This window comes from Primulina tabacum, chromosome 7, assembly GCF_025594145.1.
Source record: "Primulina tabacum isolate GXHZ01 chromosome 7, ASM2559414v2, whole genome shotgun sequence".
Classification (NCBI taxonomy): Eukaryota; Viridiplantae; Streptophyta; class Magnoliopsida; order Lamiales; family Gesneriaceae; genus Primulina; species Primulina tabacum.
The window spans coordinates 16587608-16731786 of record NC_134556.1 but is presented as its reverse complement, the minus strand read 5'-3'; the positions used below and the strand labels follow the sequence as shown (position 1 = coordinate 16731786).

The following is a 144179-nucleotide window of genomic DNA, read 5'->3' as shown; positions in this document are numbered from 1 at the left end:
CCTTAGGATATTGGTAAGTTTCTTTGGTCGGTGGTTCAAACCAACGACCATTTGTTTCAGATTTGTACACCAAATACGCACAGCAGCTACTGCTGCAATTTTCGTTTTTGACAGCAAGTTCAGTTTCGTTTCAGAGGTCATGTTTGGGTTCTTGGTTGGCTTTTAGCGCATGGCCTTGGACTGGACAGTACCTCAATGAGTTAGGAAAGTCTTGTTTTTGGCCGTTGGTGATTTGGTCGAGTTTAGAGGTCGTACGAGAATTTACGGTGAAAGGTGCCAAAATGACTCTCGAAAGAGTGTTTTATATTTTTGGATTCCTTTCACCTATTTTCGTGTTTTACGGTTATTATGAATATTTTTCAGTATGTTTGGGGTATTTTTAATCATGGTTAAACTTCGATTTAATGTTGGTTCAGGTTGGTACGAAGCCATGGTTAAAAATCAAGTTGTTGGTCCGAATCGTCCCGTTTTTGGTTCTATTGTTAAAATTTTGTCAAGTTAAGATTTATTGCATGTGTCGCATATTAGAAGTAAGTCGCAGCAAGCTTGGGAATGATCCAACTCATCCGGTAAAAATAAGGTTATAATTATATTACGTGCATAAAAATATAAAATGTTTATTTTTGAGATATATGCTATATGTCTTGTGGCCACCTTATGCTTATGGGTTTGGAAGTCGGTAGGCGCAACCGAGGACCTCTCTGCCCGGTGACTTACGACCGGTTTATGATTATGTATGGGTATGGACATCCAGTCCAAGGGCTGTGATTGATCTCTACCGCCCAGTATACTGTTGTTTAGTCTGATCAGGCGCTTACGTTATGTTATGGGCCACTTGCTTAGAATCATTATCTCTACCAGAAAATTATGATATGTTATGACAGAGCTCTATTGAGCAAAGCTTTTACGCGTGATTTTCAGATATGCACGTAGTTATTCATGATACGATTTTCACCGTACGCTTTACGATACTTTATTTTTACGTTGCATGCGATTTTATGATATATTTACTTGTTATTCACGATATATACATGTTGAGTCTTTAGACTCACTAGACTTGATTGTTGTAGGTATTGATGAGGCCGAGACTGCGGGCGGAGACCAGTGAGCGATCTTGGGACAGCAGTAGTAAACCCAAGGACCTCATGATTTAATTTATGCACCTTTTATTATTCAATTTCAGTTTTAATACATTGGATTATTTTTAAATTGATGTTTACGTTGGATTATTTTAAAATTGTTTGTGGAAAACAATATTTGCTTCCGCTGTTATTTTAAAGTTAAAATTATTTACATGTTTATTTTAATTAAATAAGACAAGATAATTATTTATTTAGAAAAATTTTAATAATTCCGCAAAATTATGAATACGAAATACGGGCCTTTACAGTTGGTATCAGAGCCTATGATCTTGTAAAGGGTTGTACTACTACTGCTCTCGAGAAGCTCATGAAGTCACGTCTTCGGTCTGTAAGTTTTACGATTACGCATTTATTTTAAAGCTTGAAATATTTTTACATCATGATTGCATGAAAGATTTTATATCAAGATTACGATTATGCATTAATTATTTAAATTTAAAGAAATAGTGGAATTATGCATGTTGGTTACGTATGGGTTATAATTATGGAACAGCATGCCTCCTAGACGCCGTGTTGGACGCCCGAGAGGTGATGATGAGCGTCGTCATGAGGACGGTGAGGATCAGAGACAAGGGGAGAACGAGGAGAGAGATTTGCCACCACCCCCTCCACCAGACATGAATACCCAGATGCTAGCTGGGATGACTCAGTTCTTCGCACAGTTTGCGGGGAACAATGCAGTGGGAGCCAGACAGACGGGATCGGAGGCTATCTATGAGCGGTTCATGAAGATGCGACCAAAAGAGTTCTTTGGGACGTCCGATCCTATGGCTGCCGAGGGCTGGATTAAGTCCCTTGAGGTTATTTTCGAGTTTATGGGGCTTGAAGATGGAGATAGGGTTCGATGTGCGACCTATCTATTCGGAGGAGACGCTCGCCTATGGTGGGAAGGAGCATCAGTGGCTTTGGATTTGACTACTTTGAGCTGGGCGCGCTTCACAGAGGTATTCTACTCTAAATATTTTAGTGAAGAGGTGCATTCGAGGTTGACCACGGAGTTCATGACCCTGAGGCAGGGAGATTTAACTGTTATGGAGTTCATCCGTAAGTTCGAGAGGGGATGTCATTTTGTACCCCTAATTGCTAATGATGCTGGAGCTAAATTGAGGCATTTTCTGAATGGTCTACGGTCGATCTTGCGCCGTGATGTTAGGGTGGCAGGCCCTACTACCTATGATGTTGCTGTTTCCAGAGCTCTAGCTGCAGAGCAGGACCAGCAGGATATTGAGCGCGATCGCCAGGGTAAACGACCATTTCAGGCACCACACCGTCCCCCTTAGCCGCAGTACCAGAATAAGAGACAGTTCCACGGGCCACCCAGGAACAGAGGGCCGCAGCAGCAGCAGCAGGGACGAGCAGTCCCGAGGACAGTGGAGTATCCAGTCTGTGCCAAGTGCTCACGTCGTCATGCTGGGACTTGTATGTATGGTTCGGGAAAGTGTTACAAATGTGGTAGTACTGACCACATATTGAAGAATTGCCCTCAGAAGAATCTGCCTACCCAAGGCAGAGTTTTTGCTCTTCATGCTTCGAAGACTAACCCGGAGACGATGCTCATGACAGGTATCCTAAATCTTTAAGTTGTATTTGAAGTTTAATGTTTTGGGTTAAGATTTTGAACTTAGAATTTACGATAGGATTGCATGTTCTAATCAGTGTTAGCTACGGGAATTTAGGTTAGAAGAACTTTGACCTTTGTCTGTAAGCATATTTCTTGTAAAACTATTGGGTTTAGCATAATATTCCAATCTTTCAGGAAGAATCTTTATAGCCGGTTCATCTACGAAAGCCTTGATAGATTCAGGGGCTACTCATTCATTCATTTCAGAAACCTTTGCAAATTCTCTCAAGATCAAGACAATTGGGCTAGACATAGCGTATTCAGTAGCATTGCCTTCTGGAGAGGAGATGACAGCTACTAATGTGATCCGAGATATAGACCTTGAACTTCATGGTAATCTCGTGTATGTGGATCTTATCATTCTGCCGATGCCAGAATTTGATATCATTCTGGGGATGGACTGGCTATTGAGGAACAGAGTTTTGATTGATTTCCAGCGGAGATCTGTTCTCGTCCGACCGCCTGGGATGGAACAATTCTTATTCGAGCCAGACAGGTATTTTAATTTACCGCGTATGATATCTTGCGTCCAGGCTAGGAAACTCATGCATCGAGGGTGCCGAGCATTTCTAGATACTCTTGTATCTATTCCCGAGATGCCCAAACAGTCAGCATCCGATGTTCCTATTGTCCGGGACTTTCTAGACGTTTTTCCTGATGACGTCTCTGGTTTACCACCTGTGCGAGAGGTGGAATTTTCTATTGAGCTTATGCCAGGTACCACACCGATATCAAAAGCACCATATCGATTAGCACCGACAGATATGGCAGAACTCAAGAAACAGATTCAGGAACTTCTTGACAAGGAGTTCATTCGCCCGAGCTTTTCGCCATGGGGCGCATCGGTCTGGTTTGTGAAGAAAAAGGATGGTTCGATGAGGCTCTACATTGATTACTGGGAGTTGAACAGAGTTACAGTGAAGAACAAATACCCACTCCCGAGGATTGAAGATTTATTTGATCAGTTGCAAGGAGCTTCAGTATTCTCCAAGATTGATCTGCGTTCTGGTTATCATCAGCTGAGAGTGAAAGACACTGATGTTCTCAAGACTGCTTTTAGGACTCGTTATGGCAACTTCGAGTTCCTTGTGATGCCGTTCGGTTTGACGAATGCGCCAGCGATCTTCATGGATCTCATGAATCGCGTATTTTAGCCGTATCTTGATCAGTTTGTGATAGTATTCATAGACGACATTCTCGTCTACTCAAAGAATCAAGAGGATCACAGCAGACATCTGACCACAGTATTGCAGACCCTACAAAAGCACGAGTTATTCGCAAAGTTCAGCAAGTGCGAGTTCTGGTTAGAGAAGGTGGCGTTCTTAGGCCACGTCATTTCTAGCAACGGTATTGAGGTAGACCCGGCGAAAGTTGCAGCAGTCAGAGATTGGGTTGTGCCACAAAATGCATCAGAGATCCGTAGTTTCCTTGGGCTAGCAGGATACTATCAGAATTTTATTCGGGGATTCTCCTCCATCGCAGTTCCACTCACGTCATTGACGAAGAAGAATTTTAAGTATGTGTGGAGCGAGGAATGTCAGAAGAGCTTCGATACATTGAAGCAAGCTCTTATTTCAGCACCAGTGTTGGCCATGCCTTCAGGACCCGGAGATTTTGTTCTGTATACCGATGCTTCGAAACTCGGGTTAGGCGCAGTATTGATGCAGCATGGGAAGGTGATAGCATATGCTTCTCGCCAGTTGAAGATTCATGAGAAGAATTATCCTACCCATGATCTAGAGTTGACAGCCGTAGTATTTGCATTGAAGATTTGGAGGCATTATTTGTACGGAGAGAAGTGCCAGATCTTCACCGACCACAAAAGTCTCAAATACTTCTTTACACAGAAAGAGTTGAATATGCGGCAGAGGCATTGGTTGGAGCTAGTGAAGGACTATGACTGTGACATTAGCTATCATCCTGGCAAAGCTAATGTAGTTGCTGACGCGTTGAGCAGGAAAGTCGCAGGGATGGCTCATTTGGTGGTTTCGAGACCTCTTCAGTTTGAGATGTAGAGGTTTGATCTGGAGACATATCCTCGAGGTAGAGTTCCACGTCTATCGACTTTGACGATCCAGTCTTCTCTCCTAGACCGTATTCGCAGTGGGCAGTTAGCAGACGAGCAGTTGGCTAAGTGGAGACAGAGAGATGAAGCCAAGGGCAGTATCTTGTACACAGTTAGAGACGGTATTGTCAGATATCGAGACAGAATATGGGTTCCTAGCAGCGATTCTATTCGAGCGGATATCTTATCTGAGGCCCATATGTCGTCGTACTCTATTCATCCTGGGAGTACGAAGATGTATAAAGACCTGCAGTTATTATATTGGTGGCCAGGGATGAAGAGGGATATCAGACGATTTGTGTCCGAGTGTCTGACGTGTCAGCTAGTGAAAGCGGAACATTAGAGACCGGCAGGTATGCTCAAGCCTCTTCCTATTCCCGAATGGAAGTGGGAGAATGTCACCATAGACTTCGTTGTCGGTCTGCCGAAGTCAGTCAGAGGGTCGAATGCTATATGGGTGATCGTAGATCGTCTTACGAAATCAGCTCATTTCTTGCCTATTAAGACGACTTTCTCCATGATCCAGTATGCAGAGTTATATATCCGAGAGATCGTCAGACTTCATGGTATTCCCGTTTCTATAGTGTCTGACCGAGATCCTAGATTCACTTAATCATTTTGGAAGAGTCTACATTCAGCTATGGGTACGAAGTTGTTTAGCACACCTTTTCACCCACAGACAGATGGTCAGTCCGAGAGAGTTATCCAGATTTTGGAGGATCTTCTTCGTGCATGTGTTCTTGATTTCTCCGGGAGTTGGGAATCAAAGATACCGTTGGTGGAGTTTACCTATAACAACAGTTTCCAGTCGTCTATAGTTATGGATCCATATGAAGCACTGTACGGTCGTAAGTGTAGATCGCCTATTCATTTGGATGAAGTAGGGGAGAGAGCAGAATTGGGTCCGGAGATTGTGCGGCAGGCTGCTGATGTAGTAGTCAAGATCCGTGATAGGATGAGGACTGCTCAGAGTAGACAGAAGAGTTATGCGGATCAGAGGAGGAGAGATCTGGAGTTTGCTGTTGGTGACCATGTTTTCGTGAAGATAGCACCGATGAAAGGTGTCATGCGGTTCGGGAAGAAAGGAAAGCTCAGTCCGAGATTCACTGGACCATTTGAAATCCTCGACAGAGTTGGGACTTTAGCTTATCGTGTTGCTCTTCCGCCGAATCTGGCCGGAGTACACAAATTGTTTTACGTCTCCATGTTGAGGAAGTATATGGCGAATCCATCGCATGTCTTGAACTTTGAACCATTACAGCTCACTCCGAACTTGTCTTATGAGGAAAGACCAGTGCAAATCCTAGACAGCCAAGAGAAAAGGCTTCGGAACAAAATTGTCAAGCTAGTGAAAGTCAAGTGGCTCAATCATTCGGAGGAGGAACGGAGACCATATTTACGATACTTTATTTTTACGTTGCATGCGATTTTATGATATATTTTGTTCATATTTACATGTTTAAAATATACTTTTATACATTCTTGTATTAAAATATATTTTTAAAGGTTATTGAAGTTGCGATCGAGGAACGGAGACCAATGGCTGAAAAATGTAAAATATTTTTATTGATTTTAATTATTTAAAATATGAGTGATACTTTTTCATATTTTTTTGAAAATAAAGGGTTTTGAGTGATTTTATATGCCGAGGCGTAAATTTAATCGGTGTTGGTTTTTCAATAGAAATACAAACGTTTTGGCAACCCGGCTAATAAATTCTCAAACTTATTTAAACAAAATAATTTGTATATTTTAATTTAACACTAATGGTCTTTATTAACCCCTTAATGGGCTTAAGCCTTGTTAGTAGATTTATTAAGTATTTAAAATACAATTCCACCCCAAACCCTCCCCAAAACCCCACGCCCCACCTCCCCAATATTTTACAAACTCTCCCCTCATAAATCACAGCACACACGTGACTCTCCAAGGAGAATAGCTTCGGCTTTTTGAAGGAAATTTCAGCCTAGTCTCCGCATCGTCGTTCTTCGCATCGCCATCGAATATTCGTGTTCGGGGACGAAATTCTTTTAAAGGGGGGAGAGTTGTAGAACCCGAAAATCAGATTACGTATAAGCCATGCATAATTGCTACTATTTAAATTAAAAATGAATATTTTATATAAATATGAAATGTTCTAATTATTTTAAAAGTAGATGTTTAGTTTTATTTTTTTAAGATAAATATGCGAGGTCGGACGGGAGTTTGGAAATTAGAAATAAGATTAATACTAAGAAATATATTCTTAAATTTAATTTAAGTCTAAGAATAATTTATTTTAAAGAAATAGAATGTTTTAAGATTCATTTAAATTAATTAGAGCTAAGTTGTTAAATAAATTCTTTTAGGTTCAATATTTAATTAAGGCTTAAATTAAAATATGTGAACAAATGAAGGTGAATTAATCTAGGTATAAAATATTCAAGAAAGTAAACATAGCCTTTAAACATTTAAATTTGAAGTCATGAATGCCATGCAAGATTCTAAACTAAATTAATTGGTTAATGCATTACAATATATATATTGGAGGTTTAAAATCTTAAACAATTAAAATGCAAATTTAAACCATAAAATACCATTCAAAATAAGTTGGAATTTGGTCAATACAATTCAAAGGTGTAGTAACTTTTCCTTTCAAAGTACCTATAATGAGACCTCATGCTGTGTTCATTCCTTTGATCATTTTAATTCACTAATTAAAAACAATATTACACCTCATTTTCCTCAACTAATTACCTAGCAAATTAACTAGAAAATGCAGCAAGGATTCGAAGCAATACACAACGGCAACAAGAAAGAATTTCAAATTTCATTCAAAGCATTCACTTGTAACCTCCCAAACTTAATATATTTTATGGTACCTTTAACACCTCCATTACATAACATTTCTTCATCCCATATACTCGAAAAAATCAGAAGAAAGGCTACTGAAATTGTGAAGTAAAAGAATAAGAACAGATACAGCATAGGAATGAGAACCAATGCAAAACCATTCAAATTCTTGACTTGTAACTCCCAAACTAAATGCATATTATAGCACCTTTAACATCTCCTATATCAGTCACCCTCATTAACTACATTTCCAACATCCATATGCTCGAAAATTAGCAGAAGAATCAGCTTAGAAAATCGTAAGAACAGCAGCAGGAAAAGTAAGAAAGAAAAGAATCCTCAACTCCGATCCCGTCGCGTCGTGTTGTCGTTTTGATTTGTTTTGTCAAAACAAATTTTCAGGCATGTATATATTGTTTCTTGACTCTTCAATCAAGTCCTATAGATATGTTTAAACCAATTTATAAGCATGATTCAAGCAGGAACTCGAAAATGACAGCAGATTTACAAGGAATTTAGTACAGGCCTCTCGGCCATATGAGTTTGCTTCACGATTTCTATTTCTTTTATTGGTTTCAGGATGTTGCTCGGTTCCAGGCTTCCAAGGCTGCTTCTAGGCATAATTTAAAATGTGTTAAGAGTGTTTTTGGTTAAATTGTTTCGGTCCATACACTCCAGAAAAGGGAAGTGACAGCAAGTTCTCCTTAGGCGCAGAAATGAGCCACACTTTATGTTATTGAGTTGTTTCAGTAGGGTGCTCGAACCTTGGCTGTCTTAGGGACTCTAGCCATGATTAGAACCCTTCCTTATCATGTCTAGATTATGACCAAATCAGTTTTTATAAGCTTGAGTCACAGATCCATTAGAATTTCAACACAACAAAACAAGTTACTTTCGGGTTCTTCAAAATATGTGTGTATGCATTTCGGGTTTTCAGTGTGGTTTGGATTATGGTTAGCTCCTAGCCCATAGCGATGGTTCCTACAACACTCCACCATGTCTAGATTGAGCCATGATCAATCAAATGGCCATTGGAACGACCCAAGACAGTAAAACAAATCAATACATCACACTATACAGAAAGTTGTATTCTCGGTTTGGTGCTGTAATTGTCCTAGGTGTTTGCGTGGGTTGTGGTTGGCTTTTAGCCCTTAACCATGGTCCAAGCCATGCCTTAGGATGTTGGTAAGTGTCTTTGGTCGGTGGTTCAAACCAACGACCATATTGTTTCAGATTTGTACACCAAATACGCACAGCAGCTACTGCTGCAATTTTCGTTTTTGACAGCAAGTTCAGTTTTGTTTCAGAGGTCATGTTTGGGTTCTTGGTTGGCTTTTAGCCCATGGCCTTGGACTGGACAGTACCTCAATGAGTTAGGAAAGTCTTGTTTTTGGCCGTTTGTGATTTGGTCGAGTTTAGAGGTCGTACGAGAATTTACGGTGAAATGTGCCAAAATGACTCTCGAAAGAGTGTTTTATATTTTTGGATTCCTTTCACCTATTTTCGTGTTTTACGGTTATTATGAATATTTTTCAGTATGTTTGGGGTATTTTTAATCATGGTTAAACTTCGGTTTAATGTTGGTTCGGGTTGGTACGAAGCCATGGTTAAAAATCAAGTTGTTGGTCCGAATCGTCTCGTTTTTGGTTCTTTTGTTAAAATTTTGTCAAGTTAAGATTTATTGCATTTGTCACATATTAGAAGTAAGTCGCAGCAAGCCTGGAAACGATCCAACTCATCCGGTAAAAATAAGATTATAATTATATTACGTGCATAAAAATATAAAATGTTTATTTTTGAGATATATGCTATATGTCTTGTGGCCACCTTATGCTTATGGGTTTGGAAGTCGGTAGGCGCAACCGAGGACCTCTCCACCCGGTGACTTACGACCGGTTTATGATTATGTATGGGTATGGACATCCAGTCCAAGGGCTGTGATTGATCTCTACCGCCCAGTATACTGTGGTTTAGTATGATCAGGCGCTTACGTTATGTTATGGGCCACTTGCTTAGAAACATTATCTCTACCAGAAAATTATGATATGTTATGACAGAGCTCTATTGAGCAAAGCTTTTACGTATGATTTTCAGATATGCACGTAGTTATTCATGATACGATTTTCACCGTACGCTTTACGATACTTTATTTTTAAGTTGCATGCGATTTTACGATATATTTACTTGTTATTCACGATATATACATGTTTAGTTTTTAGACTCACTAGACTTGATTGTTATAGGTATTGATGAGGCCGAGACTGCGGGCGGAGACCAGTGAGCGATCTTGGGACAGCAGTAGTAAACCCAAGGACCTCATGATTTAGTTTAAGCATCTTTTATTATTCAAACTCAGTTTTAATACGTTGGATTATTTATAAATTGTTGTTTACGTTGGATTATTTTTAAATTCTTGCTCGAAAATTTTATTTACTTCCGCTGTTATTTTAAAGTTAAAATTATTTACATGTTTATTTTATAAATGAGGCAATGATTATTTATTTATTTAGAAAAATTTTAATAATTCCGCAAAATTATGAATACGAAATACGGGCCTTTACACTAATGGTGTACAACCATAAACTAGGACGTTTCCACTCGATAAGTGAGAACCACTTGGAAAGTTCTTTATGGAGGGTTGTTCAGTGCACTCTACCAGGAGCACCTATCTGAATGCTCGGACATCACAATGTCCCCTACCAATGAAACATGGTACTCACATCGCAGATACTAGTCTCGAACTCGAGCGACCTATATCCTTCTTAGCGGCGGCTGAATCGACTAGGAACTGTTTAGATATAAAGTATTCCAAATATGAGCATCTCATATTCTTTCTACTATTTGTATATTCAAGGGCTTTATCTATGCAACTAGCGTGGGTATACAGATAAAGATGTGCAAAAAAAATAATTTCAAATATTATTAAAATAAAGATCGTTTATACATAGAGTTTCATTGTGAACACTCGGCCAACACTTGGCTCGACGGGCACCTACTCTAACAATTCGTGCGTTTAATACGCAAAGGAACGCCATACTCTTTCCTTTACTCTTCATCACACCATATTATGAAATTGTTTATGAAATTGCATGAAAACAAGTCACGCACCATAATATTTTTGCAACCATGCATATACTTTTTCTAAACTCTTGATTTTTGGTCCAAAAATATGTTTATTATGTGGTTAAAGGGGCTGCCATGATTAGGAGTAATCAAGGATCATGTTTTACACGTAAAATAAAGTCCTAAGATGCACAACATGCTGCACAAAATGAGTAACAGAAGCTGGAAATCGATAGTTGTGTTGGTGTTCATGAGGCTCGGTTTTTGGGGAAAGCTTGGCATGGCTTGGAACGGCTGGAACCAGGGCTGGGATAGGGTCATGAGGGATCAGGGAAAGAGTCCTAGCCATGCTAGGACTCGAGCACAAGGGCTGGGATGGAGTCAACCCGAGATTTGGGCAAGCTACGCACTTGTGTGCAACAGCTTGTGCAGGTTTGTTTGGCTCGGCCAGGGGCTTTGGGCTTGGCTAGGGTAGGTCATTAGGGTCCTGGAAGGGTGCTAGAGGGGATGGTTTAGGGCCTGGTTGGGTTGGCTAGGTCCTAGCAATAGAAACGTAGAGTCCATGACACGTGGGTTTCCTCGGCTGCTGCTTGCACCTGCTGGTGTAGCTTCAGTTCGAGCCTATGTTAGGTTCCTAAGGGTTCTAAGGGTCTAGTATGGTCCATAAAAGGGTCTGGGTTGAGGTTGGCTCGTGATGGTTTGAGCATGGCTCTGTAAAAATTCAAGATGGCTCAAGGGTATGCTAGGTGGGTTCCTTGGCTATAATATGCTACTGCTGCAGGGCTTTGGTTTTGGGGCTTGAGGTCGAGTCCTTAGGTTCTAATTGTTCAGGAGGGTTCCTAGATGGGTTGGCTAGGGTTTGGCTCGAGGTGGCTCGAGTAAATTAGGAGATGGCTCGGTGTGTTCGATAAAGGGTCAAAAACAAAAATAATAAAACTAAAATTGAATCCATGGGTCTACGGGTGTGGCTCATGACTTGAAAGGGTAGAATAAATAATAAAAATGTTATGTTTAAAATTTGGGGTCAAAATATGGAGTTTCGGATTTATCCGGGATTTTATCGCCGCACGAAACGCTAATTAAAGAATTAATTGAAGAGCCTAAATTTATGCTTAATAAAATTATGAAAAATTTTATTTAAGCTCAAATAATTATTGAAAGTCTAATTTTTTAATTTGGGAATTTTATATTAATGTTTGGTTTAATTCGAGATTAAAATGCAGTAATATGTTATATTTAAAGAATAATTGAAAAGTACTCGATTTATGCTAAATAAAAATATGGAAAAATTCATATAAGCTTAAATAATTATTTGGGACATGTTAAAGTCAATGAAATTAAGAAAATGTCAAAATCGTAAAATTTTACGTCTAGGGATAAAACGGTCATTTTGCACATAGAGGTTAGTAACCGTCATGGCAGTGTCCTGAATGTTGTTTTATATGCTAATATGATTAATTTCAATGATTATGAATGTTTATGATTTTTAATATGTCAAAATGTTATTTTAAATGTTATGATTTAATATGTTAAAATGTTGGTTCTAAATGTTTATGGATGTTTTTATGATTTAATATGCTAAAACGCTTATTTTAAATATTTATGATTTAATATGTCAAAACGTTTATTTTAAATGTTTATGATTTAAATGTTTATGATGTTAAAATGTTGATTTTAAAACGTTTATGGATTTATGATTTTTATATGTTAAAACGTTTATTTAAATGTTTACGGATTTTTATGATTTAATATTGACATTTTAAAGATGTGGGGACCCGGACGCTAATCATATTCTTAATCATCATTGGGACAATTTAATCAATTAAAGTAAATAGGGTCTAAATTTTTTTTCTTAAATGCGGAATGTAATGGAATTCAATCCAATATACATATCAGTATAAAGGTACAAGTCTTGTACAACAAGCATCAAACTATGGTTTAACGACTACAAATCAAGTGTTCAAACCCTATCTCAATCAAGTCCGTAGTCTCCACTCTAATCACGATCTCTCTTCATCTCCTCGTCCCTGAACCTGTCTCACATGTTGCCATGCACACATACAAACACGACAACAGCCGGATAACTCCGGTGAGATATATATCCCAGTATAAATCAACGAAACATGCAATCATATAATCAATATAAAAGCATAAACAGATATCAGGAATATGTATCAAAATCTGAAAACATAATCAATATAAGACTGTCAATCAGACTCGTGACTCCACGTCTCATACTAGACTCAATCCTAGTCTAGGGATCCCGGTTTCCAGACGTTGGCATTCCTATATCGAACATCAGTAATAGAAGAAATTTCAATTTTATCCACTTCGATATAACCAAACATCCGGTGTCTTGACCTATCCGTCACAGATTTTGGCACTATCGCCAATTCACTATCTTGTGAGAAGGTTCAATGTGCCAGTGACGATTCCATCACTATCGGCACTTATGTTACAAGATCACTCGTCTAATATTCGTCTAATACATGCTTCTATAAATCAATAGAACAAGCATATCAATTCAAATCAATGTAAATAATAATAATAAGTATGTGATTTAGGGAAACTCAAGTATATCCTACTCGAGTCGATCTCCCAATACCACATTGACTTATATCTTTCTTTTATTGCAGTTCTGACGGCGTCCCTGTCTGGAATTCAAAGTCTGTCAACCCTCAATCTGGCAATGACAATATCAATAATACATATCAATATACTGCTCAAATCAATACCAATCTGATCAATCTGGATTCAACCCAAAATCAATGGCATAACGGCATATCTCGATATTCCCGTCAATACAATCTCAACCGATATTAATTACAATCCATAACCAATATCCAATACAATCGGTAGTCAATCAACAATCCAAATCTGTCCAATATCAATCGATATATTCTGAAAATTCATAACAATTCCATAATCAATCTGACTTCGATTCTACGATGTCTAACATGCCAAGAACATCATATATGAATCATATTTGATTCTAACAATATCATAATTTCAAGACCTACCAAAACTTAATAAAACTTATGTCTAGTTGTAGCCTGCGTCGATAGGAACACAGTACTGAAGTCGGATTGAAATTCTGACGAACAGATCTTTCACAAAAAGGCGTAGGGATTTTCAACACATTCACAGAAACTTTTCTCGATTCTTTTCTGATGGTTTCTGAGGAATTAAACTTGATACATATATATATATCATGCATGTATGGGGCAAGTGGCTTCATGTTTGTCTAACACGTCTCGCGCTTATGCGCGACATCAACCGGCGCATATGCACGAGACCTACTGCTCTTCGCGTTTCACTTCTCAGCAGCTCGCGCATATGCGCGCCTCATCTCCGTGCATATGCGCGAGGTTCTCTGGAATTGTTCATTACTTCTCGCACAGCTCGCGCATATGCGCGCACACTCTCCGCGCATATGCGCGAGGCCCTCTGCCCATCCCGCGCATATGAGCGAGGTGTACTGTCCTCGCACATTCTATATCTCACGTTACTTCGAATCGTGTCTCGGTTGGTCCTTCATAATCATATCAAATCATAATAAATCATTTCGCAGATTAACAGATAAAAATCTCGGGCATTACATTTCTCCCCCCCTAAGACATGATTTTGTCCCCGAAATCACAGGCAATCAAATCATATCAAAAGGAAACGTATATAATAGAATACTGAATAGAAAACTCACATCAGTTAAATAATGCTGGAAATTCCTGTCTCATATCTGATTCAGTTTCCCAAGTCGCTTCTTCAGTGCCATGACGAGTCCACTGAACTTTTACAAGCGGAATAGTCTTCGTTCTAAGTTGCTTTTCCTTGCGATCGATAATCTGGATCGATTTTTCAACATAACTTAGACTTTCATCAAGTTCTGTCTCATCTGGCTGAATAATGTGAGAATCATCAGGAAGATATTTCCGCAGCATAAATACATGAAAGACGTTATGTATCCCCGATAATGAAGGCGGTAATGCGAGTCGATAGGCACGATCTCCTATCTTCTCGAGAATTTCATATGGACCAACGTATCGTGGAGACAATTTCCCTTTCTTGCCAAATCTGACAACTCCTCTGAAAGGTGAAATCTTCAAAAATACTCTGTCTCATGCCTCAAATACCAACGATCTACGTCGAATGTTGGCATATTTGGCCTGTCTGTCCTGAGCTGCCTTCATTCTCTTCTGAATCAGCTTCACTTTCTCAGTCATATCTCTGATCATGTCAGGTCCAATCTCAGAAACCTCAGAGATATCATCCCAATAAAGAGGGGATCGACATTTCCTTCCGTACAACGCTTCGAAAGGAGACATCTCAATACTCATCTGATAGCTGTTGTTGTACGAAAACTCACAAAGTGGTAATGCATCTTGCCAATTAGTGCTAAAATCAAGCACTACAGCCCTTAGCATATCTTTCAGTGTTTGGATAATCCGCTCTGACTGTCCATCGGTCTGTGGATGATATGCGGTACTCAGATGTAACTTCGTACCTAGAGCCTGCTGCAAACTCTGCCAGAAGTGCGAAGCGAACCGAGGATCACGGTCTGAAACAATCGACTTCGGCACTCCATCCAATCTGACCACCTCTCTGACATAGATCTCTGCCATCTGGTCATATCTGTATGTCATTTTGTATGGAATAAAGCATGCAGATTTGGTCAATCGATCAATCACGACCCAAATCGCATCGCAACCTTTGGAGGAACGTGGTAACTGCGTCACAAAATCCATGGAAATGTGATCCGATTTTCATTCAGGAATGGACAAACTCTGTAACAATCCTCCTGGTTTCTTCCTCTCGGCTTTCACCTGTCGGCAATTCAAACATTTGGATACAAATGTAGCAATATCAGCTTTCATTTGTTTCCACCAGTATCGTGTCTTCAAATCATTGTACATCTTCCTGCCACCAGGATGAATGCTAAAACGACTGTTGTGCGCTTCTGTCAGTATCCGCTGTCTCAAATCTGCAGCATTCGGCACAACAATACGATTATTCACATACTAAACACTGTCATAAACCTGATATTCCGATTGATGTCCAGCTCAGACCATAGCAATCGAATTCTGCACATTCTGATCAACTTTCTGTGCCTCTTTAATTTTCAAAATCAGCTCTGGTTTGGCTTGAACAGCATATAATCTCATCGGTCTGTAATCTGTCTCAAATACCAATCCAGACAAACAGCAATCTTCTATCAAATTCGAAACATCAATCGTCGATAAGGATAAAGAACATACCTTTCGACTCAGTGCATCTGCTGCTACATTAGATTTCTCCGGATAGTACTTGATCTCACAATCGAAATCCTTTAATAAATCGAGCCATCTTCGTTGCCTCATATTCAATTCGGACTGTGAGAACAGATACTTCAAACTTTTGTGATCAGAATATATCTCAAACTTCTCGCCGTACAGATAATGTCGCCATATCTTCAATGCAAAGACAATAGCTGCCAATTCAAGATCATGAATTGGGTAACGAGTCTCATGTGGTTTCAGCTGTCTTGAGGCATAAGCAATCACATGTCCTCGCTGCATCAGAATACAACCCAATCCTCGATGAGATGCATCACAATAAACTACAAAATCACCAGTACCTGATGAGATAGTCAGTATCGGTGCACTGGTCAGTCTTTTCTTTAATTCAAGAAAACTGGTCTCATATTCTTCAGACCAGACAAATGGAGCATTTTTCTGCGTCAACTGAGTAATAGGCTTGGCAATACTCGAGAAATCTTTAATAAAACGTCGATAATATCCTGCCAAACCCATAAAACTGCGAATTTCGGGCACTGATGTCGGTCTAGGCCAAGAAATCACTGCCTCAACCTTACTGGGATCAAATGATATACCGTCTCCTGATATAATATGACCCAAGAATACAACCTGCCTCAACCAAAACTCGCATTTCGACAGTTTGGCATACAGTTTCTCAGCTCTCAGAATTTTCAACACAGTTCTCAAATGCTCGGCATGCTCAATCATATTCTTCGAATAAATCAAGATATCATCAATGAATATAATAAGAAAATCATCAAGATATCTCTGAAAGACACGGTTCATTTATTCCATAAATACAGCCGGTGCATTCGTCAACCCAAACGGCATGACAATAAACTCATAATGTCCATACCTGGTTCTGAATGCAGTCTTCGAGATATCAGAATCTCTGACTCTCATCTGATGGTATCCAGATCTCAGATCGATCTTGGAATATACCGATGAACCCTGCAACTGATCAAACAAATCATCAATGCGAGGCAAGGGATATTTATTCTTTACCGTTGCTTTGTTCAGTTGCCGGTAATCGATGCAGAGTCTCATCGAACCGTCTTTCTTTCTCACAAACAGTACTGGGTCACCCCAAGGAGACACACTCGGTCTGATATACCCCTTGGCCAATAAATCTTCCAACTGTTCTTTCAATTCTTTCAACTCAATCGATGCCATTTTGTACGGCGCCCTCGAAATCGGAACTGTACCTGGCATCAACTCAATACTGAAGTCTATCTCTCGAATCAGAGGCAATCCAGGAATCTCATCTGGAAAGACATCAGCAAACTCACACACCACTGGCAAGTCCGCCAATGATGGACTCTATTTCAGTAGATCAACTGAATAAACAAGGAATCCATCCGCTCTTTTCTGTAACAATCGAGTCATAGACAATACGGATATCAAAGGAATTCTAGATCAAGAACCCTTACCATAGAATTTCCACTCATCAACCATATCCGGTCTGAATCTCACCATCTTGTGGAAACAATCAACAGTAGCTATGTACTTGGTCAACATATCGATACCGATAATACAGTCAAAATCAGACAACCCAAGCACAATACAGTCTAACTCAATCTCATGCCCATCATACTGTAGCATACAATGTTTAACAGATTTCACTGATATCAAACCTGTCCCCAAAAGAGAAGAGACAGACACTACAGTAGATAATGACTCAATAGGCAATGAATGCATCAATGCAAATCGCTCAGATATGAATGTATGCGATGCACCTGTATCTATCAATACATATGCAGGATAACCCGAAATAAAACAGTTACCTACAACAACATCGTCAGGTGCCTCCTGAGCCTGCTCCTCTGTCAAAGCAACTACTCTGGCCTGCTGTCTAGGAGGCTGGCTAACTGTCTGACTACCTCCTGGCCTCTGCTGCGACTGAGATGGCGCTGGCTGGAATGAATGAATAGCGGCTGATTGTCTATCAGTCTATGTCGCTGATCCAGATGATTCGGCACCCTGTGATCTCTGAGAATCTTTGTGGGGGCAGACTCTGGCAAAATGTCCATGTTGCCTACAAATACGGCAACTGCCGAACACTCCTCGGCATTGCTCAGTGGAATGCATCCCTCCACAATTGCTACAATAAGGTCCTGTATAACTCTGGCCCTGACCATTCTATCTCAAGCCACTAGAACTGGATGAACTACTTCCAGATCTCTTAAACTGCTTCCCCTTAGCTTTCAGGAAATCTTTCTTTCCACTCCCACTGCCACTCTCAAATCTGGGAGATGGTGGAGGCATCTGTGGTCTCGGTGCTGGTGGCACAAACGAAGCTCCTCTCTGTCTTATCAGACCGTCTTCGGCTCCCTTGGCTCGGTTCAGGGCATCAGTGAAATTATTCGGTCGCCCTGTGTTCACCAATGTAAAGATCTTGGGACTCAAACCATTGATGAACTGATCCGCAATAGCTTCTTCATTCTCGGCCACATGTGGAGCAAATCGCAACAAAGTAGAGAACTTAGTCACATATTCCTCAATATTCAATTGACCCTGCCTCACGTTTGCAAATTCCGCTCCTTTATCCTTATTATACGACACTGGAAAGAATCTCTGATAAAACTCAGTTCTAAATACATTCCAGGTAATAACTGTACCTCGATGCTCCAAGGCTCGCTGTGTTGTAATCCACCAGTTCTTTGCAACATCATGCAACTGGTGCCCCTATCAGTTTCACTCTCCGCTCATCAGTGTAATCCAAGGACTCAAACAGCATCTCAATGTCGTCTAACCAACTTTCGCAATCAACTGAAGTCTCAGTACCCTTCAGAGTCGGTGGATGGAATGACTGAAATCTCTTCAACAATGTCTCCATCGGTGTTTCTGTTACATCCATTGGAGGATTCGAAGTGCTACCCTGTTCTGGTACTCTTCGAGGAGGCATATCTGATTAACAAAAGGGTTAGCAACCAAATACAACAATATGTATATATCAGTTCCCTTCTGATCATCTTACCTCTGATCAAGAATTGGTTCTGATTCAATCTCAATAATACACATTACCATATCAAAGTCAGATAATTAGGTAGACATGTATTAAAGCAGTAAACCATGTTAGCAATCAAAAGCAAGGAAGAGGAATTAAATCTACCCCGCTCACTAGCTTCTATCTCAATCTAAAGGATCTATCGCTCTGATACCACCTGTTGTGGGGACCCGGACGCTAATCATATTCTTAATCATCATTGGGACAATTTAATCAATTAAAGTAAATAGGGTCTAAATTTTTTTTTATTAAATGCGGAATGTAATGGAATTCAGTCTAATATACATATCAGTATAAAGGTACAAGTCTTATACAACAAGCATCAAACTAAGGTTTAACGACTACAAATCAAGTGTTCAAACCCTATCTCAATCATGTCCGTAGTCTCCACTCTAATCACGATCTCTCTTCATCTCCTCGACCCTGAACCTGTCCCACCTGTTGTCATGTACACATACAAACACGACAACAGCCGGATAACTCCGGTGAGATATATATCCCAGTATAAATCAACGAAACATGCAATCATATAATCAATATAAAAGAATAAACAGATATCAGGAATATGTATCAAAATCTGAAAACATAATCAATATAAGACTGTCAATCAGACTCGTGACTCCACGTCTCAGACTAGACTCAATCCTAGTCTAGGGATCCCGGTTTCCAGACGTTGGCACTCCTATATTGAACATCAGTAATAGAAGAAATTCCAATTCTATCCACTTCGATATAACCAAACATCCGGTGTCTTGACCTATCCGTCACAGACTTTGGCACTATCGCCAATTCACTATCTTGTGAGAAGGTTCAATGTACCAGTGACGATTCCATCACTATCGGCACTTATGTCATAAGATCACTCGTAATATTCGTCTAATACATGCTTCTATAAATCAATAGAACAAGCATATCAATTCAAATCAATGTAAATAATAATAATAAGTATGTGATTTAGGGAAACTCAAGTATATCCTACTCGAGTCGATCTCCCAATACCACATTGACTTATATCTTTCTTTTATTGCAGTTCTGACGGCGTCCCTGTCTGGAATTCAAAGTATGTCAACCCTCAATCTGGCAATGACAATATCAATAATACCATATCAATATACTTTTCAAATCAATACCAATCTGATCAATCTGGATTCAACCCAAAATCAATGGCATAACGCCATATCTCGATATTCCCGTCAATACAATCTCAACCGATATTAATTACAATCCATAACCAATATCCAATACAATCAGTAGTCAATCAACAATCCAAATCTGTCCAATATCAATCGATATATTCTGAAAATTCATAACAATTCCATAATCAATCTGACTTCGATTCTATGATGTCTAACATGCCAAGAACATCATATATGAATCATATTTGATTCTAACAATATCATAATTTCAAGACCTATCAAAACTTAATAAAACTTACGTCTAGTTGTAGCTTGTGTCGATAGGAACACAGTACTGAAGTCGGATTGAAATCCATTGATACGAATACGAATACGAATACTAATATGTTAATACGTTGGCCAAGGCTCATTTGACCAGTGAAAGTGTTGCTGATATCCCCGCCGCCCAGTACTGTGGTTTTTATAGATGGATCCATCGCTCAATACGAATACGAATACGAGTCACAATTATCGATCTGAATTCAAAAAAAGGAATGTGAATATGAATATGTTGACACGAATATGGATATGGATACGAATATTGACCTGGATATGAATATGTTTATGTTTATATGAAAAAGTTTATATTTAAAAGTGATGCATCATTATGAAAATGTTTTTATTTAAAGTTTATGCATCATGAAAAGGTTTACGAAAATGTTATGTTTAAAGTTTTTGCATCTTCACGAAAATGATATTTTAAGTACAAGTATTTTTCACTGTTGTACGTGATCTGTATATGTATTACTTGTTATCAAGATTATGTTGTGTTGAATCTTTAGACTCACTAGGTGTGATTGATGGAGGTGTTTGTGATTATGAATATGATAATGGAGGTATTGATGGTTGACTTTGCTGGACTGAAGGTGCACATGACCCGAGGATCGACACTAGTTTTCCGCACTAATTTATGATTATGATTTATGTTAAGGATATTTTACGACAATTTATTTATGTTTATGAGTGGTTTTGAGAGATTATAGTATGTGCTATACTTTTCAAATAATGTTTTTAGGTTGGTAAAACGTTTGACGATTTTATGCTTTAAACTATTTTTTTTGGATTTTTAAATGATAGTTGGTTTTTTTGTTTTAAAAATGGTGTCAATGTATTTTAAAGTATATATATGTATATCTTAAATTATGGAGATTAAGGAGGAAAAAAAATTCTTGTACTTTTTAAGCAAAACGAATAAGTAGACGTTTCATTAAACATAAACATTTTCATAAGCATCTTCATATCAACATATTCATATTCATATTCATCATAAACATTTTCATATTCATATTCGTGATTGTTGAATTCAAATCGTGATTGTGACTCGTATTCGTATTCGTATTGGGCGATGGATCCATCTATATATAACCACAGTACTGGGCTACGGGGACATCAGCGACACTCTCACCTGCCAACTGAGCCTTGACCAACGTATTAACATATTAACGTATTTGTATCCATGGAAACACGATTGTTGGACTCCCACTGGGATCATAACCCTCACTATATCTCCAACATATCATCGTATTAGTCACAATCCCTTTACATCCTTCAAAATTTCGTATTTCCATTACTTAATAAAAACATGCATATAATATCGTTTTTCTTTTAAACCAAGCATGCAACATATCTTTTAAATGTCAATATTAAATCATAAAAATGCATAAACATTTAAAAATCATAATTTAACATATAAAAATTCATAAACATTTAAAATAATCATATTAGCATATAAAAAAACATTCGGGACACTGTCATGACGTTAACTAACTTTTAAGTGTAAAATTACCATTTTGACCCTATACGTAAAATTCCACGTTTTTGACTTTTTCTTAATTTCATTGACTCTAACATGTCCCCAATAATTATTTAGCTTACATTAATTTTCTCATAATTTTATTTAGCATAAATACTATGATTTTAATTATTCTTTAATTAATCGTTTTTAATGTGTTTTAATCCTGAAAAATTTCAAATTTTAATATAAAATTCCTAAATTTAAAACTTAGACGTTTTATATTATTTTAGCCCTTGTGAACCATGACTCGACCCTCGTGATCCATGCTTTGATTTATTTTCAAATGACAAAACCCTACGCTCTTGGACGAGCCTACCCTGGAGCCACACTCACGTTTCCACGAGCCAAGCTCAAACCACACCGAGCCGAACCCTGACCAGCCCCTACAGGAACCCTCCTGGACCCATGGAACCAACCGAATTGACCCCTAGCTCGAAACCGAAGCCACACTCCCAAGTGCAAGCTGCGGCCGAGAGTCCCACTTGGCATGGACACCTCAAACTCGTGCCTAGGACCTATCCATTGCCCCAGCCCTTGAACCAGCCTCTTGTGCGCCCACCTAGGACCCCAAGGAGTCACCCTAGCTCAGCCCGAAGCCCCTTATTCCCTGCAAGCCTGCGCAACCCTGCGCGTCTCTTTGATGTCCCTCGGGTGGAGTCCTAGCTTGCTAGGACTCCTCCTCAGTCGTTAACCTTGAGCCCTAGCATGGCTAGGACTCTCTCCCTGACTCATACCAGACCCTAGCTAGCCCTGGCCCCAAGCCGAGACCAAGCCAGCCACCAAGTCCACAAAACCAAGCCCTACCTACACCTTGATAGAATTTGGTTCCAACTTGATCGTTTCTTGATGTGCAGCATTTTTTGTGTGTTCCTAGGACTCTAAACTCATGTAAGACAATGCTTGATCAAGTCTTAATCATGGAAGCCCCTTGAACAACATAAAAAACATGATTTGGAACAAAAATTCAAGAGTTTAAAACACATGTAGGCATAGTTACAAAAATATTAAGTTGTATACCTTGTTTTCTTTCAAAACATGTTCACATAAATATTATGGTATGATAGATGTTAGAAAGGAAGAAATATGGTGTGCCTTCACGCACGATTATTCGTTGACGATTACGAAGAACGATGACGCGAAGATCCTTGGCTTGATTTTTCCCTTGAAGCTTCGAAAATTTTCTTCAAAACTATGGTGTGTGCCATGTACTTGGTTGGAGAGAAATTGTAGTTTGATAGGGGAGTGGGGCGTGGGGTTGTAGGGTCTAATGGAGAGGGTTTGTATATTATATACTTTAATTAATCACTAAACAAGTTTAGGCCCATTAGTGGAGTTTAATTAGGTCAATTAGTATTTAATTAAAATAAAAAATTATTTTGTTTAATAAATTTTGTGATTTTATTAGTCGGGTTGCCAAAACGTTCGTATTTTTGTTGAAAAATCAACAGAGATAAAATTTAAGTCTCGTCATATAAAATTACCTCAAAACCCTTATTTTCAAAAATATGAAAAAGCAACAACCATATTTTAAATTTTAAATTATTTAATAAAACATTTTTCCATTTTTCAGCCCTCGGTTTCCGTTCCTCGATCGCAACTCGAATAACCCTTAAAAATACATTTTAATGCATGTAAGTAGGAAACTACTAAAACGTCGTATAAACATGTCACATAATCAATTAAGCAATTAAAATCAATTAATTAATCATTTTTCATATTCCCTTGATTTGCATGCAGTTGGATTACGTCGTCTTAATTTTGGACCTTACAATTTTCTTGGATCTGTCTGTAATAACATACCACATGTCATCGTCTTGTGCAGCTAGATGAGCCTGCATTCTTATTTTTCAATCATCAAAATCTTCTCTTGAGAATATTGGAATTTTGTTGAAAGAAGACATGTTAATCAGTTTGTATATAGAAATATTCAAAAACAAGATTCAGCTCTGATACCACTTGATAGGATCGGTTAAAGGAGAAAAATTGTTTAGAACGGGGGTTGAATAAAAACTTATAATTTTCAAAACCTTTTCAACTGATAAGTCAGTTTAGTGATAAACTGATACTCGGGAATCTTGTAAGCCAATATCAATCAGTTAACAAATAATGTGCGGAAACAAACTGACTGATAGATATAATATAAACTGAAATAAGAGGACACAAGATTTTATGGATGTTCTGAGATTTCAAATAATCCTACATCACTCATTCTGTCTCAAGGATATGATATACACTAAAAGACTTTGATCGATACAAGCAATTGTACATACCCACTTCAGTTTTGGACTTGACAATGCCAAACTGAAACTCTTAGTTACAAACTTGTTTACAGTACTAAATAGAACTGAAATAATCTAACACAACTGATCTCTTCAAGATCGAGTAATACAGTTTGTGTTTGAAAGCTCGAGGTATAGCTTGAAAGCTATGAATGTATATAATACGCGTGAGCTTTGATGTTTGCAAGGATTTCAACAGAGTAACTGAATAGAAAATCGATAGTTGTTCAAAGTTCAAGGATTCAAAAATTCAAGAGTACTTCTTCAGCTGCTCTTCTCTGCTACTTATAGGCTTCCCTCCAATGGTAATATTAAATACAATTTGAAGCTTTATATCTGGTGCTTGCCACGTCAACATTCTTCAGACAGTCATACACTGCAGATTTTCTGAAATGCGGCGATCTCACTACTTGTTGCAGTCAGCTTTTTTCGGTTGATGTCTTATTCCTTAACTGATAACGTGTACAGCTGAGGGATCAACTGATGGATTGTAGTTGATAAGCTCACAACTCTTTGTAGTAACTGATCAGTTCCAACTGATCAGTCAGTTGTCTGCGTAGTTCAATTGCTGGTTCAGTTGCCTTTGAAAATCTGCGTATTATCCTTCAGTTACTGGCAACCGATAGTTTGCATACTTTAGATCAGTTTCTATCATTCTTCTAGATTAGTTAGACTCTCAGTTTGTCAAACATTCGAAATTCAGTTTCCAACCATAGGGAAAAATGAATAATGGCTAATTAAATGATTTTAATGGCATGAATTAATATGATGCGCATGTTTACATGTTTAAAAGATGATTTTCTGTTAGAGTACATAAAACTGTGCTTTAAAGGTTATTCGAGACGTGATCAAGGAACGGAGACCGGGTGCCGTATGAGGGAAATATTTTTATTAAATAATTATTTTTAATTTTTTAAAATATGGTATATGTTATGAGGTATTTTCGAAAATGAGGCGTTTTGAGGTAATTTTAAACGTCGAGTCGTAATTTTAAACGATGTTTGATTTTTGACGAAAATATGAACGTTTCGAGAACTCGGCTAATATTTTCACAAATTTTCCTAAACAAAATATTTTAAATATTAACTAATAGGGTTAATGGGCCTATTATACTAGGTTAATGGAACTAAGCTTATACTACGAGTTTTAATTAGTAAATAAAATCCTAAAACCTTCCCCAATCCACACAAAACTCTCGCCCTTCCCCCTCAACATAATACTAGAACTCTCCCCTCCCCCAAGACACACACACACACACACAAGATTTTGGAAGGAAACTCACGTGAATATTGAAGGAAAAATTCAGCAAGGTCCTCTCCGTCGACGCCCCTCGCATCGCCAAGCCGTTTTTCATGCGTAATAAACGCAAAGGCACGTCTTAACTTTATTTTAAACATCTTTCACACCATATTATGTATATTTGATTATGTTTGCATGAGGAATATGATGCACAAGTTTTATTTTAGTTTTTAAGGATATACATGCATAAAACTAGAGTTTTTTTAAAAAAAAAACATTTCCTAATGATGCACGAAGGGGAACTTGAAGGGATGATTTACCACATGTTTAAGGATGCTTAAATGCATAGGTAAGGGCTGGTCAAGAGAGGAAAAAGGTGGGACAAAAATTGGGACTCATGAAGGCTAAGGACGATTTTGCGTGGGATAAGGGAAGGGGCTGTGCGGGCTGCCTTCCAGGCCAGCGTAAGGGCTCGTGAGAGTCCTATCCTCGAGCCATGGTGGTCCATTTAAGGCTAGGGAAGCTAGGAGAAGAAGGGCGCACGGCTACGGCACCACCTAGCCGCGACTGCACGCAAGGGAGAGAACCATACATGGCTCGAGAGGGCTGAACTAGGAAGGTCTTAAGGGGCTTGGTCTAGGTCCTAGAAGGGTTGGTCAGGGTTTGGTCCTATCGGTTAGGATCTAGGCGAGAAGGAATTGAGGTTGAGGTGAAGTAGGGTTTTTCGAAAATAGGAACTGAAGTTCAGTAGGAGTCCTAGGCTTGATCGAGGGTTTTAATGGACTTTAATTGGGTTTTATATGGTTTAATTAGATGTTATTAAGCTATGGTTCAAGTTTGGTCAGTTTTGGCTAAGTTTTGAATCAATACGAGTCAAAATCGGGATGTACGTCTGAGTTTAAAAATGAATCGAGGAAATTATCAAAAAGCTAAATTCTAAGTCTGAGGAATATTTAAGGAAGTGTTTTAAGGTGATAGGTTAAGTTTGGAATGATTTGGGATGCCGTTTCGAGGTCTAGGGATAATTATAGAAAACCATAAGTATAGGGGTAAAACAGTCATTTTACATCAAGAAAATTGTTAGACGTCCTGCCAGTCCCCTGAACGCTATAATACATGTTAAAACGATTATTTTAAATGTTTATGAAATTTTATGATGAAACGTTATGTTAAAAGATATGTTGCATGCTTGGTTTAAAAGAAAATGATTTATATATGCTTGAATTTTTTTAAGTGATGGAAATATGAAAAGTTGAACAAGATGAAACGATTGTGACTAATACAATGATACGATGAATATGATGATATGTAATGAAACATCTACTACTTAAAATACTACTATAATTTTTTTTTTGTAAGCTCATTTTTCTAAAATATATCTTTAAGCATGCATGCAATAGTAGCTGATAATTTCCCATTTTAAAATAAAAGTAATCAACTAACACATGAAAATACTGCAGTTTAAAAATAGACAATTCGTCAACCCTCGACATACGTTTTAAAATAAAAAAGTATGAATGTGTGAAGTTCCTGATAACCATCAACATAATAAAAAGAATGAGTATAAAAATATCCATCAACTCCAAATCTCAAAACATAATGTGCGGAAAATACGGTCATCGGGTTCACGTACGCACATCCAATTCCTCTTACTCAGTTTTCAGCACCTCAAATATCCTGATCATAATGCTCACATGTATCATTCACACCTAGTGAGCCTAAAGACTCAATACACCTGTAACATTATAGCAAGTATATATACATAACAGGCAACAATGAAAAGTACTGTAATAAAAATACATTTCATGATCTTAAAAAGTCGTATGCATGATCCTAACCTGTCGAAACATAAACATTTTCATAACGTATCTCATCATATCAACATATACGTGTTTGTTTCCTTAATTTGAATTCCGTTCATTAGTTGTGACTTTCGTATCATCATATTAGCCGATGGATCCATCTACATATAACCGCGATACACGGCGACGAGAACAGCGACAGTATTACCCATCCACTGAGCATTGGCCCTACATGTCATCATATTATCGTATCATCGTAATAGTCACAACCAAGTCTCATCCTTCAAAACATGTCATCATATTCATCACTTAATAAAATCATTCATATACGTAAATTTTCCTTAAAATCAAGCATGCAATGTATTTTTTCATTTACATAAAAAGTCATATTCATGATAACATAATCATTTAAAACATGTCAAATCGTGTTTAGGGCGCTGCCAGGACTAAAAACTTGACCCGGGTGCAAAATGATCATTTTGCCCCAGGAAACTCTAATTGACCATTTTACCCCAGGAAACTGTAATTGACCATTTTACCCCTAGACCTCTAAATTTCTACCCGAAGACAACCAAACACCTTAAAACACATCAAAACACATATATAAGCATTTCTTAGACATAAACTCGAGCTCGCTTCAAAACTTATACGATTTGTTTTAAAACTTGGACCGGAGTCCCGGTTTTAACACGAATCCACTCGAAACCTAACCAAATTTTTTCCAACTTAAACTGTGACTTAATAATACTTAACCATACCCCTTACAATCAATTTCCCACAATTTAGAAGCCTCGAAATCCCCCCTGACCCTTGCTGAAAATTTCTGTACCAAGAAGAACGAAACCGTAGTACACCTTGGGCTTTAAATAATCGACCATAGCTCAAGACCAAGCGGACCAGCACCTAACCAACTATATTGGGACCAAGTCCGAACCCAAGAGGCCCTCCTTGACCAACTCTAGCTAACCCTCCTACCCAAGCAACCAGCCATGCGCGTTACACCCGAAGCCACGTCGATCAAACCAACCGAGCCACCCCTCAATCTAACTCCTTCGATCGGCTTCTAGACCACGGCCAGCTGTTCACACCCCTCTCCCAGACATGTCACGGATCCAAGACGGTCAGCTTCTTGGCTGGAATCGAGCCATGCATAGAGGCACACCCAAATCCTTCGATCTAGCCCTACCCGAGCCAAAGAACCCCAAAGTACCGATCGGCCCTCACAACTCTCGACCCCTATCCGACTCCAGCCCTTTGACATCTAGTCCTTGACGTGAACAGTCTCCTAGGGTCATGACTTGGCAGTCCCTTACAAAAACACAAGGAAAAACGTGAGTATGAGTCAAGGGAATGCATATTTCATGTCAAACCTTTGCAACAATGACACCACATGATATAAATCAAAGAATTCCACATGCAAATACATATATATCAACATATAAATGGTGTAAATGATAAGAAAAAGAGATATATGGCGTGCCTTAATGTTCTGGACCCAACAATTCCCATAAAAAATAACCAGAAAAAAATAAAATTTATTATGAAATTAAAAAATCTGATAATACTAGTTACTCTGCACACGCAATGCGTGTGTATATAGTCTTTTTTATCATTATCGATGGACTAGAGTTAAATTTGACAAATTATGGAGGGACTAAATTGATATTTGAATTGTTGAAATAAAAAAAATGTGTGTTGAAATTAAAAAAAAAAACAAAAATGTAATATTTGTATCATATAACGGTAAAGTTGAAAGAAAAAGTTGGTGTCCCATAGGTGGTTATTATCATGTCCTCACACTTAATAAAATAGAATAGATATAACATATATATATATATATATATATTATATATATATATATATATAGAAATAAAAGGGGAATATATGTCAACGTGAAGACACTTGAGAGAGAGGACAGAGGGGCCATTTGCAAATATAGCCTCCCCAAAACAAAATTTTAAGGTCAAAGGCCTCATATAGTTTTTTTTTGTCAATAGGCCTTTCTTTAATTAAAAGTTAATCAAAATATTAATTAATAGTTAATCTAAATATTAATTAATAGGGTTTGTGGGCCAATCCCCAATTGAGAAACACCACCCCAACGTGAGGTTCTCATCTCTCTCTTCCTATCTTCTCTTCATTTCTTCCTTTCATCGCATCTTGCCCATTTTTCTCCCATATTTATAATTTTCCATCTTCATTTCATTTCTAACTTTTTTAACCTCTTCATTTTCTCTTCTCCAAAAAAATATAAATTAGAATCAAAGATTAATGACATTTTCATTCTCATGCAATACGTGTTTTCATAGGATCATTGGAATATCAGTATAAGGTATTTTATTTGGCCATTTATATTTTCATGTGGGTGGATTATCAGCTACTCAAGTAATTTGATTTCTCATTTAGAGTGTGAAAACATTTAATTCATTCGGTTAAATTATATATTTCAGTCGGTCAATAGCATTCAGTCGGTCTGTTAAATCATATATTACAGTCAATCGGTCGGTTAAATATATATTACAGCCGCTTAATATCATTCAGTCGGTCGGTTCATATTCAGTAGGTTGAAACATTTATTTCCGTAGGTTAAGTTATGCATTGCAGTCGGTCAATATCATTCAATCAGTTGGTTATAGTTATATATTTCCAACTCTCTTACATCCATTATTTATACCTTTTTTTTCAGATTCTGTGGACAACGATATGATTCAAATCTAATTAATTTTGATGGTGAATGGAAGGTTGACAGTGAACATAAATATTCATGGTGTGATGGAAGTAATTCGGGATGGCATGCTATATCTATTGATGATAGTAATGTAAGTATTGAAGATGTTGAAGATGCAATTTTTGAGACACTTCATTTGGATAGACATGATATGGTATTGAAGCTAAGTTACTTGCCGAAATTTGAGGCATGTAATCCAAGGACAATATATATAAAAAGCTCAAGAGCATTGACAACATATCTATCTTTTGGTGTTTCAAATGTTAGACCTTTGCTTCATGTTGAAATTATCAAAACAAGTGGCTTTGAAATAGGTTATGAAAAAACTGGCAATGCTAAAGATCTTGAAGTTTGTAGAGATCATAATGATGAGATGGTTGACAATTGTGAAACTGAAGTATATGGTGGTAATGAGAGAACATATGATGAATATTTTGATGGAGTACTTTTTGAGAATGACTTAGACAATGAAATGAATGAGCATGAGAATGGGGTGGATGAAATAACAAGTATTGATAATGTGGTAACAGAAATTGTTGTGAATGAAGAGAATCATGTTGAAGAGCTTACATTGTGTACAACACATAATACACAAGTTGAATTTTCTTATCCTGAACAAGATGTGCAAGATTCTACATTATTAGCCACAGTAGGAGATGTTGAAGGGAATGTGACTTATTCTTTTAATGATTTGTCTAATTTTTTTGTCGGTCAAGAGTTTGAGAGTAAAGATGAATTTCAAACAGAATTGTTTAAGATTTGTTTAAATGCGTCCTTTGAAATAGATGTTCGAAAATCCAACAAAAAAATTTATGATGTTAGATGTGTTACACCGAGTTGCAGTTTGAAAATACGTGCATCACAAATAGAGAATTCATCACGATTCTCTATACGCGTTAACACACATACTTGTGACCTTTCGTATCAGAGGAAAATGCATCGACAAGCAACATCAGACTTTGTAGCAAAGATTTTGGTTGAAAATTTTAAAGGACAAATCAGTTTGCCTGAACCAAAAACCATAATTACAATGATGCAAAATAAAGGTGTTGAAATTAGTTACTTCAAAGCATGGAGGGGAAGACAACTTGCTTTGGATAAGTTACTTGGCAGTCCTGAAGAGAGTTATCGAATTATGCCTTCATATTTGTACATGATTGAACAAGTGAACAAAGGCTCGAAAACTGATTTGGTGAAAGATTCAACAGGTAAATTTAAATATATGTTTCTAGCATACGGGGCATGCATTGATGGATTTTGTAGAATGAGAAAAGTTATATCTGTCGATGGAACATTTTTAAAATGCAAATATAGAGGTTGTTTACTTGTTGCTACAGCCCAATATGGTGACTTTCATCAATTTCCTATAGCATGGGCCATTGTTGACTCTAAGAATGATGATTCATGGACTTGGTTTTTGCAGAAGTTGAAGGAGTTTATTAATGATGATCCTAACTTGGTAATCATTTCTGACAGACATATATCTATTATTAATGTTGTTCGTACTGTATATGAGCATGCATCACATGTACATTGCTCGTGGCATCTTTCACAGAACCTTAAAAGAGTGTCTGGCAGAAAAGGTGGGATTGATTTGTTTATGAAAACATCATATGCATACAAAGTGTCTGAATTTGATGAGTTGTATGGATGTTTGAAAGAGAGGTATCCCAACATTGCATCGTATCTTGAAATGCATTCATCTCCTGACAAATGGTCTAGAGCTTATTCCCCTGGTGCTAGATACAATATAATGACGACAAACGGGGTAGAGTCAATAAATGCAAAACTTAAGACTGAAAGAGAGATGCCTATTGTAGCATTGTTGGATGCAATTCATAAATTAAATTCAAAGTGGTTCAACAAGCATCGGAATGCAGCAGGTTCAGCTACGACGACACTTACTCCATCGACAGAGGCTATCTTGAGAGCTAATTTTACATTGTCACAACGGTTAAAAGCATCTCAACTCAATGCATTTGAGTATCACGTATACGGTGATGGGAAGGATGAAGTTGTTAATTTATCTGATAGATCTTGTAGTTGTCGAGTGTTTCAAATTGATAAAATTCCATGCGCTCATGCAATTGCAGCAATTTATGGGGCAAAGTTAGATTTGTATGACTTTTGCTCGCCCTACTACTCATCACAAATGTGGGCCCTCGCTTATGCTGATACCATATATCCGGTGCACATTGCAAATGAATGGAACATTCCAGATCATTTTAAATACAATGTACTTCTCCCGGATGTCAAGAGAAAACGTGGTAGAGCACAAAAGGAAAGAATTCCTTCTATTGGGGAGTTTGGTCGGAAACGAACTAAAAAATGTGGTGTATGTCATGAATCTGGCCATTCCCGAAAAAAAATGCCCTAAGAGACAGACTGATGTGTAGACGAGTTGTTCAATTTTTTGTTTACGATGTTGTATTTGCATGTTGATTATTTTTTGTCAAGTTTGTTGTTTGAACAGGTTGTGCATGCAGATTCAATGTATATATTTCTGTTGATTAAACGTTTTTATATTTCTGTTGATTCAATGTTTTTAATGAGTCGGTTGATTCAATGTATATATTTAATCAGTCGGTTAAACATATATATTTCTGTACATATTTAATCAGTCGGTTAAACATATATATTTATGTTGATTCAATGTTTTTAATCAGTCTGTTGCTGAATATATTTCAGTCGGTTCAATGCAAATATATTTCAGTGTTTAATCATATATTTCAGTTAATACATATATTTCAGTCAGTTCAATGTGTTCAATCAGTCAGTTAATGAAAATATATCAGTCGGTTCAAAGTGTTTAAAATCAGTTGGTTTAAAAGCATACATTTCAATTAACTAGCGTTTCAGTGGGATACACTCTTTATTTCAGTCGGTTATACCATACATTGCGGTCGGTTATACCATGTATTTCAGTCACTTCAGCGTGTTTTAATCATTTGGTTAATGTAAATATATCAGTTGGTCAAATGTAAAATCGGTCGGCTAATGAAAATATATCGATCAGTTAATGCAAGAATTTCATTCGGTTAATGAATATTTACTAAATCAATCGGTATAATTACTAAGTTTCATATAACTCTAATAGTCTATCTGATAGTCAGTATAATCGACTAAAATTGTATGTTATATATAGAGTATAGTTACTAAATGTCATACACCCCTAATTGGGTATAACAAATTAATCACATATAGAGTATAGTTACTAAATGTCATATAACTCTAATGGTCTATGAGAGAATCAGATGATTTATAAGGTTGAAATGACGTTTTCATCGATTGCTCATTACAAATCAAACATATATAGAGTATAGTTACTAAATGTCATATTTTAGTCAGTTAATGAAACTTTAGTTGGTTTATTGTGTTTAATCAGTTGGTCAAAGCATATGTTTCAGTCGGTTATTAAAATATTTCAGTTGGTTCAATGTGTTTAATTAGTCAGTTAATGAATATATTTTAGTCGGTTAAAAAATATATTTGGACATTTGGATTCTTGAACTCATCTAATCGCTTGAACATACTTAATACCCCGTCTTCGATCACCATCAAAGCTGTACGATCGAGTATAGTTACTAAATCAATCACATATAGAGTACAGTTATTAAATATCAGATAAATCTAATGGTCTATCAGAGAGTCAGATGATTTATAAAGTTGAAATGACATTCTCATCGATTGATAATAACAAATCAATCATATATAGAGTATAGTTACTAAATGTGTTTAATCAGTCGGTCAAACCATATGTTTCAGTAGGTTTTTAAAAGAGATCAGTTGGTTCAATGTGTTTAATCAGTCAGGTACTGAATATATTTATGAGAACATGGAATGAAAGTTTGTTGAAGTATTTGTTTGTTTGGTTGGTTCGAATTGTGGCGATAGTTACGGGTTTTAGCATAAATATTTGGATATCGATTCAAGTGATATGAGGTTTCTTCCATTAGATAGCTAAGATATAATACTACAACTTTCCTTGCCCAGGGTCCGTGTATTTAATTTTTGGCAGCCGTAATGGCACGGACCCTTACCCAGGGTCCGTGTATGTGCAATTTCCCAAAAAAAAAAGGATGATATTTCAGTAAGTTCAATGGGTTTAATCGGTCGGTTATTGCATATATTTCAGTCGGTTAAAAAAATATTTCAGTTGGTTTGGTGGGTTTTATCATTCGGTTAATTCATATGTTTCAGCCGGTTAAAAAAATATTTTAGTTGGTTCCGTGGGTTTTATCAGTCGGTTAATTCATATGTTTCAGTCTATTAATAAAATATTTCAGTTGGTTCAATGGATTTTATCAGTCGGTTAATGAATATGTTTCGTCGGTTAGTAAATTATTTCAGTTGGTTCAACATGCATTTCAGTCGGTCCAACACACCCACAAAATCCAACATACCCACAAAATCATTCATAAAAAAATCATTCAACCACACCTCACTTCGACAAACCCATTTCAAATCTATTACATTTGAGAGACCATTACATCAACATAAATCCGAGAGACTCACATCATACAAAATCATTGCAACTTTATAAAATCCATTCACCATACCATAAAGATGTTGCTAAATATTTTCTATATATGAATTCGCAATCTGGTCATTCAATGAATATGGAGACTGCTGAGACAACTCCACCTCAAATGTCTTGATCATCCATGCACCGCAATCAGAACTGTAAAATAAATTATTTTAAACTCATAAGATTATATCGAGATCAAATTATATAGTAGATCGTGTATTCTTTTTTTAAAAAATCCAAAAATTCCAAAACATACATGCTGGCATTTTGTGGAAAATCTTTGGGTCGTGCTACTGTCCAAATGTTTGAAATCTTTACCTTGCAATAATGTAGAAAATGTTGAACTACATCTTCTACCGGCTCAATATAAACATTCATTTCAGCATCTGTGTAGCAACTATGATTGCAATCATACATAGTAAAGATTCTATCTTTCACGTTCACTACAACTGCTACCCAATGTATAGGCAAATTTAATGGAATCAATATGAAAGATGCATTTGCCCATGGTACTGAACTCCAACGACGACATTATCCATCAACATAGCGAAATAAATTTTTCCACTTGCTATTTTCAAAATCATCAGGAGCATTACGATATGCGAAGACTATATCTTGAGAAAAATATGGATCCATTATGGCAACATCCTGTTTTACCAAATGTGGGTATGTCTTCTGCAACACATATAGACCGTACATGCTCTCTTGTATGTGCTGCCCATGTTGGCAGCATGTTATATATATAATATCATGATTAGAACTGTGGGGACCCGGGCTCTAACTCGATTCTTTTTGGGATTAACTGGATATTTGCTAGAAAATGTGGGTCGTAAAAAAAATTTCTTTTAAATATTGTATTAAATGTACATAGATCATACACAACAACATCTTTATTCATTCTAGCATAAATAGATACAAGTCTTGTTCTATTTCCATCATACAAACTAGAGTTCACAACATACTACATATTAAAAGTAAACATTCCTAGTTCCTCTTCTTGGCCCGTGATCTCCACGCTATCTCGTCCTCTCATCTCTGTCTCGACCCAGATCCTGTCCCACCTGTCGTTATGCACACATACATATACAACAACAGCCGGATACTCCGGTGAGAACAAATCCCAGTATAAAACATGTATACATGCATATCATGCAAGGGAATACAAACCATAATACATGAATATACAAAATAAAACATGAACATACTATCATGAATGAAATCAATAATAACATGTTCCACATAGTCTATGAAACATGAGCAATAGAAAACAATCAACTAAAAATCCAACTCATATCTTGGACTTGACTCTTGTCTAACTCTAGGGATCCCGGTGTGAATAAGATATAACAGATCTCCCACCTACTCTCCCATTCGGGGTGGCATTACATCTTATTCCTAGACTTCGGTCCTAACTGTATCGAATATCTACAATCGGAGTGATTCTGATCCGAAGCATCGATACCACCGAACGTCTAGTTATTTGGAGAATCTACCAAATGACTCACCTATCTTAAAGGCTTGAATATGAATCTATAAACAAGGCACAACATATCAAAGTATAAACAACAATCTAGTATGTGATTTTGTTGGGAAACTCAATTTGAATCTCATTTGAGTTGTGTCTTCCCAAATCAAACATGAATTATACCTTTCTTGTTAAACTTGTATCGATGTCGAGGTCTCGAAGTCGAAGTGAGGCACGATGAATCTGAAATGGCAATGTTCAATAGATACAAGATCAACATTCAACTCAACCAATACATGTACGCAACAATATTCATTCTCGGTATTTTTCGACGGCATAACGTCGTACTTTCTCGATACCGATCAACTCAAATCTCAACATATATCAACAAGTCATAATCCTCAACTCATAATCAGCACAATATACTCATTATCATCTTAAAATCTGCATATCTCAACTCAATACATGCTGAAAATCATAATCATATCATATGCTATCATTTTCTCGATCCATTTACGTTACTACGATGTCTATGATCTCAAGAACACATAACTACAAGCATATCAGAATTTCCCCAACATGTAAACTTCAAACTATCTAGGAATTGAATAAAACTTACATCCTCTTGTAGCCTTTGATGCAAGGAGCACAAATATAAACTTGAATTAAAAATTGGATGGCTAGATCTTGAGTAATCACAATTCAAAGATGGAATGAAACTTGAGAATTTCTATTGAGTGCTCTCGGTTCTTGCCTGCTGAATTCATGAGGAAAGGAAGACACATACACTATATATGCATGGCAAGGGACAAGTGTCCTATTTTTTTCGACTACACCACCCGCGCATATGCGCGAGACCTACGGGTCTCGGCAATGTCCATTTCAACACCTCGTGCATATGCGCGCCTCATCTCGCGCATATGCGCGAGGTCTTCTGGACCCCTCGCGCATGTGGCGCGTATCTACTCGCGCATGTGCGCCAATGGTTCTGGAAATTGCGCGCATATGCGCCGGGCTGGTGGCGCATATGCGCGAGAGCTCATCTCGCACACAATTTACATCTACTTTCTCGTCTCTTCCGGTCCGATACAATGCGTCTACAATCACCTTAATTATCCACCAAAACATGTCTGATTATGATAATCAAATTCTCAGGCCTTACAAGAACATAAATATAACACAAAATCCTACTCACGCTTTGATCGAGCTAGTGTCCTCGGATTGAGAAGGTCCGTAAACCACGACTTGTAATATGATCCAAACACACCTGCTTTAAATAGATCATTCAATCTACTTATTTCTTTAGTAACAGTTGGAAATACTTTCTTAATGGAAACACATTGCACCGGTTCAAATGAACCATTGTAAGGACCGGTATAACCAAGTGCTGCCAAAGCTGGTGTCTCGGGTAGCTGTAAATATGGAGAGCGACAAAATTGAGATTTCATACTCTTCCGAGCATCTACATATGTAATGCATGTGTTTTAGATACTAGTACATATCGTCAAATCATAAATCCAAAAAATAAGAATAAAGTACAACACATACCCTTGTGAACTACGAGAGATGGTGTGATTTCCTATGGTAATGGCTTATCGTTAACAAACATAGTTGCTACATCACCAGCACCAACTAGGCTAGCATGTTCAGCTTCTTTATCACCACATTCAACGATAGAGGTCTTTTGTGGCTCACCTACAACTAAAATAAAGTATTGTATCATAACAAAATAAATTATTATTTCAAATATATAATTTACAAACACTTGACACATATTACTATTATTTTTCTTGGAGCGTGCATAGAAATTTGTTCTCCAAATCGTGGATCAAACACTTCTTCGTCTTGGTTCATTCCTTCATTCAAGTCTCGATTGACAGAAGTTACCTCTTTGACCGGGTTATCTATGATTTAACAAATTAAATATCATTAGTGAAATAAAAAAGCATACTACAATTTGGGTTTAAAAGAAAATATACCAAGATGTGTAAGAGGAGATATGAATGGTTCAACAATCGCCTCTTGCCCAAGTGTCACTCCTTGTAATGCATGTATTTTAGATACTAGTACATATCGTCAAATCATAATTCCAAAAAAATAAGAATAAAGTACAACACATACCCTTGTGAACTACGAGAGATGGTGTGATTTCCTGTGGTAATGGCTTATCATTAACAAACATAGTTGCTACATCACCAGCACCAACTAGGCTAGCATGTGCAGTTTTTTTATCACCACATTCAACGATACAGGTCTTTTGTGGCTCACCTACAACTAAAATAAAGTATTGTATCATAACGAAATAAATGATTATTTCAAATATATAATTTACGAACACTTGACACATATTACTATTCTTTTTCTTGGAAAGTGCGTAGAAAATAATCTGTTCTCCAAATCGTGCATCAAACACTTCTTCCTCTCGGCTCATTCCTTCATTCAAGTCTCGATTGACAAAAGTTACCTCTTTGACCGGATTATCTATGATTTAACAAATTAAATATCATTATTGAAATAAAAAATCATACTACAATTTTGATTTAAAAGAAAATATACCAAGATGTGTAAGAGGAGATATGAATGATTCAACAATTGCCTCTTGCCCAAGAGTCACTCCTTGATTGGAAACAGTTGTCCCTGGCTCACCTACAATTAAAAAAAAAACATATTATTATAATCAGATAAATAATTATCTCTAACATTTTAAAACTCACAGAGCTTACATTTTTCATGGGTCTTGTTTTTCTTGGATTGTGCAAAGACAATGGTTGGTTCATCCAAACGTCTTTTGGATGAACTTGAAATGTTCAAAACTTCCATTATACGTTCAAGTTTGCTATCCAAATTTGAAATCATATGTTTCAACTCCACAAAGTTTCTGTCAACGTGCTCTTGTAAAGCTTTAACTTGTCCACTAGTATTTGATTTGCCGATGACATTATCTCGTTCGACTTGATGGGATTGTTTTTCTAGTGCTTTCTTGGCTGGAAAAAGTTTAGAAGACCTCTTTGACTTATTTTTGGGACAAAGTTTCCTTTCATGGACTTCTTCTTTGGATTGAATGGTCTCTTTAGATTCACAAAGAGTGGGATTCTTAGTGCAGTACTGAAACATCTGCTACTCGTTTTCTTAAATCATACTATAATTTTTTTTTTAAACCTCAATTAGTATGAGGACGAATCATAAAATACTTTTGACATCATTTTAAAATAACTCAATCAACTATAATTTGAAATTCAAAAGAAATAGCCCATACTATAACCTCTCAAAAACCACTCATAAATAATTAAAAGTCATAAAAATATCTTTAACATAACTTAAAATCACAAATCATGACTATGCGGAAAACTAGCGTCGGTCCTCGGGTTATGTGCACCGACAGTCCAGCAAGTCACTCGTCAAGACCTCCAATATCATAGTTATTTATTTCACATGCATCAACACACCTAGTGAGTCTACAGACTCAACACATCCTATCTTTGATAACAAGTAATACGTAATATAGTTAACATATAACGGTGAAAAATACTTGTACTTAAAATATCATTTTCATGAGGATGCATAAAATTAAACTTAAATATTTTCGTAAACATTTTCATGATGCATAAAAACATTTTCAAAAAACATAATCATATCACTTAAACATATTCATATTCATGTCCATATTCGTATTCATATTCATGTTCGTGTTCATGTTCGTGTTTGTAGAATTCAGATCGTGATTGTGACTCGTATTCTTGATCGTATTGGGCAATGGATCCATCTAAAAAAAACCACAGTACTGGGCGGCGGGGGACACCAGCAACACTCTCACCGGTCAACTGGGCCCTGGCCAACGTATTAACATATTCGTATTCGTATCCGTATCCAAGGAAACACGATCGTCGGGCTCCCACTGGGACCATAACCCTCACGATATTTCCAACATATTCAGTAGTCATAATCCCTTCACATCCTTCAACATGTCGTATTTCCATCACTTATAAAAATATGCATATAATATCATTTTTATTTTGAAACCAAGCATGCAACATATCTTTTAAATGACCAATTTAACCCTTAATAATCCATGAACATTGAAAAATCATATTTCAACATATAAAATTCATAAACATATTAACATATAAAACAGCAAATAGGGCACTGCCATGACGTTTACTAGTTTTCCGATGTAAAAATATCGTTTTACCCCTGGACGTGACATTTTACGTTTTTGACGTTTTCTTAATTTTCTTGACTCTAACATGTCCCAAATAATTATTTAAGCCTAAATTAAAATTCCCATAATTTTATTTAGGTTAAAAACTATGCTTTTTGATTAACTCGAAATTTGACGTTTTGAAGACAATTTAAATTCCAAAAAATCCCAAACTTTAATATAAAATTCTTAAATTCTAAATTTAGTCTTTTTATATTATTTTAGCCTTTATGGACCACGACTCGACCCCCGTGAGCCGTTTTCCAATTTTTCAAGTTTAGGAAACCCCAAAATGACACAAAATCTTCGCCCCCGAGCCATCTCCTAATTCTATCGAGTTACCCTCGGGCCATAATGAACCAGAACCTTCCCAACATATGGGAGTACTCTACTGGACCAAGAAAACTCACGGAAAACACCCCAAACCCAGAAAACGAGCCCCCTACTCATACACCATAAGCTGGCCGAGAAACCATGTTGGACAAGGATTCTTGATCAAGCTTCTTTGCCCTTACCGGCGGTCCCAGCCCATGAACCAACCACCCATGCACCCTCCTAGGACTCTAGTGCAACACCTTGACCCGGCCCTTGAACCCCAGACCGAGACCCCATGCCCCGAACAAAGTCTGAACTCTGCGCACCCCCATGGCAGATTCTCGGGTAGGAGTCCTTGCTGTCAAGGACTCCTCCCAGCCCTTGAGCGCGAGTCCTAGCTTGGCTAGGACTCCCTCCTTGACTCACCCACGACCTTGGCTAGCCCCTGGAACCCGCCATCCAAGCCCCAGCCCCTGAAACATAAAAATCGTGCCCTATACTCCATGACAGCAGATTGTGCATCAGCTTGTGCCCTGCGTTCGTGTGTGGTGTTTAGGTGCTGTTTTAGGTGTCTATTTTCATGTAAAGCCATGTCTAGTTGTGTCCTAATCATGGCAGCCCCTTATATGTATGTAAACAACACAAGTTTGAATCAAAAACATGATTGAAATCTCATAAATTACATAGGAACGAAAATCATGCAAGTGTCACTCGTTTTTCTCAAACTTTTCATGCATAAAACTGATACTATGATGTGCTGATGGTTTAAAAAAAAGAATAGGCGTGCCTTTGCGTTTTTAACGCACGAAAAATTATTGACGATGACGAAGAACGGAGCACGACCTTTGGCTTGAATCCCTCTTGGCTAAACTTGAAAGTTTCCTTCAATTATTTTGCATGTGGGTGCCGTGTAGGGTAGGGGAATTTTTCAGAAGTGTGGTCGAGAGGTTTTAAGAGAGGGGTGGGGAGTGTTTCAGATTTTTAAAAGAGGTGGGTGGCCGATTGTTTTCATGCTAGGGTAGGGTTTTTAACATATTAAATACATAAAATATACTAATTAGTTTACTAACTAGGTCTTAGGCCTATTAAGCCATTAAATTAGATCCATTAGTCTAATTAGGATTTAAATAAAATATTAGTAAAGTTTTGGTAAAAATAGTTTGTGCAGTAAATTGTCGGGTTGCCAAAAACTTCATATTTTTGTTGAAAAACCAACACTGATAAAATTTACGTCCCGACGTATTAAATCACTGCAAAAACCCCATATTTTCAAAAATAAGAAAAAGCATCACACATACTTTAAATATTAAAAACAATTATTTAATAAAAACATTTTCTATTTTTCAGCCCTCGGTCTCCGTTCCTCGATCGCAACTCGAATATCCCTTTTAAAAAATACAATTTTAATGCAACCATGTAGAAAAATATATTTTAAACATGCAAAATGCACAAAATAATTAATTAATGCAATTAAAACAATTAATTAAAATACACAAGGAATTTAATAATTGTATGCATGTGGTTCGCGTGGACTCTTAAATTTTCGGGGCGTTACAAGTACACAGATTTTTCCTCCAACAACAATGAATTAATATAGGACAAATGGGAATATGTACAAGAATCTTCAATGAAAATATTTCTAATATAAAGAGCAATAGATTCTTGATCTGTAGGTGACAAAATACTCCTAACAATCTGTAAATTTAACATATTTTAAATTAGTAATACACAAATAGAAAATATATTAATAAAACTAAATTATATGCTAAATACACTAACCTTTTTACCACTCTTTGATGCATTTAAAATGTCAATATATCTAAGAGATCCTTTTTTCGACCAGTTGTTGGAAATCCATTGGCACATGCGTGGAAGAGATGTATTGTCTCCTTCTCTTTGTTTTGCAAAACGCTCCCAATACCACGAACGCATTCGTATGCAAGAATCTAAATTCAAAAATTATAAAAACACATATAATCAACCATATTCGAATAATATGGAAAAATGCAAAAAAAATTTAATTACCTGTAGCGGATTGATGAATCCAACCATATCACGGGTTCCACTGTTCGAAGACTTACCGTTTTCTGCTTTTTTGCTCAACACAACTTCTTTTTTCTTCAAATCAAGCTTCAAATCACAAACAGCTCCTTTGAAAGCTATTGTACCCCAAGGGTACTTATTAAAAATCATCAAAATCATCAATCACTAGTAAGTTATCGTTGTTGTTGTTATTTTCAGATCTGTCTAAAATTTCGTTCCGATCTCAGATCTGTGGTATCCTTTCGTTTCTATTGTCAAATCTTTCTATATAAAAAAAATATAAGAAAAGAAAAACATAAATTTCGTTCTGTTATCAGATCTGTGTTATTCCTTCGTTTCTGTTTTCAGACCTGTGTTATCCTTTGTTATGTTTTCAAATCTGTGTTAGTCTAGTGTTCTTGGTTTTGTGCAATCCAAGTGAGACAGTTGCAAGTGTTCACAAGTTGAATCTTGTTTGTTTGATAAAAAAAAATATATAAAGATTGATCACATCTTTGAGAGAACTATCATATTCGAGTGAAAATATTTGAGTGCGAGTGTTATTTCTTTGGAGTGATTGTGAGAATTTGGGTGAGGAACATCTTTTATTTCTACTAATATTTTCTTGCAGGTACAAAATCTGAAAGTAAAATGGAGAGGGAGGTAGGAGAGAGTTCGAATCAGGGGTTGTCTAAGGTTCAAATGGAGGCGTTATTTGGGCATTTTAGTAGAATGATGAGGGCTGAGTTGGATCCTTTATATGAGAGGTTGGATAGGCTTGATGTTAGTACTAGCGAAAATAAATCTAAGCCTAAAGGTTTGGGTAGAGGAGAAGAAGAAGAGGATGATTTTGATTTGGGAGGAGAAGAGGAGAGTCAAAACGAGAACTAGGGTAGGAGCGGAAAAGGTAGAGGATTTGGTAGGGGAAGAAGACAAGCTGTACGGGGTAGGTACGATGATGGGAATAAGGAAGATAGTAACATAGGTAGTATTAAGATGAAAATTCCGTCGTTCCATGGTAAGTCAAACCTAGAGGCTTATTTAGAATGGGAAAAGCGAGTTGAATTTGTTTTTGATTGTCACCAGTATTCTGAACTCAAAAAAGTTAGGTTGGCCGTGGTTGAATTTGTTGATTATGTACTTATTTGGTGGGATCAATTAGTGACCACTAAGAGAAGATGCAATGAGAGGCCTATAGAAACTTGGGCTGAGATGAAAAGCGTAATGAGGAAGAGGTTTGTACCAAATCATTACTATAGAAAAATGTTTAAAAAGTTACAAACTTTGAGACAGGGTTTGAAGAGTGTTGAGGACTACTATAAAGAGTTGGAAGTAGTCATGATTAGAGCAAACATAAAGGAGGATAGTGAGGCTACTATGGCTCGTTTTCTGTGTGGTTTGAACAGGGAAATTCAAAACCAAGTGGAGCTTAGACACTACTTGGATCTAGATGAAATGGTGCAGATGGCGATAAAAGTAGAGCAACAACTCAAGAGGAGAGGAGTTGGCCGTACCACCCAAGCTGGGAATACATCAACACCTTGGCGTTCCAATGTTGTTAAACGTGCAGAAGGCAAGGTAATGGTCAAACCCAAAGTTGACATTAAACTGGAGGCGCCTAAGCAGGGATTGCAAGGTAAACCTGAAACTCCTATTAATCGTTCTAGAGATATCAAATGTTTTAGGTGTCAAGGAGTTGGATATATTCCTAGCCAATGTCCCAATAAAAGGGTGATGGTGTTGAATACTTATGGGGGGTATGAATCTCATAGTGAGGGAGATGATGGAGAGGATGAAGATGAGTTGCCTGCATTAGAGGATCCTGATGAGGGATATGAAGCAGTTGTGGGTGAGACGTTAGTGACTAGGCGTATCATGAATGCCCAAGTCAAAGAAGAGGAGACTAACCAGCGAGAAAACTTGTTCCATACTAGATGTTTTGTCAGTGGCAAAGTTTGCAACATTATTATGGATGGAGGGAGTTGTACCAATATTGCTAGTCTTGAGATGGTGGAAAAATTGAGCTTGCCTACTTTGAAACATCCTCAACCATATAGGCTACAGTGGTTGAATGACTGTGCTGAAGTGAAAGTGAACAAACAAGTTTTGGTAGAGTTTTCGATTGGGAAGTATGTTGATGAGGTGTTGTGTGATGTGGTGCCAATGCATGCTTGTCATATTTTGTTAGGGAGACCATGGCAATATGATAGGCAAGTGACACATGATGGGTTTAGAAATAAATATCCTTTTGTACTCAAGAAAGAACCCATTGTTTTACTTCCTTTGTCCCCAAAGCAAGTGTTGGAGGACCAATTGAAAAAAAAAGAGAGAGATGAGGCCCAAACAAAGAGTGAATTAAAAAGTGAGATGGCCTTTGAAAACAAAAATGAAATGGCTAAAAGAAAAAGTGAGATAGCCATACAAAAGAAAAATGGGGGAAAAGAAAATGAGAGGAAAGAGGTCAAAAAGAAAACATATATGGCCCAAAAGAGTGAGTTGAAACAATTGTTGCACACACATGATACACTTGTGTTGATTTTTTACAAGGAGATTCTCTTTAACACAAGTGATATAGCCGGGTCCCTTCCGAGCATTGTTGTTTTACTTTTGCAGGAATTTGAAGATGTATTTCCGGAGGAGCTACCTCAAGGATTACCACCATTGAAGGGAATCGAGCACCAAATCGATTTCGTGCCGGGAAGTGTATTGCCAAATCGTCCAGCTTACAGAAGCAATCCGGAGGAGACTAAGGAGCTACAACTACAGGCAAGTGAGTTGTTAGATAGGGGTTTTGTGCGTGAGTCCATGTCTCCTTGTGCTGTACCTGTTTTACTAGCTCCTAAGAAAGATGGCTCATGGCGTATGTGTGTGGATTGTAGAGCAATTAATAATATAACCATCAAGTATAGACATCCTATACCTAGATTAGATGACATGTTAGATGAATTGCATGGTGCATGTATTTTTAGTAAGATTGACTTGAAGAGTGGTTATCACCAGATTAGGATGAAGGAAGGTGATGAGTGGAAAACAACATTTAAAACCAAATATGGGTTATATGAGTGAATGGTGATGCCTTTTGGTTTAACAAACGCTCCTAGTACCTTTATGAGGTTGATGAATCATGTCTTGCGTGCTTACATAGGGAAATTTGTTGTGGTTTATTTTGATGATATCCTTGTGTATAGCAAAGATTTAGAAGAGCATGTTGAGCATTTGAGATTTGTACTGATAACACTTAGAGCTGAACAATTATATGCTAATCTTAAGAAATGTGATTTTTGTACAAGCAAACTTGTCTTTCTTGGCTTTGTGGTAAGCTCACAGGGGATACAAGTGGATGAGGACAAGGTAAGTGCTATTCGAGATTGGCCAACACCTGCTACTGTTGGTCAAGTCCGAAGTTTTCATGGTCTTGCAAGCTTCTATAGGAGGTTTGTAAAAGATTTTAGCACACTGGCGGCACCGATGACGGCAGTAATTAAGAAGAACGTTCCATTCCATTGGGGCGAGGAGCAAGAGAAGTCTTTTAATATTATTAAACAAAAATTAATTAATGCGCCTTTACTTGTTTTGCCTGATTTTTCTAATTCTTTTGAAATTGAATGTGATGCTTCAGGTGTAGGTATTGGTGGTGTTTTGATGCAAGGAGGACGACCAGTGGCGTATTTTAGTGAGAAACTCAATGGAGCAGCGCTGAACTATCCAACATATGACAAAGAGTTGTACGCGCTTGTGAGGACTTTGGAGATGTGGCAACACTACTTGAGGCCTAAGGAGTTTGTGATCCATACCGATCATGAGTCTCTAAAGTACCTTAGGGGACAACAGAAACTGAACAAGCGGCATGCCAAGTGGGTGGCATTCATAGGTACATTTCCCTACATAATCAAATACAAACAAGGTAAGGATAATGTAGTGGCCGACACACTATCACGGAGGTACGTATTAATCTCTACCTTGGAGTCAAAAATCTTGGGATTTGAGCATGTGAAAGAGTTGTATTTGTTGGATGAGGATTTTAAGGAGATATTTGAAATATGTATGCATGGTCCACATGACAAATTTTATTTGCATAATGGGTTTTTATTTAGAGAAGATAGATTGTGCATTTCTAAGTCATCAATTCGTGAGTTACTTGTGAGGGAGGCACATGGTATTGGTTTGATGGGGCACTTTGGTGTGGCTAAAACTTTGAATTGTTTGCATGAGCATTTTTATTGGCCACATATGAAACGTGATGTTGAGCGTGTTTGTGAAAAGTACATTACTTGTAGACAAGCTAAGTCTAGAACACAACCACATGGATTGTATACACCACTTCCTATTTCTAGTGAACCTTGAATTGATATTTCTATGGATTTTGTTTTAGGTTTGCCGAGGACTAAGAATGGGAGGGATTCAATATTTGTTGTTGTTGATACATTCTCTAAGATGACACATTTTATTGCTTGTCATAAAACCAATGATGCATCAAACACTGCGGATTTGTTCTTCAAGGAAGTCGTTAGGTTGCATGGTATGCCTAGGTCTATTGTATCTGATCGTGATGTTAAATTTTTGAGTTACTTTTGGAAAATTTTGTGGGCTAAACTTCGCACAAAACTGTTGTTTTCTACTACATGTCATCCTCAAACGGATGGACAAACTGAAGTTGTTAATAGGACTCTAGGAACAATTTTGCGTGCTATACTTAAAAAGAACTTGAAAAATTGGGAAGAATGTTTGTCATTTGTTGAGTTTGCGTATAATCGTAGCGTGCATTCTACTACAAATTATTCGTCATTTTAGATTGTTTATGGTTTTAACCCTTTAACTCCTTTGGATTTGATGTCTTTGCCCGTGAGTGAAAGGTTGAATATGGATGGCAAGAAGAAAGCTGAATTTGTTAGGAGTTTGCATGAGAAGGTCAAGGCTAATATCGAGAAGAAGAATTTACAATACACGAATCAAGCTAACAAGGGAAGGAAAAAGATGGTTTTTGAAAAGGGAGATTGGGTGTGGTTGCACTTAAGGAAGGAAAGATTTTCAGAAAAGCGACGTTCGAAGCTCTTACCTAGGGGTGATGGACCATTTCAAGTGCTTGAAAGGATCAATGACAATGCCTACAAACTAGATCTACCAGGTGAGTACAATGTTAGTTCTACTTTTAATGTTAGTGATTTTTCATTGGTTGATATAGGAGATGATCAAGATTTGAGGACAAATCCTTTTCAAGAAGGGGAGGATGATGCAAACGTGGTTGGTCAAGCACCAAAGAAGGCATGGGAGTTATTGGAGTTGTCCGAAGGACCTATAACGAGGGGACGTAGCAAGAAGTTTAAAAAAGCACTTCAAGGATTCATGGTGAGCTACCAAGGAAGTTCAACAAATGGGGTGTCTAAATTAGAGGAGCTTGGGGAACATGGACACAATGATGGAAGTGTTTGGAATGTAATTCAAGTGCTAAATGACCATGAGGACAGCAGCACGCGCGCACCAGCACATGATCCCGCGCCCCCGCGCGCACAACCACGCATACGAACAGCAAGTGGCGCGCCATCGCGCCACTTCCGGCGCGGCCGCGCGCATGGCGCGCGCGCCATGGCTCCACAACCGACGCTGCCGCGCGCACATGGCTGATTTAGTGCAGTATACCGCGCGCCCCCGCACGTAATCTCGTGCCACCGCGCGCACTTCCGTGTAGAATTTGTTCACAACTCTTTTGATGACTTTTTGCACTACTTTTTATTATTTTATTGTATTTATATGCATTGTATCAACCAAAAACGTGATCATTCAGACTTTAAACATATTATTGGAGATTTCTCTCAATATTCAAGGCATTTTGCTTTGATCTTCAACACAAATCAAACTTATCAAAGATTGTATCTTTGTGGCGTTTGTCGATTGTTTTTCGCACGGATTGTCAAAACAAGTTCTTTGAAGGTTCGTTTGAAATTCGATTGTTATTATCGTTGATATTTGTTGCTAAGTTATAATCGCTTAGAGGTGAATATCACAAATCGTTGCTTGTTTCAAAAGATCGGGACAACACAATCGATCCTTGTTCTTTATTGAATTGAGGGCGCGATTCTAATTAATCGTGTTTGCTTTTCATTCGTACGAGGATTCGTATCAATAGATTACGTGAAATCTTTGATATTAAAAGATTGAGACAAAGTCAATCAATAATATCAGCAACTCAATCATTTCAATCTACAGACATGCTTATTGGTTAATTCATTAACAAACTGAATATGTTAAAATTCATGAAATTTCTAAAACAATAATGAACATACCTAAATCTTGTGTGCAACCATCTCTGATTTTTTTTCCTTTAGGAATTTCAGTTGGTTGATGCCTTTAGTTGGATATAGACATGGATAGTATATTTAATCCATCAAAAAACTAAAATAACAAAATTTAATTAAATTTATGAAAGTTGTTCCAATAACAAAAGAATTATGCTATACTTAATAACAATATGTAAACTTTTGTTTTAAATCATTATTTAACTAATATGAATTGCTATTGATATTGTATCAAATTCATTCTCTCTTATAGTATCCATTCTCTCTTATTTCTTCTTTTCTGGAGCTGTCAAGTTCAAATTGGAAAATTTATGAACCCAATCACCTCAGCAACCTATCAAGTGTTTCGAAGTTCAAGCTTCTATCTATCACCATTAATAGATGCATTTAGCTCCTAACATTTTCTGAAGCATTATGATGGTGAGGTAGGAAAACATATCTGTAAATTTAGCATTGTAAATTCTCAACTATATAAAAAAATAGGAAAACAAATCCATAAAACTTGAATTTTCTAACACAAAAAGATCACAACTATGCAACAAAAATGAGAGTTTGACCTAGTGCCAGAGACATGACTACTTCACTCAGTTTCTCCTTTCCTTTTCGTTTTTCTTCTCTCTCTTGATTTCGGAAAGCAGCGATAAAAAATGTCGGAAGACCACCAGGCGAGCCGTTGAAAGGAAGGGGAAGAGATCTGGAATCTGTTTAAGCATTTAAGTCTTTTTCATTACTTAAATAATGATTTTAAATTAGTTAAGAAAAGGATAAAATGGAAATTTGACAAATAAGGGTTATTTTCTTAAATGAGATTGTGAGGAGGTCTATTTTACTAAATCTTCCGAGGACAGGGACACACACATGTACTATATATATTCGTCATCCCCGAGCGGTGCCAAACGGCGGGAAATCTTATTATTTCCCCTCTCAAAAACCCTAATAAATTCCCCTTTTAATCTTCATCTGTACAGCAATCAAAAGAAAGAGGTGCAAAATTGAAGAAAAACGTGAGTTAATTCGGACTAAAAACATCCCAATCTCCCATGGTTGCTGCATTCCCGACGTCGAATTTGTCCCCCGCCGCAGCCGAGGTGAAGCACGGCGTTAAATTGAATGCTCCGCCGTTGGAAGACCATGATGAGGATGAGTCCCATAGGGGTAACGCTCCTCTGAAGTACATGACCCTTTGCGAGGTGTACTCCGCGACCTCGCCTTGCGTCTCCGCTTCTGGATTGAAGAAAGTAAAGGCTGCCGCCCGTAAGCCACCACAGCCGGAAATGGAAGACAGTGATCAATTGCGTATGGTGGTGATTAAACCGGCTGTAACTCGGGTTTACTCACGGCAGAAGAAAAGGAAGGAGATGTCGTTTTTAGAAATGGAATTGAGTGAGGGCGGGTTAAGTGGGACACCAGAGGTAGAGGAAGGAGGTGGGATGAGTGTTGTAAAGCGGAGGAAAGATGGAAGCAGCCCAGAGTTGACGAAATTGGGGGTTGATTGCGAGGAGTTGAGTAAATTAGACGTTTGTCATAATGTTGATAAAATTAAATGTCCAAGTGTGGAGAAAGATACTAATCCTAATACCAGCGTTGTTGATCGAAAGAGTAAAAAGCGGAAAAATGATCCCGATGTTCTTTCTAAGAGTGTTTTGAAGAAATCGGGAGGTGTTAAGACAAAAAAATGGGTTTGGTATTGTCAATTACATTTTTTTAATCATTCCCAGGTTCTTACTAAGAACATTCTGTTGGGTTTGACATCTAAATTCGGTGTTTTGTGCCATATGCAGGCTCAGCTTTGAGGGCATTGATCCTAAGAAATTTACTGGGTTACAATGCAAGGTGTGAACTTTAATTGAATTAAAAGCGGGCATGTGTTTTTTTGTGCATATTTGATGTTGCTTGCTGCATTAATACATGTATCCATCATCACTTGTATCAATTTCTTAATGTGATTGGAGGTCATGGGCTAATCATATAAAAAAATTAACAGCTTTTGTGAATTTTACGTTCACTCGTACCTGCTTGAATTTAAATGGAACAGGTGTACTGGCCGCTTGATGCACGTTGGTATTCTGGCCGTGTGCTTGGTTATAATTTGGAGGCTGGACGACATCATGTATTGTTCTTACACTTTTGATTAATTGAGATACACAATGTTGTACAATTTCATATGATGACATGAATGAATCATGGACATTTTGGTAATTTTGGTGTGGAATGTAGGTGAAATATGAGGACGAGGAGGAGGAGAATTTAATTTTGGCAAATGAACGAGTCAAGTTCTATGTCTCCCATGAGGAAATGCAAAGTTTAGAGTTGAGGTGCCTCGAGAATAGTTCAGAAACTGATCCTATTGATGTGAATGAGATGATGGTGTTGGCTGCAAGTTTGGATGATTGCCAGGACGTTGACTGCGGGGATATAATTTGGGCTAAACTTACTGGTGCGTGTGCTACTTTGATTTTATTTAAACATTGCAAATCTTTTATGGTATATGTTTCTATTGGATTACCCTTCATAAAATAATGGATTTTTTGTCACTTTGCAATACTTATATTTTTGAAATCAGTTGCTATTGGAAGTTGCTTCTTCAAGCCCATTCTTAATCCTGCCAAAAAGATCTGCTATGTGCCTTTAGGAATTGTTCATGAAATCCCTTTTGCTAGTAGGAACAAATTGCATTTGTTGAACCTCTGAGGATCATTGAAGAGATTCCTCATTTTTGAGTGAGGGAATTTCGCTAAATAACGGGTACTGGTAATTAAGTTGAGTTTTATGGATTTTGTTTTAGTGTCTTTTCAGTTAGTGTCTGAATATACAGATTTTGGACATTTGGCAGTGATATAGTTATTTTGTGCAAATCAGCATTAATAAAGGGGATGATCATTTCAAAGAATATACGCACAGTGTCCTGCTGCTGCAACAAGATGCATATAATTATTTCTGTTAAATTAACGTATCCCATTACAATTACCGTAGCAGAAAGCAAGAAGATGTTGCCATTTCACAGCCTATCATTTGATTTTGGAAAATTATTATTATTATTTTTTTTGATAAGAGACATATAATATTAATGATGAAAAGGGATTTAGTACAATAGGCGGATAAGACATCCGCTAATTCAGAATAAAACTCCTACGAAAATTAAAAACAAGTTCAACACATCTTAAACGAGGACAAAATTCCAGTCCCTGTAAATTTGAGAGACACTCAGATGTTCGTATTCTTTCCAAATCTTCACCCAACATGCCACTCTAAATTTTGACTTTGTCCCATAGTTCTTCAACCACCTCCTCCTTATCTTCGAAAATTCTTTTATTCCTTTCCATCCAAATGGACCAAAAAATGCAATGGACGATGGTGAACCAAAATCTCAAATGTTTCCTTCCTTTATGCAAGCTCGGTTCTACTGTGTACATATCCTTAGCCTTATCCGGTATAGCCCACACCAGATCCAGCTCCTTGAAAGCTTTGATCCAAATCTGTGTAGAGAAAGCACAATGAAGGAGGAGATGATCTTGACTCTCTTCATTGCTGCGGCACAGACTACACCATTGCGGACTTAACGCATTAGTTGACCATCTTCTTTGCAACACATCAAAAGTCTGCAATTTCTTCAACGCCACAATCCACGAGAATACTTGAATCCTTGGCGGCACAGGTATTTTCCAGATATTCAAGCAGTAAGGGAAAGGTGAATTATTACTCGAAGAGTAAAAAGAGTTGTAAAACGATTTAACCGAAAACCTCCCCGATGAATCTCCCACCCAAATTCTATAATCGTCTACCCCCGTCTCCAACCGAATATCATTTAAAACCCCTAATAGCTCACTGAATTGAGCCTCTTCTTCCTCATACATATTCCTCATGAATCGTATGTCCCATTGTTGAACACTCATCCCCTCCCTACTGACATTCTCAACAAAACATGAGATAGGTTTGTAGTAAGACTTGAAATCACAAACAATGAAGGAAAACAAATAAGAAAAGGAACCCCCCCCCACCCACTTATCCTCCCAAAAACGGATAAAATTCCCCTCTTTAAGAACTCCCTTAACCAATCAATGAAAAGCCGGAAACGATCTAGAAATACCCTTCCACGGACTTTTGAAAGTAGAATTTCCAGCTAGACCCAAATCCCATCCATTATCTTGCGTACCATAAATCCCAGTAATAACTTTCTTCCACATAGTCTCCCTTTCCACTGAGCCTCTCCACCACCACTTACCGAGGAGTGCTTTATTTCTTAGACGAATATTTCCAACTCCCAATCCCCCGCTGGCTAGCGGTTTGCACACCTGATCCCAATTCACCACATGACAATGCTTCTCGCCATCCGGTCCATCCCACAAGAAGTTTCTCATCAATCTTTCCATTAATTTCCCCACCTTATTCGGAACTCTGAATATGGACATAAAGTAAGAAGGCAAAGCGCTCAATACAGCCTTAATCAGTGTAAGTCTCCCGCCCCTAGATAGAAAAGATTTTTTCCAGTTTGCTAGTCTCCTTTTCATATTCGAAATAACTGGATCCCAGAACTCCATCTTCAGAGGATTGCCCCCCAATGGGACACCTAGATATTTAAGTGGGAAGTTACCTTTCTTACAACCGATGGTGGTAGCCATTGTGTCTGTTTCCACATCATCCATGAATAAGCCCACCACCAAACTTTTATCCATGTTGATCTTTAGACCCGAGAGCATGCAGAATTTTTGTAGTATGTCAACAATTTCCAGCAGATTCTGTTTAGACTTTGCGAAAAATAAAGTGTCGTCAGCAAATTGCAGGTGAGAAATCTGAACTTTCTGTCTTCCTACTTCGAAACCTCTAACTTTTTCATCCACCTTTCCCTTGTCGATCATTCTTCCCAAGACATCTACAACTAAATTGAAAAGAAGTGGTGAAAGTGGATCCCCTTGTCTAAGCCCCCTCTCTCCTTTGATTTTACCCCTTGGCCTTCCGTTAATAAAAATCGAGTAGGAGACGCTAGAAACACACCCCAATATCCACTTCCTCCATCTGATTCCGAAGCCTTTCTTCATCAGTGCCCAATCTAAAAAATTCCAGTCAACATAATCGTAAGCATTTTCCAAATCCACTTTGAACATCCATCCACTCTTCTTCGTTCTTCGATAAAATTCTACCACCTCATTAGCAATCAAGCAGCAGTCCAATATTTGTCTTCCCGTAATGAACGCACTTTGGTTCTCCGCGATTGTGGAATTAATGACCCTTTTCAATCTATTTGTCAAAAGCTTAGATAAGATTTTATATAAGCTCGTAATCAAGCTAATCGGTCTGAAATCTTTTACTCTCATCGCATTTTTTTTTTCGGAATAAGGCAAATATAAGTCTCGTTTGTAACACCATTAACAATTCCGCTTTTGAAAAAATCAGCAAAGACTCTAATTAAATCATCTTTTACCGTGTCCCAATTATGTTGATAGAAAGCCATTGTGAATCCATCTGGACCCGGAGCCTTGCATCCATCACTCTCAAAAACCATCTTTTTGATCTCATCCTCCGAAAAAGGTGCCTCCAACTCTTGTGATTGACTGATATCTATTGCACACCAATCTAGACCTCTTAATTCTTCGGACTCAGATTCGAATTCTCGCTGTCCCTCTGCTCCAGTCATATACAATCTGCGATAGAAATTCAGAATTTCATCTTCAATGATTCTGTCTTCAGTGACTCTTGAGCCATCTTCCAATTCCACAATGTCAATCAGTGCTTTGTTCCTTCTGTCACTAAGTAAAGAGTGAAAGAATTTAGAGTTTTGATCCCCTTCTCTCATCCACTTGAGTTTCCCTTTTTGACATTGCATTTGTGTTCTTCTTAACATGTTCAATTCCAACTCGACTTTTAAATTTTTTCTTTCATCTTTCAACGCCTCAGACCACCTACCCGCCGCCTCTAATTCGTCCAGCCTATGAATATCCCTGGTCAGCTCCTTTATCTTAAAACCCACATCTCCAAAAACCTCTTTGTTCCACTTAGATACATCCGCTTTGATCCTTTTCAGTTTTGACATGAATTTATACCCCTCCCACCCTTGATATATTCCATCATTCCACCATTCCCTGACCATCTCTTTGAACTTGGAATGTGTCAACCACGCATTTTCAAACCTAAAAGGTGTCGGTCCCCAGCGCAAAGTACTAGTGTCAAAAGAAACCGGATTGTGATCGGAAGTGATTCTCGGCAGTACTTTTTGTCTGTAATTCTTGAAAATTTCTTTCCATCCCTTAGTTATTAGAAATCTGTCAAGACGACAACAAATCGGTTGTGTCCTAAAGTTGGTCCATGTGTACTTGGCATTCAGGAGTGGTGGATCGATTAGATGTAGTTCCTCAATCAATCTATCAAAGCATCTCATACTCGTAGTTCTGGAAAGGTTGGAAAATTATTATCCATGTTAAAGAAAGTTCTTTCGTATGTTAAGTTCATTTTGGAGGCTACAAATTAGTCATTTCTTGTAATATACTGTAGCCCTGCCAGTGCAATAAAGGGCTCATTAGAAGGGAACCATTTTGCGCACATTGTTTACATTAAGAACTTAAATGGCGGAAATGACTGGCATAGAAGAATTTTTTGCTCATTCTTTTTGGTTAATTACTAAGAAAGTGCTCAACAAAATTTATCTCGGTTCAATGAACCTGGGCATTGATAGTAGATCCGAAAACATTTCCTCGATTATTTTTCGTGGCAATACTGGGTGTGGATTTAGTGTATGTAAGAAAAAATATATAGTCCTTTTCTTTCGATTGTAAAATCGTTGTGCTTAAATGTTTTGTGAAATTACATGATGAAATCAAGAGGCAAGCATTTTGGAGCAGTGTTGCTTTAGTCCGCATTTAATGCAAATCAAGCAGAAGCAAGCCAACATGAATAATTTTTTAATGTTAATTATTACATTACTTTGAATCGGATCAAACAAAGTCTGTCCCATTTCTGAAGTTTGTCGAGAAGCTAAAATATGATTTTACACAATATTTGCTGCTGTCAATATTTGAAATAAAAACATTCACGAGTTTGTTGTGAAATTGCAGTTAATCCATTTGATACATTCCATGCAACGCGTAACAACTTTGATTTCTTTCTCTCCACTTGTCGGACATGCATCTATTTCCCCGCTTCAATTTCCAAAGTCTGATCTGACAATTAGAAATTGCAGTTCTATTTAACACAGAGAGACTAAAATATGATGAGTTTGGAGTTCAATTCATTGTATTAAATTATTTCTTCAAAGTTGTATTGCCTTTTTTTTCTGTATATATGATCAGGTAATTTTAAGGTTCTTATGCACTGCATATTCCACAAGTTACAAGCTCATGAAAGTCCACGCGTAGCCCCTTGGCCTTGCTTCATATATTTATGCTGCAGATGGAATCTCAGTGTCTATTTTCATAATATTTTAATTGGTCCGTTTTGTGACGCTATTGTAATAATGATGAGTTAATGAATCTTCTATGATGAGAATTTGTAGAACTTGTTCTTGACAAACAGAATTGTAGAACACTTAAATGTATTGATTCTTTGGTTACTGCTGATTTTTATGGTGACTAGCATAAATAAAATTCTTAAGTTACGAATGAGAGAATAAACAATTTATGTTAGCTGGGTTTCATTTTCCTATTTCTTACCTGGAACGCAGATAGTGACTGTCATACTGGACAATAGTTGTAAAATATGTCACAATTAAATCTAAAACAAGATTTTGTGATGATAACTACTTGTAAAAAAAAAAGACTTACCCATCCACCAGTCCCTGCCCATTGAAGTCAAACAATTGCATGTTTGATAAAGAATTTAGATATTTATTTTAAAGGAAAGACTGCCTTCTACCCTCGTCCCATTAGCTTCAGAAACGTGTCTAAACATCTGGATTTTAAGTACATAAAAGAGAATAATTGGAATTTCAGTCTCCATTTAACACTCAATAGCGGTGGTTCAATCATAATAACTCGGTGTCCAGATTTGTTTAATGAGATGCCTAAAATTGACATTAAATGCCAATTAACTTTCCTTTTTATTTTCTTTCATTTATTATCTGATTCTTGTTGTCTGATTCTTTTTTTTCTTTCTCTCATTTAATTACTCTCGAGAAAGTTCCATTACCATTTTTCAAATTTCACAATCATGCATTAAAGTAACGTTTACTTAAAAAGTGCTATTCGTTACAGAGAGTTTTATTATTTTGGAAATAACTGGCTGTCATTTAGGTTTACATGGTATTTTACTTTCTTGCTTGTAAATTTTGGAGGTTTATCTGACCGTTACCTCCTACGTACTAAATTCTTCCGAGTTAATGAGCTGGTAGGGCCTCACCTCCCCCTCACCATGCATAAATTCAGTGGCTTTACCAAAAAAAGCCATTTTTATTTTGACGCACCGAGTATGACTTTTTATCAAACAGTGAGAGCTAAAGCCCATTTTCAGTTAAGTTATCAAATTTTTTATGTAGGACATGCTGTTTGGCCAGCTATTGTTCTAGATGAATCTCAAGTGGGTACACACAAAGGTTTAAACAAAACATACGGGGAAAAATCAGTCCTAGTGCAGTTCTTTGGCACCTATGATTTTGCTAGGTATCTTTTCTTTTAATGTTTTGAAGAAATTTTCCTACCCAAGACTATGATGCAGTTTTGTTGTTGTGATTATGCTCCTGGAATTCACGAGTAATTTTTGGGTAGTTTAATGGATTTTTGATTGCTTTTTATACCATTCAGGGTTACGAAGAAACAGGTTATTTCTTTTCTCAAGGGCCTTCTTTCTTCCTGCCATTTGAAGTGCAAGAAACCAGCTTTTGCTCGAGCATTGGAGGAGGCAAAAATGTGAGTTTTGTCAATTTAAGTACTTGAAGCTCAGATCTTTAGAATTCTAAATGAGCTAACTTGCATTTGACAAAAACTTTCTGGAGGTAAGGAAAAGTGAGAACGCAGAACCCCATCATATTTTTCTTGTCCTTTTTTTATCAGTAAATGTGATTTTATTGACCAAGAGAGTAAAGCTCCGGGCATATTCCGGGCATATCTGAGTGAGTCAACAAACACAAGTAGCAAAGTAACACAAATATTAGATAGGTGATAAGACACCAGTCAGGCAGTCAAGTTAAAAAACTAAGCGGGGTTGATGATTTACATTTAAATTGTGGCAAGTCTTGATTTACTGTTTGGTTGATACCTTTCCCTAGAGTCATTAAAATTTTTTCCAATTTCCCATTGTTCTTTTTCTTGGGTGAATAATTTGGGTGAATGTTGTACCGTATTTATCACGTTGCCAGCTTGGTTTTACCCATTTGAACAATGTGGTGACTGACAATTTCCCTTCTAAAATCCCCAGTCTGAACCTATAAATCACTATTTTGATTTTTTTTGTTTTCTTTTTACATTGCATGGTTTTTAATTAAAAACAAACTGTTTGACTTTTAATTAATTAATTGATTTTCTCTCATGTATTTCAGTCGTTGGTACAAAGGCAATGAGAACCTTTTAGAACCTGATCATACCAAACTAAACCATGGCTAGCTGTCCAGAAATGGTGTGAGTTGTTGATTTGAACGGCCAAACTCCTTTATGTAACTTTTTGATGGTCAAACCCATGTTTATAAATTTTTACTTATCATGGTTTGAAAGGTTTGTTTTTCAACATTTTGTTGTAAAGAATGACAGTTTCTCTATTTAGACTAGAAAAAAAGTATCTAGGCAAATTTTTTCAGATATCCTAAGGATTCTCCCATCTCTGAATGGGGAGATAATGCCTCATTGCCTTATTGTATGGATTTTGGATGAATTTCAGACTGAAACCATGATTTTCATGCATTTAAGGACAGTTAATGGGTTTTATATTAAATATTCACTTGTATTGGGTCATTTTGATGAATATGAATCATATGCTAAGACTAGAGTAATTTAAAGATTTTTTTTCGCGTTTTAATTTTGTGGAGAAACAAGGTTGAACAAAATGGTTCATCTTTTATGATTGCTGATAACGATTATTAAGATACTGGATGCATTTGATTAGGTATCTTAGCGAACAGAAGCTCCCGAAAGAAATGCTACAGCTGCGAGATGGTGGTGAGAACCGTGAGGCTGATAATAATGATAGTGGAAGTGGAGAGCAAGAAGATGGAGCTGATTCAGGTGATGAAGAGTGCCTATGCCATGAAGAAATGTCGAGGAAACTTGAAGACCTCAAGAGTTGCCAACTTGAATCTGGAGGGTTGCAAGTGATTAGCCTCGGTAGGTTTTGATAAGTTAACATTCTGTACATTGTACTGGTGAAAGGATTCTCTTATGTTATTGGAGTTTCTGTTTCTGTTTAGTAGTCTTACTTCTATTTGAGCGTTCCATATTGCGACTGCCTGATATTGCAAATATATGAGACCTGCAGTATGATGGGGCTTGATCTTGAAAAGGAGGACCCAAAGGCTAGCATACTTGTGATAACATCTATGGCATCATGATTCTTCATTTTTACTTGTGAAAGAAGTTGATCTTTTCTCATATAATTTATTAACCAACTCTTAAGCTCATTACCCGTGATTGGACATGCAGGAAAGCTTGTCAAAGAGACTGATAATTTCCGAAATGAGAGATTAAAATGGCCTGAGGGGTATACCGCTATGAGGAAGTTTCCTTCAATAGCGGGTGATTTACTGCTCTTGACGTCTCTTCGGGTTGTAACTTAATCATATATTTTCATTGTATCCTATAATATTATTGGCCTTACCCTAGTTCTATATTTGTTTTTAATCTGGCTTCAGATCCAAGTGTGTGCGTCTTATATAAGATGCAAGTACTAAGAGATGTTGACTCCAGGACCAGACCTCTTTTTAGAGTTACAACAGATGATGAAGAAGAGGTATCCGGCAGTGATATTATTTATAAGACTAGCAGTTTCTCCTTCTATTCTTGTGCAGTTACTTTTTGTCCATTGTCTTTCTATGCATTCATTTACTTTTCATGTTCGTTGCTAGTTTTCTCGTCCTTTTCCCTGTACATTCATTTTTGACGTCATTTCATGTGCACTATACTATGTTGTTCTCAAGAGTTGCCATGCCTGATGTTTAACTTCAGAGCTTGTGATTTTTGGATGTGAATCTAAATCGGTTGCTTCACATTTAAGCTAATATGTCTCCTTGTGAATGTAATCTCTAGTATGTAAATTCTGGCATTGAGGCATCCTAGAGACTTCTATGAATTTATAAATGAGCAATCTTTTTTGTGTTTTACTTTATTTTCTTTCATCATTAAAAGTGTGTTTGAATTAAAATGTTAATACCATGCCGTGGTTTGCATATATTTTCTTCAACTTAAGCCAATTGATATGGTTCTTTGTTGCTTTTTACCTTTTATTATGGGGTTCCCTTACCATCAGTTTGATTTGTTTTTGTTTTCAATTGATTCAATGTAAATTTTATTTGAACTTGTTTTACCTTGCTATATACACGATTAATACTGATTTATCCTTTTTGTTGAAATATTTTTCCTTTCAGTTTAATGGATCAACTCCATCTGCTTGTTGGAATAAAATATATGAACGGGTTAAGAAGGTGCGAACAAGCATTTCTGATCACAAAGCTGCTGTTGAAACTGAACATAGCTTTAAATCCGGGTCATTTATGTTTGGTTTGTCCCACCCAAAAGTTTCAAAACTCATCCAGGTAGGAATGGACAATCATACTATATATTACTTGAAGAAGTTAGTCTTCTCTCCTAAGCATTTATCAAGTTAAATTGATTTGCGCACTAGTTTTACCCCTAGGAATCTATAATTCATTGACCTTGCTTTATGTTATCCTCGTATGTAGGCAAAATCACTAATTTTCGCATTGTACAAATAATGTGAAATGACAGTTCAACTACTTTTTGAGTTAGTCTGATTATATAAAATTTTAGAATGTAATATCCTGTTTAGCCTTAAACAATTTCTAATTCCCTTTTAGCAAGACAAATTAGACCATATAGATACTGAATCAAAATAAGGGCTTGATCCAATGATCCCAATTCAACATTTCATGACATATAAATGTGTTAGTTTGACCAATTCGATTGGACCTTCTACATTTTCCCTCAATAAACTACCTGGGAGAGCTATTTCTTCCCCCCCACAAGTAAGAATCAGAATATAGGATGTCTTGCTATTTATGTCAACTGTTCCTAAACATAACGGTCGCAACTGCATGTGAATTTCTTTCTTTTGGTGTATCTTATCTGGATTTCTGTATTTTTGTGAACGACACTTATCTTTAAATAATCCTGATCAATGACATGTATCATAAATACCGCGGACGATGCGTGTACGCATGTGCGTATTTGTTCTATATTTACAGTTAAATTAGGGCTATAGTTTGTTTGCTTTTGCCATAAACCCTCATCGGTAATTTAGTGATTTCTTATCGCAGTGAAAGAATTGTTTGAGCCCACGTTTCTGATGCCTATCATGGATTGTAAAATTTCATCCTAATATTTGCAGGAAATGTCAAATTCTAGACAGAAATCGAAATCCTCTCAATCTGCATCTAAAAGAACCAAGGGCGGTTCTTCTGGTTACAGATCTGTTCACGTTGAATGGAGGGACCTTGATAAGTGCAATGTTTGCCATATGGATGAGGTAAATATTATTTTCTAGTCACGGATCAGCTGTATTAATTAAATTCGGGCTTGACTGCTCTTTTACTTCTGGAGCAAGAATTTCTTTAGATTGATTTGCTCTCTCGTTTTTCTTTGAATTCGACTCAAAGATATCAGTTCACTCTTTATATAATTTCTTTCTTGCTTGGCAAAATGAATCACGAAAAGTATGTGGATGTTTTCATTACTATGTTAGGAAGATGATTGATAAATGACACTCCCTCATTTGATTACATTTCCTCAAACTTCATTAAATCATGTGCCTGGTAATAAGTTGGATTTTTTCGATAAACAATCACACCATAATTAATGTGACGTTTTTATCAAGAGAGCAGTAGTGTTGAGTATTAATTTGTTGAATGATTTCAATCTCATTCTAGTTAACATCTCAAAAATCCTTTCCAAATTCATCAGCAGCTTTTGCAATGTAATCTTCTCCAAAACCTAATGAATGAAAAATAAAACACCATTCAATATTTCAACAATAGAGCAGAAACTATAAATGGTGGGTGCGACCAGAGAAATTAGGAAAGAATGAGGGGACGCAATGGGGAAGGACTACAAAGAGGAAACAGTGGCAACTGGCTCTGTGGTGGTGGTGATGGTGCTTGGGTTCTCTTGAAATGGTAGTTGAAGAAATGAGTTCTGCCGTTGTGTGGAAATGTGTTGGTGTGGAAAGTCAAAGAATAAATCACGAAAAGTATGTGGATGTTTTTATTACTATGTTAGGAAGATGATTGATGAATGACACTCCCTCATTTGATTACATTTCCTCAAACTTCATTAAATCACGTGCCTGGTAATAAGTTGGATTTTTTTCGATAAACTATCACACCATAATTAATGCGATGTTTTTATCAAGAGAGCAGTAGTGTTGAGTAATAATTTGTTGAATGATTTCAATCTCATTCTAGTTAACATCTCAAAAATCCTTTCATCAGCAGCTTTTGCAATGTAATCTTCCCCAAAACCTGATGAATGAAAATTAAAACAGCATTCAATATTTCAACAATAAAGCAGAAACTATAAATGGTGGGTGCGACCGGAGAAGTTAGTAAAGAACTGAGGGGACGCAATGGGGAAGGATTAGAAGGAGGAAAAAGTGGAAACTGGTTCTGTGGTGTTGATGATGGTGCTTGGGTTCTCTTGAAGTGGTAGTTGAAGAAATGAGTTCTGCCGCTGTGTGGAACTATGTTGGTGTGGAAAGTCAAATACGCTTATTTTTTGGAGGGAGGCAGGATCTTAGGGGTGGGGATGGTGCCTTTTAAATTGAGGAAACGAGATGTATCATTTCTACAATGTTCACTGTATCTACTGATGCACATTTTTTATTTCAGGAGTACGAGAGCAATTTATTCCTTCAGTGTGACAAATGCAGAATGATGGTATGTCTTTGTTTTTATCCTTTGTTTTAAAATTGAAATCTTCATATGCTTGGTATTTGGAATGCCTATTCCCTGATTCTGTCGGAAAATTGAATTAGTAAAAAAAAAAGGTAGGCAAAGAATGACATGGGGCAGCCTTCTTTGAATGTGAAGAGAATTTGAACACGGCAACTGATTTTCTGAAATTGCAGACGAAGGAAGGTTCACGCTAGAATGATGCATCTATTTAGTATCCCATTCTCAAGCCTCCTCTTGAGTTTTCTTATTCTTCCTATTAGTTTTGTAATATTTGTGAGGTGATTGTTCTTCTGTATTAAGAGAGTGTTAATTCTCTTTGGAAACACAGTGAGTGAGTTGTACATCACAAAAGTGGAATTCTTTTCATCATGTCCGTGGTTTTTACCCTAATAATTTTAGCGGTTTTCCATGTAAATCTCGATGTCCAGTTTATTCTTTATTTTCATATTTATTATCTCAAATTACCGCACGTGGGACCAACAAGTGGTATCAGAGCCTTGGTTTAAAATTCTTAAAATTATGAGTATGCTCTGTGGTTGCAGGTACTGATCTTCCACATCAGAAAATATTTTTGAGATTTTTTTTTAATAAGACGAGATTATTTTTGTTCAGTCTACTAAATTGTTGTAGACATAATGGCGGGCATGTACGAGATATCAAAGTTCCACGGAAGCAATTTTATGCCGTGGAAAATAAAGATACAAGCAGCTTTAAGAAACGAGAATTGCTTGACGGCTATTTGAGATAGACCAGTGGAAATTACGGACGATGGAAAGTGGAATGAGATGAATGATAATGCTGTTGCCAATTTACACTTGGTTATAACAGACGAAGTATTGTCAAGTATCTCTGAGATAAAAACAGCAAAAGTTATCTGGGATACTTTGAGAAAGATGTACGAGGTCAAGTCGTTATACAACATGATTTTCCTAAAGAGAAGGCTTTATACCCTTCGGATGGCGGAATCCTCATCGATGACCGACCATATCAACACACTAAATACTCTATTTGCCCAACTCACGTCCATGGGGCATAAAATAGGGGAAAATGAACGTGCGGAGCTTCTACTTCAAAGTCTACCAGATTCATATAATCAACTTGTCATCAACATTACCAACAATATTTTTATGGGCTTTTATCATTCGACGATGTCTTAACTGCGATTTTCGGAGAAGAAAGTCGGCGTAAGAATAAGGAAGATAGGTTGGTAACATCGAAACAGGTAGAGGCTTTAACAATGATAAGAGAAAGATTTATGGACCGTGACTCTAGTGGGAGCCAAAGACGAGGTAGATCAAAGTCGAGAAATAAGAAGAAAAATATTTACTGCTTTAAATGTGTAGGTATAGAGCACTTCAAGAAAAAGTGTACGAGTATCAACAAGAGTTCTCAAGGAAATGTGGCTAGTACTTCAGGCGGTGGTGAAATATTATTCAACGAAGCGGCAAAAGTTGCAGAAGGCAGATACAAATTTTGTGACACATGGATTATGGATTCAGAAGCGATGTGGCACATAGCGTCTTGGAGAGAATGGTTTGATTATTAGGAACCAGTCTCAGAAGGATCTGTATTCATGGGAAATGATCATGTCTTGGAAATCGCTTGGGTCGGTACTATCAAAATAAAAATGTTTGATGACATCATTCGCACAATACAGGAAGTACGGCATGTGAAGGGACAGAAGAAAAATCTTTTGTCCTTGGGGCAATTGGATGATATCGGGTGCAAAACACGTATCGAGAACGGGATCATGAAAATTGTGAAGGGTGCGCTTGTTGTTATGAAGGTGGAAAAAGTTGTTGCAAATCTGTATGTACTTTTGGGAGAAATACACAAAGAGGAGGAACTAGCTGTTGCATCAATTCGTTCAGGAGAAGAATTAACGATGTTATGGCATAGAAAGCTTGGGCATATGTCAAAACGAGGGTTCAAAATTCTCTCAGAACAGAAGCTGCTGCCGGGACTTACAAAAGTGTCATTACCCTTTTGTGAGCATTGTGTTACCAGTAAACAACACAGATTAAAGTTTGACACTTCTACTGCTAGAAGCAAAAACATATTGGAGTTGATTCATTCGGATGTTTGGCAAGCACCGGTTGTATCCCTAGGAGGAGCTAGATACTTTGTCTTGTTCATTGATGATTTCTCTAAGAGATGTTGGTTGTACCCAATCAAGAAGAAATCAGACGTTTTCCAGATCTTCAAAGATTTCAAAGCACGGGTTGAACTTGATTTAGAAAAGAAAATCAAGTGTTTGAGAACTAACAAGGGGGGAGAATATACCAGTGACGAATTTGATGCATATTGTCAACATGAAGGCATCAAAAGACAGTTTACGACGGCTTACACACCTCAACAGAATGGAGTGGCGGAGCGGATGAACAGAACCTTGTTGGACAGAACAAGAGCTATGTTGTGGACTGCGGGTTTGGACAAGTCATTTTCGGCGGAAGCAGTCAAAACCGCTTGTTATATTATCAATCGTTCTCGTTCAGTGGCGATTGATCTGAAGACTCCGATGGAGATGTGGATCGGGAAGTCGACAGATTATTCTCATTTGCATACATTTGGAAGTTCTGTGTACGTTCTGTACAATGAGCAAGAAAGATCGAAGTTGGATTTAAAATCTAGAAAATGTATCTTCTTGGTTTATGCAGATGGAGTAAAAGGGTTTCGTCTGTGGGATCGTACTTTTCACAAGCTTGTCATCAACAGAGATGTTATCTTCGAGGAAGATAAAGTAAAGGAAGAAAGACACGAAATTCAGAAACTACTATATTTCAGGTGGAAAATAAGACGGACGAATGTCAAAATTCTTTTGAAGCAGTACCAGAGCACGAAGAACAAGAACATGTTGAATCTGAGGTTTCCAATGTGAGGCAGTCAACTCGAGACAGAAGACCACCAGGTTTGCTTTCAGATTATGTCACTGAAAGCAAAATTGCATATTATCTATTATCAGAAGATGGTGAACCATCGAGTTTCCATGAGGCTACTCAAAGCTCGGATGTATCCTTGTCGATGATAGCAATGCAAGAAGAGTTGGAGGCATTAGACAGGAATAAAACTTGAGATCTTGTTACACTACCACGAGGGTGGAAAACCATTGGAAATAGATGGGTCTATAAGATCAAGCGTGATGACAATAACCAAGTGGAGCGGTATCGTGCTTGATTGGTGGTAAAAAGATATGCTCATAAAGAAGACATTGACTTCAATGAGATATTTTCTCCTGTGGTTTGGCTTACAACAATCAGAGTAGTTCTGGCATTATGTGCGGTGTTTGACCTACATCTAGAACAGTTAGATGTGAAAACATCGTTTCTTCATGGAGATCTTGAAGAGAAAATCTATATGTTTCAGCCAGAAGGCTTTACGGTAAAAGGCAAAGAGAACTTGGTTTGCAGGTTGAACAAATCTCTGTACGGTCTCAAACAAGTGTGGAGGTGTTGGTACAAGAGATTTGATTTCTATATCATGAGCCTTGAATACAACAGACTGAATGCAGACCTTTGTACGTATTTCAAGAGGTCTGGTGATGATTATATTATTTTGCTGTTGTATGTGGATGACATGTTGGTAGCAGGTCCCAACAAAGATCAGGTCCAAGGATTGAAGGCACAGCTGGCTAGGGAATTTGATATGAAGGACTTGGGACCAACAAACAAGATTCTACAGATGCAAGTTCACCGAGATATAAGTAACAGAAAGATTTGGCTTTCCAAGAAAAAATATTTGAAAAAAGTCTTGCAACGCTTCAACATGCAATATAGTAAGCCAATATCAACCTCTCTTCATGTTAACTTCAAGTTATCCTCTGAGATGTGTCCTAGCAGTGAAGCATAGAGGATGGTGATGTCTCGAGTACCATATGCATCAGCAATGGGAAGTTTGATATTCGCTATAATCTGTACAAGACTGGACATTGCACAAGCAGTGGAAGCAGTTTTTCGGTATATGGCGAATCCTGGACGAGAGCATTGGAGTACAGCTAAGAGGATTCTTAGATAGATTAAAGGTACCTCAAATGTTGCATTATGTTATGGAGGATCAGATATTACACTCAGGGGCTATGTCAATTCGGATTATGCAGGTGATCCTGATAAGAGGAAATCTACTACTGGTTATGTGTTTACACTTGCAGGAGGAGCTGTAAGATGGGTTTCAAAACTGCAGACAGTTGTGGCGTTATCTACAACGGAGGCTATAAATATATGGCAGCTACTCAAGCTTGCAAGGAGGCAATATGGACTAAAAGGTTATTGGATGAGATCGGGCACAAACAAGAGAATGTTTCTTTGTTTTGTGACAGTTAGAGTGGCTTGCACATCGCAAGGAATCAAGCCTTTCATTCCAGGACGAAACACATTGGAGTACAATTTCACTTTGTGAGTGGAGTAGTAGAAGAAAGAAGTGTGGATATGCAGAAGATCCATATAAAAGATAACATAGCTGATTTTCTGACCAAGCCAGTAAACACCGATAAGTTTGAGTGGTGTAGATCCTCAAGTGGCCTAGCTGCAACGTAAGCAGCAGGTGATGGCAAGATTGAAAATATGTGTAGAGATGTGTTTGATTCTCAATCAAATCTCCAAGTGGGAGAAATGTTGGCAAATTGATTAGTCAAAAAAAAGGTAGGCAAAGAATGACAGGGGGCAGCCTTCTTTGAATGTGAAGAGAATTTGAACACGGCAGCTGATTTTCTGAAATTATAGACGAAGGTTCACACTGCAATTATGTATCTATAAATAGATGTATCATTCGCCATTTCAATGTATCCCATTCTCAAGCCTCCTCTTGAGTTTTCTTATTCTTCCTATTAGTTCTATAATATTTGTGAGGTGTTTGTTCTTTTGTATTAAGAGAGTGTGTGTTCTCTTTGGAAATACAGTGAGTGAGTTGTACATCACAAAATATTATAGTGTAATTCTTTTCATCTTGTCCGTGGTTTTTACCATAATAATTTTAGGGGTTCTCAACGTAAATCTCGGTGTCCAGTTTATTTTTTATTTTCATATTTATTGTCTCAAACTACCGCACGTGGGACCAACATATTCTTGGGAATAGAAGCTGGGAATATTCATTCCCTCCATTTCCTATAGGATTAGCCAATCTATTCCTACCATTTATTTCACCTATCAATCATAAGTTGAAATCAAAGTTCGATTTTTCATTCCATTTGTTTTTCACTTTTTATGGTACCGATCATAGGAATGGTATATAAATGACATTCATCTTCTATCCTGTTCCATTCCCAAACTTTCTATCCCCATCTTATCCCATTCGTGTATACCATCATGGCCTGAAGTTATAGCTGCATCCAGAATTCCATGTTTATTAAATTTTTTATTTGTTTAGTGAGTATTTGGTTGCTTCTTGTGGGCAGCATGTCATGATTATGTTTTGAAATACTTGTTTGATTCATCTTAGCTGTCTTCACTTGTTTTACTTCATCTTAGTTGTATATTTTGAAGAACGCCGTTCTACGGCATTACTACTATCATTTAACTTTCTTATCTTATATGTTAATCATAAAAGTTTTTGCTGTAGCATGGTGCAGTTTATAGATGATGTTTATATGTTTTTTCTTTTTAAATATCCAGCATAAAGCTGCATCTGTATCCAGCCATAAACTATCTGTAGCTGAAAGAAAAATAATTTACCTACTCATTGTTGTCTTATGGCATGAGCTTGTTGTGATTTTCTGGCACATTTGAAGGCCCCTTGGCAATCTTTGAAGCTCTTCAAACTGCCATCTTTTCATCAGCAACGTGACCTTAAAATTTTCCTTGCCTTCCATCTGTCTCACTTGTGATTTTTTTGTTTATCTTTTGTTTTCTTTGAGATGAAATTATTTATCACTTCTCTTTTTTGTTAAATTTTGCTCGATCCATGTTACCTGTAACATACTGTAAATATTCATCCAGGTGCATGCTAGATGCTATGGTGAACTTGAGCCTACTGATGGCGCTCTTTGGTTGTGCAACTTGTGTCGTCCTGGAGCTCCTGAACTACCTCCTCCCTGCTGCTTGTGTCCTATTATAGGTATTCAAAAATCCATCTGTTTATTTTTCCTCTCTCAGTTTCATATGTGTATCTATTTGGGGCATTGGCCGTTTGTAGTATTAAAGTATGTGACTATACCTTGATTTAGGGGGTGCCATGAAGCCGACCACAGATGGGGAGTGGGCTCATCTTGCTTGTGCTATATGGATACCAGGTTTCCGTTTTGTTCACAATTTTGTTCTCTTATACATAAAAATATTGAAGTTAATCGATTAATTTGTTATACCCAGAAACTTGTTTATCTGATATTAAGAAAATGGAGCCCATCGATGGGATTCACAGAATCCATAAGGTATCTTCTCTCATTCTAGTATCCCTTCTATTAACTTCTGGCTTCTTCTCAATATATATTATCCTGATATGCTACTTTTGAAGTGCCCCAGGTCTTTTTTTACGAACTCTGCTGATTTACTCCTTAGAATGGCTTCAAAACACTAGGCAGTGTTTTAATTTTTCAGTTTAGTTCTGTTACTGAAAATTATAATACTGAATATTTTTACATTTTTACTTTCTTAATTGTGAAGGATCGCTGGAAGCTATTATGTAGCATATGTGGTGTTCCTTATGGTGCATGTATTCAGGTAGATTATTCCTTGTTCTTTCTGCTCCGTGCCTGGGTTGTCACTCTCTTATTTTTCTTTTACTCCTGCCTTCTTACACGGTTTTGATGTCCATTATTTTTCTTTTGCTTGTTGGTTTTCAAGGTGTTGCGACGATGTAGGTGCCATGACTTTTATTGAAACACTAATGGAAAAATTTTCTTCCAAATTTAATCGTTTTATACTTCTGCATATTGTTCTTGTGAAAAATACCTGTTCTCACGATTCCTGAATATTTCACAACTCGTAGGAGATCAACTTCCTTAGAGAATCTACAATTAAAAGAATAAAATTTGATTTCTAATTTGATATGTTTCCGTTTTGAGATTTATGCTTAACGTGTGTGTGACGAGTTGCTAGTATTCTCCCAGTCAGATTAATTTACATTACCATTACACACTGATCTTCATACCATATCCCCTCCATACTTCAAGTTTCCGAGATAATGAACCGGAAAAGATTATTCCTTATCATAGTTCCTAACCTTATACTCCTTTAATATGCTTTTGTTAGATATTATTCTTCAAAATCTTCATCGAATGCTGCATGAATTTTTCTTTTTTGTGCTCATTGCTAAACAGATAGCCATAGATACAGGCATGGGCATTGAATTTGAGCTAATGCTATTTCAATTATGATGGTGACTTTCTGATGTTATTTTCGGTTTCTTTAGTTCAGTTGCACTGAGTCATCTTTTTTCCTGCTCTTTTGCAGTGTTCAAACAGTACTTGTCGTGTGGCATATCATCCTCTCTGTGCGCGGGTCGCTGGCTTTTGTGTCGAGGTATGAAATGACTAGAGTTTCCCTACACGAGTCTGGAGGAATATTTTTATCCTTTGTTTGGAGTGCTTTTTTCTCCTATTGGAGTATTCACTACTTGCTGTTTTATTGTCAGTTTTTTGCTATCAATTACATTCACGTGTGTATTTTTATGTTATATGTTATATGAAGCCTGAGGATGTTGATCGATTGCATTTTATTCCTTTTGATGAGGATGAGGAAGATCAGTGCATTCAATTATTTTCCTTCTGCAAGAAACACAGGCCCTTATCCAATGAGCCTTTGCTTGATGAACGAATTGGACAGCAAGCCTGTGAATGCGGAGACTATACTCCACCTTCAAACCCTTCTGGCTGTGCCCGTACAGGTATGATAATCTATTATTTGTTTATTTTTTTTTGTTTTTTTTTTTGCATTCTATACACGACACATACTCAGAAATACACAATCAGTGTCCTTTGAAAATGCTACTTGTGTGTGTATTCATTTGGTGCTATGTGATTTGAGGATGGTTGACAGTGAAAATGTGAGATATTGAATCCACTTAGTTATTAACCTTGCAAACATTTCCAGGGAAAAAAACTTGCGATCTTTTATACTCAGTTCTTTGTCTTGGATATTTTCTCCGCAGTTTGTTGCCATACTGTTTCTCTTACTCAATGTAAAACTTTTACGTGAGTGTAGTTGTTTGTCGTGAGGGATATGGATTATTCTTATTTAGAAGATTTTATAGGGTTTGGTTTGGTGGAGGAGCTTCTATCCATACTCTTTAGTTGTGAGAATTTTTTTATCCTTTAAATGTTTCTTGTTGACTTGTAGAAAAGAGCTTCTGTTTGTAAATAGGAGCACTTATCTCACGAATCTGTACCTTGACAAAAACCAAGCTTCAGTTCTTTGACTCCCAACACTTGATGTCGTGAGTTGATGCACAACAGCTGATTTGACAAATAAGATTTAGATTGTGTTAGTCTACAAAATTTCAGAATGTTTTGTTATGAGAATTTCTGATTGCTTCTTTCTCTGGAATTTTATTGCATCAATCATTGATTTGCTAATGGAGTCATTTGCTCTCGTTTTTAATCTGGATTGTTATATGTAAGTAAATTATCATATCATCCCATTATGGATTTTTCTTTGCAAGTAGAGGCATATAGTTCTCTCAAAAGGCGAGGGAGAAATGAACCTGAAGTTCTTGCCTCTGCTTCATCGAAGCGCTTGTATTTGGAGAACAGCCCATACTTGGTTGGTGGATACAGCCTTCATATGCCATTTCGGAACAAATCCTCCAGTGCACTTGATGGCTCTAAATATTCTGTTGACCTTCAGAAGCTACAGATGCATCAACTTGACCCATCTAGTGAGATGCTTTTGGTGTCTGATAAGTACAAGTTCATGAGGGACACTTTCAGAAAGAGACTGGCATTTGGTAAGCTTTTCTGCAGATATTAATGATTATTTTTCTTTTGTTGGTTGGTGGAGGTCTGGAGGAATGGTCTCTCTTGGATTTTTATATGCTGTCAACATTTTCTTCTGCTCCTTTCATCTCATTTTTCAAATCCTGGGAGTCTCCGGTGTGGTTTGCCTTGCACTGTAGTTTTGACTTAAACATTTGATTGATAACGATAGCACTTGTTTTTCTCTCCACTAAGTTGTCTTTCTAATATAAATGGATGAGGTGGTAGAACAACTAGCATTTTTTGCTGCAACTATATCTTATTAATCTTGAACTTATATCATGTTGTGTTTATGAAAAAAATTCTGCTTACTAAATTCTCACCTCCCAGGCTACTTACTCTATCCTATCATTATCATTACAGCCTTCTCCTTTTTCATGGAACCATTCAATTCATTGGACTGTTGAACATGACCAGAGGTTCTTTGTTTTGTGTCTCATGGTCTAATTTATTCTGGTTTCCTGTAGTTTCACGTTCATTGGCCAAGGTGTTTAATCCAATAACGAGGATCTTTTCCATTCATTAAGCCATAAGCATGTTGTTTCTACGTGATTCAATACTTATTATCTGTGATACCTCTTGTCGGTAAAAAAATAAAGATTTAAAATGAGTTTGTAATGAGCTACAATGGACTTCTATAACAACTTGGCTTAATCATTTTCGTAAAGCGATGACGAATACGAAGTAGCTGCTATAGGGGCCTGTTGGGCAGTCGCGCAGGCGCGGGCCTAGGTCCGGGCTCGGGGCATGACAGAATGGGAGCCACCTCTTGAACCTGCGGGGCAAAGTACGACATGACGGGAGCTACCTCTTGAACCTGTAGGAACCACCTCTAGATTCTCGACGCTGGTGGATCGAGGGGTCAGGTTGTGACGTGCGACCGAGGACGTCGCGTTCTGAAGGAGGGGTGATTGTGATACCTCTTGTCGGTAAAATTTAAAGATTTAAAACGAGTTTAATGAACTACAATGGACTTCTATAGCAACTTGAGTTAATCATTTTCGTAAAGCAAGAACGAATATGAAGTAGTTGATATAGGAGCCCATTGTAAAATCACGCAGTCGCGGGCACGGTATCAGTCTCCGGGTGTGACACTATCTATTAGTTGCTTGTATGCTTCATGGCATATCTTTCACAACCACCCCTTTAATGAATTTTTGGATAAGAAATGAATTGTGTGCATGCAAATGTTTTGAATCATTATTTCCTAACCTGATCACCAATCATTTGTTGTAGATTATATGCGTTACACAAAATTACTTCTGCATTCACAGACACGTTATCATAACCAAAACCTGAGTAAAGTGATAAATGTAGGAGGGGGATGGATCTACTCCATTCATATTTTTTTCATCTGATTTGAGTGATTTGAGTTATTTGTTATGTAATCAATAAAAGAATATTATCAACTTTTTTCTGGATTGGCAGTGGAAATTGTTAATTTATTCGTTCACATCTAAACTATTCTCGGTTTCAGGGAAATCTAGGATACATGGTTTTGGCGTCTTCACTAAATGTCCGCATAGGGCAGGAGACATGGTAAATTGCTTTGATCATCTCATATTGCATATTATTCTGATATTTTACATCTTAAATATTTTACATTCTTTTTGTAGATAGTTGAGTATACTGGGGAAATTATTCGACCTTCGGTGGCTGATAAAAGGGAGCTTTCTATTTATAATTCACTAGTTGTAAGTAACTCTATCTGTTTTGATGAAATTGTGTTTTGACATGTATCACTAAAACTTTGGTGTTAAGGCGAATGCCATGGAGTCCATCTAATCCAAAATATTCCATGGATATAGCCGTGGCTGACACATACTTTAATGTCCAAGGGATCCGTGGTTTTTTGTCCTCTAATAAAAGTGGACTTGTGTTTTTCTCAAAATGGAGTGAACAAAATGAAATTTGTTCCCTTAATTTGCAATTGATTCATAATTTCTGAGATATTTTAATCAAATAAGATGCAGAAACATGGGTAATCTAGGCATTGGACAGATATCCTGATACACATAATCTCTCAATGTACAAGTTCATTGTTCTTATTCCTTCTTATCCCTGATTCACTGCTACATAACTTCTGTTTGACAAGTAAATTTAGTGGATACCTGGTTTGATAACTCCACTCACTCCCAATGAGATCAAATGCATGCATACTCTTTTCCATCTTGATGCAACTATTTAGTGTATTTGCTTGTTTACCTGATGTTATATGATTCATTATATCATGTCAAAGTGTGGTGCATCACATTATATCTTCAGCTCAAGTTATTATTAATTTTCTCTAAGCCAAAGGAGTTGAATTCTTCAAGTCAATTTCCTGAAGTGCTTCATCAGCCACTTAATAGACCTCTGAACTACCATACGTGTCGATAGAAGGAAGAGATAACAGTGCTGCCTTCTAACAGACTGTCCTAGAAATGCAACATTTATGTGGAACATCTTGTTAGGGACACCAATTGTCTCTCGAGCTTTGAACACCGCATCTCTTTCATCATATTTTCTGGTTTAGCTGGTTGGTTATAAAGCAATTCATTCTTTCAAAATTGATTTGTATTCCATCTTGGTCTGTACATCTTTCTTTTCCCCTCCCCCCTCCTCTCTGCATGTGCTCCAGCTCATCTTGTCGAAAGAGCCACCATTGTTTATTTTTTAAATTATTTAACTATGTCCATCTTCCGCTGCTGGCTTTTTTGGATGCTCCAACGTGTGCTTCAACCGGCGTATACAAGAGAAATTGAAATTGCCGAAACCCCATGCCAACACTTGCCTTTTCCGTCAACAATAGGATCACTCAATGCTGCATTCAAACTTCAAAGAGAGGAAAGAAAAAACCGGTCTCTTTCTAAATACACTCTGGTCTGCTCCCAAGAGGAAGGCTCTGGGTACTTACTGACCGAATCGGATTTTATTGAGTACTTTCATTGGGCTTGAATCCCTGAGAGGATTTGTCGTCTCTTCGTGGTCGTAACAATCACTACAAGAAGTGGAAAAAACAAAAGATGAGAAAGCCTGCAGCTTGCTGGTGGCATCGAAATAGCATTAGAAAGATCTGTCTCGGTGTCGGTGGAGTTAGTAGGACCAAACGCTGTATAGGGGGTGATGGTCCTTATTCCCTGCTGATAGTAGGAGATGGCATGCCGGGGCATGGGAAATAAGGGCATCGTCATTCAGCGAAATTGTCAACTATCGCGCACTTGGAAATCCTGACAACGGAGAATGCGGCGTTAAGAAGACTGACTACCTAGCAAGAAGCCTTGGTGTCACATTCCAACTGCAATCAACTCTTTCAGATTAATTTCTGTTGAAATTGTGAACTCTTGTTTGATGAGTGCATTTGTTTTTGTCAGATGTATGCACATTATTGTCTTCAACACTTCCATGTATTAGAATGTCCGTAACAATAGAATTAATTGGGTAATAGATAATTATTAGATGGTTTGGTTATTTGAATGACTATTTGTTCACCAAGCTTAGTATTATATAATATATCATCTTGGCTTTTCTTGTATCCATAATTTTTCAGTGAGATGATGAAATTTATTTGCATTTGAGTAAAAGTAGCTCATTAGATAGCAGCTACTGCTTTTGAATCTTTAGCGTCTTTCATGCAGGGTGCTGGAACTTACATGTTTCGTGTTGATGATGAACGTGTCGTGGATGCCACAAGGGCTGGAAGCATAGCACATTTGATCAACCACTCATGTGAAGTATGTATGGAGCTTACTTGAAACAATGTTCTCTTTATCGGAGAAAGATCAAAATGATGTGAAGACTAAGTTCTCTGGTTTCAATGGATTTTTGGCGTTTTAAAATCCTAAAATACAATTTTCTACAGCTGGAAGAATGTGTCTCCTCCAACTTGTTTCAGTTGTGAAATATGCTTGTTTCAAAAGGCATGCAATTTATCTGTTATTGGAGACACAAATCGCTGTATGATTTTGTTGGATGCTATTATGAAGATCAATTGAATGTCTATTGGTTGTGTTCTATCTCCAAATCCAAGCCTAAGGGTGGAGAATTGTTAAATTGTCCTTCTCATGACTCATTTGTGCTGGTGGAAAAAGAAATCTCCATCCGGACTTGAAGTTAGGGACGTGATATTACCTAGATTGCTTCATGCCTGAAAAGTTATGATTAGGTGTGCAGTAGTGCTGACTTTTGGTAATCTTGTAAAGTTATTAATGGTCACACTTCGAGTCTGTGCGTGAATCCTCAAAACACTATTGCTCTCAGATTTCTCGATAAAAATCTGAGTTTCCTTGCAAGCTTTTATGCTCTTCTTCCTCTTCCTTTTCCGCAGCCAACAACCCAAACTGAAAATAGAAGCAAAATTAAAATAATTATTCGATACTTACCTATGGCGTGGGAAGTGCGTGCCACCATTGCGGTTTATTGTGTCTTCTAGATCCTTTCTGTTGGATCTCTACTTCTACCGTGTCTGTGGTTGAAAGTGAGTCTGGTTTGGGCTTTTCTTGTTTATCTTCTGATTCAGGCAGCTTTTGGGCGTCGACCATCTCCCCTTTTGGCCCACTCTAGTAATTGTTGGTCCAATGTCTTTTCATCCATGATAATAGGAATGGGCTTGTCATATTGCCACAGCTATAAACTTGATTTGTGTTTTCATATTTCTTTGTTTGAGGATTTACTCACATGTGGAACATTCAACAGCAATTGTTGTCACATCAGTCATCCTTTGCATCACGTTCTAGTAATTTTGTCCTCAAAAGTTGGGTTTTTTTTTTTTCAGCCGAATTGCTATTCAAGAACTATTAGTATCAATGGCAACGACCACATCATTATATTTGCCAAACGAGATATAAAACAGTGGGAAGAACTGACATATGATTACAGGTATTTCACCTTGTCAAATAACTGTATTTTGTGTTGATTTCCAAAAAACTTCACTTAATGTGTTCCCTCCGATATTCAGGTTTGCGTCAAAAGACCAACGGCTAGCTTGTTATTGTGGATTTCCTAGGTGTCGGGGTGTTGTGAATGATGCTGAATCTGTGGAACGAGAAAAAGGGATATATGTACCCCCTAGTGAACTGAAAGACTGGGAAGGTGAATGAAATAGGTCAGTAATCCCACGATTCTCTCTAGTTTCTTTAATTTTTATTCACTCTTGTATTCTTTAGTCGTTACAAAGAATCATATTGCCATCAGTTTCTCTATCTCACCCTCTTGCAGTCACGTCTGTCAAACATGACCTTAATTATCGTACCATTTCTTTGTTTAAAACCTGTTACTTGAGAGCGTACTTTGACATTTTAAAGTTTTTGTCATTGAAGCAATAAGGCCTTTGTTATACAGTCCAACATAGAGAGGAGTCCGTGGATTTATAGAAGCTATCAAGTTTGCGTTGAATTTAGAAGTGTGTGCAAATTATTTGTTTCTTGTATTGGTAGTTTGAGAGATGCAAATGGTGCATACATTCTGTAGGACTAAATTATCCTTGCTACAGAGTAGAAGTCGGATTACTCTTCTATATCAAGATTAAACATGGATGCAGAAAACTAAAGGAGCTACAAAAGATGTAGGACCTAAAATATATGCCATCTCCAATCCATATCCTCTATTTTTCATCCTCTATCCTCTAAAATAGAGATCACGGATCTCTATTTTTAAAAACCTTCTCCAACCCATATCTTCAAAAAATATTACAAAATACTCTTTTTTTTTTTTTCATTTTCAAAAACACACACATATAATTATATAATTACATTATGTATTATAAAACCGAACTCAATTAATTCGATAAACATAATACAATAAAAATCGACGTTTAACTTTATTGTTGTTTGTGTTTTTTAAATTGTTGGTGATGTCTTTTAATTGTTTGTGATGTTATTTAGTATTGTCTATTGTTTATGATCTAAAAAAATCGCATGTTTATCAAGTTAAATAAATTAAATAGACAATAAGTGTTTCTAATAAATTATGTTATTAATTTTTGTGATCATTATCTTGTTTATTATTTCCATTTCATGATTATTATAAACAATATATTTATAATTAATTCATGAAAATAATAAAACAATTAAAATAAATTAACTAAGTATAAAAATTATTTAACATTAAAATTAATTAATTAAATAATTTAAAATATAATAATATAAAATGGAGCAAAACAAATATATAAAAATACAAAAGGACTATTCTGCAATTGTTATGATGGCATTTCAGTAATTTGGTAGAATCTCTATATGAACTATTGCAATCTCCAAAATGGAGATTGCATTTGGAGTTGGGTTGGAGCATCAACCCATACTCTATTTTGGAGATTTCCTCCAAAATAGAGATCGGTTGGAGATGCTCTTAGGAGTCAGGAGGGTTGTTATTTTTTCATCCGTGAGCTATTAATGAATTTTTTTACGTACTATATGCAGGACCTGTAGTGTAGTTGGTACATGGGATTGGATCAAATTGTTTTTTTGGAGCTTCCGGCTTCCATATTCCAGCCGGTATTTGATTGCAGAAAGAGCTCAACTATGTTTTTTCTTTCTGCTCAACTTAGCATTCTTAACATTGTTATTAAACAAATAAGGTTGAACTCAGTTCTTATGATATAGGTACTTGGAGCTATTTATTTTAATTTCAAGTTCGTAAACATGCTGAATGTTCTGTAATTGGTTTTCTATAATATTAAAAAAAAAAAAAACACAGTTTGTTAAAGCTCGTTTGTGCTTTATTTTGGTGGCGTACATGTTTATGATTGTTTTATCAGGATAAGTTGCATCTTCTTAATCCATTAAGATCAGCCTCATATCAACTATTGTTGAAGCCTAATGGTTTAAAAAATACCCTTTATTCTATATCGACCACTATGCTTTACATTTATCATTCTATATTTATTACTGTTTCAATTTAAAAAAATGATAAGTTTCATTAGCATTTTTTAAAATCGTGCTATTATTTTCATTTTTTTATTTGTTATTTTGGTGAGTTTTTTTATATGACACACTTAACCTTCCACCTGCATATTCCACATTTTTCGTCCTCTCTCTTTATTTTTCAATTTAAAGAATTGATAATTTAAGTTATTATTATATTATTATTATTTTAATAAAAACATGCTTTCTTTTCCATTTTTTTGTAGCATTGCAAGTTTTTCATTTACGTCAGATTCTTCATTATCTTAATTTTTCAATGCTTTATTTTATTTTTATTTTTTCAATTAAAAATCTCGCCTCTTTATCTTTTTAATTTAAAATTTTGATAATTTTCATTATTATTATTATTTTAATAAAAACCTGGTTTCTTTTCCATTTTTTTTTAGCATAGCAAGTTTTTCATTTACATCAAATTGTTCGTTCTCTTCTTTGTTCCATGCTTTATTTTTCTTTTTTCAACTGAAAATCTTTCCCCATTCGTGTAGTCTCACCTTTCATTTATATTTAAATGCATCAACTGTGCCACGATCGCTAGTTTAGTATAATTTTTGTGAATTCATTTTGTTTTGCTCATCTATAGCTTTTGATATTTTTATCCACCAATTTTTAGAGTAGGTGACCAGCGAGTCAACTTGTTGTTTGAGCTTTATTGACTCTAATGTAAAAGCGATATTTATTTTAATAATATTTTACGGTTTCATCCAATTATGACATTATGTTTTATGTGTATACAATGCAAGCATACATAAAGTTCTTGAATATATAATAGGTAGTATGAGGCCTGCCTCGCAACGTAAGACCATGAAACTCATTAGGAAGTGTACCGTATATTCTATACATGTTATTAGTCGAATCAGCCGCCTAAAATCAGGATGAGTGTCGCCTGAGTTCGAGAGTAACATATGTGATGAAAACGTCATATTTTATTGGTAAAGACATGAAGATGTATATGATTATATGATGATGCACTGAACAATCCTCAATTAGACTGTCAAACGACCCTAAATGTCTATTGATTTTTTTTTTAAATCTAGTCAACGGCCGAAGCATATACATGCACCCATAAATATAAAATTTGGAACATGCTATTAAAATAAATTTAACTATCAAATAAATTACTGCAGTTTAAATCATAAAGCAATGAACCACACTACACGTCTACGGTGTGAAAGCAAAAGCATCAAGTAAGACGCTACAATATGTCAAATCATCAACACAATGAAATCATGAACCGTTGTTAAAAATGCAGTCTAAACATATCCTCAAAGATCATATTTTCGGAAAATAACGCAAGGTCCTCGGGTTCTCGTGCATCGCCCGCTCCGCCAAATCAGTCCTCTGCACCTCCTGTCTCCTCAAAGTCATGCTCACCTTCATCAATCACACCTAGTGAGTTTAACGACTCAACACACTTTACCCATGATAACAAAATATACAAATACATAACATGCAATAGTAAAAATGTTGTAATTAACATGACTTTCATATGATCTATCATAAGCATAAACATATTCATTTCTTGTTAACAAATACATATAAATTTTTCTTTTATTGATGAATTTCGTATCAGCTGCTTGTCGATTGATCAGTCTTACATATTACCATGGTACCAGACGGTGGGGACATCAGCGACACTATCACCCGTCAACCGAGCCTTGGCCTTACATGTCATCGTGTCATTTCGTATTCGTATTTGTATTATTCAAAATCAAATCACATCTTTCAAAACATTTTATCATATCCATTACTTATAAAAATTCAGGAATATAACATTTTCTTGAAACCAAGCACACAACGTATTTTTTAACATTTTACATAAAAATTCATATTCATTTAAAATAAACGTTTTAAAAAATAAACTTTAAGTTATCAGGACATTGCCAGGACCGCTAACATAATTCAGGTACAAAATGATCATTTTGCCCCTGAAATCCTATGTAACGTCTCGAAAATTTGAAGGTCCACGTGAGCCACATGCATGCAAATTATCAAATTTGTTATGTATTTTAATCAATTTATTTTAATTGCATTAATTAAATATGGTAGACATGTTTACATGTTTAAAATATGATTTTCTACTAGAATGCATAAAACTGTGTTTTAAAGATGATTCGAAACGCGATCGAGGAATGGAGACCGGGAACCATATAAGGAAAAATATTTTTATTAAATAATTATTTAATATATGGTATATTTTAAGGAGAATTTTCGAAAATGGTTCAACCACTTTGTCTACATCATATATCTTTCGGAGTTATGACTTAGTTAAACACTCGACTGGCTTCAACCACTTTGACTTGGTCCACTCAGCTTGGCCTTACATGTCATCATATTATTGTGTTCGTATTAGTCACAATCAACTCTCATTCTTCAAAACATGTCATCATATTCATCACTTATAAAAATCATGCATATACGTAAATTTTTCTTAAAATCAAGCATGCGACGTATTTTTCATAATTTCCATAAAACATCATGTTCATGATAACATGTTAATTAAAAAAATGTAATTTTGTGATCACGGAGCTGCCAGGACTGCTAACTCGACCCAGTGCAAAATGACCATTTTGCCCCTGGAAACCCTAATCGACCGTTTTACTCCTGGACCTCAAAATTTCGACTCGAAGCCAACCAAACTCCCTAAAACACCTCAAAACATATTAACAAACATTTTCTAGACATAACCTCGAGCCCATTTCATAACTTCTACGGTTTGTTTTAAAACTTGAACTGGGTCCCGGTTTTAACCCGAATCAACCCGAAACTTAACCAAACTTTCCTAAACTTAAACCATGACTTATTTACACATGATCCACCGTTAAATCACCTAATTCAGACCACCAACAACCCTCAAAATTTCCAAGTGGCTGAAGGAAAAACTCGACGCATCTACTTACCAAAACCCTAGTACCGAACCTTGGACTTATCGAACCTAGCCCACCCTAGACTGGACCAGCCCCGAACAAGACCACCCTATGGTCGTGACCAGATCAAAGGACCTCTCCTGGACAGACCAAACCACGCCCATAGCCCCATGCATGCGGTTGCACATTCTTTCCCCTGAAAACACCAAAGTCGAACTCTAATCAGCATTATCGACCTCGATCTTCTCCTAGCCCGAGATCAGCCGTGCACGAGCTGCCCTAGGCCGTGACTCAGACCCACCAAGATATACTCCACGTCCCTTATACCACTGGCCTCACCGTAACGTTCGATCGATTCCCCAACCTAACCCGAACACCAAAGGCCCATCGGTTTCCTCCTAAGCTTGACCCGTTCATGATTCCAGCACCATGACACCCTATCTCGCAACGTGTACATCCCCTTAACCCACGGCCATAGCAGCCCCTTGCATCATATGAAAAAGAATCGTTTAAGGTGCTTGCTTGCGCAACGGAAGTTTCAAAAATTATTTTCATACAAGAACCGAGCACCCTAAACACTATAGTGTGTAGCAAATACAATAAAACACAAAATGTCATACATATAGTGTTTTAGAATTTTACCTATTAATCTTAAAAGATTGATGATGGCTCCAACTTAGCTCTTCAATGGCAAGACAAATCTTCAAGCCTCCTTTGAGCACTCCTTGCTCAAAAATTAAGCCCACCACCAACAAGGAAGATCCCCTTTAATTTTGCACTAGAAAAATTAGATGATTTTTCTTTGAGAAGTGTATGCAATTTTCAACAATTGAAGAAGCAAAAATGAGGGAGAATAACATGAAAATTTCGGCCAAGGTGTGTGCAAGGAGAGAAGGGAAGACATTTTTCTTGGTTTTGTAAAAAGTTAAGTGAGTCCCAAAGGCATGCATGCCCATTGACTCAAAAAGTTGTCTCCAACCTTTCACCTCCCAAACATGCAATTCTATTTGGGCTTGTAACAATTACAAAGACCATGAACTTTAATTTAATTGTCTCAAACAAATTTGAGACCAGTTAAACCTTACCTGATTTTACTCAAGCTCACTAGTTGAATAATTATTTCTAATTGAGCTTTACAAGGCCCAATGTTGTTTAATTAATTCAACACTGGAATTAATTTAATTATTTGTACTCTACTAAGTCTACTAGTGTTTAATTAATTCAACACTAATTCATTTAGTCCATAATAATGTTTATGAAAATCACAATTTTCAAATACATCATTTGTTTGGCTAACTTTTAATTTAGGAACACTTCTTCAAGTCAAAAGTCACATTCCCCTCATAGAAGTCATACTTCTAATTTTTCTTTCGCTTATAAACTCCTTTATAAGCCGTTCAACACATTGAACTATTATTATTTCTCAACGGGATCTAGAAAGTTTGCACTTGTGTGGCCCTCAATGGTTTTTTGATACAACTAGCCGTTGGTTCACATCTCCATGTGATTCGGGACTAAACATGTCCTTATATGAGCATACACCAATTGCTCCATTCTTGATTATCAACTCCTTGATAATAAGAACGTCAGAATTCAAGTCTGATAGTACTCAATCAATCATGTTAAATTCCTAGCAGCATCGCTTACATGATTCCCTAAGTATCAAATGATAGTGCCTGCAAGAACCATTCAATTATGGTTAGCGTACAGTACGGTCCCTTCAAATCATATATCCCGACCGATTCGACAATTATTGGTATATCGAGAGCTGTCAAAGAATCGATACTATGTGTCATGTCGTAGTTGCATCGATGGTGTAATCTAAGAAACCCCTTTCTCAATTACCACCATACTCTGATCAAAGATTTCAAACTACATATACATGAGATCACATAGGATATCCATACTCGAAGGTAAGCGGTGAATCCCCGACTACAATGCACCGACTCCTATATGTTTCGACAAAACACCCAACCTTGCCACCTGATGACCCCATAAGAGTCGATAAACAAGTCAAAATGCAATGCTAGCAGATAGAGTCTCAATGTTGTCCCGGATGATAAGGACTAATGGTGTACGGTTATAAACTATGACGTTTCCACTCGATAAGTGAGAACCACTTGGAAAGTTCTTTATGGAGGGTTGTTCAGTGCACTCTACAAGGAGCACCTATCTGCATGTTAAGACATCACAATGTCCCCTACCAATGAAACATGGTACTCACATCGCAGATACTAGTCTCAAACTCGAGCAGCCTGTCACGCCCCGAGTCCGAAGCATCGGTGACATCCGGCATTGTTTAACAATTAAATTGAAAACAATAAAGCCTCGTATCAAATCAAACCAGTCTTTTTCATAAATAAAGTATTGTCTTACAATGACAATAGAATAAAATACATCAGAGTTTCAAATAGCGGAAACGAAAGAAAAGTAAAATCTTGAGTTCTGATCTTGATCTCCAGTTCACCAACCCCAGAAAGCATCTTGCTCTTCCTCATCCAGTTGCTCATCATTTTTATCTGAAATTTGTAAGGGGTGAGTGTTTTGGAAAACACTCAGCAAGTGGGGGTCGATCGATTCCAAAGATACATATAGAACTTAGTTTTCTTAAAACGTTCTTTTAACAGATTTTCGAAACTTAATATTCTTAACTTATCAGGACATAGACAAATAGAATAAATGACAGAATTCATCAGATGATTCAGAACAATTCAGAAACCGATTAACTCAATTCAGAACAGAACATATCAGAACAGACAGAACACTGTTACTCATCTCATTTCCATGGTCAAATTGTCCCCAATATGTTAGTCCTCTAAGGGGTGAGGCCAGAACACGGTTTTATACCAATCGATGGGGGCCAGACAGAACATGGTTTTATACCCACCAATGGGGGCCAGAACAGAACATGGTTTTATACCCAATAATGGGGGCCAGACAGAATTACAATTCTCGTCCCATTTCAAATTCGAATCGTAATCGTGCAACACAGAATTCAGAGTTTACCAGACAGAACGTATCAGAGTTTTCAGATATCAGAGTTTCAGACGGATTCAGCGGAACCAAAGAATTTCGAATAACAGACTGAGCATATAATCGGTCGAAATTCTAAACGGACAGACTTCATATTTTCGAAAATGGAGACACACAATCATGCATGTCATAATATATATTCAAGTTTTAAAATACAAACGAATATATAACAAAAGCCCACTTACTGTAATTTTGTTCAAAGCTTTCTTCCAAAAATCGGGCAGCACCTCGGCGCAACTTTAGCAATTGCAGTCTTCAATCAGACAGTACTTCGACTGTAAGATTTCCGCACTGGACTGCATGAAATCTTCTCTTCCTTTTCCTTGAGTTCGGCCGATTTATTTAGGGAGAGGGAGAGAGGGCAGAAACTTGGAGAGTGAAGGGGGAGCTTTTGGTGTAGTTTTGAAGTCTAGCATGTAGTATTTATAGGCAAGAAAAACCCTTTTCACCTAGCCCCATCATGGCCGAAATCTTGGTCAACAAGAAAAGCTTGATTGCTCATTATTTTGGTTCAAAGACTCATGTATTCCTCAAGTTCTAGGATGATTACCCAAACTCCCATGCATTCTTCAAGTTCTAGGGTGATTATCCAAACTCCCATGCAAATTAAGTTTGTCTTAACCCTTAGCTCTTTCATTGATTATTTCTTGCATATTTAATTTGTCCAAACCTTAGCTAAACTTATAGCTCCCTTTTTGGCCTTTTTAGGACAAACTTGGTTGAGCTGCTTTGAGCTGAAAGATCGAGTCCTTGAGCTGGGGTTTTACTCCTCCCGTGACAATACTTCGATGGATGTGGTTACTTGTAGCTTGACTTCTGGTTGAGCTAATCCCCGAGCTTTGAAGTTGCTTCCTCGAGTTAAGTTTAGTAAAAATCTAAGTAATCATTCAAGTTATTTAGTTAGAACAAACATTTTTGAGCTTAGTTTGAGTTAAATTCCATGTATATATTACTTACTTGATTTGATTCGGATCGTAAAATCTCGGGTTCTCACACAGCCTATATCCTTCTTAGTGGCGGCTGAATCGACTAGGAACTGTTTAGAATATACAGTATTGCAAATATGAGTTTCATGATACTTATCATATGAGCATGTCATATTCTTTCTACTATTTGTATATTCAAGGACTTTATCTATGCAACTAGCATTAGTATACAGATAAAGATGTGACAAAAAAATAATTTCAAATATTTTTAAAATAAAGATTGTTTATATATAAAGTTTCATTGTGAACACTCGGCCAACACTTGGCTCGACGGTCCACCTACTCTAACAATCTCCCACTTGCACTAGATCCAACTATCCATACGCTTCAAACCCATCGATTCGCGATGTTTCTCGAATAATGGTCCAGGTAAAGGCTTAGTTAGTGGATCAGCAACATTATCTGTGGAGCCGACTTTGTCAATCGATACTTCTCCTCGTTCCAAAATCTCTCGGAGGATGTGGTACTTTCTCAATACGTGTTTGGATTTCTAATGAGACATTGGCTCCTTTGCTTGAGCTATAGCTCCCGTATTGTCAAAAAACATCAGGATAGGAGCAACTCCATTAGGAATGACGCCCAACTCTTGGACGAAATTCTTTATCCAAACAGCCTCCTTTGCTACATCTGATGCAACAATGTATTCGGCCTCAGTGATGGAATCCGCAGTACTGTCTTGCTTGGAACTCTTCCAAGAGACAGCAGCACCATTGAGCATGAATACGAACCCAGAGGTTGACTTCGAGTCATCGATATTGCTTTGGAAGCTAGAGTCGGTATAGCCTTCCAATTTCAATTCTCCACCCGCATAGACCAAGAACAACTTGTTGGTCTTTCTCAAATACTTGAGGATGTCTTTCACAGCTTTCCAGTGTGGAAGTCTAGGGTTCGATTGATATCTACTCACTACACTTAGTGCGAAAGCCACGTCAGGACGTGTAGATATCATCCCATACATGATGCTACCAATCGCAGATGAATACGGAATGCGTGTCATCGCCGCTATCTCTGCATCAGTCTTGGGAGACATAGACTTGGATAGGGACACGCCATGACACATTGGTAGATGTCCTCTCTTGGACTCATCCATCGAGAACCGTTTCACGATGGTATCAATGTATGTGGACTCGGTGAGACCAAGCAATCTTCTCGATCTATCTCTATAGATTTGTATTCCCAATATAAAAGATGCTTCACCCAAGTCCTGCATCGAGAACTTACTCGCTAACCATATTTTATTTGATTGCAACATCCCTACATCATTTCCAGTGAGTAGAATGCCATCAACATAAAGCACCAGGAATTTCAAAGCACTCCCACTGACCTTCTTATACACACAGGATTCCTCAGGATTCTTAGTAAAACCAAACTCTTTGATTGGACTATCAAATCTGAGGTTCTAACTCCTAGATGCCTACTTTAGACCATAAATAGATCTCTAAAGTTTGCATACCATATGCTCACTTCCGATAGATGTAAACCTTTCAGGTTGAGACATGTAAATCTCTTCCTTAATATCCCCATTAAGAAAGGCTGTCTTGACATCCATCTGTCATATCTCATAGTCATATCATGCAGCTATGGATAAAAATATCCTTATAGACTTGAACATTGCAACTGGAGAAAAGGTTTCCTCAAAGTCAACTCCTTGTCTTTTAGTATATCCTTTTGCCACCAATCGCGCCTTGAAGGTCAATACCTTCCCATCCGCCCCATGTTTCCTCTTGTAAATCAATTTACACCCTATGGGAACAGTTTCCTCAGGTGGATCCACAAGATTCCACACTTGGTTCGAATGCATGGAATTCATCTCAGATTCCATTGCTTCAAGTCATTTGGATGAATCGACATCAGATAACGCTTCCTTGAAGGTCCTTGGATCACATCCATGGTTAGGCTCATCACGGCCCTCTTCAAGAAGCAGACCATACCTCATAGGTGGTCTCGAGACTCTCTCGGATCTTCTAGGAGCTTGAATCTCCTCTCTTGGCTCTTCGGGTGTGGGTTCTTCAATTTTGGATGTCTCTCGAACCTCTTCGAGTTCTATCATCTCCCGTTTTCTCTACCCAATAGAAATTTCTTTTCCAAAAATGTTGCATTCCTAGAAACAAACACCTTGGTTTCTTTGGGATGATAGAAATAATATCCAACTGAATTCCTTGGATATCCCACAAAGTAACATAAAATGGATCGACTATCCAATTTATCTTCCACTGCCTGCTTCACATAAGCAGGGCATTCTCATATTCTAAGATAAGAATATTTGGGAGGCTTACCCATCCATATCTCATATGGTGTCTTTTCAACTGCCTTTGAATGGACATTGTTCAACAACAGTGCCGCTGTCTCAAGCGCATATCCCTAAAAGGATGGCGGCAACTCCGTGAACCCCATCATAGACCTAACCATGTCCATCAAAGTTCGGTTACGACGCTTCGAAACACCATTCAACTGTGGTGTAGCAGGCGGATTCCACTGCGAGAGAATCTCATTCTCCTTAAGATACTCTTGGAACTCGGCACTCAAGTACTCACCACCTCGATCCGATCGAAGTGACTTGATGCTTCGTCCCAACTATTTCTCTACTTCACTTCTGAATTCTTTGAACCTTTCAAAGGCTTCAGACTTGTATTTCATCAAATACACATACCCATACCTCGAAAAGTCATCGGTAAAGGTGATGAAGTAGGCATGTCCATGCTTAGTGGTGATGCTAAGCGGACCGCACACATCGGTATGGATCAAATCCAATAACCTTTTGGCTCACTCCACATGGCCCTTAAAGGGAATTTTGGTCATCTTTCCTTTCAGACAGGATTCACAAGTCGTGAGAGAATTAATATCAGACATATCAAACATGCCTACTCCCACTAGCTTGTTCATCCTTCTTAGGGAAATATGTCCTAATCGAGCATGCCATAATTGTGCCGAATTTAGAGTATCTTGTTTTCTTTTATTTGTTGTTGTTATTGCTTGGCCATTGTTTAGTGGAATATCTTTCAATTTTAAGTTATAGAGATCGTTTTCAAGTTCTTCAGTACCAATCAAACATTCATTCTTGTAAATGTTGCAAACATCTTTGCTAAACAAACAAGAATATCCATCTTTATCAAGCATAGAAATGGAAACAATGTTTTTCGCCAAATCCGGTACAAACAAAACATCTCCTAAAATCAACTTAAAATCATTGTTCAACAATAAGTAAATATCTCCTACGGCCTTGGCAGCAACTCTTGCTCCATTGCCCATCCTCAAGAAGGTTTCACATTCCCTAAGTCCCCTACTTCTTCCCATCACCTGTAAATCATTACAGAGATGTGAGCCACAGATACCCAAGAAGTAGAGTTAATTGAAATGTTTACTTCAATATAGAACATACCATTTCCAGAACCCTTCTGGGCAAGATATTCTTTGCAGTTACGCCTCCAATGTTCAGGCTTCTTGCAGTGATGACAAACATCAGCAGTTTTGTCAGCCTTTACTGGTGTGGCTGCCACAACGAGATTCGGAGCTTGCCTCTTCAAGGGCATGTTCTTCTTGGGACGTTGGACAGAACGCTTCTTTCCTTTCCCATGTGGACCAATCTCCGTACCAGATGAAGAACCCACATAAAGAACCGACTTCTTATCATTCATAGAAGCTTGCATATAACACTTGACTTTCAAGTCATGGTCACACCATTCCTTGTAAGTCTGCAATTCCTCAGGAGTGCAGTCAATCGGAGCCTCAACAGGGGGCGACTCAGTAAGTGTATATACTATCCTTTCCGAATTCAAGACGATTTTCATATTTTTTAGCCAATATAGGTAATTAGGTCCGGTTAATACGTGTTTGTCGAGTATTACAGATAGCGGATTGCGAATCGAAGACATTGTCAAAAAGTACTGAAAAGTAAAACAGATAAATGTTAATGACTATTTTAAAATATTTAGTAAGATATGAAGTATGGACTTTTAATTCATAAATTTTCGCTCCCACTGTTTTGATATTTTTCACTACCCTCTAGTGAAAACGGGAAACTCCTTTCCTCAGCAGGTACGTAAGGTCCAATTAGCAAATTATGATCCCGAATAATATCAGCCAATAATAATTCCTAAAAGGTAGTATCCAATTGCATCTCCATGCAACCCTCTACGTAAACTTTTGTCTCACGTTTGATTAGGACCCAATAATATGACGTCGTTCATCTTTACGTGTCAAGCCTTACCCATCGATGTTGAACCTTAATGGACGGTCGCCATGAGTTCCCCCAATAATATGAGCCAAAATCATGGAAGTTCCACGTAGTTCACATCACCATGTCAATAGATGTCACAGTTTTCTGGTTTCCAGGGCCCTCCCAATAATATGAGCCGAGCCCCAAACACAGGTAGCGTTCATCATGCATTTATTGTCGATGGAAGACATGGAAATTATAAAAAACTTTAAAATTCCTCTTTTCGGGCTTGATATCAATTTTGAATCTTATTCAAAATGAGGGTTTTTAATTTTGAAAGGTCTCATCATTAATTTTATTAAAAGCTCGCCATGTTTGATCGTATGTTTGCTGGATTCATGCAACTTTGTTATTATCATAATAATAACGCACATACTCATTATTTATAACATATCATGCATATATTATAAACAGTAAACTAAACAAGGATGATCAATCGTCCCAAAACTAATGGCCCGTGTGAGCTAAGCACGGGCCTAGGTCCAATCCTAGGGAAATGCATGGGATGCAAATGCAACTTTTACATAAGCTTCCAATATTTACATGTCTTCGATCTTCATAATCATCAAGGCCACCATCTTCCAATCTTGATCTTCCACTATACTAATATTTACAAATAAATATCCATGGTAAATAGGGATACATCTCATGGGGTGGTAACGGGCCATAAACCAAGTCCACTTTATAAATTGATAATTATTACAATCATTCAACACAAAATATCCTAGCATACACCTAGCAAATTGGGCTTGGGCTTTTGATCATCCTTCATGCATAATATCACATATCATACACCATCAATTAATTATCACAATAATTAATTGATCTAAAATTATATATCTTAATCCAATCACTAACCGCCACGATTATAAACTAAACTAACAAAGTATACAAACTCCTTTGTCTACTTTCTAATTAATTTATTTATAACCGAATTTCTGGTAAATCACCATTTACTATAAATAATTAAAGTCCAACTTCAATTATTTATTTCATGAGAAAATATGTACAACTTTTGTAAATTTAAATTTAAGGGCCCAAAAAATCATTTTCACCAAAAACATTTCGGCCCATGTAAATTCACAAATTGTATTAGCCATCTAATGGCCCAATAACCTCAAGGCCTATGACACTTTGATATTCCAAATCACTTTTGGAAACCCTGGTCGTCATCGTCGTCGTCGGATTCCGGCCAACTTGCACACAAAATTTTTTTTTTTAAAAAATGAAGGGCTGTTCAGGCAGCCCCTTGGGCTGCCCTTGCTGTCCGTTTCGGGCAGCCCAAGCTGCCCAAAAGTCGCCCAAAAACCGGCCTTCGATTTGTTGTTTTGATTGTCTCATGTGGTTAGAAATTGACCTCAATATAATATCATGTATATGCTAAAGAAAATAGTAACCATAGATCTGATACGACTTGAAAGGGGATCGTTTAAGGTGCTTGCTTGCGCAACGAAAGTTTCAAAAATTATTTTCATACAAGAACCGAGCACACTAAACACTATAGTTTGTAGCAAATATAATAAAACACAAAATGTCATACATAGGGTGTTTTAGAATTTTACCTATCCATCATAAAAGTTTGATGATGGCTCCTACTAAGTTGTAAACAACTTAGCTCTTCAATGGCAAGACAAATCTTCAAGCCTCATTTGAGCACTCCTTGCTCAAAAATTAAGCCCACTACCAACAAAGAAGATCCCCTCTAATTTTGCAGTAGAAAAATTAGAGAATTTTTCTTTGAGAAGTGTATGCAATTTTCAACAATTGAAGAAGCAAAAATGAGGGAGAATAACATGAAAATTTCGGCCAAGGTGTGTGCAAGGAGAGAAGGGAAGACATTTTTCTTGTTTTGGAAAAAGTTAAGTGAGTCCCAAAGGTATGCATGCCCATTAACTCAAAAAATTATCTCCAACCTTTCACCTCCCAAGCATGCAATTCTATTTGGGCTTGTAACAATTACAAAGGCCATGGACTTTAATTTAATTGTCTCAAATAAATTGAGACCAATTAAATATTACTTGATTTTACTCAAGCCCACTAGTTGAATATTATTTCTAATTGGGTTCTACAAGGCCCAATGTTGTTTAATTAATTCAACACTTGAATTAATTTAATTATTTGGACTCTACTAGGTCAACTAGTGTTTAATTAATTCAACACTTCAATTAATTTCATTTAGTCCATAATAATGTTTATGAAAATCACAATTTTCAAATACATTATTTGTTTGGCCAACTTTTAATTTAGGAACACTTCCTCAAGTCAAAAGTCACATTCCCCTCATAGAAGGCATACTTCTAATTTCCTTTCGCTTATAAAATCTTTTATAAGCCGTTCAACACATTGAACTATTTTTACTTCTCAACGGGATCTAGAAAGTTAACATTTTTGTGGCCCTCAATGGTTTAATGATACAACTAGCTGTGGGTTGACATCTCCATGTGATTCAGGACTAAACATGTCCTTATATGAGTATACCTCAATTGCTTCATTCTTAATTATCAACTCCTTGATAATAAGAACGTCAGAACTCAAGTCTGATAGTACCCAACCAATCATGTTAAACGTCTAGCAGCATCGCTTACATGATTCCCTAGGTATCAAATGATAATACCTGCAAGAACCATTCAATTATGGTTAGCGTACAGTACGGTCCCTTCAAATCATATATCCCGACCGATTCGACAATTATTGGTATATCGAGAGCTGTCAAAGAATCGATACTATGTGTCATGTCGTAGTTGCATCGATGGTGTAATCTAAGAAACCCCTTTCTTAATTACCACCATACTCTATCAGATATTTCAAACTACATATATATGAAATTAAATAGGATATCCATACCCGAAGGTAAGCGGTGAATCCCCGACTACAATGCATCGACTTCTATATGTTTCGACAAAACACCCAACCTTGCCACCTGATGACCCCATAAGAGTCGGTAAACAAGTCAAAGTGCAATGCTAGCATATAGAGTTTCAATGTTCTCCCGGGTGATAAGAACTAATGGTGTACAACCATAAACTAGGACGTTTCCACTCGATAAGTGAGAACCACTTGGAAAGTCCTTTGTGGAGGGTTGTTCAGTGCACTCTACAAGGAGCACCTATCTGGATGTTCAGACATCACAATGTCCCCTACTAATGAAACATGGTACTCACATCGCAGATACTAGTCTCAAACTCAAGCGGCCTATATCCTTCTTAGCGGCGGCTGAATCGACTAGGAACATGTTTAGAATATACAGTATTGCAAATATGAGTTTCATGATACTCATCATATGAGCATCTCATATTCTTTCTACGATTTGTATATTCAATGACTTTATCTATGTAACTAGTATGAGTATACAGATAAAGATATGCCAAAACAATAATTTCAAATATTATTAAAGTAAAGATTGTTTATACATAGAGTTTCATTGTGAACACTCGGCCAACACTCGGCTCGACGGGCACCTACTCTAACATCATAGTCAAGAAAAACGTGAGTTACGTGAAAGGATGTAAGCATATTTTATGTCCAACTATGCAAAAACATTACCACAACATAAATCAAAAGATTTCCCATGCATAAACATACAAACCAACATGTAGCAGCGTGAATGATGAGAAGAAAACTTTTTTTTGGCTGCTGAAGGTTTTTTCGAAAAAGTTGCAGGAAATGAAAGTAGGGGGGCGGCCAAGTGATTAACTGAAACATCCACTACTAGTTTACTTAAAGGAAATAGTTTAAATCATAAAATCGTCACTCGTTTGCAAATCCTAAATTAGCAATAAAGATAAAACTAGCAACCTCTCAAAAGCATAAATAAAATGTCGTAAAATATCTTTAACATAAATCATAAACGTGAATGCGGAAAACTAGAAGCGCTGGTCTTCGGGTCATGTGCACCTTTAGTCCAGACAGATCAACCCTCAAGACCTCCACTACCATCAACATCAAACTCACCTACATCAATCACACCTAGTGAGTTTAAAGGCTCAACATAACATATTCTTTATAACAAATAATACGTATAAAATCATATGCAACAGTGAAAATACTTTTACGTATAATAACATTTTCATGACATGCATAAACGTAAACATTTTCATATTATCGTCAACATATTCATATTCATCATAAACATATACATATTCATTTCGTTGAATTCACATCATTTATTGTGACTTTCGTATTCGTATTGGGGCGATTGATCAATCTACATGTAACCACAGTACTGGGTGGCGGGGATATCAGTGACACTCTCACCCGTCAACTGAGCTTTGGCTTTACGTATTAACATATCATCATATAACGTGTTTTTATTAGTCACAATCCCTTCTCATCCTTCAACATTTCGTATTTCCATCACTTTATAAAAGCATGCATAATAATATCATTTTTCTTTTAAACCAAGCATTCAACATATCTTTTAAATGTCCATATTAAAACATAAAAATCCATAAAAATTTAAAATAAACATTTTAACATATAAAACAGTAATCAGATCCCATGACGTTTACTAATTTGTAGGTGTAAAATTTCCATTTACCCCTAGGCGTAAAAATTCTTGAATTTGACTTTTTCTTCGGGTTGAACCATGTTAAGTTGGTGAGTTGGATCTGATTTTGAAATCCCTAATTTAGAAAGTAATGATAAAAATTCGAAACATCTTATTGTTGATATTTGAATCATACGAAATCCAACAAATATTTGATTGTCAAATCATCTTTAATTACGAAAAAACTTCTTGAACACAAGAAAACCATTATCCAACAATTTATACAAAAATTGCTTAGTTCCGTTTCAATCGAATTTTTCACAACAATAATTAAAACCGGATCGATTTATCTAATGATTTCGAACTTGTTCGAGAAGAAAGACCAAAACGAAATTTGTTCCAGATGATGGGACGAAAAAAACAATCAACCCAATCAACTTCGGATTGCGTCTTCCCTCCCCCAATTTCATCATGATATTCCATTAATAGAACTTCTTTTCGTGTGGCCATCTCCAAAACCTAACCCTATTTTCAACCAATGATGATTATTTTCGATTGATTAACCAATAGCTCTGTCGGGTTAAAGAGGGAAGCAATGGATGATCACTTTGCTCATAATCTCTCCGACAGGCGCTACATGACCAAGTCCAGAACCCCTCCTGTCAGATGGTTCAGAGAATGGTAAGGAAGAAAGTCCTTAGTTTTCGCTACTTTTTATGTACTATATCAAATGATGCTGGGTTCCGATGTTCTTGACCTCTTAGTGTTTCTGTATGGTTAGAATTGTGTATCTGATAAGGAGTTTACTGATTGGTTCTTAACTCTGATGAACCGTTTGGATTCATCTTCTTGGGCATTGTTTTTTCTTTTAAGGCAGTATTAACCATAAAATATAGCACGAGCTATTTTCTTTTTCAGTTGGCATTTACCGGAAAATGTGGCATCAATGAAACCCATCTTTGCACCTTTTTTTGTTTATTTGTCAGCGAAACCTTAACATTGCGCTTCTTTCAGAGGACTGTTCAATTGTCATTATTTTCATTTTTAATAGAGTTGAAATGAAAACATTCAGGATTTGTGAGATTCCATTCAGACATGTTGTCAGGATCCACTGGGTACAATTTAATGAAACTAATCAGTTAGATTTTTAAATCTACTATTTATAGAGAAGTAAGCACCTCCTTGGGCATTGTAAAGGGAAGTGCCCTAAGCTATCATGGAAAAATAAAGATCCCTGGCAGTCAAGTTTGAGTCTGTACGCGACAACCACCCCTAGAAAAGAAGATGATTGAGAAAGGAAAAAGCGCGATTGTTGAAATTTAGTGTAGTTTCTGGTGTGGCATTGATATTCGTTTGAAGAAATCCGGGTAATGCTTAGTAGTTATGAGTGTCAGTGATATAATTATATCAGTTTTATCTTTTCTGTAAGTTGTACAATGTGCTCATTTTGAATATGTGCTTTAATATGATTAAGTTTGTACCTTTTGCCTTGCTACCTTGTTGTGGCGCATTTTAATGCCTGTTACCTCGTGAGAATCATTTGTCTAGAACTTAAACAAAAGTATCGTGGCCAGAGAAAAGACTTTCTTGGCTTTCGATCATCTTCAGGATGATTGTAATAAAAAATTTACTGAAAAAAGGGGTTTGTCGATTTATTGACGTGAATTTCGACAGATAATTTGAACAAGGTGCCTTAGTATGGGTTTTCGGGTGAGTTCTAGCTGCTTTTTAAATTGTTCAGAAAGTCAGGAATTAGGCACTGGTTGCCTTTTGCTTTAAGTTTGTCTGTGAAAAGAATGCTTTTTAATTTTTATTTAGTGTATCCATTCTTAAATTTTCTTCTAGTTCTATTTGAAAAATAATGTTTAGCTTTTTTAATCCAGTTGTCTAATTTTCAGTTTTAATTCAGGATTTGTTATTCAATTGGCATTTATTGATTTTTTCAACATCTCCTTTAGCTTTTTAAAATTATTTATATACCACATTATCGCTCTTGCATTTTGTTTCATACTTTATTAAATGTTTTAGTGAACTTGTTTTATCTCTTTGCTTTTCTCTAGGGTGCCTCAGGATCTTGTCTCCACTGGTGGGAAGTGCTTGGTTTTGAAATGGGTTAATGGTTAGTTGCAATTGCCTGTTCTACTATGTAGATGATGAATTTCTTTAATTTTCGTTTTTATTCCAAATTAATAAAAAAAAATTGTTTCATGGAATAGGTCAAGATGTAACTATTTGTGACTCTGTTAATTTAAGATCAAACTTTATTAATGAGAGAAATAATGCTCAAGATTTGACTTCTACTAGCCATCAAAATAGAAAACAAAAAGGTCAAGAAATAAGTTAAAGCTATTGCCTACCATGTTAAGGATGATTTGCAGGGTACTTGGTTATTTGCAATTGAACATTTTTCAATATGATTCAAACTTATGAGAGAAATAATGTACAACATTTGATTTCAGGGCAGGATCAAAATAGGAACAAAATGGTCGAGATAATAGTTTTGTAATAGTTATAAATATATTTTCACTAATTGCAAACTGACTATGCAAGGAACTTCAAATGAAATAAAAGAAGGAAATAGAAAACGAGGACATAATTGATGTGGACAATTCCTCTGAAGTCAAAAATGGAAGAATCATTTACAAAGAGGGAAATATCTTTTATTTTTAATGCATATTTTATTATGTTGACAGGAGATATCTAATTAATACTTCTACTGCCTGCAAACTTTGTTCTCATATAGAGATGTTAATGAAACCATCACTTTTGACGGATGCACTGGGATGTTTAATATCTTTGTCAAAGATGATGGGTAGGCTGTTCTGCTACTACTGGGTGTGATGAAAGTATATTAACATGAATGCTCAATTGGAGGATTTGATGCACAGTTAATTCGGGATATTTCATTCATGTTAAATTAATTGAGTTAATCTTTCGTCTAAACAGCATGCTTGTATAATGGATATAGTTTACCACTAACAACTATTATATTTTCGATTTCCTGAGGATGCTTGGGAAAACGTTTGAAAAGTCTTATTGCAGAACTTTAAACCTAGGCTGTTGTCTTTTAGGAAGCACCAACTCTGGAGCTACCAACTTATATCTGGACTTTCTTCATAAGATACTTCTGGGTACCAAACTAGTATAATTTCACGTGTCTCAAGCATATTTTGCTATATCAGTTGCATATTAGACATGCAAGTAATTTCTAATAAGAAATTACTGTAGCAGTCAGTTGAATTATGTGATGCTGATTTCCATTGTTTATTTTGCTTTAGAGTTGCACATTGATGTCAATTTTGCCTTTTCCATAATCCAAAGTCTAAGAATTATACTGAACTGTGAGCCAGTCGGTAAATCTGACCCATGAAAGAGTTCTATTTTTAGAGACAACATTAAAGGCAATGAAAGACAAATCAAAAGAGACAGAAGCAGTAGAACTCGAACCTGAACCGGCGACAGAAGTTTTGTTTCTTTGTAGCTACGAGGGTTGTGGAAAAACTTTTATTGATGCCGGAGCTTTGAGGAAGCATTCCCACATTCATGGAGAAAGACAATATATTTGCCATTATGAGAACTGTGGAAAAGTAACATGTCTCTTTGTTTTCCACAATGAACTATATGAACTTTGTTGCAACATAATTTTTATTATACCGCCACATTGCATATTTGTGAGTCTTTCTTTCATATTAAATAGATTTATATTTTGCAGAAATTTTTGGATAGTTCGAAACTAAAGAGGCATTTTTTAATTCATACCGGAGAGAGAGATTTTGTGTGTCCCCATGAAGGCTGTGGTAAGGTGAGTATTACCTTCTAGGAGGATATCGAGTAAAACCCTTCCCCCTCACATCTACATGCATGCACCAGGGTCCTCTTAGTAGCCAGCAGTTAATACTTAATCCTATCATAGACGCATAGCCTGATTCTTGAGGAATATAGGAAGGTGACATTTCGCTGTAGACAAATTGATAGTACACAAATGGATGCATTTGTGGCCATCTTCAACTACCTTGATATATTTCAAGAATACCATAGATCAGAAATTTTAATTGTAATGTCTCTTCCTAGTAGTCTGTTACACCTTGCTTGATTCTGATGCTGTAAATTAATACTGTTCAGGCATTCTCGCTGGATTTCAATCTAAGGTCACACATGAAAACGCATTCGCAGGAGAACTATCATCTTTGCCCATATCCCGAGTGTGGAAAACGATATGCGCATGAGTATAAGCTAAAGAATCACATTTCATCTCATCACGAGAAGGTGATACATTTTCCATCTCTTTTCAAGTTTTATTACTTTCCTTATTTGTGATTGTTTTGGCTTACATTTATTTAACGTCTTGGTCTGATTTTTTGTTTTGATTTGTATCTTTTAGCTATTTTGTAGGATAATTTCATTTTTGGTACCTAATAGACTCACTTCTGTTTATCCTAGTTCCACGTAGATTGGTTTTGGTCCCTAATGATTCGAAAATAACCAACATTTCAGGGCGTCATTAACTTTTTGTTGAAAACAAATGGCCATGGGATACAAATGTGTTTGCTTTTAGTAACTTGAGGATGAGTTTGTAAGTGGATCAAATCTGGATTTGATGCTATGACATACTTGAGGGACCGAAAATGAAGTTATCCAACTACATTTTTTACCTAAAAAACTATACTAATAAACTGTGAAGCCCAAGCATAGAATCATAAAAGACAGAGTTCATTAAAATTTCCTTTTTAAGATATTGCTGGGTCAGTACGTTCTATATCATCATGAAACAGTTATTGGTTATGTTCGAGGTGAAGGATTTAAAGCCCAAGGCATCCATATTATAAACATGCAGGTTGACCGACTTTGAAGATCATTTTTCTTGTTTTTCATACTTGATAAATTTTTTGAAACGAATGCAATATAATGCTTGAAGAAGATTATGTGCCCTCTATTCGTTTTCTTCCAAAACCATCTGAAGGAGTCACAAAGTTAATTGAGCATCTGAGACAAATTGGTGTAGATTTGCTGGATTCAACGAGTAAAGGCTACCTTTTTTCCTCTTAAAATAGAGGTATGTTATAGATCATTCGCAGGAAGACATTTTTAAGATTCAAGCATTAGATTTATGTGGCTTTGTGTAGAGAAATAGACTGAGAGCACATGAGTCGTATAGCTGCTATTGTTAAGTCATTTTTGGCTCTTTTGTAATGTTCCCCGACTTTGATACAGATCGTTGTCACTGAAAAATAATATCAAGAAAATCACAAAGTGATGAGACATTAGCAATTAGGAATTTTTTTTACTTAATGCAAGGTGTGGTTTGTTTGGGCAACTTGGTCAGAAATATGATTAAATTTTTTTAGGTAAAACATCAACTAATTTGCAGCCTTCTAGAGTTATGTTAGAGTTTGGATATAGAAAATGTCCGTACAATGAGTTTTCTCACACTCTAAGCTTCATCCCATGGAATGCTGGCAAAATGTTTTTACAAGTCAAAATTTAGTGGTAAAATTTTATTTTGAATCCCTTAGTGTGCACTAATTTAATTTTGGTTTTCCTGATTCCACCTGATCGGTAATAGTCTCTTTCCAAAATCAGAACATATTTGGTTTCCCAAGTCGATAAATGGAGGGGAGACCATTTACTAACATGAGAGAAGAATCTTGGTTAGAGTGGAATTAGAGTACCCAATCGGATTGGGGGGCATAAGTAATGGGCCAAAAATTATATAAGCCCTGCTGTTCATGCTTAGATTAAGGTTCTTGTGAACTTCATAGTGTGATGGGTATTATTAAAGGACGAAAATTAAACTACCCCTCTTTTTGGTTGTTGATGCTCTGATAAAGGTCTTGTGAACTCGAAAAACATAAGGGGCATCATCAGACATTCATGTCTTTCTCCTTTTTCACATTGAACGCTATTAACTTCTGTATGTTACAATGTTGGGATTGAGAAGTTAATTGTTCTGATTTTGTAGGGATATGAAAAGCTTCTTTACATATGATGTATATGCTAGAAGCTTTTCAAATTTGATTTATTTTGTCGCTGCAACATTTAAGTAGTTCGAACTCTGGCAATTTACGCAGAACGGTATAGATGTTGTCAAATACACTCCACCAGTAGAAAAACCAGTGAAAACTTCAAAATCCAACACTGGAGCTTCTGGACCTGCATCATCAGACCGCCCATATGCTTGTCCGTATGAAGGGTGTGAGAAGGCCTACATCCATGAGTACAAGCTGAATCTTCATTTGAGACGAGAGCATCCTGACCATTTTCCGGATGACAATGACAAAAACAAAGCGCAAGCCAATACTGAAATTGAGATAGATGAAGCGAGTGATCAAGAAGCATATACTGGAAAATGTAGCAATGGCAAAGTTTTGAAACAAAGCAGGCAAAAGCCAAGTTTGAAGATGCCTCCTTCAAAAGTGACTCAGCGCAAAACTTCTACCTCATCTTCTGCCAACTTGAATGTGGTAAAAAAACCTTGGTCTGTTAAAGACGAAATGTGCGATGAAGAAGATAGTGAAGAAACTGAAGAAGAGCGAGATAACATAGTAAAGGGAGGATGGAGGTATGGCGAAAATAATGATGACGATGAAGAAGAGACATTAGACGAGGATTAAGTGTGTAGTTTAATCTATTATTTGAACCCCTTCCTCTTGAAATGAAAGAAGTATACTATGATTAGATTAATTTAATAGATAATGCTTCGTATACACAAAGAAAGATCACCTAATAGTTTAAATTTACTTTTTACAGAGAATTATGGTAGGATTTTCATCTGTTTATTTTCCATTTTGTGTTGCAATATAAATGTGTTACAAAAAAGATTCGAAAATGGCTTAATGAACCGGTTCACTGATGAATTTGGCGGGTGAATATAATGGTTCAGTAGAAGAATGTATGTTCTTGCTCTTGTAAATGAGTTGGCATTTTAAATTTTTCAGGCTTAATTCCAAATTCATTAATTTTTAAATTGAATTCAAGTTTTTTATTGAGCTAAATTGTTATATGTTAAGTATTTAGTGCAAATCTTAGAAGTCCATTAATAATAGAAGCCCGCAGAATGTGAAGAGACTAAGTAGATGAGCTCAGGAAGAGGATCAGTTGAAGACCTCGATGGGAGGAGTTGACCCACGATCTCCGATGATTGATCGTGGAAGATGATCAAATTGTTCGGTGGAGTGGAACAAAAGCTGAGATAAAGAATCATAAGAGGGACTCGACAAAAATTCAACAAAAGAAGCAGGAAAACTTCTTCAATTCCTCTCAATAGTTTATCTATATATTTTCCAATTTCAAGCATTCTAGTTTCTTCAAATTTTGGCATATTCTCCAACTTTCTTGTAAAAAATTTCGCACGAGTTCAAAACAACATAATTAAATTTGATATTGTTCATGGATTCTCTCTACAATTTTACCATATTCCTCAGTTTATATTTTTAGCTTTGAAGTCATATCGAGAGAATTAGAACTAACGGTCGAATCGAGACACATAACGCTTAATACATCAGTGAGATCATTCCATATTTGGCACGATCACGTGCCTGGCATGCCCTGCATGTTTTCGTGAGAAACAAATTGGCACGCCCAGTGGGACCAAAGCCTCCAAAGCGTACTGAGAAACATGAAGGAATTTCTCCATCACAGGAAAAAGGCAATCGTTCACAGGAAAAAACTGATGTTGATGGAAGTGTTAGGTAACTAGTAAGATAATATTTGATGTTAAAGACAAAACAAGAGAAACTTTTCATGATAAAGATCATCATTACAGCAGGGAAAATATGCCTTCCAGAGGGATGAATGAAAGGTATGATGGGGAATCTATGGCCAAGAGGCCGGTGAACCATTACCTCGAAGGAAGCTCGTCTACTAAAGTCAGGAATGATGAAAGAAGATATGACCGCACTCATACCAAAAGATACTTCAGGGGTCCCCATTCCTGAATGATCATCATATTTATAAATCCCGTTTTGTTGTTCCTCCGATGGTAACCCCCAACGGACAATGAAGACATGTGGAATATCCAAAGTTTCCAAAGCCTCTTTCTCGAACCCAAAAAAGACGTTTGTTGAGGGAAAAAGCTGTGGAACGAAGGCTGAAAGTGGAAGAGTCGTTTAAAGAGAAGAAGAAGTTCTGAAGGAAGGTTACTAAGGATAAAGAAGAAAAAGGTGGTGACTTGCTGTCAGAGGAAGACAGTAATGTGGTCAAGAAAGATACCTTCAAAGTTGGACATATTTTTCTTTCATCCGGTGTGCTACAGGCTCATTAAAGTTACCAAATGAGTTTAAATGCAAAAGAATGTTTGAGTCTAATGGCTCCATGGGAAATAAAATTGTTACAAAATCCATCCAGAATAACATTTCGAAAGATTGTGCTGGAGTTCTTATTTTTGAAGAGAAAAAAGTGGTTATGAAAAAACGTACCAATGAGCTGACTAAAAATATCAAATCACTTTATATCACAGCACATGTATAATATACCGTACTTTTAAACATACTTAAAATTTGCGGAAAATAAAAAATAAAAAATAAATAAGTAATCCTCCTTCAAAATGCCATAAAAATAAAATGCTTGAAGAAATATTTGAAATGTAATCGAATTTGCAACGAGTACTTGTTTAAAACAACATAAAGTAATTTCATTAAAAATCAGAGAACAATTTTATCATGCATAAAACTCTTGGAACTAAAGCGGTCCTCGGGTTAGGCCTCCGCACAGTCCGAGCGACCTAACTGCTCCCGACCTCTCGTTTTCTCATACTCGTTCTCACCTGCATCGATCAATTTTAGTGAGTGTTAAGACTTAACATGTATAAACTGAGAATAACAAGTAATACATAATAAATCCACATGCATTTTAAAGTAGCCAAATACATATTTAAACTCTGAGCATACATACATAAATATAAACGTGCCATCAATTCATAAAATTTTCATAATCGTACTTGCAACATACATAATTATCATCATTTTGTGTAGAGATATGTTTCAAAGCAAGTGACCCATAACATAATGCGCTTGATCAGAGTAAACCACAGTACTGGGCTGACATGGATGTGAACTGCCACATACATAAGATCCCCGGTCATGCTTTACCGGGTGAATTTGTCCCTGGTCATGCTTTACAATTTCCCAATCCTGATCATATATTGGTCATGCTTTACCGGGGTGGAGAGGTCCCCGAACACGTTCTCCGGCTTCCAAACCCGTTCATAATTGGTCACAAATCGCATACCTCAAAAACATAAAACATTTTCTTTGTGCACGTCGGACATACTTACATAGCGTTGAGGGCTTCGTTGGATCTCGCCTGGGCTACTACTGCATATATGTACTAATACAATATTCCACAAAACTTAAAATTCCATAACTTAACTGTACCCGTCAAACTCACCACCGAAGTAATTAAATAACTTATGACTTTCTAGACCACTCAAGACTTGACCACGTTTAATCAACATACTAAACCATAACCTCGAATCCCCAAACAATCTTGACATGAAGTATGAACATTTCCCAAGCAATGAAAGACACAGACATTGCTTAAACCATAGTTCAACGTTACCTATTCAAACTTCGTAACGTCAAATCTAACCCTCACTAAGCTTGAACATAACGACGTATTAATACCCAAATGAAGCAAACACCTAAACTTGAAGCTTGAAGACCCCTGAACTAGTGCCTAGGCGCTGAGGTGTAGCGCTGCAGCGCTTGGTCAAGTGCCTAGGTGCTACCAACCAGCACTGCTACACTACCCTGCACGAAGCTGCAGCGCTCCAAATGCAGCGCTGCGACGCTAACCCTGCGCGAACCAAACCCCAAAAATGTCATATTTTGCCCATTCGCTTTCCTATGACTTCTAATGCAACCGAACCCATACCGACTCGAAACAAAACACAAAATAGCATCTGACCAAAACCCATGACATACCTAAACGCAGCAATGATCATCCAGCGATTTCCAACAAATCCTGCAACCATTAAAACTCAAGAAACATGAAGAAAATATTTTATAACATAATAGTTTGAGCAATCACACGAGAATAATCATAACTCACTCGTTTCTTGTCTGAAAATTACGAATTTACTGTCAAATCGAAGGTATCAAAAATTAATACGTTTTACACGTCGAAAGTTTTTCTAGAAAACAGACCGAAAATTCACAAGATTCAAAATGACAGCATATTCGGTTTTTGAAATCTAAAAACTTGTTCAAAATTGTTTCAACCATTTTTGCTCAAACTTTGCATAACATAACCGGATTTTTACACACAATAAACATCAAAATACTTACTACGACAAGATCGATATAGAAAATAAAAGAATATACATGCCTTTGCATTAGTACGCACGAAGATAATGAATTCCGACGTAGTAGATTGTGGGAGATGACCGGGAGACGCTTGATACACGATTCTTGCTCGAAAAAAAGACGTAAATTTCCAGAAATTTGCAAGGGAAAGAGGTGGCTGCTGGGAGAAAACTTATAACCCTAGTTTTTTTCTTTCAAATGAACGTGTAAGTGTGTGTGTAGTGAGTGCCGATGTGTGTGTAGTGTATGAAGATGTGTGTGTGAGATTAGGGAGTTAATTAGGGGTTAATTAGTTTAATAAAAATATTAATAACCAATTAACATGTTAAATAAAATACTAATATAACTATTTAATTTCACTCAAAGATTTAATAAAATAATTAAATATTAAATTTTCAAGATTAAAATTTCCCAAATTCAAATTAGTATTTGAAAAGCTTAAAAATCTTAAAATCACCTAATAAAAAAAATTAGGCTTTCGAAATGCTAAATGCTTAAAATCTTATAAATAATTTAAAATACCAATTTTCTTGATTTGAAATAAAATACCATAATAATCGTAAATCGCCTAAATCGTCAGCGGTCTCTTTTCCCGACCCAGTATCAAATATTCACCTGAAACATAAACTCAAGAAAATATTTTAACGTGCATCAAATAAACATGTAATAATTTAAAATAATGCAAATCATAAATCATGCACCGTTAAAAATCATTTTAAAAAATTAAATAAGTAATTTAACAATTTAATAAATGGATTAGTTTACGTGTACTGATTTTGGGCTCTACAACATATTAATGGAAAACGGGCATATAGAGTTTTAATAGATAATGGATCTGCTGTCAATATTTTGCCCTACAACATTCTTCAGAAGTTGGGTAAAAGTGTGGAAGACTTGGTTCCGACAGAAGTCTCTGTGGAAACTTTTACTGGAGAATCCACCAAAACCTTGGGAGTTTTACCAGCAAATGTCACTGTAGGGTCTCGATCCTCTCTGTCAGCCTTCTTCGTGGTCAATTCCAGTGCTAGCTTTCATGCTTTGTTAGGTAGGGATTAGAATCATACCAATTATTGTGTGCCATCATCCAAGCACCAGTAATTGTTAATGTGGAGGGGGGGGGGGGGGGGGTGAGGTTGAAGTGGTGCAGGCTGATTCACAACCGTATCAATCTAATTCAAATGCCGTGGAAACTAGATATTATGATGGAGCTTTTGGTCCAATTAAGTTTCGTAACTACAAGGTACATGGGCAACCAGGAGCAATGTACATGGACATTCAGAAAGTTAAAGAACCAGTTGAGAAGGTCCTCAAACCTACTACCATGATCTCTATTAGACCCATGGTCTGACCTATTATTGAGTAGGTCGATGATTAAGTTCACTAAAGAAGATATGGAAGGAACTGAAACTTCCGAGTGGAAAGCCACACACCAATCTCAAGAGTTATGGGATATTGATAGAGCTAAAATAATATTTGAGGAAGAATGTGGAGGTAGCGAGCAAGAAGATTTAAAAATGGAGGATCTAATCATAGCTCCGACACAAATCGAGGATCGGCATCCGGAGACTCAAGATCCCTTGAGAGAAGTGAATTTAGGAATTATGGAGTGCCACAAACCTACATATATCATGCCAGTAGCTGATATGCTTTTTGATACAGTGGCAAAGAACTAGTTGATGTCATTCATGGAAGGATTTTTAGGATACAATCAAATAAAAATAGCAGAAGAAGGTGTGTCTAAGACAACCTTTAGATGTATTGGGGCGGTTGGCACATTCGAATGGCTTGTCATGCCATTTGGATTCAAAGATGCAGGAGAAACCTATCAAAGAGCCATGAATTCAATCTTCCACGAAATGATAGGTATTTGCTTGGAAGTGTATATTGATGAAATTATCGTGAAGTCAAAAAAAGCATCAGATCACCTCTATTACTTGAGGAAGAGTTTCATATGGATGGGGCAACACAATTTAAAGTTGAATCCTTTAAAGTGTGCTTTCAATGTACAGGCTGGAAATTTTCTTGGTTTCTTAGTTCACCAAAGGGGAGTGGAGGTGGATAAGAACAAAGCCAAAGCTATCATAGAGGCGATGCCACCAAAGAATAAAAAGGAGCTGCAATGATTTCTCGACCAGGTCATTTATTTAAGATGATCTATCTCAAACTTGGTAGGTAAGACTCGAGAATTTTCTCTGTTATTGAAATTAAAAGATTCTGAAGAGTTTAAATGGGAAAGATGTCACCAAGAAGCCTATTTTGATGCCCCCAAAACATGGATTTCCCCTCAAATTTTATATGTTGGCCGATGGAGAGTCTATTGGGTGCCTTTTGGCACAAAATAACCAAGAAAATAATGAGCAGACAATTTATTATTTAAGCCGAACACTTACAGATGTAAAGATCAAATATTCAGTCATAGAAAAATTACTTGACATTGTAATATTCATGTATGAACTTAAGGCATTATTTGATCAATTCGAGAGTTTATGTGATTTCACAAACAGATCTTGTCAAATATATGCTTCACGGGCCTATTTTGACCAGGAGGTTGGTAAATGGTCAATAGCACTGGCTAAATTCAATTTGATTTATTTCCATAAAAAATCCATGAAAGGCCAAGCTGTGGCTGATTTTCTAGCAGATCACCTTATGGTCCAAGTGGCGGGAGTGCGCCAGCTGATATCCCCATGTATTTTTCTAATCAGTCATGGATTTTGAAGTTTGATGGTTCAAGTACAGAGTGGGCGTCAGGAGCTGGATTTGTGATAACATCACCAATCGGAGTTAAGATGGCTTTGTCATTTAATCTGGACTTTTCATGAACTAATAATAATAATCAAGCCAATAAATATGATTATTTAATATATTGGAACCATTTTATTAAGTTGATTTCAATAATGATCATCAATGTTAACTTTATTAAAATACCAAAGAGTAGATCATCTAATCTCAACTACTTGAATTAAAATTTGAACAATTAAAAATTACCAATTAAAGATTCAAACAATTTAAAAAAAAAACAAAACAAAAGGACATTGTAGTGAACTTGTAATTACCTTAACTTCTCTATAGATACGATATTCGGACTCCCCGAAGTATACTACTTGTGGACAATCTGCTCTTGGGAGGACAACAATCAAAGTTACATCAAGTTTTTGGCGCCGTTGTCGGTGAAGTATAATTTAATTTCAAGTCTATTTAATTTTGTTTATAGATTATTTTTCTTTCTTTGAAATTTTATTTATTTTTTTGTGTTTTTCTTCTTTTTTTTTTTCATTTGCATGAGCACTTGGTCACGTAAACTTAGGGTCAACTCATTCGAAATAACCCTTTATTCTCACAAAACATGGAGGAAGAACCCATCCAAGAAAATGAAGATGAAATTCAATCTCAACACGATCATGATAGACGAAGAACACATAGAGATCACATGAATCCTACACGTACTAGTGCAACTTTATGTCTAGTTTTCCCCCTGATGCATCTCATTTCAATTTTAAGCCTGGTATTATCCAACTTTTACCCAACTTTCATGGCTTAGATTATGAAAATCCATACATACATTTACGAGAGTTTTAAGAAGTGTGCAACACATATAATGATCTAAATTGTAGCATGAACATCATTCGACTTAAGATTTTTTCCTTTTTCTTTAAAAGATAAAGCTAAAACTTGGCTACAAAATCTTAGATCGGGATCCATTCGAACTTGGGATGAATTGAAACAATAATTTTTGAAAAAGTTTTTTCTATCTCATAGAACAAATTATTTTAAAAGGAAAATCATCACTTTCACTCAAAAACAAGGAGAAACTTTTTATCAGTGTCAGGATAGATATAAAGAATTGCTTAATCTTTGTCCACAACATGGTTTTGAAATTTGGAGAGATGTTTCTCAATTTTATGAAGGCTTAACATCTAAAGATAGGCAAATTGTTGAATTTATGTGTAATGGAACATTTGAAGATAATGATCCAAACGAGGCAGTTGAGTATCTCGATTCATTAGCAGAAAATGTTCAAAATTGGGACACTATAAGTACAATCGAACCATCAAACAAGATTCAATCTCCAACATCTGGTGGAGGTATGTACACCCCAAGGATGAACATGATCTTCAAGCCAGATTTACCTCTTTGGCTAGAAAAGTTGAGGCACTTGAATTGAAAAAGAATGGTAAATTAAAATCTGTTCAAGAAATTGCGTGTGTCACATTTGTGATACAAATGATCATTCTACAAAAGATTGTCCCACTTTGCCCTCTTTTAAAGAATGTCTCCATGAACAAGCCATTGTTCAAAAACAATTTCAAAATGTCAAATTTTGAACCATTTCTCAAAATTACAATCCAGGTTGGCGAAATCATCAAAATTTTAGTTGGAGGAATGATAATGTTGCACAATTTTCACAACCACATTTCTAAAATCAACAAAATTTTCAAAATTATGCACCTTATGTTCCTCCACCTAAAATGAATTTTGAAGATATATTGAAATCTTTCATTGCAAAGAAAGAGTCTATCTATACTCAAACTGCTCAAACCTTGACAGATTTGAAAGATACTCTTGCTAAATTTTCATCTGCACTTAATGTTCATGAAAAAGGTAAAATTCCTTCACAACCAAAGCCTAATCCCATGGATCATCATTCACAAACTGGAACTTCTGGAACTCAACCGATGGATCAGGTAAAATTTATTATTTGTTCAACTGATACTTTTAAAGAAAATATTGAAATTAATCTTGATGATTCTATTTGGTATAATTCGTTACTAGGATCAGAGAAAGAATTTGATGCAAAATATGAGAATAAAGATGAACCACCCATATTGGAGTTGAAACCCTTTCGAGAAGAATTGAATTATGCATTTCTTGGAGAAGATGAAACATATCCGGTAGTAATTTATTCAAAACTAGCAAGTGATCAAGAAGTTAAATTAGTTGATATGCTTAAAAAACATAAAAATGCAATTGGTTGGACACTAAGAGATCTCAAGGGCATTAATCTACTAATTTGAACTCACAAAATTCACTTAGAAGAAATGCTAAAACATCTCAACAACCACAAAGGAGATTTAATCCACACATGAAAGATGTTGTGAAAACTGAAGTTCTCAAACTACTCGATGTTGTGATGCGACTTTGATTGTTGCACTCCCAAGATCAGGTTGTCCACAAGTAGTATAATTCGGTGAGTCCGAATATCGTATCCACATGGAAGATAAGATAATTACAAGTACACTACAATGTCTTTTTGTTTTTGTTTTTTTCGTTTAATTTTTGAATCTTTAATTGATAATTTTTAATTGTTCAAATTTTAATTTAAGTAGTTGAGATTAAAAGATCCACTCTTGATAATTTAATAAAGTTAACATCAATGAACATTATTGAAATCCACTTAATAAAATGGTTCCAATATATTAAATAATCATATTTATATTTTGTTATATATATTATTATCTTATAAGTATATATACCAAAACTTATAAATGTTGTGAAGTATTATTGTGCTATATATATTTGTAAACACTAAAACAAGGTTCCCACTTTAAATGGTTGGTAAAACCAAACTAACATTTAAATGATACCAATAAATTAATATTATGATATATTCATATATAATAAATCAAGGCATCCACTTTAAATGGTTGGTAATACCAAACTAACATTTAAATGGTACCAATAAAATAATATTATGATATATTCATATATAGTAAATCAAGACATCCATTTTAAATGGTTGGTAAAACCAAACTAACATTTAAATGGTTCCAAGAATTTAGTGTAACATATAGCAAGGATAAATCAAACTCCCACTTATAAGTAGGGTATAATAATGCTTAAAAAAATAAATATAATATAAACAATAAATAATGATTAAATAATATAAAACATAGATTCTTACCTTTTAATAACCTTATTATCACGCCAAGAGTTTCACCTTTTCGTCTCACCTTTGGAAAGTTAGCTACTCATTATTCAAAGTGTAAAACTTTGAATATGAAATTAACATGCTAATTATATTTAAATGAAAAAATAAAGGAAAAATAAATAGAGAAATATTATGAACTCAAAGATTTGTTCATAAAATGAGGGATATCTAAATTCAATACAATGCACCCCTATTTATAGCCAAATTTGGGGAGAAAACAACAAATAAAATATTATTTTTTTACACATAAGTTATCATTGGTGTTCCAAAAAATTATATTTTAATACACATCACTTTTGAAAATCTTCCCATCCGAATTTTCTTTTCCACATAAAACAAAACATGTAAATAATTGAGTTGTTTGAATTGTGACATTTTTTTTACCATTTGATTAAGTAATTTGAGAGATATGATCAAAATGCTAGAGCATAGTAAAACTGTCACTTCTTTGGTAAATTTATTTGTTGCTTAATTTGATCCCACTTGTGAGAAGATTTTTATCTCATGCTTGCCACAAATATTGTAGATATTAACATCAACTTTCTACAGGTCCAAGAATCATCTTAATCCCATTTGCTTTATCAGGTATATCTTGGGCCATATACTTTAATAACTGATTTTATCACAATGCTTAATCATTCAAAAAGATTTCATAAATCATATTTTTATAGTGATCAGAATATTAAAATTGATTTTTTTTCAAATAAAAATTTAAACATCCTTAGATAAATTAATACATTTTCTAATTTAAACCTTTCAAACATGTAATGTAATGATATTTTTGCAAAAATTACTAAGATACAAATAATAAAAATGGTTTTATTTTAAAATAATATTTTTAAAATTTTTTTAAAGTTTTTTTTATAAGTTTGTTCTCCCCCAATCAGAATATGACATTGTCCCTAATGTCAAAATAACTATTAATAAAGAGTACATAATGAAAGAGATACCACCTGGAATTTTATTGAAGATAAAAAACTGAAACAAATGCAAACCAATCCACGACTTTTGAATCAATGATCCAACTTTCATTTCTTACTGCTTGATTGCGAACAATTGATCTTTGTTATCATCGGATCAGGCTTATAAACAAAAGCTTCCAAATAATCAATTAATTGGTCAGCAGTCGAAGCAGAGATGAGCATCCTTCGTGAATTTTCTGAAATGAAATTCTGTTCCACAGCTTTATCAAGAAATGTCAACAAACTGTTATTATAATTATTGATATTCAACAAGCCCATATGTTTATTATGGATATTAAGTTGTGCCCAGGAAACAGTGCGAAAAATTTCTTCTAATATACCAAAACCACCTGGTAGTGCGATAAAAGCATCAGAATTTTCAGTCATTTCGGTGATTCTTTCTTACATAGAAGAAACTTTTAATTTCTCTCCAATCGTAACTCCTGTAATATTTCCTTAAGCTAAAGCTGTAGGAATAATACCCAAAACCTGATTACCTCCAAGATGAGCAGATGTGGAAACAGATCCCATTAACCCAATATTACCTCCCCCATATACCAAGGGAATTTTTCTCTCAGCCAATATCATTCCAAGATTATTCGCTGCTTCTACAAACACTTCATATTTCCAGGACTTGATCCACAAAATACACAAATATTTTTCAATGTTTGTGCAGAGGATTCAGCCATGTTTTTACTTTCTTTTTTATAATTTTCCTCTGGTTTTACGTCCAGAAACGGCTTCAACGCCTTCTATGTGTCGAGGATATGCTTCCCATCCAATTTTCTTATAAATTGGCAAACATGGTCTTTTTTAGTCGGATTCCCAATACTATGACGCTTATCTTGGAATTGTTTCCATAAACGGAGAAGTTCAATATGTACGTGTCCATCAGAATGTGTCTCAAGAGTCAATAAGATGTTATCTAAAGACTTCTTACTCAGCCCATTCTTAATGAAACTAATTTTATCTTCTATGTTATTGGAAACACATCCCAAAGATATGCATCGTTTGTCACAAGTCCATCTGCACACTTATGACAAACCCCTAACCTTTTGGCCCTTCGTTTTTTCGCATAAATGTGTTTTCCTAATCTAGGCAAATACCGAATGAGCAATGATTGTAGAACTTCTTCTCCTAATCGGACCTTAGCTTCTATTACAAGATGAATATCTTTTGGAATTCTTTTTTGCATTAGCAATCTCAATCTTTCACACCTACCTGCATAAATTTTTCTTAGAACATTTTCAGAAACAAAGGGAAAATATTTACAAATTTTTGAGAGAATTCATCCATTTTGAAAAGAAAAGAAATTATTTTTTTATTTTTTTGTATCAGCAATTGTGAGAAACTGATTTAATCGGCTATGAGAGTCATGGAGTACTGTTATCCGCCATTTAACCGGAAAAATAAAAAGATTAAAGAAACCTCAAATAAAAACAAACAAAATTAAATTCAACAAAAAAAACAAAAAAATCAAGGATCAGAAAGGAAAATAAACTCTTCTTGAAAGATTTTATTTTTTAAAAATGGTTTAAGCATTTGTCCATTTACTTTAAAAACATCACCATTTTTAGGATTTTCAATTTCCACAGCTCCATAAAGATATACATGCTTTACAACATATGAGCGCCTGTCCATCTTGATCGTAATTTTTCTGGGAATATGTGAAGTCGAGAATTATAAAGAAAAGTTTTTTTTACCAATCTCAAAAGATTTTCTAAGAATTGTTTTATCATGAAATGATTTGATTTTTGCTTTATAAATCATTGAATTCTCATACGCGTCATTTCTGAGTTCAACAAGTTCATTAAGTTGCAATTTGCGCAATTTGTTGCAATCATCCATGCTTGAATTAAATAAAAGTTTTGATCGTCCAATAAGCTTTATGTTCCAATTACACAAGAAAATGGCAATGTTTTCCGTAAACCAACCTATTGGGAGACATAATCAATGATGTTTTAAAAGCTGTTCGATATGCCCAAAGTGCATCATTAAGTCGCAGAAACCAATCTTTTTTATTTGGGTTAAAAGTTTTTTCCAAAATTTGCTTTATCTCCCTATTAGCTAATTCAACTTATCCATTTGTTTGAGGATGATAAGGAGTAGTTACTTTGTGAGTAATACCATTTTTTTCATTAATGAAGCAAATGATTTATTAACAAAGTGAGTTCCCCCATCACTAATCATGGCTCGAGAAATTCCAAATCTACTAAAATATTTTCTTTCAAAAATTTGATGACGATTTTTTGATCATTTGTTCGACATGGAATTGCATATATCCATTTGAAAACATAATCAACTGCAACTAAAATATATAAGTATCCAAACGACGGTGGAAAAGTCTCATAAAATCAATTCCCCAACAGTCAAAGATTTCAATTTCAATGATAGGATTCAAAGGCATCATGTTTTTTTTTGAAATCGCACCCAATTTTAGACAATTTTCACAGATCTTGCAGATTTCGTGGGTGTCTTTAAAAAATGTGGGCCAATAAAATCCACATTGCAAAATTTTTGCAGCCATTTTCTTTGAAGAAAAATGTCCTCCGCATGCTTCTGAATGACAAAATTTAATGACACTACTTACATCATTGTCGGGTATGCAACATCGAAAAATTTTATCTGGACAATACTTGAACATACGGATCATCCCAATAATAGTTTTTTACCTCATTCAAAAATTTTCTTTTATCTTAGGAACTCCATTGCGGTGAAATTTTTCCTGTCACAAGAAAATTTACAATGTTAGCAAACCAAGGTGTAGTAGTAACTGAAAATAGATGTTCATCAGGAAAAGTATCGTTAATTGGTGTCATTTCACAAGATGATCATGTTACTAGTCTCGATAAATGATCGGCTACGAGATTCTCGGTTCCTTTTTTATCTTTGATTACAATGTCAAATTCTTGGAGCAACAAAATCCATCGTATCAGTCGTGGCTTTGCATCCTGTTTGGTCAACAAATATCTATAGCAGAATGATCAGTAAACACAAAAGTCGTTGATCCAATCAAATAAGAACGAAATTTATCGAAGGCAAATATTACGGCAAGTAGTTTTTTTTTCAGTTGTGGATTAATTCATTTGAGCATTATTTAAAGTTCCACTTGCATAATATATCACATAAAGCTTACCATTTCTTCTTTGACCCAATACTGCATCGACCGCATAATCACTCGCGTCGCACATGATTTCAACTGGTAAAGACCAATCAGGAGGTTGCATGATAGGAGCTGATGTTAAATGTCGAATGATTTTATCAAAAGCATTTTGACATTCTTGATTCCACTCAAATGCAATGTATTTTGTTGAGATGTATCAAATATATTCCCAAAAACAGTTAAATCATCCATGAAAATCTCCAAAAAATTTTCAACCATGTCGCTAAAAATGCTTAACATACATCTTTGAAATGTTGCTTGGTTATTGCATAATCCAAATGGTATCCTTCTGAATGCAAATGTTTCAAAAGGACATGTGAATGTAGTTTTATCTTGATCTTCGAGTGCAATGAGAATTTGATAATAATATGAATATCCATCAAGAAAACAGTAGTAGGGATGACCTGCTACTCTTTCTAAAATTTGATCCAAAAATGGTAATGGAAAATGATCTTTTCTAGTGGCGTCATTTAATTTTCTATATTCAATACACATCCGCCAACTAGATGGGACTCGACTTATTAACAATTCACCTTTTTCATTTCTTATCACTGTGATGCCAGATTTTTTTTGAACTACTTGTGTTAGGCTTACCCACTTACTATCAAAAATAGGGTAGATAATCCCAACATCAAGTAGTTTGAGAATTTCAGTTTTCATGTGTTGATTTAATCTTCTTTGTGGTTGTTGAGATGTTTTAGCATTTTATTCTAAGTGAATTTTGTGAGTGCAAATTAGTGGATTAATGTCTTTGAGATCTTTTAGTGTCCAACAAATTGAATTTTTATGTCTTTTAAGCATATCAACTAATTTACCTTCTTGATCACTTGCTAGTTTGGAAGAAATTACCACCGGATATGTTTCATCTTCTCCAAGAAATACAAACTTCAATTCTTCTGGCAAGGATTTTAACTCCAATATGGGTGATTTGTCTTTGTTCTCATATTTTGCCTCAAATTCTTTCTCTGATCCTGGTAACGAGTGATACCTGATAAAATCATCAAGATCAATTTCAATATTTTCTTTAACAGTTTCAATTGAACAAATATCTAATTGGTCACGAGTACTCATTTCTTGAATGTTTTTTTCCACAAGGGTTTCAATAAAATTTTCATTTTCACTTTCATCTGTTTTGTCATGTGGTTGCTTACAAAGATTAAAAACATTAAGCTCTAAGGTCATGTTACCAAATGACAACTTCATTATTCCATTCCTGCAATTTATAAGAGCATTAGAAGTTGCTAAAAATGGACGATCCAAAATTACAGGAATTACATTACAAGCTTCGATAGGTTATGTATCTAAAACTATGAAATCGACAGGATATACAAAGTTATCAACTTGGACCAAAACGTCTTCTACCTTACCTCTTGGAACTTTAACAGATCTATCGACAAGTAAAAATGTTACCGAAGTAGGTTTTAACTCACCTAAATTGAGTTCTTGATAAACTGAATATGAAAGTAAATTCACACTAGCTCTAAGATCAAGCAAGGCTTTTTTAATCTTTCGTTCTCCAATAATACATGAAATAGTAGGACAACCAGGTTCTTTGTATTTCAAAGTATTATTATTTTGAATGATTGCACTTACTTGTTCGGCTAAAAATGCTTTCTTTTTCACATTCAATTTTCTTTTAACAGTGCACAAGTTTTTCAAAAATTTGGCATATGATGGTACCTGCATTATTGCATCTAATAAAGGAATATTAACTTTTACTTGTTTAAAAATATCATATATATCAGAATTCAAATTTGATTTTTTTGTATTTTTCAATGCATGAGGGAATGGTGCTGACAATGTCTGTTGATCCTCCTCTTCGCAAGTTATGGGTTCCACTTCCTTATCCTTTGGAGTTGATTTATCATCATCTTCACAAGGTTCAAGAATGAATTTTTACACAACCTTACCACCGCAAAGGGTAATAACAGATTTTACTTGATCCATTGGTTGAATTCCAGAAGTTTCAGTTTGTGAATGATGATCCTTGGGATTAGGCTGTGGTTGTGAGGAAATTTACCTTTTTCATGAACATTTCATGCAGATGCAAATTTAGCAAGAGTATATTTCAAATCTGTCATGGTTTGAGTAGTTTGAGTATTGATAGACTCTTGCTTTGCAATGAAAGAATTCAATATATCTTCCGAGTTCTTTTTTTGTGGAGGAACATAAGGTGCATAATTTTGAAAATTTTGTTGATTTTGAAAATGTGATAGTGAAAATTGTGCATCATTATCATTCCTCCAACTAAAATTTGGATGATTTCGCCAACTTGGATTGTAATTTTGAGAAAATGGCTCAAAATTTCTCCTTTTGAAATTTTTCAAAACATTGGCTTGTTCATGGAGACATTCTTTAAAAGAGGGCAAAGTGGGACAATCTTTTGTAGAATGATCACTTGTATCACATATGTGACATGCAATTTCTTGAACATATTTTAATTGACCATTCTTTTTCAATTCAAGTGCATCAACTTTTCTTGCCAAAGAGGTAAATCTAACTTGGAGATCATGTTCATCTTTAAGGGTATACAAACCTCCACCAGATGTGGGAGATTGAATCTTGTTTGATGGTTCGATTGTACCTATAGTGTCCCAATTTTGAGCATTTTCAGCTAATGAATCGAGATACTCAATTGTCTCGTTTGGATCTTTATCTTCAAATGTTCCATTACACATAAATTCAACAATTCGCCTATCTTTAGGTGTTAAGCCTTCATAAAATTAAGAAACAACTCTCCAAATTTCAAAACCATGATGTGGACAAAGATTAAGCGATTCTTTGTATCTATCCCAACACTGATAAAAAGTTTCACCTTGTTTTTGAGTGAAAGTGATTATTTTCCTTTTGAAAGAATTTGTTCTGTGAGATGGAAAAAACTTTTTCAAAAATTATTGTTGCAATTTATCCAAAGTTCAAATGGATCCCGATTTAAGATTTTGTAGCCAACTTTTATCTTTATCTTCTAAAGAAAAAGAAAAAAGCTTAAGTCGAAAGGTGTTCATGCTACAATTTAGATCATTATATGTGTTGCACACTTCTGCAAACTCTCGTAAACGCATGTATGGATTTTCAGAATCTAAGCCATGAAAGTTGGGTAAAATTTGGATAAAACCAGGCTTAAAATTGAAATGAGATGCATCAGGAGGAAAAAATAGACATGAAGGTGCACTAGTAAATGTAGGATTCATGTGATCTCTAAGTGTTCTTCTATCATGATCATGTTGAGATTGAATTTCATCTTCATTTTCTTGGATGGTTTCTTCCGCCATGTTTTGTAAAAATAAAGGGTTATTTCGAATGAGTCGACCACTAAGTGTACGTGACCAAATTCTCATGCAAATGCAAAAGAAAAAGAATAAAAACAGACAAAATCAATAAAAATTCAAATAAAGAAAAATAAACTATGAACAAAATTAAATAAAATTGAAATTAAATTATACTTCCCCGGAAACGACGCCAAAAACTTGATGCGACTTTGATTGTTATAATTGTGGGGACCCGGACGCGAATCAATTCTTAATCGTCATCAGGATCAATTTACTAATCCAGTAATTAGGGTCATAAAATTTTTTCTTTTTAATGCGGAAAGTAGTGAGATCAAACTAATATACAACTCAATATAAAATAAAGTACAAGTCCTGTACCGTCTACAAATCAGTAAAAACTAAGGTTCAACATCTAATTATCAAGTGCCAAAACCTTATATACATCAAAGTCTGAAGTCTCCACTCTATCACGATCTCTCCTCACCTCATGGACCCTGATCTTGTCCCACCTGTTGTCATGTACACTTACAAACAAGACAACAGCCGGATAATTCTGGTGAGAATATAATCCCAGTATAAATCAACGAAACATGCAATCATATGATTCACAGAAAAGCATGAATAGATAACAGCAATATATATTAAAAGCTGAAACATAATCAATATCAAACTGTCGACAATGCTCGTGACTCCACGACTCAGACTAGACTCAATCCTAGTCTAGGGATCCCGATTTCCAGATGTGGGTATTCCTATATCGACCAACAGTAATAGAAAAAACTCCAGTTCTATCCAAGTCGATATAACCAGACATCCAGTGTGCAAAGGCCCTCGAACTACTTGCTAGCTAAATTAACTTCTGGAAATATTTCTCGAATCTTAAATTCTATCTCAAAACTCTAACTCCGGTCCGGCCTCACTGAAAATGCTGAAATGCTAAAAATCATATTACTGAACTGAAATAATAAATAATTAACTTCAAATAAATGCATTTAAAATAATCATGCAATGAAGTCAATTAAATAAAAAAAAAATCTAGAATTATGCATGGCTTATACGTCTACTGATTTACGGGTTCTACAATCCTTCCCCCCTTAAAATAAATTTCGTCCTCGAAATTAGAACTCACCGAATAACTCAGGGTATCGACTTCTCATCTCCGGCTCAGACTCCCACGTAGCTTCCTCCTCTGAATGGTTGAGCCATTTGACTTTGACTCGCTTAACCAACTTGTTCCGAAGTTTCTTCTCCTGTCTGTCTAGGATCTGCACGGGTCTCTCCTCATAAGATAAGTTCGGAGTAAGCTGCAACGGCTCGAAATTCAGCACATGCGAAGGATTTGCCATAAACTTCCTCAGCATGGAGACGTGAAAGACATTGTGTACTCCGGCCAGATTTGGCGGAAGAGCCACACGATACGCTAGCGTCCCAACTCTGTCGAGGATCTCAAACGGTCGAATGAATCTCGGACTGAGCTTCCCTTTCTTGCCAAATCTCATGACACCCTTCATAGGTGCCACTTTCACGAAGACATGATCGCCCACTGCAAACTCTAACTCTCTCCTCCGCTGATCGGCATAACTCTTCTGTCGGCTCTGAGCAGTCCTCATCCTATCACGGATCTTGACTACTACATCTGCTGCCTGCTGAACAATCTCTGGACCCAACTCTGCTCTCTCTCCTACTTCATCCCAATGAACAGGAGATCTACACTTGCGACCATACAGCGCTTCATACGGAGCCATACCTATAGACGACTGGAAACTGTTGTTATAGGTGAACTCTACCAATGGTAAGTTCGACTCCCAACTCCCAGAGAAATCAATGACGCAAGCACGGAGAAGATCCTCTAAGATCTGAATAACTCGCTCCGACTGTCCATCTGTCTGCGGATGGAAAGCTGTGCTAAACAGCAACTTCGTACCCAAAGTCGAATGCAAACTCTTCCAAAACGAGGAAGTGAATCTGGGATCTCTGTCGGATACGATAGAAACTGGAATACCGTGGAGTCGGACTATCTCTCGGATATACAGCTCTGCATACTGAACCATGGTGAAAGTCGTCTTAATAGGCAAGAAGTGCGCTGATTTGGTAAGACGATCTACAATCACCCAGATAGCATTCGATCCTCTGGCTGACCTCGGCAATCCGGTCATAAAGTCCATGGTAACATTCTCCCACTTCCACTCGGGAATAGGGAGAGGCTTGAGCAAACCTGCTGGTCTCTGATGCTCGGCCTTCACTAACTGGCAAGTCAGGCACTCGGATACAAAACGCCTGATGTCCTTCTTCATTCCTGGCCACCAATACAATAGCTGCAGATCTTTGTACATCTTCGTACTCCCAGGGTGAATGGAGTACGGGGACGTATGGGCCTCTGATAAGATGTCTGCTCGGATAGAATCACTGCTGGGAACCCATATCCTATCTCGGTATCTCACAATACCGTCGCTGACTGAATACAAAACACTGCCCTTAGCTTCATCTCTCTTCTTCCACTGTGCCAACTGCTCATCTGCTGCCTGACCGCTGCGAATACGGTCAATAAGAGAGGACTGGATAGTCAAGGTAGATAAACGAGGAACTCTACCTCGAGGATAAGTCTCAAGATCAAACCTCTGCATCTCGATCTGAAGAGGTTTCTGAATCGTCAAATGAGCCATCACTGCGACTTTCCTGCTCAAAGCATCCGCAACTACATTAGCTTTACCCGGGTGGTAGCTAATGTCACAATCGTAGTCTTTCACAAGCTCCAACCAACGTCTCTGACGCATGTTCAGCTCCTTCTGCGTAAAGAAATACTTGAGGCTCTTATGGTCGGTAAAGATCTGGCACTTCTCTCCATACAGATAGTGCCTCCAAATCTTCAAAGCAAAAACTACGGCCGCTAACTCCAGATCATGGGTGGGGTAGTTCTTCTCGTGGATTTTCAGCTGTCGAGAAGCATACGCTATCACTCTCCCATGCTGCATCAAAACTGCACCTAAACCAAGCTTCGAAGCATCGGTATAAAGGACAAACTCGCCAGATCCTGACGGTACAGCCAAAACGGGTGCTGAGATAAGAGCTTGCTTCAAAGTATCAAAGCTCTTCTGACACTCCTCGCTCCACACAAACTTCACATTTTTCTGAGTTTTGATGGTTTCAGGTATTGGATCGACTCCAGGCTCCCAAGGCGGCTTGTATACATGTAGTAGGATGCATTAGGACCATGTTGGTCCATTCAAACCAGCCCCATACTTGCTGGATAACCGAAATGACAGCAAGTTCCCCATAAGTGCAGAAATGTGATTCGAAATTTCAGTTTTGTGTCAAGGGTTGTGGATCTGATCTTGGCTGCCCCAAGGGCCTTTAGCCATGGTTGGATCACTTCCCTAGCATGTCTAAGACGTGACTAAGTCGCCCTTTTGGTGGCTTGGTCCATGGCTCATTGGTTTTTAAATAATCAACAAGAACAGCCCCTTTCCCCATTCGGCCCTTCCATTTTTCAGCATATGGTTCGTTTCTTTTGTGGCTTGGTGTGGATCTTGGTTGGCCTAGGGCCCTTAGCCACGGTTCATATCATGCTCCTAGATGTCTAGATCGTGCCATGGTCAATCAAATGGCCACTGGAACGACGCAAGACATCGATCATAGCATAAACACTACACACGCATGCACGTTGCTCTCGGTTGGACCCTTCGGTTAAGATTTGGTGTGATGCGGATTGTGGCTGGCCTAGGGCCCTTAGCCATGGTTCAAATCATTCCTTGGGATGTTGGTAAGAGTCTCTGGTTGGTGGTTCACGCCCCTAATGGCCGATAGTCTCGAAACCAATGCAAGTCTTGTAGTGCGCAGCTGCTGTATTTTTTGACAGCAAGTATGCTGCTGTTCAGAAGCGTCGTTTGAGTTCTTGGTTGGCTTTTAGCCCATGGCCTTGGACTGGACAGTGCCTCATTGAGTTGGGAAGGTCATGTTTTCGACCGTTTGTCATTTGGATCATTTTTGAGGTCGTACGAGAATTTACGGTGCAATGTGCCAAATTGACTCTCGAAAGAGCGTTTCGTGTTTTGGCCTCCATTTCACCTAGATTTCGACCCTATCATTTTAGGAGCATTATTTTATGATTTTTCAGCGTATTTTAATCATGACTATACGTCGGTTCGGTGTCGGTTCAGGTTGGTTCGGAGTCATGATTAAATGCGAAGTCATTAGGCGTCATAGTCGCATCTTTTGAACGTAAATTGCATAGTTGGTCATGTTTAAGCTATTGCATATTTTCATGGCACAGTTAGGTTGCAGCGAGCCTGGGAACGATCCAATCCAATCCAGTTGGTAAAATTACAGGAATTTTCATTACGCCAGTTAATTATTTTACGTGCATTAAACAGAAAATGATTATTTTTGAGATTTATGCGATATGGCTTGTGGTTCATTCACTATGTGGGAGTGTTATTTTATACGGTCGCCAGTGACCGATCAGTTCAGTATGGTACCACCCGGTCGCCAGTGACCGGCCAGCTCAGTTCAGTTTCAGCCTCCCCGGTAGCCAGTTACCGATCAGTTCAGCTTAGTGCAGTGGCCATAGGCGTAAAACATAATCTCAACAGAAAATTTTATAAGATATTTCAGTACAGGCTCCAAGGAGCAAATATTTTTACAGTGACTTCCAGTTCAGTTATGCACGTATTATAATTGCTCAGTACAGATTATTTTCAGTATGCCTCAGGACAGGATATTTTATCTCATGCATATTTTAAATTCAGATTTTTACTCGTTACCTGCGATTTATGCATGCTGAGTCTTTAGGCTCACTAGACTTGATTGTTGTAGGTACTGATGAGGCCAGGGCCGAGGGCGGGGACCAGTGAGCCAGCTTGGGTCGGCAGTAGTGGCACCCGAGGACCTCAGAGCAGCAGTTGTTATTTTCTTCGCAAACAATTTTTATCAGTTGTTGGATATTTTTAAATCGTTGTTGTTGGCAAAACTTTGATTTTCTTCCGCTGCAATATTTTGAAATATTGGACTTGATTCACCAGTGATTTTATGAATGAGGCCATTTAAGTTCTTTTAAAAAGAAAATTTTTAATTTTTCCGCAAATTTTCAAGAAAGGATGTGAGGCCCGGGGCCGAAGAGGGCGGGGGGTGATCGCCGGTGCCATCAGTTGCACGGACAATGAGCGGCTCCTGGCAGGCTTCTAGGTGAAGGGAACATGAATGAATCGAACCCACACGGGAATGAGAGGGATTCCGAGACTGTTCAATGTAATGGACTGTACAGTCGTCGAATCTGGGGCGTTACAAGTGGTATCAGAGCCGACCTCTCTTAGTACGGTGTGGTTCGGGGACGAACCAAGCGGAAGCTGGTGGGCATGTGAGGCCCGGGGCCGAAGAGGGCGGGGGGTGATCGCCGGTGCCATCAGTTGCACGGACAATGAGCGGCTCCTGGCAGGCTTCTAGGTGAAGGGAACATGAATGAATCGAACCCACACGGGAATGAGAGGGATTCCGAGACTGTTCAATGTAATGGACTGTACAGTCGTCGAATCTGGGGCGTTACACAGTGTCTTGACCTAACCGTCATAGACTGTGGCCCTATCGCCAATATCCTATCTTGTGACATCGTGCAATGTGCCCGTGGCGATCCCGCCACTATCAGGTACATCTGTCCCAAGATTTCTATACTATCTTGTGACATCGTGCAATGTGCCCGTAGCGATCCCGCCACTATCAGGTACTTCTGTCACAAGATTACTCGTCTAATACCTGCTATCTATAATTCAAGAGAACAAGTATATCAATCAAATCAATGCAAATATCAATGCAATAAAGTAAAGTATGTGATTTAGGGAAACTTAAGTCTGAACCGACTCAAGTCGATCTCCCAATACCACATTGACTTATACCTTTCGTATGTAGTCTCGGTCTGCAGCAATATCAGTTCTGAACTCAAGACTGTCTCTGTAAATCTGAAACGACATATCGAGAATCATAATATCAATGTTCTATTCTTAATTCAACACCGAATCTGATTAATATGGATTTAATTCAAATCAACGGCATAACGGCACAATCTCAGTATCCCCGTCAATACCATATCAAAAGACATCAATTACAAATCATAACTCATATCCGATACAATCTATAATCCCGTCACAATTCAAATCTGTCTGGTATAAATCAATATACCCTGAAAATTCATAACAATTCCATAATCGATCTGTTTCTTAATCTGACTTCGATTCTATGATGTCTACTATGTCAAGAGCACTATATATGAATCGTATCTGATTCTGGACATAGCATAATTTCAAATCTTAACAAAACTTAACGAAACTTACGTCCTGTAGTAGCTGTCGTTGCTATGAACTCGGTGTCGTACTCGGATTCAAATTTGGACGGACGGATCATTCGTACATCAAATTCTAGAATCAAAGAGCAATTCCTCCCTAACCTCTCGTTTTCCTCTTCTTTCTCTTTTTAAATCGATTGTGATATATATATATATGTATATATCCTGCATGTTTGAGGCGAGGTGGCGCATCTCTTCATAAACAAGTCTCGCGCATATGCGCGACATCACTCGGCGCATATGCGTGAGACACTCTGTCTCCCAGCGTATCATGCACATCGCCTCGCGCATATGCGCGAATCTAAGTCGCGCATGTGCGCCCAACTCTCTGGACCTTTCGCACATGTGCGCGTATTGAGGTCGCGCATGTGCGCCCAACTCTCTGGACCTCTCGCGCATGTGCGCGTATTGAGGTCGCGCATGTGCGCCCAATGCTCGGTCTCTCATTATGGCTTCCGCATAGCTCGCGCATATGCGCGCCTACTCTTCGCGCATATGCGCGAGACCTTCGGTCCTCGCACCAACAATTCTCACATAAAATCTCCTTTCGTGTCTCGGTTAGCCCCTCTCATAATCGTCTCGATTAAAATCAATAATCATAATTTAACACGATATTAAATCTCGGGCATTACATTTCTCCCCCTCTAAGATACGATTTCGTCGTCGAAATCACAGATAGTCAAATCATATCACTAAGAAGGAATGTAATAGAAACTGAATAGAAATGTACATCAGTAAAATAATGCTGGGAATTCCTGTCTCATGTCTGATTCAGTCTCCCAAGTCGCTTCTTCAATGCCATGACGAGTCCATTGAACTTTCACAAGAGGAATCGTCTTTGTTCTGAGCTGTTTTTCTTTACGATCGATAATCCGAGTCGGTTTCTCGACATAACTCAATGTCCCATCCAGCTCAGTCTCGTCTGGTTAAATAACGTGAGAATCATCAGGGAGATATTTCCGCAGCATAGATACATGAAAGACATCATGTATTCCCGATAATGAAGGCGGCAAGGCGAGTCGATAGGCATGATCTCCTATCTTTTCGAGAATCTCATAAGGACCAACATATCGTGGAGACAATTTCCCTTTCTTTCCAAATCTAACCACACCTCTAAAAGGAGAAATCTTCAGGAATACTCGGTCTCCTACCTCAAATACTAACGGTCTACGTCGAAGGTTGGCATATTTGGCTTGTCGGTCCTGAGCTGCCTTCATTTTCTTCTGAATCAGTTTCACTTTTTCAGTCACATCTCTGATCATGTCAGGTCCAGTCTCAAGAACTTCAGAGATATCATCCCAATAAAGAGGGGATCGACATTTCTTTCCGTACAACGCTTCGAATGGTGCCATCTTAATACTCGTTTGATAGCTGCTGTTGTACGAAAACTCACAAAGAGGCAATGCATCTTGCCAATTAGTGCTAAAATCAAGCACTACAGCTCTCAGCATATCTTCCAATATCTGAATCGTTCGCTTTGACTGTCCGTCAGTCTGTGGATGATATGCAGTACTCAGATGTAACTTTGTACCAAGAGCTTGCTGTAGGCTCTGCCAGAAGTGCAAAGTAAACCGAGGATCACGGTCTGAAACAATCAACTTCGGCAGTCCGTGCAATCTAATCACTTCCTTGACATAGATATCGGCCATCTGATCATATCTGTACGTCATTTTGTATGGAATAAAACATGCAGATTTGGTCAATCGATCAATCACGACCCAAATCGCATCAGACCCTCTGGAGGAACGCGGTAACTGCGTCACAAAATCTATGGAAATGTGATCCCATTTCCATTCAGGAATAGAAAAACTCTGTAACAGTCCTCCGGGTTTCTTTCTTTCCGCTTTCACCTGTTGGCAATTCAGACGTCTGGAAACAAATTCTGCAATGTCAGTCTTCATCTGTTTCCACCAAAACTGTCCTTTCAGATCGTTATACATTTTTCTGCCACCAGGATGAATGCTAAATCGACTGTTATGCGCTTCTGTCAATATTTTCTGTCTCAACTCTGAAACATTCGGCACAACGAGACGATGATTCACATACAGTACATCCTCATGTACCTGAAACTCTGATCGATGACCTGATCTGACCATCTCAATCTATTTCTGTACTTTCTGATCAACTTTCTGAGCTGCTTTAATCCTCAAAATCAGCTCTGGTTCAGCTTGCACAGTATATAATCTCATCGGTTTACAATCTGTCTCAAATACCAATCCAGACAAACAGCAGTCTTCAATCAAATTCGAAACACCCATAGTCGATAAGGATAGAGAACATACCTTTCGACTCAGTGCATCAGCTGCTGCATTAGACTTTCTTGGATAGTATTTGATTTCACAATCGAAATATTTTAGCAAATCAAGCCATCTTCGTTGCCTCATATTCAGCTCGGATTGTGAAAACAAATACTTCAAGCTCTTGTGATCAGAATATATCTCAAATTTCTCGCCGTACAGATAATGTCGCCATATATTCAATGCAAAGACGATGGCTGCCAATTCAAGATCATGAATTGGATAATGAGATTCATGGGGTTTCAGCTGTTTCGAGGCATACGCAATCACATGCCCCCGCTGCATCAAAACACAACCCAATCCGCGGTGAGATGCATCACAATAAACAACAAAATCACCAGTACCTGACGGGATAGTCAGCACTGGAGCACTGGTCAATCTCTTCTTCAATTCGAGAAAACTGGTCTCACATTCCTCAGACCAAACAAATGGAGCATTCTTCTGAGTCAACTGTGTAATCGGTTTGGCAATACTCGAAAAATCTTTAATGAATCGACGATAATATCCTGCCAAACCCATAAAGCTGCGTATCTCTGGTACAAATGTCGGTCTCGGCCAAGAGATCACCGCCTCAACCTTACTGGGATCAACGGATATCCTGTCTCCGGATATAATATGCCCCAGAAATACCACTTGTTTCAACCAGAACTCGCATTTCGACAGTTTAGCTTATAGTTTCTCTGCCCTTAAAATTCTCAACACAGTTCTTAAATGCTCAGCATGCTCCATCACATTCCTTGAATAGATCAAAATATCATCGATGAAAATAATCACAAAATCATCGAGATATTTTTGAAAGACACGGTTCATTAATCCCATAAATATCGCTAGTGCATTCGTCAAACCGAATGACATGGCAATAAATTCATAGTGTTCATACCTGGTTTTGAATGCTGTCTTCGAGATATCAGAATCCCTGACTCTCAGTTGATGGTATCCAGATCTCAGATCAGATCGATCTTGGAATACACCGAAGAACCCTGTAACTGATCAAATAAATCATCAATACGAGGCAATGGATATTTATTCTTTACCGTTGCCTTATTCAGTTGCCGATAGTTAATACAAAGTCTCATCGACCCATCCTTCTTCCTCACGAACAGTACTGGAACACCCCAAGGAGATACACTCGATCTGATATACCCCTTGGCCAGTAAATCCTCCAACTGTTCTTTCAACTCTTTTAACTCGATCGGTGCCATCCTGTACGGAGTCCTCGAAATCGGAACTGTTCCTGGCATCAACTCAATGCTGAATTCTATCTCTCGAATCGGAGGCAATTCAGGTATCTCATCTGGAAAGACATCAGCAAACTCACACACCACTGGCAAGTCCGCCAATGATGGGCTCGACTTCAGTAAATCACCTGAATAAACCAGGAATCCATCCGCTCCTTTCTGCAACAATCGAGTCATATTCACAGCAGATATCAAAGGAATTCTAGCACGAGAACCCTTACCATAGAATTTCCACTCCTCAGCCATTTCAGGTCTGAATCTCACTATCTTGTGGAAACAATCAACTGTAGCTCAGTATTTGGTCAACATATCAATACCGATAATACAATTAAAATCAGATAAACCAAGCACAATACAGTCTAACTCAATCGTATGCCCATCGTACTGCAGTATACAAGATTTCACAGACTTCACCGATATTAAACCTATCCCTAACGGGGAAGAGACAGACACTACCACAGGCAATGACGCGATAGGTAATGTATGACTCAATGCAAACCTTTCAGAAATAAAAGTATGCGATGCACCAGTATCAATTAATACGTATGCAGGATAACCAGAAATAAAACAGTTACCTGCCACAACATCATCAGGAGCATCCTGTGCCTGCTCCTCGGTCAAAGCAAAAACTCGGGCCTGCTGTCTAGGAGGCTGGCTCACTGTCTGGCTTCCTCCTGGCCTCTGCTCTGACTGAGTAGACGGTGCTGGCTGAAAGGAATGAACAGCAGATGGTCGTCTACCTGTCTGAGCCACTGATCCAGATGACTCAGCTGCCTGGGATCCCTGGGTACTTCTCTGTGGACACACTCGGGCAAAATGTCCCTGTTGTTTGCAGATACAGCAGCTGCCAAATATTCCTCGGCATTGCTCAGTGGGATGCTTCCCTCCACAAGTATTGCAAATAGGTCCAGTATAGCTCTGGCTCTGTCGAGGACTCCCAGAGCTAGACGAACTGCTTTCGGACTTCTTGAACTGCTTCCCTCTAGCCTTCAAGAAATCCTTCTTCTTGCTACTGCTGCTGCCACCTTCAAATCGAGGAGGTGGTTGTTGTGGTCCCGGTGCTGGAAGCACAAACGAAGCTCTTCTCTGTCTCATCAGACCGGCTTCGGCTCCCTTGGCTCTGTTCAAGGCGTCCGTAAAATTGTTCGGTCTCCCAGTGTTTACTAACGTAAATATTTCCGGATTTAGGCCATTTATGAACTGATCAGCGACGGCCTCATCATGTTCAGCCACATGTGGAGCAAATCGCAACAGTGAAGAGAATTTGGCCACATATTCCTCAATGTTAAGCTGGCCCTGCCTCAAATTAGCAAATTTGGCTCCCTTGTCCTTTCTGTAAGACACTGGAAAGAACCTCTGATAAAATTCAGTTCTAAACACATTCCAGGTAATAGTCGTACCTCGGTGTTCCAATGCCCGTTTTGTTGTGATCCACCAGTTTTTAGCAACGTCGTGTAACTGGTGTCCTATCAATCTCACCCTTCGTTCGTCAGTATACTCTAAAGATTCGAACATCATCTCAATATCGTCCAACCAACTCTCACACTCCACGGAATTCTCCGTACCCTTCAAAGTCGGTGGATGGAATGACTTAAACCTTTTTAACAATGTCTCCATTGGAGTGGCTATCACATCCATTGGAGGATTGGACGTGCTACCCTGTTCTGGTACTCTTCTCGGAGGTATCTGATAATTAAATGGATTAGTAACCCAATTACAATAGATCAATTTCAATCCTCCTCGGATCATCTTACAGCTGATCCATTCCAGATAATACACAATACCATATCAAAATCAGATATTTCAGGTAAACATGTATTAAAACAATAAATCATGCTAGCAATCAAAAGCAGGAAAGAAAACCTCAATCTACCCCGCTCACTAGCTCCTATCTCAGTCTCAAGGATCTATTGCTCTGATACCACCTGTTGTGGGGACCCGGACGCGAATCAATTCTTAATCGTCATCAGGATCAATTTACTAATCCAGTAATTAGGGTCATAAAATTTTTTCTTTTTAATGCGGAAAGTAGTGAGATCAAACTAATATACAACTCAATATTATATAAAGTACAAGTCCTGTACCGTCTACAAATCAGTAAAAACTAAGGTTCAACATCTAATTATCAAGTGCCAAAACCCTATATACATCAAAGTCCGAAGTCTCCACTCTATCACGATCTCTCCTCACCTCCTGGACCCTGATCCTGTCCCACCTGTTGTCATGTACACATACAAACAAGACAACAACCGGATAATTCTGGTGAGAATATAATCCCAACATAAATCAACGAAACATGCAATCATATGATACACATAAAAGCATGGATAGATAACAACAATATATATCAAAAGCTGAATCATAATCAATATTAAACTGTCGACAATGCTCGTGACTCCACGACTCAGACTAGACTAAATCCTAGTCTAGGGATCCCGGTTTCCAGATGTGGGTATTCCTATATCGACCAATAGTAATACAAAAGACTCCAGTTCTATCAAAGTCGATATAACAAGACATCCAGTGTCCTGACCTAACCGTCATGGACTGTGGCCCTATCGCCAATATCCTATCTTGTGACATCGTGCAATGTGCCCGTGGCGATCCCGCCCTTATCAGGTACTTCTGTCACAAGATTACTCGTCTAATACCTGCTATCTATAATTCAAGAGAACAAGTACATCAATCAAATCAATGCAAATAACAATGCAATAAAGTAAAGTATATGATTTAGGGAAACTCAAGTCTGAACCGACTCAAGTCGATCTCCCAATACCACATTGACTTATACCTTTCGTTTGTAGTCTCGGTCTGCAGCAATATCAGTTCTGAACTCAAGACTGTCTCTGTAAATCTGAAACGACATATCGAGAATCATAATATCAATGTTCTATTCTTAATTCAACACCGAATCTGATTAATATGGATTTAATTCAAATCAACGGCATAACGGCACAATCTCAGTATCCCCGTCGATACCATATCAACAGACATCAATTACAAATCATAACTCATATCCGATACAATCTATAATCCCGTCACAATTCAAATCTGTCTGGTATAAATCAATATACCCTGAAATTCATAACAATTTTATAATCGATCTGTTTCTTAATCTGACTTCGATTCTATGATGTCTACTATGTCAAGAGCACCATATATGAATCGTATCTGATTATGGACATAGCATAATTTCAAATCTTAACAGAACGTAACGAAACTTACGTCCTGTAGTAGCTGTCGTTGCTATGAACTCAGTGTCGGATTCAAATTTGGACGGACGGATCGTTCGTACATCAAATTCTAAAATCAAAGAGCAATTCCTCCCTAACCTCTCGTTTTCCTCTTCTTTCTCTTTTTAAATCGATTGTGATATATATATATATGTAAATATCCTGCATGTTTGAGGCGAGGTGGCGCATCTCTTCATAAAACACATCTCGCGCATATGCGCGACATCACTCGGCGCATATGCGCGAGACACTCTGTCTCCGCGCGTATCATGCACATCGCCTCGCGCATATGCGCGAATCTAAGTCGCGCATGTGCGCGTATTGAGGTTGCGCATGTGCGCCCAACTCTCTGGACCTCTCGCGCATGTGCGCGTATTGAGGTCGCGCATGTGCGCCCAATGCTCGGTCTCTCATTATGGCTTCCGCACAGCTCGCGCATATGCGCGCCTACTCTTCGCGCATATGCGCGAGACCTTCGGTCCTCGCACCAACAATTCCCACATAAAATCTCCTTTTGTGTCTCGGTTAGCCCCTCTCATAATCGCCTCGATTAAAATCAATAATCGTAATTTAACACGATATTAAATTTCGGGCATTACAGTAATCCCAAGATCAGGTTGTCCACAAGTAGTATAATTCGGTGAGTCCGAATATCGTATCTACAGGGAAGCTAAGGTAATTACAAGTCCACTACAATGTCTTTTGGTTTTTGTTTTTTTCGTTTAATTGTTGAATCTTTAATTAGTAACTTTTAATTGTTCAACTTTTAATTTAAGTAGTTGAGATTAAAAGATCCACTCTATGTATTTTAATAAAGTTAACATTAATGAACATTATTGAAATCAACTTAATAAAATGGTTCCAATATATTAAATAAACATATTTATATTATGTTATATATTATTATCTTATAAGTATATATACCAAAACTTATAAATGTTGTCAAGTATTTATTGTGCTATATATATATTTGTAAACACTAAATCAAAGTTTTCATTTTAAATGGTTGGTAAAACCAAACTAACATTTAAATGGTACCAATAAATTAATATTATGATATATTCATATAAAATAAATCAAGACATCCACTTTAAATGGTTGGTAATACCAAACAAACATTTAAATGGTATCAAGAAATTAATATTATGATATGTTCATATATAATAAATCAAGGCATCCACTTTAAATAGTTGGTAATACCAAATTAACGTTTAAATGGTTCCAAGAATTTAGTGTAACATATAGCAACAATAATTCAAAACTCCCACTTATAAGTAGTGTATAATAATGCTTAAAGAAATAAATATAACATAAACAATAAATAATAATTAAATAATATAACACATAGATTGTTACCTTTTAATAACCTTATTCTTATGCCAAGAGTTTCACCTTTTCATCTCAATTTTGGGAAGTTAGCTACTCATTATTCAAAGTGTAAAACTTTGAATATGAAATTAAATGATAATTATATTTAAATGAAGAAATAATGGAAAAACAAAGAGAGAGATATTATGAACTCAAATGTTTGTTCATAAAATGAGGGATATCTCAATTCATTACAATGCACCCCTATTTATTACCAAATTTGGGGAGACAACCATAAATAAAATATTATTATTGTAATGCCCGAGAATTTGACTATTGTAATCTGAGATGATTTATTGATTTTGAACTGAGGTGATTATAGCCGGGCCATTCCGAGACCAGACTGGGCAAAACATATGAAAAGTACAATGTTTGGACAGAACTATTGGCGCCCGAGCGGTAGGAAATGACCGCCCGAGCGCCAGTGTTCAATAAGAATACCATTCGGGCAGAACCTGTGGCGCCCGAGCGGTAGAAAATTACCGCCCGAGCGCCAATGGATAACAAGCCGAGTACGGGGCAGAGTGTACGGCGCCCGAGCGGTAGTTTATAACCGCCCGAGCGCCGACTGAAAATCATGGAGAATGGGACACGTTGCCTTTACATGCAATTGATATATATAAAAGCGATTCCTTCATTTCCTCCGGCAAGAAATCGAGGAGAAGTTTCAGAGAATTCTTAAGAAAAATCCTTACGCCTTTATATTTCAATCCGTCCGTCCGAATTGTAATCTGACTTCAGTACTGCAATCCTATCAACGTAGGCTACAACTTGACGTAAGTTTTGCTACGTTTTGACATGCTTTGAAATTATGTCATTGTCAGAATTGAATAGGATTCATATATGATGTTCTTGACATGTTAGACATCATAGAATCGAAGTCAGATTGAGAAACAGACTGATTATGGAATTGTTATGATTTTCTGCTTATATTGATTTGAAATCGGACAGATTTAGATTATGAATGAGTTACAGACTATATCGGATATGAGTTATGATTTGTAATTGATGTATGTTGATATGGTAGTGACGGGGATACTGAGATTGTGTCGTTCTGTCGTGAATTGGATTAAATCCAGATTAATCAGATTCAGTGTTGAACTGAGAATAGAATATTGATATTATGATTCTCGACATGTCGTTTCAGATTTACAGAGATAGTCTTGAGTTCAGAACTGAGATTGCGGCAGACCGAGACTACAAACGGAAGGTATAATTCAATGTGGTATTGGGAGATCGACTTGAGTCGGTTTAGACTTGAGTTTCCCTAAAGCACATACTTTACTTTATTGCAGTGATATTGCATGGATTTGATTGATATACTTGTTCTCTTGATTTATAGATAGCAAGTATCTGACGGGAAATCTTGTGACAGAAGTGCCTGATAGTGGTGGGATCGCCACGGGCACATTGCACGATGTTACAGGATAGTGTAGACATCTTGGGACGGAAGTGCCTGACAGTGGCGGGATCGCCACGGGCACATTGCACGATGTCTCAAGATGGGATATTAGCGATAGAGCTACAGTCCATGACGGATAGGTAAGGACACCGGATGTTGGTTATATCGAGTAATAGGATTGGAATTCTTCTATTAGGGAATTCGATATAGGAACACTATATTTGGTTATATCGAGTAATAGGAACAGAGTTCCTTCTATTACGGAATTCGATATAGGAATACCACATTTGGAAACCGGGATCCCTAGACTAGGATGGAGTCTAGTCTGAAACGTGGAGTCACGTATATGTTTGACAGTCTACGATTGTTTCTGTTTCAAATTTTGATACATATATCTGTTACCTGATTACATGTTTTATATTTGTTTATATGATTGCATGTTTCGTTGATTTATACTGGGATTTATTCTCACCGGAATTATCCGGCTGTTGTCTTGTCTGTATGTGTACATGACAACAGGTGGGACAGGATCAGGGTCCAGGAGATGAGGAGAGATCGTGATAGAGTGGAGACTTCGGACTTGGATGTATATAGGGTTTTGACACTTGTTATTTAGATGTTGAACCTTAGTTTTACTGATTCGTAGACCGTACAGGACATGTACTTTATTTTATACTGAGTTGTATATTAGTTGATTTCACTACGTTCCGCATTTTAAAAAGAAAAAAATTTTAGACCCTGTTTTCTAATTGATTAATTAGTCCCAATGATGATTAAGAACTTGATTAGCGTCCGGGTCCCCACAACAGGTGGTATCAGAGCAATAGATCCTTTAGACTGAGATAGAAGCTAGTGAGCGGGGTAGATTGAGTTTTCCTTCCTTGCTTGTGATTGCTAGCATAATTTACTGCTTTATATAATACATGTTACTTGACTTATCTGATTTGATTGTGTAATATGTATTATTGGGAACAAATCTGAACCGATTATCGATCAGCAGTAAGATGATCAGAGGAGGGACTGAATTGAAACAGGTTTGTTGGATTGGGTTACTAATCCTTTTGATATTCAGATATGCCTCCTCGAAGAATACCAGAACAGGGTAGCACATCGAATCCTCTAATGGATGTTACAGCCACTCCAATGGAGACATTATTGAAAAGGTTTCAGTCGTTCAAACCACCGACACTGAAGGGTACTGAGACATCAGTTGAGTGTGAAAGTTGGTTAGATAACATTGAGATGCTGTTTGATTCACTGGAGTACAGTGATGAGCGCCGAATTAAATTGATTGGGCACCAGTTGCTTGATGTTGCAAAGAACTGGTGGATTACGATGAAGAAGGACTTGGAGCATCGGGGTACGACTATTACTTGGGATGTATTTAAAACTGAGTTTTATCAAAGATTTTTCCCAGTGTCGTACACAAAAGACAAGGGGGCGGAGTTTGCCAATTTTAGACAGGGTCAGCTGAACATTGAAGAATATGTGACCAAGTTTTCTACCTTGTTGAAGTTTGCTCCACATGTGGCTGGAAATGACGAAGCCGTTGCTGATCAATTCATCAATGGCTTGAATCCCGATATATTTACATTGGTGAACACAGGGTGACCGAATAACTTTGCTGATGCCATGAATAGAGCAAAGGGCGCTGAAGCGGGCCTGATAAGGCAGAGAGGAGCTGCATCTGTTCCCTTAGAATCGAGACCACAACAACCACCTCCCCGATTCGAGAGTGACAGTAGCAGTGGTAGAAAGAAAGATTTTCTGAAGGCTAGAGGAAAGCAGTTTAAGAAGTCTGGCGGCAGTTCTGCTAGCTCCAGTGGTTCCGAACAGAGTTATACCAGAGTTTAATGCGAAAATTGTGGAGGGAGACATTCCACTGAACAATGCCAAGGAGTACTTGGTAGTTGCCACTTCTGCAAACAACAGGGACATTTTGCCAGAGTATGTCCACAGAAGGGTTATCAAGGATCCCAGAGAGCCGAATCATCTGGATCAGCGGCACAGTGGAGTAGACGATCAGCTGCTGTTCCTTCATTTCAGCCAGCACCATCTCAGTCACAGCAGAGGCCAGGAGGAAGCCAGACAGTTGGCCAGCCTCCTAGACAGCAGGCCAGAGTATTTGCTTTGACTGAGGAGCAGGCTCAGGAAGCACCAGATGATGATGTTGCAGGTAACTGTTCTTGATGTAGTTATCCTGCTTTTGTATTGATGAATACGGATGCTTCCCATATGTTTATTTCTGAACGATTTGCATTGAGTCATGCATTGCCTGTTGAGGCTTCATTCTACTATAGTGTATCTCTTGACTAGTTGGGGAGAGTTTTTATATCAGTGAATTCTGTAAAATATCGTATACTACAGTAGGATGAGAATGAGATGGAGTTAGATCGTGTGGTAGCTGGAATTGTACTAGTGTTATCTGATTTTGGGACTGCATTACTGATATTGATATGCTGACCAAGTACAGAGCTACCCTAGATTAGTTCCAGAAGATGGTGAAAATCGGACCTGAGATGGCCAAGGGATGAATAGTGTACGATAAGGATTCTAGATTGAGAATTCCTTTGATAATTCGTACTATCTATGACTCGATTATTACAGAAAGGAACAGAGGGACTCCTTATGTATTCAGTTGATTTACTGAAGTTGAGTCTATCATTGGCTGATTTACCAATGATAAGAAAATTAATAATGTTTTCCCCGATAAGACTTCTGATTCGATTCCAATCAGAGAAATTGATTTTAACCTTGACTTGATATCAGAAATTGTGAAATGGTGAATCCTGGTGGAGACAGATTTCATTCAGGATGTGTTATATCTTAAGATGATGTATCTGTTGATTTTAGCAGAATTAAACCGTAATAAGTGGCCGAGGTGGATATTAGTGTTAGACATTTGCGGTTTTCGGAGGTTAGCAGATCAGTACCGATGAGTGATGTTTCGAATCTGATTGAATATTGCTGTTATCCTGAATTTGTGTTTGAATCAGATAGTAGACAGTGGGGAATTTATATTGTACAGTCCGAACCAGAGCTGATTTTGAAATATAAGCAGCTCAGAAAGTTGATCAGAATGTACAAGACTAGATAGCGAGGGTTAGAGCAAGACATCGATCCGAATACCAGGTTCGTGACAATGTTCTGTATGTAAATAATTGTATTGTTGTGCCAAATGTTTCGAAGTTGAAACGATAGATATTATCAGAAGCGCACAACATTCGATTCAGTATTCATCCTCGTGGCAAGAAATTATATATATAATGATTTGAAAAGACAGTTTTGGTGGAAACAAATGGAAGCTGATATTGCTAAATTTGTAGCCAAATGTCGGAATTGCCAACAGGTGAAGGCTGAGAGAAAGAAACCCGGAGGATTATTACAGAGTCTGTCCATTCCTGAATGGAAATGGGATCACATTTCCATGGATTTTGTGACACAGTTACCATATTTCTCCCGAGATTGCGATGCAATTTGGGTTATGATTGACAGATTGACCAAATCTGCATGCTTTATTCTGTACAAGATGACGTACAGACGTGACTAGATGACTGAAATTTATGTCGGAAAAGGGGTCAGATTGTATTGAATGCTAGAGTTGATTATATCATACCGTGATTTTCGGTTGATTTTGTACCTTTAACAGAATGTATAGCCTGATTTTTTATCTATGGTTTATAGATAGACAGATAGTCGGAGCGAACTATCTAGATACTGGAGGATATCCAGGAACTGTAGTGCTTGATTTTAGCACTAGTGACCTGAGGTCTTGTCACTTTATGAAATATTGTACAATAATAGCTATTAGATGAATATTTAAATAGCTTTAGTCGAGGTATTGTACAGTGAGAACTGCGGATTTCCTTCGTATGAGGATCCAGTGGAATCGTAATAGCATTGAAGAAGTTATCTGAGAAACTGAGTCAGATTGGAGGCGGAAGTTTCCAGAGTTATTTCACTGATGTGAATTATGTTACCTAGCTTCTTCTGTTATACCTTCTTATGATATGATTTAATTGCCTGTGATTTCGAGGACGAAATCATATCTTAGGGGGGAGAGAAATGTAATGCCCGAGAATTTGACTATTGTAATCTGAGATGATTTATTGATTTTGAACTGAGGTGATTATAGCCGGGCCATTCCGGGACCCGACTGGGCAAAACATATGAAAAGTACTATGTTTGGACAGAACTATTGGCGCCCGAGCGGTAGGAAATGACCGCCCGAGCGCCAGTGTTCAATAAGAATACCATTCCGGCAGAACCTGTGGCGCCCGAGCGGTAGAAAATTACCGCCCGAGCGCCAATGGATAACAAGCCGAGTACGGGGCAGAGTGTACGACGCCCGAGCGGTAGTTTATAACCGCCCGAGCGCCGACTGAAAATCATGGAGAATGGGACACGTTGCCTTTACATGCAATTGATATATATAAAAGCGATTCCTTCATTTCCTCCGGCAATAAATCGAGGAGAAGTTTCAGAGAATTCTTAAGAAAAATCCTTACGCCTTTATATTTCAATCCGTCCGTCCGAATTGTAATCTGACTTCAGTACTGCAATCTTATCAACTTCGGCTACAACTTGACGTAAGTTTTGCTACGTTTTGACATGCTTTGAAATTATGTCATTGTCAGAATTGAATAGGATTCATATATGATGTTCTTGACATGTTAGACATCATAGAATCGAAGTCAGATTGAGAAACAGACTGATTATGGAATTGTTATGATTTTCTGCTTATATTGATTTGAAATCGGACAGATTTAGATTATGAATGAGTTACAGACTATATCGGATATGAGTTATGATTTGTAATTGATGTATGTTGATATGGTAGTGACGGGTATACTGAGATTGTGTCGTTCTGTCGTGAATTGGATTAAATCCAGATTAATCAGATTCAGTGTTGAACTGAGAATAGAATATTGATATTATGATTCTCGACATGTCGTTTCAGATTTACAGAGATAGTCTTGAGTTTAGAACTGAGATTGCGACAGACCGAGACTACAAACGGAAGGTATAATTCAATGTGGTATTGGGAGATCGACTTGAGTCGGTTTAGACTTGAGTTTCCCTAAAGCACATACTTTACTTTATTGCAGTGATATTGCATGGATTTGATTGATATACTTGTTCTCTTGATTTATAGATAGCAGGTATCTGACGGGAAATCTTGTGACAGAAGTGCCTGATAGTGGTGGGATCGCCACGGGCACATTGCACGATGTTACAGGATAGTGTAGACATCTTGGGACGGAAGTGCCTGACAGTGGCGGGATCGCCACGGGCACATTGCACGATGTCTCAAGATGGGATATTAGCGATAGAGCTACAGTCCATGACGGATAGGTCAGGACACCGGATGTTGGTTATATCGAGTAATAGGATTGGAATTCTTCTATTACGGAATTCGATATAGGAACACCATATTTGGTTATATCGAGTAATAGGAACAGAGTTCCTTCTATTACGGAATTCGATATAGGAATACCACATTTGGAAACCGGGATCCCTAGACTAGGATGGAGTCTAGTCTGAAACGTGGAGTCACGTATATGTTTGACAGTCTACGATTGTTTCTGTTTCAGATTTTGATACATATATCTGTTACCTGATTACATGCTTTATATTTGTTTATATGATTGCATGTTTCGTTGATTTATACTGGGATTTATTCTCACCGGAACTATCCGACTGTTGTCTTGTCTGTATGTGTACATGACAACAGGTGGGACAGGATCAGGGTCCAGGAGATGAGGAGAGATCGTGATAGAGTGGAGACTTCGGACTTGGATGTATATAGGGTTTTGACACTTGATATTTAGATGTTGAACCTTAGTTTTACTGATTTGTAGACCGTACAGGACATGTACTTTATTTTATACTGAGTTGTATATTAGTTGATTTCACTACGTTCCGCATTTTAAAAAGAAAAAAAATTTAGACCCTGTTTTCTAATTGATTAATTAGTCCCAATGATGATTAAGAACTTGATTAGCGTCCGGGTCCCCACAATTATTTTGCCCATAAGTCTATATTGGTGTTCCAAGAAATTATATTTTAATACACATCATTTTTGAAAATCTTCCCATCTGAATTTTCTTTTCCACATAAAACAAAACATGTAGATAATTGAGTTGTTTGAATTGTGGCATTTTTTTTTTACTATTTGACTAAGTAATTTGAGATATATGGTCAAAATGCTAGAGTATGGTAAAACTATCACTTCTTTGGTAACTTTATTTGTTGCTTAATTTGATCCCACTTGTGAGAATATTTTTATCTCATGCTTGCCACCAATATTGTAGTTATTAACATCAACTTTCTACAGGTCCAAGAATCATCTTAATCCCATTTGCAACGCCAAGGTTATTCTTGTTTTATCGAACTTGTAAAAATAGTAAAAACTTATAATTACACAACAACTTATATTTTATACAATTTATTATAAAACATATAGTATTTAAACATTTAATAAAACAAAAACTATAAATTTATATTATAAAAATTTAATTAATATACAATTTTTTATCTTTATCATGTTGGAATTATCTACCCTATTTCTGATAGTAAGTGGGTAAGTTCAACACAAGTAGTTCCAAAAAAATTTGGCATCACAGTGATAAAAATGTGTAATGCCCGAGATTTTGATTATGTTAATATGAGATTATTGATTATGAATTGATATAATTATAGACGGGCTATTACGAGACCAGATTGGCCAAAGCATATGAAGGGTGCAATTTTTAGACAGAACTATTGGCGCCCGAGCGGTAGAAAATAACCGCCCGAGCGCCAATGTTCAACAGGAGCATGTTTTGGGCAGAGGATGCGGCGCCCGAGCGGTATTTTGTGACCGCCCGAGCGCCAGTGCATAATAAACAAGCGCATTAACAGAGAATGCCGCGCCCGAGCGGTAGTTTAGCAACGCCCGAGCGCCGACCGAGATCAAGAAAAGAGGACACGTTGTTTTAACATGCAGCTTGGTGTATATATATATACATATAATACATTATTCCTTCACAAGTTCGAAGAAAGAAGCGAGGAAAAGTTCGTAGAAATCCTTACGCCTTTATATTTCGATCCGTCCGTCTAATTTTCAATCCGACTTCGGTACTGTGTTCCTATCAACGCAGGCTTCAACTGGACGTAAGTTTCATTAAGTTTTGACATGTCTTGAAATTATGATATTGGCAGAATTGAATGGGATTCATATATAGTGCTCTTGACATAGCAGACATCAAAGAACCGAAGTCAGATTAAGAAACGGACTGATGATGGAATTGTTATGATTTTCTGATTATATTAATTTGAAATCGGATAGATTTGGATTATGAATGAATTACAGATTATATCGGATATGAGTTATGATTTGTAATTGATGTCTGGTGATCTGGTATTGACGGGGATACTGAGATTGTGTCGTTCTGTCGTGAATTGGATTAAATCCAGATTAATCAGATTCAGTGTTGAATTGAGAATAGAATATTGATATTATGATTCTCGACATGTCGTTTCAGATTTACAGAGATAGTCTTGAGTTCAGAACTGAGATTGCGTCAGACCGAGACCACAAACGAAAGGTATAATTCAATGTGGTATTGGGAGATCGACTTGAGTCGGTTTAGACTTGAGTTTCCCTAAAGCACATACTTTATTTTATTGCATTGATATTTGCATTGATTTGATTGATATACTTGTTCTCTTGATTTATAGACAGTAGGTATTAGACGAGTAATCTTGTGACCAAAGTGCCTGATAGTGGTGGGATCGCCACGGGCACAATGCACGATGTCACTAGATGGTGTAGAAATCTTGGGACAGATGTGCCTGATAGTGGCGGGATCGCCACGGGCACATTGCACGATGTCATAAGATAGGATATTGGCGATAGAGCCACAGTCCATGACGGTTAGGTCAGGACACTGGATGTTTGGTTATATCGACGTGGATAGAACTGGAGTCTTTTCTATTATTGTTGGTCGATATAGGAATACCACATCTGGAAACCGGGATCCCTCGACTAGGATTGAGTCTAGTCTGAGTCGTGGAGTCACGAGCATTGTCGACAGTTTGATTTTGAGTATGTTTCTGATTTTGATACATATTACTGATATTTGTTACATGTTTTTATACTGTTTATATGATTGCATGTTCGTTGATTTATACTGGGATTTTATTTTCACCGGAGTTATCCGGCTGTTGTCTTGTTTGTATGTGTACATGACAACAGGTGGGACTGGATCAGGGTCCAGAAGATGAGGAGAGATCGTGATAGAGTGGAGACTTCGGACTTTGATGTATATAGGGTTGTGACACTTGATATTTAGATGTTGAACCTTAGTTTTTACTGCTGTGTAGATGGTATAGGACTTGTACTTTATTTTATACTGAGTTGTATATTAGTTTGATTTCACTACATTCCGCATTAAAAAGAAAAAAAAAATTTTATGACCCTAATTACTTGATTAGTAAATTGATCCTGATGACGATTAAGAATTGATTAGCGTCCGGGTCCCTACAACAGGTGGTATCAGAGCAATAGATTCTTTAGAATGAGATAGAAGCTAGTGAGCGGGGTAGATTGAGTTTTCTTTCCTACTTTTGATTGCTAGCATGATTTACTGCTTTATAATACATGTTTACCTGAAATATCTGATTTTGATATGGTATTGTGTATTATCTGGAATGGATCAGCTGTAAGATGATCCGAGGAGGATTGAAACTGATATGTTGTACTTGGGTTACTAATCCATTTAATTATCAGATATGCCTCCGAGAAGAGTACCTGAACATGGTAGTACTTCAAATCCTCCAATGTACATTACAGCCACTCCAATGGAGACGTTGCTGAAAAGGTTTCAGTCATTTCATCCACCGACTTTGAAGGGTACGGAGAATTCCGGGGAGTGTGAGAGTTGGATGGATGATATTGAGATGATGTTCGAATCCTTGGAATATACGGATGAGAGGAGAGTGAAATTGATAGGACACCAGTTACACGACGTTGCTAAGAACTGGTGGATCACAACGAAGAGGGCATTGGAACACCGAGGTACGACCATTACCTGGAATGTGTTTAGAACTTAATTTTATCAGAGGTTCTTTCCAGTGTCTTATAGGAAGGACAAGGGAGCCGAGTTCGCAAATTTGAGACAGGGCCAGCTAAACATTGAGGAATATGTGGCCAAGTTCTCTTCATTGTTGCGGTTTGCTCCACACGTGGCTGAACATGATGAGGCCGTTGCTGACCAATTTATTAACGGCCTGAATCCGGAAATATTTACGTTGGTGAGCACTGGGAGACCGAACAACTTTACTGATGCCCTGAACAGAGCCAAAGAAGCCAAAGCCGGTCTGATGAGACAGAGAGGAGCTTCGTTTGTGCTTCCAGCATCGGGATCACAACAACCACCTCCTCGATTTGAATGTGGCAGCAGCATTAGCAAGAAGAAGGATTTCTTGAAGGCTAGAGGGAAGAAGTTCAAGAAATCCGGAAGCAGTTCTTCTAGCTCTAGGAGTCCTCGACAGAGCCAGAGCTATATTGGACTTATTTGCAATACTTGTGGAGGGAAACATCCCACTGAGCAGTGCCGAGGAGTGTTTGGCAGCTGCCGTATCTGCAAACAACAGGGACACTTTGCTCGAGTGTGTCCACAGAGAAGTGCTCAGGGATCCCAGGCAGCAGAGTCATCTGGATCAGTGGCTCAGACAGGGAGACGACCATCTGCTGTTCATTCTTTTCAACCAGCACCGCCTACTCAGTCACAGCAGAGGCCGGGAGGAAGCCAGACAGTGAGCCAGCCTCCGAGACAGCAGGCCCGAGTGTTTGCATTGACTGAGGAGCAGGCACAGGATGCACCTGACGATGTAGTTGCAGGTAACTGTTTTATTTCTGGTTATCCTGCATATGTATTGATAGATACTGGTGCATCACATACATTTATATCTGAGAGGTTTGCATTGAGTTATGCATTACCTATTGAGTCATTGTCTGCAGTAGTGTCGTCTCTTCCCCGTTAGGGACAGGTTTGTTATCGGTGAAGACTGTGAAATCTTGTATACTGCAGTACGATGGGCATACGATTGAGTTAGACTGTATTGTGCTTGGTTTATCTGATTTTTATTGTATTATCGGTATCGATATGTTGACCAAGTACCGAGCTACAGTTGATTGTTTCCACAAGATAGTGAGATTCAGACCTGAGATGGTTGAGGAGTGGAAATTTTATGGTAAGGGTTCTCGAGCTAGAATTCCTTTGATATCTGCGATAAATATGACTCGATTATTGCAGAAAGAAGCGGATGGATTCCTGGTATATTCAGTTGATTTACTGAAGTCGAGCCCATCATTGGCGGACTTGCCAGTGGTGTGTGAGTTTGCTGATGTCTTTCCAGATGA

General features: G+C 37.2%; 2 protein-coding genes and 1 long non-coding RNA gene across 8 annotated transcripts; 2 read left to right on the top strand and 1 right to left on the bottom strand.

The window, feature by feature from the left end:
- Window positions 1–42107: 42107 nt before the first annotated feature.
- On the bottom strand, window positions 42108–42727 carry LOC142550823 (uncharacterized). Its single transcript, XR_012821412.1, has 3 exons — window positions 42571–42727; window positions 42325–42491; window positions 42108–42240 (listed from the first exon to the last, which is right to left on the bottom strand). It is a non-coding gene; the product is annotated as an uncharacterized LOC142550823 (long non-coding RNA).
- Window positions 42728–49711: 6984 nt separating this feature from the next.
- On the top strand, window positions 49712–78467 carry LOC142551159 (histone-lysine N-methyltransferase ATX2-like). Its single transcript, XM_075660231.1, has 25 exons — window positions 49712–50544; window positions 50642–50693; window positions 50896–50970; window positions 51078–51297; window positions 57322–57445; window positions 57587–57691; window positions 58881–59098; window positions 59414–59506; window positions 59623–59720; window positions 60355–60522; window positions 61335–61472; window positions 62830–62877; window positions 68823–68940; window positions 69050–69115; window positions 69192–69253; window positions 69486–69542; window positions 70275–70343; window positions 70512–70707; window positions 71485–71766; window positions 73272–73333; window positions 73411–73488; window positions 75412–75507; window positions 76548–76651; window positions 76731–76877; window positions 78190–78467. Exons 1-24 carry the CDS (start codon window positions 49901–49903, stop codon window positions 76870–76872), a joined length of 3315 nt encoding a protein of 1104 aa, XP_075516346.1. The 5' UTR covers window positions 49712–49900; the 3' UTR covers window positions 76873–76877; window positions 78190–78467.
- A 16146-nt stretch (window positions 78468–94613) lies between these two features.
- LOC142551158 (zinc finger transcription factor YY1-like) lies at window positions 94614–101036 on the top strand. Of its 6 annotated transcripts, none has more exons than XM_075660224.1 (7): window positions 94617–94959; window positions 96339–96397; window positions 97350–97409; window positions 97666–97865; window positions 97991–98080; window positions 98401–98544; window positions 100347–101034. In XM_075660224.1, the coding sequence occupies exons 1-7, from the start codon at window positions 94874–94876 to the stop codon at window positions 100887–100889; spliced, it is 1182 nt and encodes a 393-aa protein (XP_075516339.1). In that variant the 5' UTR covers window positions 94617–94873; the 3' UTR covers window positions 100890–101034. The 6 variants fall into 6 exon arrangements, with proteins under 6 accessions (XP_075516341.1, XP_075516339.1, XP_075516340.1 ...); XM_075660229.1 differs by having other exon boundaries at window positions 94907–94959; window positions 97321–97409; window positions 100347–101032; XM_075660227.1 differs by having other exon boundaries at window positions 94907–94959; window positions 97321–97475; window positions 100347–101032.
- Window positions 101037–144179: the final 43143 nt, after the last annotated feature.

Coding starts and splice junctions, on each gene's coding strand:
- LOC142551159 (XM_075660231.1), top strand. CDS start 49,901: ATGGTTGCTGCATTCCCGACGTCGAATTTGTCCCCCGCCGCAGCCGAG. Junction 50,545..50,641: donor AAGACAAAAAAATGGGTTTG/GTATTGTCAATT, acceptor TGCCATATGCAG/GCTCAGCTTTGAGGGCATTG. Junction 59,099..59,413: donor GTTGCAAGTGATTAGCCTCG/GTAGGTTTTGAT, acceptor TTGGACATGCAG/GAAAGCTTGTCAAAGAGACT.
- LOC142551158 (XM_075660224.1), top strand. CDS start 94,874: ATGGATGATCACTTTGCTCATAATCTCTCCGACAGGCGCTACATGACC. Junction 96,398..97,349: donor GGTTTTGAAATGGGTTAATG/GTTAGTTGCAAT, acceptor GTTGTCTTTTAG/GAAGCACCAACTCTGGAGCT. Junction 98,081..98,400: donor CCCATGAAGGCTGTGGTAAG/GTGAGTATTACC, acceptor AATACTGTTCAG/GCATTCTCGCTGGATTTCAA.